Genomic DNA, 126,786 nt, shown 5'->3' with positions numbered 1-126,786 from the left:
AGATCTGGACCGTCCATTCTTCACTTCATATCTTCCAAAGGTGCCACGAGACGACCCACGTGTATGGCCACGTTTTTGCCATCATGGAAGCACCAACAAGGAATAATTAAAAAAAAACACACACACTTTTTATTTGTTTTCCTTCATTATTACCAAAAGAAAAAAAATAAAGAAAAGGCCCACAAGCCCGACAACTGCTTCGAATCCAACGGCTGGGATAAACGAATGATCCAACGGATAAAAAGTAAGCCACGCCAGTAGAGAGTTATCGGCATCTAGAGGCTAAAGGGCCAACGAGATTTATTTTTATTGTTTTTTGCGTTGGCGTAAAAGAGCTTCTATCCACGAAGTGGTCCCTACGTTACAAAATGCGAGTAACATGGATGTATCTACGTGTCGATTACCCACTGGGTGATGTAGTAAATATTGTCTGGGCTCTCTACTTTTGTTTATTTATTTTGTGTACAGTACAAAGAAATCGGAGGGCATAATACTAGTGTTTCTACGTACGTTTTCGATGACGTAAGCAAAGGTAAAGACCACGTCAGATTTTAATCTAGACCGTTGATCTCGTTTAGAAAAAAATCGACTGTAATGCTGCTTTAACGCCGCCTAGAGTAAGAAAGAACGTGTGTAAATTATAACTTCGAATCATCTGACGTGGCTATCAATATTTGTAGTGGGAAAAAAAAAAATGGATTATTATTATTGCTGCTTGCTACGTGGGGTCGAAAGCCAGAAAAGGAGATTTAAAATCCAACGGCTCAAACGTGTCCCCGACAAAATGACGTGTCCGTCTGGTAAGCGGATAGTCTTACTTACGCATTCATGTGGGCCCTCATGTGACGAGGACTCGATTCCTCCAACCTGATTTTCCGAAATTACCCTTATGACTTCATTCTTACAAGTTACAGCCGCATTGTTTGAAGTTGAACTTTGAATATAAAAAGCCTCACGTTCACACTATATATAGGCAATTTCGGCTTCATGGTTACGCATCATCGTAGTAGGCCTACAGCCCATATTATAAGGCTAATCTCAAAGGCTAGGCCCAATTTCACAGTAGTCAATAAGAGTAAATAGAAAGGTAAAAATCCAATCGAATTTACAGAGCGAGGAACTCTTTAAACCTCTTACTTTTACTGCTCCTTAGGCAATTACAAAAGACACTCGTGGTTAGAGCTGGCTACATAACGAGATAATACAACTTAAACGTGGCCACGTAGAGAAAGATAGAGAGAGAAAACAGTCAGTGCAGGTCTGAGGAACGCTTAATGGTGAGCTCGGCTCTGAGATGGAGAATGCCATTGATGAAATGCTGACTGTCATCAGCGATGAACGAAGTCCACGGAATCCCGAAAAGATTTCTGTAACCAACTGCTTTCCCCCCTGTGAATGTGTAGTTTCCTTTGTATTTGCTTACGTATTCTTCGGATGATTTTTTATCTCTTGCCGCGAATTCGTAGTCCACACCAAAACTCACAGCTCCTTTTTCTTGCATCCCGAGGAATAGCCCAAAGCAGTGGAACGAGCTTTGCTGGTCCATGTTGCAGTGTGCCGAGAGAAAGAACCCTTGACCTCCTAAGTGGAAGGCCTGAGAATAGACTCTTCCCGAAAGGAACAATCCTGCGCATTCCTCTCGCTTCAAGTCCAGGTACACTACACATTGCGGCCGAGGAAGCTCAAACTCCACCACTTTTACGGGTCTGTATTTGTAAGCCCTCTCTATGAAACGACGATTCAAGGAGCCTGATCCTTCAGCTGCGAGGATGCGTTGCCTGTGTGGAGCTTCTGCTTTGAAGAAGAGCGCTTCTAATACTTGCTTTGATGCTACTTCATGCTCAAAATCGCTACACGTTAGTACCTTTTTCAGCTTTCGACACGTCATGTACGGGAATCGGATGTAGAGCGCAAGGCGTGAACCCAGAATTTCTCTACGGTCTTCCAGTGAACTGTACTGTCCCCTTGCCCATTTCAAGACAAAATCATAAACAGCATCCTCAGAAGCAATTTGGAGATCATCGCTCGACAGTATCGCCTCAATCCCAGCCAATGGTAAGGCCATAACCTCATCATGAAATCTGCACAAGATGGTAACACATGAATACAAGAATTATACAACACTCGAGTAAATGCATTTCAAACCAGTGGAGAGTCTTACTTGGTAATATCCTTGTAGCGGGAGGCAAGGAACTGCTTTGCTGCATCGGTTAGAGGTTGGACTGCTTCAGCCATTAAAACACTAGAGGGAAGCTCGAGATAGAGCAAAGCGGAATCAGGGGTCATGGGCATATTGCGCAGTAGTCTACTACAATACCTCATGCAGGAAGCAACCTCAAACTTGTCAGCAGCCATAAGCACATCTAATAAAGCAGGTGCCGTTGTGACACTAAGAGAGTTGCTATACATAAAGTTTAAAAGCTCCATCAAAGCACCTTCCTCTGCCATACACATAAAAGCATAGCATGAGAAATCAACATTGTGGACTCTCTTAAAGCTAATATCATTTCACGGATACAAGATATCATATATGCAAATCATAGCCAGCAACTTGAGTTAATACAAAAGGAATAAAGAATCAAAAACAATAGAAGCCAACAGAGAGCTAGTAGAGAATTGATGCCAACAAGACGAGATTGACAATAGCAGAAATGAAGCAAAAGCTTGACTTGAACTGCCGTACCTTGTGCACTAATTCTAAGGGTTACATGTCTTTGTTCTGATTCCCTCATTCCATTAGAAAACAACTACAACAGGGTAAGGAAAACAAGAAGCAAAAGATAGCATGCGAGATAAACAAGAGCAAACGATAATAATATAGAAGAAGAAAAAAGCGTTAATACCTTGTAGAAAAAGGGGCTTTTAGCAGCCAAGATAGGAGAACTAATATGCAGTTCTTTAACTCTAACAACAGTAGAACAATCAATACCCCAATTTGGCTCGCTAGATGCATCATCATCACCTAAAAAAAACAATTATAAACAAAGCTATAACAACAAAAAGCTATTCTGAAGATTAAAGAGTATCACAAATCCAAATCCAAACCCAATCACACGAGGAAAAACTGAGAGATATAGAAAGCAACAAGTGCTCAAAGTACCTGATAAAGCCTCTTCCACCATTGCCTCTCCTTCATCGTCAAGATTATCACCTCCAGGACCATCATCCATATCAGGTTGGTTGTTATCGGTTAAAATCTGTTCTTCAGCACATGCCACAATGTCTGAAATCGCAACTGGAAATGCAAAACATATAAGTTCCTTAAACATTTAAAAAGCCCTAAACCAAGCATAAGAACAATTCTTAAAAACCAACAAAATCTGAGATTCCAATCGATCAAATCATTATTCTAAAAGAGGAATCAAACGTACCACCATTGTCCCTCTTGTTGTCCTCTCTTCTCCTCTTGCGATGACGAGCCCAATCGGCAATACTCGTACATCCTTCACCATCAGACCTAGAATCCGAAGGCCCACCCAAGATCTCGATCCGGAGCAAACGATCGGAGAAGTTACTGTCATTGAAAGCGAAACCAAAATCACCTTCGGAGGAAGAACCATGGCGAGAGAAATTGGAATCCATATCCGTCTTAGGGTCAAATAGATCGGTGTTATTGGAACCTCTCATCCTCCTTTTCGAAAACCCTCTTCTCCGTCTTCTCTCCGGCGAGAACCGAGCAGAAGAATCAGGAAAACTATAAGGGTCAAAAATTCGAAAAGGTTTTTTGAGGAACGAAAATAACAAAGAAACCCTAAAAAAGTCTCTCTCTTTTTTTTTTTTGAACTCAGAAAAAAAGGACAAGACGTTGAACGGTTATGATAACAGGGCGGTGACGGATAAATTAATGAGAGGCTAATTAAAGACAAAGAGGTTCGTTAGTGCCTAACTAATTAATTAACCGGTTCGGTCTTTTGAATTTTGGTTCTTTTCCGGTATTATGCATAAATGGCGTTGGTACAATTTTAAATTTTGACTTATCAGATTCGATTTTTAATTTAAAATAATTTTCAGAAATAAGTTTAGTATTTTGGGGGAGATTTAAAATTTACTTGATTATAAGAAGAAAAAGTGTTTTTTTTTTTTTATGTTGCTGTGGTAAGAGGCAAAATTAGGATTGTAATTGGTTGGAAAGCGTCAAATTTGGTAAGAAGACAACTCGTTCAACAAACGGCAATGCCTTATGTCGTTAAAATATTCGTTGGAAACTTGGAATCAAAAGTCTGATTTGGAGTTTTCTTTGAATATAATAAAATAAAACTAGTTCAACGTTTTACAGACTTTGTTAATTAGATTTTGACCGAGTGAAACTTGGTAATGCAATGATAACTTGACAAAAAAATTGGACTAATTTATAAATTGAAATCCGGCCGGTATACACTTCTTCTTAGACCAACACATGACAAACCAGTTGACTATATATGGTGTCACTAGAGATGATTCATTTGTAGTGATACGACTTAACCTATCGACTACAAGCAAACCAGCTATTATTTGTTGAAACCATCCATGATATATTTTCTCAAACCAAACAATAGTGTACTTATTTCAGATCTGATCGAACTTGAACTTAACTTTATTATTGTTCTTGTAAATAACTAAGAAAATAACCAAGATCAATTTTAATGAATTTTTTCTTTTTAAGGTGAAATGTCCCCTTTGACTAAGATGAGATAATATTGCTAGATTAAAGAATAACAAAATAAATAATTAAATGTCGGTTGACTGAAAAAAAGAAGGGAGAAGTCCGTTTAAGCATAAACAGGCAACACTTGTGACTAATCTACCAAATCAAACGTATTTTAAAAATTTAGACCAAACTTGACCATTATTCACCAAAAATTGTAAAAGCATAAAAATTAACAACAATTACAGGACTTAGTGGAACTACGTAGAGTTATAAAAAAACAACAAACAAGATACATTTATATATATAGTCAGTTTTAATCTATATTATTCATATCATATTTTCAAATTGGCCCACGAACATCATCTTCATCTCGCACACGAACATCATCTTCATCTCGCATTAAACAACATTGATATCGCTTCGATGCAAGGATCAACCCCAAACACCTGCAAATAAATATGGTCCATCTTGATTAGCAAACCAAGAACTCAATCTTCAAAAATATATAATTTTGGTGAATTATGTAATTAGAAAACTATATTAATTCAGTCAGTGTGCATATATAAGACTCTAAGTCAAGAAGAAAAGAAGAAAAGGAGCTCCCTTCAATCCAAACGAAGAGAAGAGAAGGATGTATAGAGAGAGAGAGAGAGAGAGAGATAATCTAAGAGGTCATGCAGTCCCCTTAAAGTGTGCTTTCTTCAAGATGTTAACCTACGCACTCTCTATGAGGAATCCATGAACTCTTAGATTTTGCTTTTTAGTTCCTCAAATCTTGTCCTCCTCGTTTTGGAGGAAGGGAGCTCCTTCTGTTACACTTGAAAAACAAGTGTCCAAAAGGAGTTTTAACATCTTTTTACTTTAAAACGAACCAAGAAACTATTAAGAGAGTTACACAGATATGTATGGTGATGGATTGATGAGGCTTATGAATTATGAGGATGTGAAGAAAGAACATTGTTGTGTTTAAGTGGTTTTATAGATGAAAGAGCATAAATAAACCCTAGTCTACTCCTAGGGAGACGATTATGGAACAAGTGTTAATAAAAATGGAAAAATATAGAAAAAAAATGGCACTAAATCTTACTGTCATTAATTAGAGATTTAACATAATCTTGTTGACTAGATTCTCTTTTAGAGAGAGATACGGTTAGGGTCCTTTAGTAATTCTCGTAATTATGGAGTATTTGCAATTTCATTGCATTAAGACTATAGAGATAATTGGTTAGATTGAGTTTGGTCAATCGCTATTACCGACACACCTTTGACTTGTCTTTTTTTTTTTTTTTTAACCTTTATTAATCACCAATCAGTATACTTAAAGCGTGTTGTGAAATTTTAGATGACTAAAGATTTGAACTGATCGGTTTAATTGTCTCCCCTTTACGTTAGATTTGATTTCTTCTTAATTACAAATGCCAAAAATAGTTGACCGGAGTTGTGTTCAATGTCAATGTATGTGAACTGTTGACAAAATTAGTTTTTTTTTTTTTTTTTGTGTCACGGGGACAAATGAAATATTTAAGTGTTTAGCGTAGTTTTTCTAACGAGCATTAATATTAACCACAACCAAATAATTACTCCAACATGAGACACGAGTTATCAAATTGGTTCATGCTTGAGCCGGATCACTCTGGTTTCAAAGAAGAACGTAAACGTCGACTCTCGACACGAGCTTCCATCAGCTTATCCTTGAGAGTACGATGATTATCCTCTCTGATCATCACATTCACATTTCTCGGAAGAATCTTCGAGAAAGTTCTAGACTTTTCTTGACTCTCATGATCATCAACGTTCCTTGGACTACTCTCTGGATGAATCTTATCTCCTTCCGAAGACATAGATAGATTAAAAACTTGGCATGAGCTCTTCTTCTTAAGCTGCAATTTGTTATCTCTTCTTGTTCGCTTTTCAAGCCCTTCTTCGAGTTCCTTCAAGCAAACCCTTTGATGCATAGAAACCGAATCATCTCGTTTTGCTCTCAAGCCACTTCCTTTACTTGACTGTGATGTACTCTTCTCCTTAGCTCGCAAAAATGTTTTATCATCTTCCTCTAGCTTCATTTGTAATCTCTGGTCATTCCACACTTCTGCAATCTGCACAATTACTTTATCACTCACTGGTGACTTATTCCCAATTCTTCTCGCCTTATCTTCATAATCTTTAACCGCTTTTGCAAACTCATCGCAGAGATTTTCAACAACAACACGTTCTTGTCTCTCCTTTTCAAGATCTTTCAAAGCTTTTGACAAACAATGCTTCGCTTCACAAAGCTCTCGTGTTAGCTTCCGGTGCAAAGTCTCTGACTGCTTTCTGACTTTTCTCTCATCATCTAACTCCCTCTTTATAGATCGAAACACATCTTTTACCTCTTCTTCTTCTTTATTCTTCCTCAGTCGCCTATCGCTTTGCTTCTCCCGTTGCTGTACCTCCTTAATCTCGGCTCTACATTCATCCAACTCCATCTTTAGAGCTCTAACCAAAGACATATTAGCAGTATTCTGTTCTTCGAGACTCCATATCCGGTTTAGCACCTTGAGAAGCTTTGATGAGGAACCCAAACCATAGCTCGCAGACTTAACCGCAGAAGAACCTGTCTGACTAAACGCTGGCTTACGCACCACAACCTACAAGTACATTAAGCCAACACACACCAAATCCAGCTCAAAAAACAAGATTGTTAAAAAGCATTTCCTTGGTTACATTTAGAGTGAACAAAGAGCAAAAGACAGTTTCTCACCTCCAATGAACTACTGCTGCAACTTGCAGGAGAGATTGGTCGCAACAGATCACCATTTCTATGATCATCAGTTGCTGCAATTTGCCTCCTAAAGCTACCTCTACTTGGTGGCTGCAAATTAAAACTAACTATGACATTTTTTTCCCACAAAACGTTCAAATTCTAAACACACTTAAAATCAAGGGCTCTGGTAGACCCATCATAAAGATCACAACTTTACGACCATGAGATTTGTCCAGTGAAATTTGTGCATAGTCCAGATTTCCTAAAGACCCATCATAAAGAACAACACTTTGAGATATTCTCGGTGGAATTTGCGCAAAAATGAGAATTTTCCGGTGGAATAAAGATCACAACTTTACGACCTACCAAATCAAGAAGACTAAAACCCTACATAAACCCGTCAAAAACATTCAAGCAAATCAAAAACGCCAAAATTGTTTACCTGATGATCGTGAAGCGGACTACGGGAAGGTGGTTCAACATCTGAATCCCTTCGTCGACAATGTCGCAGCTCAATTCTTTGCCGGAATTGTTCAGTTTCCCACAAATCAGCACACAATTTCCGGACAGAAACCTCTGAATTCGCCAAAAACTCCTTCGTCTCGACGACGGCGGAGGAAGCTCCGACTCGCGGCGGCGAAAACTCGAGCCGCCACGTGGGTGGAGGAGTAGAAGGACCAGCTCTTCTACTATAGCCCATGAAACTTCGTCTCAGTTTTGTCTCCATTTCTTCTTCTTCACATTGTCTTTCCATTTATCTTACTCGCTCTGTTTTCCTGTTTCTGCCTCTGTTTCTGTCTCTCAAACCATTTAGCTTTGGAAGGTTGTTTTCTTATTCAGTCGATTTTTTAAGGCTGTTGGGATCTTTCTGTTGTCTCTTGTAGCTGGAGACAGTTCTGTCTGGACTCGACTCTGGAGTCGTCTCTCTCTCTGTTTCTATCTTCTTTTCCTTAAAAATTCTCAGATCAGTATTAATGGCTTGTCCTTTGTCCATCTTTATCATTTATACAAAAAAAAATTAAAAAACCAAAACGGGGTTTGTTGTTAAGTATGATTGTAATTCATACTAAAACTATTTGCTTTTTTTATAATAATAATAGTATAATGTTACAACATCAAAAGCCTGTTGCTCTCTCCCGACAAAGATTACGAGTTCACTCTTGACTTTTTCTTCTTCCCAACAAAGCCATAGATTTTTATTTACTGCAAGGGGAAATATATCTCTCAATAGTCAGAGTCAGAGGATGCGTGTGAGTAACCTTTTTCACCTTTTACTATTTTCTTTTCTTCGTAACCTTTTTTTCTCCTATAAACATTTTGCGTATATCTGGATCAAAATAGTTACACAAGTTAAAATACGCTACGTTATAGTAGCGCAGTAAAAAAGTCCGGTTGGTCTCAATTATAGTACTAGTCAACTAGTCATTGTGACAGTAATGAATAGAAATGTCAAATGACAGTATCTTAGTGTATATAATTTGTGGTTTAGATCATGAAATGCATTTCTAAGATAAGAAAGAGAAGAGTTATCTCTTGATGGATGTACAAGTGGGTGAATGATAACCCCTTGGATTAGTTAATTATGCTAGTAAATTTGGGGATTGAGAGTAGGCTAATAGAGTCATTATGAGGTTAAATGGGTGGAATAAACGATTAAAATATGAATCATTCGTAGCAGAGAATAACCATGCTTGAAGATATTCCCGGTCCTTTAATGCTATAGTCTAGAACTCCAAGGCTTATTATGACCAATACTGACACCATTTCCTTTTTTTCAACCATAGATTAGGTGAGAATGAGATTATATCATTACTTATTATTTCTCATGCACATGTTAATCTTTGAGAATTTTAGTTGTTGTAATGAGAAAGCACATAAGAGATTATGGAGATGAGTGTAAATGGCGTTGGGACGTGAAACGGGACCACAGGAGATGAATATTTGGCGGCTAATAGACAACCTAACGTGACGATGAGAAAGAAGAAAACGAAGAGTGAGTTATGGCATGAAAAGGATGGACTATGTCCGCACGAACCACACACTCATTCTCTTTCTCCCAAAATAAATTAAAAGGGAAAATTTCAATGTAATAAAAGTAATACATGAAATTTACTATGGGTTCTTGTGGTCCCCACCTTTGGTAATGATGTGTGTGGATGATGATGAACTTCACGTAGAGCAATTTAAAAAAAAAATGAACTATAGTTGCCAAACTTTTTTTGCTATGAACATTTGAAATAAACATTTTTTTGGTAAGAACATTTGAAATAAACTTAAAATTAAAAACGTTTGAAATAACTTAATAAATTAAAAAAACATTTGAAATAACTAATGGGTTGATCATTGTATGGGCCTAAAATATATTGGGCCTAACAGAGCGAAAGGATCGTTTAAGGAGGTTATCAATGAACTGGGTCGAAGAAAACAGAGAGGCAAATAATTTGGATTCTTGTTAGACAATTTTTGAATTCCCGTTTTCTATACTTGGATAGGATGGAGATGGATACAATATATGAGGAATTGAGACATATCAATGTTTCTGGGTGTTACAGTACGGCATCGGTCGGGCTTGCGGACATTGGTTTGCTTGCACGACGTCTGATCTGTGTCTTCTTCTTATGTGACAGTTTCTTCTCAAGGCTTTTGACCCGACTGGTTAATTTCGATATGACTTCTAGTTGTTCTCGGCCTGCCTTAACCAACGTCTCCATCGTTTCCTTGAATCGCTGGTTCTCCTCCATCAGCTTTTTGGTTTCTTTTGATATCTCAGGTTCAGTGATTTCTGGTTCCGGAGGCTGTTCGTTCAAAATAACTTCTGGCTCTAGAGGCTGTTCTTTCACAATGACTTTTGTCTCTGGAGACTGTTCTTTTTCATCTTGTGGCTCAGAAGTTTCTTGGCCAATGCCTTTGGAGTTATCGGGCGAGTGGTCAACTTCAATTTCCTCATGGCTCACTGTTTTAGGGTCCATTGCAGTCATCTTCCCTTCACAAATATATGATGATGATGAATCTTGTGAAAGAGGCTCTGTTTCCTCATCAATTACTCCAACAGGTAGCTCTGAGAGCTCGACATCTTTCTCTGGATGCGATACAGTATCATCTTCTCCTTTTCGGTCTTCATTCTCTGATGCGTTCGCCTCTGCTTCAAAGACTTCACTAGCATTTTCTGGCTCCCGTGTAGAGTTTGTTTCAGTCTCTTCCACCACTTGCGGTAATCCGTTTATTGGCTCCTCCAAACTTTCCACCAGGGCTTTGTTTTCCTCGACATTGGTCACTGTCTTACCATTTCCATCAGCTGACGGTGAACTACATGGAACAACAGTCTCAACCTCTCCAATTTTCTCTGGAATGGTTGTCGAGGAAGCAGCCGCTGCATTTTCAGTAGCTTGCTCGGAATCCGTTGCCAAGGTTTCAAACAATCCAGATCCCTTTTCTGCTTCAGCAGCCGGTTCAGCCTGTTTTTCATCTGTTCTACTCAAGACGCTCATAGGATGTTCCTCGGGAGACAGGAGAAGAACCTTCTCTAGATTCGAGTCAGATACCATTTTGTTCTCTTCTGCGAGCTGGGAGTGCTCCAAGTTCACTGGAGAGTCACTAGGCTGAGATTTAATTTCCACTTGTTCCTTTACGGCCTCTTTCTTGGCACTGGCGCAGCTATTTTTCAAGGAGTCAAGCTTGTCTTGAATGTCTGAGAGCTCTCTGGCCAAAGATTTCCTGAAGTCTCTTATACTAGGATGCAAGCCCTGCAAGATGAACATAAGTATAGGAAACTGTCAGCAAAAATCTTACACAACAGTACATACTGAGATAAACTATCACGGCCAACCAATGAAACTAGTCTTTCATGCATCACCTCGACAGCATCCAATTTTATTAGAAGGTTCATCACCATTTCTCCATTAACTATAATCTCCTTCTCTTCAATGTGCTGATCATTAAAAACTTCTAACGCCTCAATACGCCTTTTAACATCGCCCATCTGCTCACGGATAGTGGCTATCTCCTTCAATTTCTTAATTGGCTCCCATCTTCTCACGTCATATCCGCGGTACATAGATTGGATAATTCTAGCAGCTTCCTCTTCTGTAAAGGTCTTCTTTGCAGGCAGTTCTCTATTATCCTTAGCTTCACAAGGTTTAACAATCTCACAGTTTGATACTTCTTGGAGATTAGAATTGCTCTCAACTGATTCTTTTTCTGCTCCTAATGCGTTTAGGCTTCCCTCAGCCATCTTCTTTTCTTTGTTTGCCTCTTCACATTTTACATTACAAGCCTCAGAAACAGTCGTTGATTCAGCCTTCTTGGAGCGCAGTGGGGACGCGATCTTAGTCTCCTTAGATTCTTCCATCTGTTTAGGATGATTTACTGATTTGGAACCACCATTTCTCTTCTTCGGCAACGGGTCAACACGCAGACAAACCGGAGGTAACTTGGATGCTTTCGATGATGACGAAGACTGCTCTTTTGTTGTGTCCTTAACTGACTCATTCTTTGCAAACCTTTTGGTCCGCTCCGTTGGTTTAGGCAGATGATTTTCTGATAGTTTCACGGGAATATTTCTCGGTTCCTGTAGATGGTTCTTTACTGGAATATTTCTTACAGAACTCTTCTCATCCGCATCTGAGAGAACATTGCACTCAAAGTTCCTTTCTTTGCCTTCCTTTTGGATTTTCTGACCTTCATTAACGTGGGGATCAGAGGAGCAAGACTCCAAGTTACGCCCTTCATTACTACTCTTCTTACTCTCAGAAGCTTCAACATCTTCCCGTTTCTCATAAGATGGTATCCAAAAAATAGGATACGGAACCTGTCCAGGCTCTTCTTTGTTCTTCTGGTTCTGCGCTTCCTTCACATCTTGACCCTGCAATAAGGATTTTAACTTGCTGATATCAAATGGGTACTCCACAGTTTTCCCATTCTGCATCGTTTTCCTGTCTTCCTTACTACTCTCAGAAGCTTCAACATCATCCCGTTTCCCACGAGATGGAGTCCAAGAAGTAGGATACGTAAGCTGTCCCGACTCTTCCTTGTTCTTCTGGATTTGCGCTTCCTTCATGTCTTGACCTTGCAATAAGGATTTCAACTTGCTGATATCAAATGGGAGTTCGACGGTTTTCCCAGTCTGGGCCTTCTTCCTGTCTTGATTCTGTACCAATGACTTCATGGTGCTCTCGTCGAATGGAAAACAGCCATGCCAAGACTGAGGAAAACTTTTCTGTATCGTCATATTCTCAGGAGCTTTAACCTCAACAGAAGGCTGGTTATGGTTCCCTGACCCAAAAGAGCTTCCATGTTCCTGATTCCTAGCATTCTCATGAGGAATCCATATAATTGGGTAAGGGCAGTTAGTAGAACGAACCGGAAGTACAGCTTCTCCTTGTTTTCCTTTCTCAGTTTCGGGCTCATGCTCTTCAATCACAACGCCTCTGCCACTCTTCGGGTTACATATCTGGGGAGAACATTTTGCACAGTGATGCTTCCCAGGCACATCCTTGTCAGCATCATACCAAGGTTGATAACCAACTGGAAATGGTGGATGAACATAACAAGGAGGAGCGTAAGACGCGTGAGGAGGATGGAACCCAGCATGATTCATGCAGCATTGATGGTACGGTACTTGTGGTTGTGGCGGGTAAAAAGGAGGCCAGTAAGCGTTGTATGCAGGAAAGCTACCGTGAACGCAGCTTCCATGACACGATGGTGGAGCATCCATTGTCATATGCTGAGAGTTATTCCCAAAACCTTGATGATAGTATCCTTGTGGTCTCATTTGACATGGTTGTGATGGGTCCGTGTACACAGGCATCATCTTTGATCAACTTCAATTAACCAAATTCCAGTACAACTGCAGCAAATACCCAATTGGTAAATTATTAGAATGAGAATTTGGATAGTTCAGAATTTATTTGATTCCCAAAAGACACTAACGAACTGCTTCCGATGAAATCACCAAATCAACAAGATCTATCTACCTAATTGACTGACTGACACTAAATCAATCGCATCTTCAGAAAACTAAGAGCAATGTGAACTCAGGATTCTGAAAGCTATTCATTAAACTAAGAATCAGAAGGGAAAGTGACGGAGCTTACACGAAACAGAATCGATCCGCCAATTCCGATGACTCAGTTCCTGCGAAGCTCTCAACTCTCTCCACCAAACAAAAAACGCAGATTTCTTCTTTGATTTACTTTCTGATTCAGATGATTGCAGCTTTTTTCTATGGGTAGTGAAATATCCAAAGACATTTCTTGATTTATAGAAAGACGAAGAACATTTAGAGGGAAAAGATATTTCTTCTGCTCTCCAGATCATTCTCGCATCAACCACTCTGAAAAATCTGGAATTTTCTCTTCGTTTCTTAAGGCTAAGCCTAAATAACACGTGATTTTAGAAAACTCGCTTCGCTTCTAAATCAATATGGGCCATATAAATTAGGCCCATTAGGCCTATATATATGTTATTATTGGGCTTATACTTAGGCCGTATACTGAGGGTTTAAGTATGTAAAATCGAGTTCAGCCTCCGTCTCTGATACAATTCGAAAACCTCTCTGCCTCCGCCGATTCTGACCTTGCATCACCCATTCAGCTTTCCAGTCTCTCTGCGTCGTTCTAGGGTTTTTATTAGTATTTTTTTCGAAGATGGGAAGGGCAAAGAAAGCTCAAAAGTTTGCTGTCATCAAGAAGATTATTAGCCACAAAGCTTTGAAGCAGTGAGTTATCGAACGATTCTTCTTCTTTAAAATTTTTGATCCTTTTTGAGAGGTTCTTAATGTTACTTTGTTTTCTTTTCTTCAGTTACAAGGAAGAGGTATTGAATCCAAACAAGAAGGACCTCACAGAACTTCCGAGAAACGTGTAAGCTAACACCTTTTTTGCTCTAGTTGCCAAGTTGTAATTATTGGGTATCCTTCAAAATCTGATTTTTATTTGTTTTTGGGATCAGTCCGAGTGTTCCTGCAGGGCTTTTCTTTTCTTACAACTCTACATTGGTTCCTCCTTACCGTGTTTTGGTGGATACTAACTTCATCAACTTCTCTATCCAGAATAAGGTCGGTACATCTTCAATTTCAATTCTCTAATACAGAGCTGTGATCAGAGTCTGTATGATAAAAGGATCCATCTTTGTAGAGTTTATAGTCTTCGTGAACCTGATTGGAATCTCATTGTGGTTCTATTTGATATCCTTTTTGACATATTTTGCTCTGGGGTATCTAATAGATCGATCTTGAGAAGGGAATGAGAGACTGTCTGTACGCAAATTGTGAGTTACTTAAACTTTGATTGGTCTATAGCTATGCAGTATTCTCTCTCTTGTTAACCTTTAATTGTTTCTGGTTTGAAGGCACTCCTTGTATCACGGATTGTGTCATGGCTGAGTTAGAGAAGTTAGGTCAGAAGTATCGCGTAGCTCTAAGGTAAAGCTTTTTAACTTCTTGAAGAAGGGGTTTTCAGTAGAATTGTATCATGGATTCGTAATTGGTTACTATATTTGGTAGGATTGCGAAAGATCCGCGTTTTGAAAGACTACCTTGTGTACACAAAGGAACATATGCTGATGACTGTCTCGTTGACAGAGTTACTCAGGTATGAATTCACCAAGGAACTTTGTATTTAAGACTCTGTATTTTAAGGAGGTACCAATGCTCTAGTCTGATGGTTCTTGCCTCTTGGTGTATGTGTTTTGTATGTGTCACATTCTATCTTTTGTATGTGTCTGTGACATTCTTTCTTGTAATTTATAGCATAAGTGCTTCATAGTGGCTACATGTGATAGAGATTTAAAGCGAAAGGTAAAGATAGTCTGCTGTATCAATTGTTTTGCTTATATCCATGGCTGAAATCTTTAGATATTATTAACTTTTTACGTTTGTTCGTTTGTTCGTTTGTTCGTTTGCAGATTCCTGGTGTGCCAATCATGTATGTGACGCGACGCAAGTACTCAATAGAGAAGTTGCCTGAAGCTACACTTGGTGGAGGTATGAATCCTTCGGCTGAGACATCTGAATCTACTGGTACTCGAGTATTAGACTATGTGAATTAGCTTTTGTAACCTTTGGCTGGTTTTTTTTTTTGGTGCAGCACCAAGATACTGATAATTGAATAGAGACCTTACGGATTCCATGAAGCCCTGAAGCCTCAAGCCTGAGTTGGTCTTGGTTTAAGATCTGAATTAAAATGACTTGGAAAGGCTGTGTAATGAGATCTTAAGCCATTTTTGTTCTCTGGGTTGGCTAATTTGTTGTTAATTTGATACAAGGTTAATTGACAACTTAATAGATATCTTTATTATGTTTTTACAAACTTTGAAAAAACACATTCTTAATCTATTACACAGTTTTGTTAATGACAGACCAAAATCATGTCTTGTTGGACTTCGTACGTTGATGTGATGTGGTGATTAAGATAATTACATTAAAATCAACCTATTATTATTATTAAGATAAAAGAAACGTGGTATGACATTGACATTCCTTCTCAGTACAAAGAGTTGGTGTTTTCACGAGACGTAGCCGGCTTTGAGCTTTGGAGCTTTCTGTTTGACGAAGAACGCAGAAAGCACACTCTTTGTCCGGACAGGAGCTTGAATGATCTCTCGTCGCGGATTATTGTCAAGTGACCTGTGTGCAGTCAGAAGTTTGGGAACCTCCAAATCCTGTAAAACCACAAACTTGTCTCATCTAATTATCTAAACCATGATTACATCTATACAGCTTACTAATCCATCGAATTTTTCTACATGAACTACAAGATTCATGCGAGAATTGTTTCATGTATTCTCAAAAGTTTTACCTTATGGGCAACACCGTAGGTTTGCTTTGTGACAGTGGATGTAGCAGGAACACCTGAGACCTGAGAACCAGCCAAAGGCTTCTTGTTTACTACGTTTTCTTCATCACCTGCATGAGTTTTTATGTATATCATCAATCTCTTGGCATAAGTTGTATTAGAAGAAATGCTATGTTTGATTTTTCTTCGACTCCATGTTTCTCGTACCTAAGAGATGGAACACTCCAGATGTCTTTGTGAAAGCTTTTGAATCTTTGGAGCTGCACAGTAAATTTGTATTAGTTGTCTAGTTATAAAGAACGTGAGAAACAGTAGTAAAGCTTTAGCGGGCTCACTTTGGTGCAACCGTGGATGTTCCTTTGAGGGTAGACTTGGTCTCTGAGCCTAAATGCCAGGAGAGTGATTTCGATGCAGGGGCATCTAAGTGAGTCAAACCAAGGCATTACTCAAAACTGTTTGATATATTAACTAATAAACTCAAAGATGAGGACATTGCACCTGAAGGTTGAAGACGGGATATAGCTTGGTAATGATTCTGTCTTGTGTCAGTTCGTCTGAGAGGACTAAAGTGTACCCGCTTGTTCACAGAATCTAAGAACAGTCAGAGAAAAAAGAATTCAGATCTCACTAGTAAACTAACAAAGAATCTTACTTAACAAGGGCCAAGAAAAACTCTTACTGGGAAGAATGTAATGCTTGTGATGCAAAGGGATAACTGCTAATAGCTGTTGCTGTCTAAGACCTTCTTTGTCGATATAAGTCCGGCATGTAAGCAGTTGCTGACGAAAAGAACATACACAAATCTTAAAGGAGGTTGCCTAGAAAAGGTAAGACCAATAAATAGAGAAGTGTGTGAGAGTTTTGTTACCTGGCTAACACAAGAAGCTCTCAACTCCATAGTTGATATGTCTGAATTTTGCTGATCAAAAAGATCAGTAAGCTTGGAAGCTACAGTTCCAAGGTGATCAACAGCATTAACTAGAGCCTTTACAGTGTAGTCTTTCAAATTGTCCAATACCCTAAACAGAAAGGTAATAATGTAAAGAGAAGAAATGTCATTCAAAGCTACTAGTAGAGTTAAATTAAGAGGTTACTAACATTTGCTTTTGCTCGCTATGAAGATAAGACTTTTCACAGTAATCAGCAGCTGAATAAAGTTGAGGCCTCAAGTTCTTGAGCTCCTGTTACATAAAAGTAAAGTGTACAATTAAATAACATTGTAAGCCAAAACAAACAAAAACAAATCACAAGATTCTTGAGTCGTCTCCAGGTAGCTATAACTCAGCAACACAAGCTAAAAAAAAAACAAATCCTAAAGGAAGCTATAAGTCAAAGCATTGTCTTAATAATCCCAAGAGAGCCAGATTGAAATCTTGAAGACATTAACACACTAACCGACAATCATCATCTTGGTCCCATCAATAAACTTAATCCACAAAATTTACAGCCAACAAGACTTAGTTTTTACCATGGACTCAAACGTGTATATAGCCTACAACGAGATCATGGATCTGGCTCAACTAAACCCAAGTTATTGTGATCATAGCTGTTAATTTCTACAGAATCTAACTGATCAGAACCAAAAAAAAAAATGTAGACAAGGAGGAACTAGTAAAAGAGAGAGAGAGAGAGAGAGATAATAAGGAACCTGCAATGCCTTAACGAAGCTCTTGCTGCGTTCCATGGAAACCTCGTCGAAGGTCATTGCTGGATTATCCATTCCCGATATCTCCGTTTCCATTTAGCGATCAGAGTGTGTTGAAATTACGGCTCTGTATACGAGAGATTAGTGTAACAATCAATGTTTGTTCGGATTTGTGAGGTAAGGCTAGCTTTCTGGTGAGACGGCTAAGCTAACTTGACAGAGAAAGAGAGAGAGAGAGAGGACGAAGGTCAGAGTGAAGTAGAAGCGATTCCAAATCCAAAGGACTCTAAATGCCATTCATTTTTGCTTTCAGAGTTTTTATAAAAGTATATACAAGAAAACGACTTCGTGAAAGACGCACTATGTTTTTTTTTTTTTAAATTCTTTTATACAAGTTATTATGAACACATTAAAAAAATATATTAATTAATGGTTTGATCATATCTTAATGCAGTCTCTCCAATTATACCAAACTAAAAATTGGCTTTGTTGTGAATTATTTTTGTCATACAATAAGATGCCTCTGAATTACACAATTAATACAGCATAATTTGAAGGGACATTAAATTAATATTTTTGTCGAGTATACATTAAAAATACTCCCTAGATAGTTAAAAAAAATCACATGTCTTGTATTTGCTGCTTTAATTGCGGTTGTTGTAACACATTAAATTATTTATGTGTTTGTGGTTAGATTCTATGCAAGCATTTAAAGGAAACGGAGGTGGAACTAGGGGAACGAAATGGCGAAAATACCCTTGAAAAAAGACCGGTCAACGAGACTGGATTTTTTAATTGACTTCGGCAAGTTGCATGAAAAGTAACGCTGGCGGGACACGTCAGCTTTAAGCCAGCATCATTCACATGAGATCCACACGAGCGGAATAGCTGTCAAAACGGACCTGCACGTGCTAAGGCCCATGGTCCATTATGGTTTTACTGGGCAAAAATCATCGGCCCCAACTTTAGTCTTCTAAATCATTTTTGGCTTTTTGCCATCTGCTTTCAATGATTCTCTGTTCAGGTGAATTAAAAACACTGGCGAAAATGACCAAACAAGTTTTTTTTGGTTTGTGCCAATGTTTTCTTCATGTTTATATAATTCGAATTTATATTTAGAAATATATGCGTTTGATTGAAGATTAAAATTATGGATATACAGTAAAACTTCTATAAGGGGGTGTTATTGGTTTGTGATTTAAATAGAGTTTTGATGACTTTAATAAAATCATAGAAAATGAATAAGTGAATGATTTAGAAGAATTGTTAGAGAGTTTTCTATAGTCTTGTTGATTAGTTTTTCTATAATCTTGTAGAGTCTCCCAAACAATCTCAATATTTCAACATACTTTTTATGACTTTATTTTGTAAAGAAAAGTGTTTAAAATCATAAACCAATAACACAATAATTGAATTCATTAACAATCATAGATTGTCATAGATTGTTTTGTTTTAGTTGAATAACACAAAACTTTTAATGACTTTATAAAACTCTTAATCTAATAACACAATATTCATTAAGATTTTAAATGACTTTTTACAAATCACAAACTAATAACACCAAACTTTAAGAGAGTTTAACAAAATCTTGATTGAATAACAACAGATTCTACACAACAATTAAAGTCATTAAAACTCTATTTAAATCACAAACCAATAACACCCCTAAATTACCGAGAAAATCTATTACATATGTAGGCTTTTCTTAAATATACGCATGAAAGGGTTAAATGTATTCATGTTATTGGGTTTATTTATATCGTGTCTTCTTCATCTATATACACACCACTCTATCTATAACCACACGAAATACTGGATTATACACAACACTATGATGATGAATCAATCTCCGAACTCAAAGTAGGTGGGCTTGGGAGTCGAAGGGCAGCTAATGGCTTCAACAAGCTCTTGAACAGTGAGCATTTGAAACTTTGGAGGCGAATTAATGGCGATGTTATCGACTTTATGTTCATAAATCTTCCCACTCTTATCGAATTTATACTCAGAAGCACCATCGAATCGACCACGAGTCTCCCAAGGACCACGAGGAATTCCATGAACAGTCCATCGTATCATCAGAGTGTTCTCTGTAGGTTGCCAAACACTAACAATGTCAACACAGAGTGCTCTGAAGAAGATCCTTCCATGGAAACGTAAGGCCCATAATATGGATTTGTAGTTATCAATCCCCATGAAAGTGTTCACAGGGTCTCTGAAAACAATATCATCTCTGCGAAATCAGACAACAGAAAGAGCTAATTAAGAAGTGATCATTCTCTAAGAAATCTAACCAAGAACAGATTAAGCAATATACCCTGTAAGCTAATTAAAAGGAAACCAATTTGACAAAAAGCTAATCAAGAACAGATCAAATTTGGGATATAAGCATGAAAGATAATCAGAGAGCGGTTCAATCAAAATCGAGAAACTTCAAACCTGTAAATGTCAAAATTGGGCTCTTTGTAGAACAACAAAGGAAACTCTTCTCTGATACTACGAACGGCGTGACCCATATTCACGTAGTAACTCTGCTTATCTTCTTCTTCGTCTCTGCTAATCTTGCAGTCTTCTTTCACCGGAGCTGAGAATCTCCCGTACAATCTCGATTTCTGATTCTTAACACCAGACAAATCTCTTGCGTCAATCGCTGAAACCGTAACCTTCCTCCTCATAAACGCATGACTAATAACACTCGAATTCGAATCGGAGAAGATTCTCGCCGAGACAGTGGGAATTTCCGGCGAACGAACAAGGAATGCCATCGGAGAATGGAAAAAACCGGGAAGGAGATTGAAGATTTAAACTAGAGCAAACATGAAAACGAGAAGGAATATGCTGGCTTTGTGGATTGAGAGAGAAGACGAGAAGGTTGCGACGCGAGGATAGGTCAGGAAAATTCTCTAAGGATAATCTTTCAGTCCGCATGGATAACGATTCTTTGACTTGTCATCTTCAACGACAAAGACTATTGAAAGTTCTCTAATAATTATCACAAATTTGAAATTATATGACGGTCCATTTATGGTTAGGGCTTCAGGTACCAAAGAAAAGCCCATTATGAGAATTGAACAGATTATAAATTGTTAATTACAAAAATAATTATAGGAAAACCCACTTATCTTTAGATAATTAAATGAAACGATTTCATAGAGGCCCAACTAGTTTATCGAGGGAGGTCCAAGTCTAAGCAATTTGATACAAGAAGCAAACAAAATTAATGAAGCAAAGTTACACAACGTTTTATAAGCAAATAAGACTTTTTATTTTCTTTTCTCTTTTGTCAAAAAACTCCGAATTAATTTGGCAAATGCTTTCATTAATGTTCTTGAGTGTCCCATTTGTTGTATAAAGCATGAACCCTTGAAGATACAACTTTACATTGACGTGAACTCAAACAATTTGGTTCTAAAGCTCCGTCTTTCCGGTGGAGTACTTTGTCATGTTTATTAGACCTGCACGATCCGTCTTATACGTAGAACAAGTAAGCATGTGTGGCAAATCAGTGATATGAAAATTATAAACTCAGCAGAAAAAAATATATATTATGTATTTTTGATCATGGTAGAGTTACACCTAAAACAGATTCAAACTAATTAAGAAGTAGTCCACAAACGAAACACCAACAAATTAAAACGATCTGTTGAAATCAAGATTTTTTAGCCATGAGTATTTACAGCTTCCCAAAGCAAGTTCTTCAACACAGGATTAGTCGCATCTCTAGCTTGAATCGCCGCATTCTTCAAAGTCCTTATCGTCCACACATTAGCCTCCCACCACGAAAGACTCCTATAAGGAAGATTATGCTTCTTACAAAGCTCCTTAACCACCGGAGATACTGTCCGGAGATGACAACGAGGAAGCCGAGGAAATAAATGATGCTCTAACTGAAACTGCAATCCACCAAAGAACCAATCCATATACGATCTACACGATATATCAAGCGTACCGGCGGTTTGTTTCTCGAACCAATCGTTTCCGTTAGGTGGACCGGTATAAACATCTGCTGCGAAATGGTTTAAACAGAACTGAACGTGTTGAATCGCAGTGACGGCGAAGCTAACGAAGACGAAGATGAATCTCTCTGACCAATTTGGAAGAAACGAGACTAAGAGCGGGAACCATGTCCAGAAAACTAAAATTCCGGCGATGTTTAAGGCTCGATCTGGGACGTGGCGTTTCGAGAATAGCAATAGGAATGTTTGGATGAAGAGATTGATTCTTCCGACGCACATTACTGGGTAAAATGTCCAGTGTTGGTAGCTGATTAAGAATCGAGCTAGGGGATCGAATGTTAATTTCCTGCCATAGAAACGTGACGTCATCGAATTGAAGAATTTGGTTGAGACGGCGAAGATCGGGATGTGTTGTAGATCTGGATCGTGATCAAGGCTGTTACAAGCCATGTGGTGAGCGTTGTGCGTCCATTTCCACCACGCGATTGAGATTCCGGTGAGACAGTTACCGGAGAGAAGCTGGATTAGTTTATTACACGGTTTGGTTGATGTCACCGTGTAGTGACCGGAATCGTGGCCGACGTAAGCGCTCTGGATCCAGAGGAGACCGAGTAAGACGGCGGAGATGAGGTGAGCCCAGACGCTGGTACACGCCAAAACGCCGTAGAGAACCGCCGCGAGCATTACACCGACGCACGTGAGCGTGTAGAGAGTCACGTGACCTTTTTTGTCGAAGAGGCCGCGTTTGGAGAACTCGGCGGCTAATCGGCGGAAATCACGTGACACGTCAGACACGTGGAAGTCTCTCACGTGATAGCCATTGTGAAGCTTTTCGAGGTGGTGCCATGCGGTTCCGGGATGGTAAGCGATGAACGCGTCGGTGACGTCTTGGCCGGCGAGATTGAGAATCGCTGCTTCGCCTCCGGGATGAGATTTAACCCAATCGGAAACGTCGCAAACTTTACCTTGAATCGAAATCCATAAATCTCCAGGTTTGTTGTGTTTTTTCAAATCCTCGCTTGTAACGTATCTCTTCTTCGTTTGATCCGCCATTGTTGAACAAGAGAAAGAGAGATTTAATTGCTAGATCCAAAATCAAGAAAATTTACAGAACCAAATTGAGAAAGGTTGCAAATGCAAAACCTTTCTCTCTATGGATTCGTAACTCACAGATTTTGAATCGATTCTACGCCTTTTCTTCTTTATATTTGTATTTTTTTTGTTTGTTTACTGTTTTGGAATCGATGTTCGAGTCTTTGACACATGTTTTATTTTTAGAACCGATTTAAATGGTTAAGCAGTGAAAAATCCACTGGTTTTAATTACCTTTTGATCCGTTACGTTAAGTCTATTAATGGAATTGTTGATTACACAAAAACTCCATTAACAAGGTTGTCTTTACATGTATCATTAGTTTGTGTGGGTCTGTCAATTTCTTTTAGTGGCTGACTAAGACAAAAAACACAAACAGATCATATCATCTCATAAACAGATGTCTTTGTCTCCTCCATTCCCCAATTTTGGAAATTGAAATTGCTGGAGAACAGGAGAAGCAACGACGGAGACGATTCCGGTGTCAAAGATTGCTGACACATACAAAGTCATGGACTCTATTCACAATCTCTCTATTTTATGGGGGAGTTTTCATGACTTTTTTTATGAAGAAAATTATATAAAATCCTAAACCAATAACATAATATTTTAATTTATCAACAATCCAAGATTCTTTTGTTTTAATTGAATAACACAAAACTTTTAATGACTCTATAAAACTCTTAATCCAATAACACTAGATTTATAAAGATTTTAGATTACTTTTTATAAATCTCAAACCAATAACACCAAATTGTAATAGAGTTTTTAAAAGTCTTGATTGAATAACAACATATTCTACATAACTTTTAAACTCATTAAAAGTCTTTCTAAATCTCAAACCAATAACACCCCCTAAGAGTATCCTCAAAATCAACGTCAAAGTCGTCAATAACAGAGAATAAAATCACAAAAGCAGAAAAAAGTGGTAACGTACGTTTTAGTTCTTAACTTTGAAAATTTGTCTTAGCAGATTTTTGTCGATTCAGTGAACTTAGGCGGATTCAAAACTTCTGAATGGGCTTATATTTTAAAATGGGCCTAAAAGTATCAATTTAAAAGCCCAATTATTTCATAAGCATCTTCTCTACCTCGCGCGCTCTTCGTTATGCTTTTGCCGGCGTCGGATCTCGCCGATGTCTCCTCCGTAGAAATTATTTTAAATGTAAGTCTCAATCTCACGATTATCAATTTGCACCTTCGTAATGATTTATCATCTATTAGCTACCTTCTAATTCATTTTTATCTTCGTTGCTCTCACATTAGGTTGTGGAGCTTTAGGGTTTTCTGGTAAGAGACTCTGCGAGATGAATCCGGCGAATTTTCAGCCTCCAAATCCTCCGTTCCACTGGGCTCCGATGTTACCTCCGGACCCGCCTCGTTGTGGTATGTTTTGGACTCCAAAGAACATAACTGATCAGCTCAAACAACTCCAAGATACGCTTAACCTGGCTAAATCAGTGTAAGGCCACATGAAATTTTATTTTTGTGTTAATGAATCGATTGAGTATCGGAGTTTCGATTTTAGGGTATAGATATAGATAGTGAATTACAATCTAGTTCACTGTTGGTGAATTCTTATAAGTTGGGGTATATGTAGGGAGAAGGAACTGGAAGCATTGAAGATGATCAAATATGCTAAAGGTTCAGCGGAAATTGTAGAACAAGGTTCAGGAGTAGAGTGTTTGAGATATCTAGAAGCTATGAAGATGGATTTGGGACAGCAGGAGATGCTTTCAGTGGAAGCTGCTAACTCCTTGATGTCTACCTTGAGATCACAGCTTGAGCCTTTTAGGTTTGTTGTTGATGAGAATAGTCCATGGGAAGAGAAATCTGCAGCAATAAGATTGACTTGCAAAATGAAGAAATCGAAAAGGAACAAACTGTGGAAGAAGCGAAAGAGACGGTGTGTTGCTGAGATGCGTGCTAAGGTGGATTTGTATGCTCTATTTATCTTATATTGCACTAGTTGAGTTCTTAACTCTATCATCCTGTTTAAATGGTTTCAGGAGCCTGAAAGATTTGAACAAGCTGATCGAGAGGCCGATGAATGGAGGGAAAAAGAAATGGCCAAGGACATGGCAAATAGAAAGGTAATATTACTGGTGTGGAATTCATAAGCGGTAAAGCAATAATATATGTTCCTCCTTTCGGTATCTAACGGGGTCTATCTGTTTCAGGTCGACGAGATGAAGGCTATTGAGAAGATCAAGGCGAAACGAGAGCGAAGGAGACTAGAACCCGAGGTGAGACTTCTAAAGCCATCTCAGACATTATAATGTGTAATTCCTTTTTGAGTATTTATTTCCGGTTCGCTTTTCTCAAACAATCTCTTGGTTTCAATATTTCAGCTTGAACTAGCCCTAATTGTTGAGGAAATGCAAGAGTTACGTTCCATAAGAATTGAAAAACTAAAGAAGCAAGGTATGTCAATAATCTGAAGTAGTTCAATGCGTTCTGATACCAGAGTCTGTCTAAAGTAAATGGGTTATATGGACACTATGCAGGGCATTTCCTTCCTGAAGAAGATGACAAGTTTTTCGAAAGTGTTCGAGCTGCGGTGGAGCAAGAGGAAACCCAAGCTCAGTCCCTAATCAACACAGAGACCGAAGAGAATGTCATTGCCTCTGAGGAGGACACTACTCTCACTGCCAGTAACAAAACCAACAAAGACACAGATAAAGATAGCAATAATATTGCAGCTTCTTGTGAAAAGACAATGAAAGCTCCTAAAAATGGTTGCGACAATATATCGAATTTACCAGTCGAGTTCTATCACTACTACTACGGAAGCAATTTCGACATGGGTAAACTTATTGAGGTGTGTTTTTATTTGAAATCCCCATCACTTTTATCTCTTATTTAAAGAAGTTATTCAGCTGGTTTATCGTTTAAAAATACAGATCAGAAGAGAATGGGATGCATATCTGAGTCCCGGAGGAAGGTAAGTTATCAAAGTAATATTTCATAGTTTAGACAAGATTTTGATGTTTGGCTCTTAAGAAAAGGTGTTGATTTTTATATAACAGCCGGATTCCTGGTCACTGGGTCCAGCCGTCGCCACCAGCTAATGAGATTTGGGCTTCTTGTCTTCTTAATACTTCCAAGAGAGATCTTAGTTAGTAGCTGTTGGGAATTTAGGATACAGGTTTCAGCCAGCACCACTCAAGATCATGTGATTTGGTCATTTGTCTCTGTTTTGAAACAGAAACAGTTCACAAAGTGATTAATAATTATAAACAGAACACTACTTGAGCAATATCTTAGTAGTCCTCACTTGCAATGTCATTCTTACAGGGATTAACCTAATCATGTTTCCCCATATGGCCATATGTTGAAGTTCACATTTTAAATACGTCATTTGTCACCAGAATTTCCACCAATATAATTTCAATGTGTTTTTGAATCATGTTAATTTTCGATTTAGACCATCTGGTAAGTAATCCATTGTAGAACATCAAAAACGTCTGATAACGTTTTTTTTTTTTTTTTTGCCTTATAGATTTAGCTGTCCCGTCGATTTAGTTAAGCCATTTTTTTGTTCAGATTAATAAAATGTGGGGAAGATGATTGTTAAGCTATTCAATTGACGATGAATCACAACTGCCCATCTGCCCCAAATTGATATTGCAAAGAATTCTTTCGTGAAAAGTGCATTTAAACGCACTTAGCCGATACACACACATCTTTGCTTTTCATTGTTTTCAACAGTTCCCAGTAATTGATCGATTAACCATACATAAACTTCCTCGTTTCATTGATAAGCGTTAACATTATTAACTCAGTTATTCCCGTCGATGTGAGTAATAATGAAATTGTTACAGATCTCGTGAAAGAATTAAATAAAAAGAATTGTGGGGAAGATGATTGTTGAGCTATTCAATTAACAATGAATCACAACTGCCCATCTGCCCCAAATTGATTTCGCAGAGAAATCTTTCGTACAAAGCGCATTAGATGGCACTAAGCCGATACACACAATCTCTGCTTTTTTAACAAAAGCAACAAAGAAATTTCATATCAAACAAGTATACACCAAAAACACAAGACAATCCACAAGAAGATAGATCATCAAAGAGCTCTTGGAGACTCAATCTACGAAGGTTAAATAAATTGTTAGAGAAGCCTCATTTCATGAGTTTACTCGCTTCCCTGCTGGGTCCTTCGCTTTTCTTCTATTTCACATTTTAATACCAACAGAATCTAATCGAAAACTAAATCCATAAGGGATGAAAAACCGAAATCTGGAATTGAAACCATAGATCTCGGATAAATCCACCAATCTCCGATTTGAATTTCCGAAGGTAAACTTGGCTTGAATACGCATTGATTAAAGCGTTTCACCCATAGGTCCTTCGTTACGTAATTTCTAAATATGCGATAACGAATTCGATGCTCAGCGAATACGAACCATAATAAAATCGGACATCAACTCGTGAGACGAGATTCGCCCCACGATCTGTTATATTTTCCGATATTAACTCTTCATCGCATCACTCGATACAGATAAAAACCAACACGATAATCAAAGATAAAAAATACAAGACGAATTTGAAAGCTAAGTAAAATCGCAGTAAAGGCGAGGAAGAAGATGAGCTATAAACCCTAGATTGAGAGCAATGTATGTTGAAGTAACTTTAGATAAGTTTACTTTATATAGGGCATGTATTATTAGGGTTAATGCGACGTATCATAGCCGTTAGAATTATAAATCAACGGATGTGGATTCGGCCCATCTTTTTGTGAGTGAGGCCTATATTGGGCCTTTAATTATTAACCTGTATTATTAACCTGAGTGAGTTAATACTTTAATAGAACCACCGATGACCCGACCCGTCCGATAAGTTGACCCACCAACTGAAATCATGAAATCATGAAAATCATTTGCTTTTTTCGTTTTTTTGGTAGAAGCTAAATCCAACTTTTTGGACATAGGCTTTGTTTTTTTGTGTGTATATGTTTGTGTGTTTGATATTATGCAACCTTAAATATTGCAACTAGTGTAAATCTTGAAAAAAGTTCTTATTTGATGTGTGTTCTAATTCAAATTTGTATGTGAGAGATATACCATAAGCCAAATTCTTGGTGGTTTATACAATGAAAGATGTCACTAATACATGTTGATATCGATTTTCTGGTTGTACAATGTACATAGGTCATGGAGAATTCACAATCGATTTTGAACATTTTCAAGAACTCGGAAGTTTTACTACTACTTAGTGAAAGCATAGGTTAATGTCATGACTACTTAGTAAAAGCTCTAGTGATGGGTTCTGCCATGATTCTACTCGTCGATTTATCTTTGGATGGGCACTGGGAAATAAAAAGTGAATACCAAACTCGCATCTGAACTTGAAAGCCATTACCATATATTAATTCTCAAAAAGATTGTGTAAAATGCTTAAACACATGTGAAATTTTTTCTTATCGTCGAAATTAACCTTTCATTCCTCCAAAAACTTCTTCACATCTTTCAACCATAACACGTACTTTCGGGTGTCCGTGGTCATGTAGTTGTACAAGGAAAATTTTGCGCTGTAATCAAATATTGCACACAAATAACTGTGTCTGTAATCCTTGTTTCTGCAAAAGGCCATGAAAGAAAAAAACAACATTATAACCTTTCTTGGATCATGCCTATCTATATGTACAACCTTACACTAATTTGCAGTTATTACATGGATTTTGATTCACAAAGCTTACTTGGAATCAGACAACAAATCACACAGCCGTTGATCCTCCCAATAATTCCCCCGATCAATTAATCATCAGGCATGGAAGAACCATGATCAATAACCGTGCACCTAATTAAACTTGAGGCGGAGTCCACTGATCTTCTTGGTATAATTCACAGTTAGTGGAAAAACAAATCCAAAATCTTCATAATCATAGGGCATGCCTGCTACAACTATAATATGTTCCCCTTGATAGTCTCTAGTCAATTTCACAGTCTTACCTCCATTATCTTCAATTGTGTACGGGTTTATTCCTGGAGTCGGCTCATCATCCGGGAAGAAGAATAATAATTATATGTCAACTTAATTAGCTATTTTTATTGCAACGTAAACCATTATTATAATCAGCAAAAACAAACATGATTTTCCTACTAGTTTAGGAACTAAAGCAAAATGCACGAGTATTTACAAAATCGAGATCATGAAATTGCAAAGCAGAATAGATCGATCTCGGAGTCAATCAATCGGAGAAGCATTTAATTTGGTTGGAGCTCTGCCGATCAATAGCCGTTGAGTAAAGACAGCCACGAGAGACCAAGGGATGCAGCGGAGATGAGTTGCGAGCTAGATTCGAGCGGTTCACGACGGCGGAGATAGATCGGACTCGACCACAAACGGAAGGAAGCAAACTTAGATGCTGACCCGCACCAAGCGAAAACCATGGTCGGTGATTGATTCTCTCTACTTCTTCTGTGGATTTTTAAGGGTTTTCAGTTCCAAAGAAGTATTTATTTTCTTATGACAACTGCTAATAGAAACGACTTGAGCTGAATATTAGGGCTAATGAGATTGTATGAAGTGTTTGAAGTGTGAAGTGTGAAGTGTTTGAGCTGAATATTAGGGCTAATGAGATTGTATCGTAGCCGTTAAGAGCATGGAATTATAAAATCAACGGATGTGGATTAGGCCCATTAGGATTTAAGGTACGGCTCATTAATAATATATTGGGCCTTGATTGTAAAATCTAAATGACTTGATGACCCGACCCGTCCGACAAGTTGACCCGACAACTGAAATCATGAAAATCCACCTTCTCGGATCGGATCTACCTGCGCGATAATAATCTTACAGAGGAAGATTCTTGTCCCTTTGATAAATTCTCGGAGTAGGATTCTCTGACTCTGTCCGTTTTCTTACGAGTTGAGCTATGTGGAGTTCGGTTGCCAATTTGAAGGAGAATTTGAACAAGATCGCCCACGATGTGCACGACGACGACGAAGATGATGATGAAGATCTCACCATTTATGGGTCCACCAATGGCGGCGGTGATTTCTTAGACTCTGATCGGAGGAATTCTAATGGATTTAGGTATTCGAGGTCTGTATCGAGGTCTCCAATGGCCAATGGTGTCGAATCGCCTGTTAATCATGAGGTATTTCTCTTCTTCTTCTTCTTCTTGCTCATTCTTGAATCATCTTCTTCCAGTTACTGGAATGTTGCTTTAATCAGAAGTCTTAGTTTGTGTGTTAAAACTCTGAGAAATGTAGTTATTTATTATTTATGCTCAATTTTGTAGATTGAGAGATATAAAGCAGAGATCAACAAGCTTCAAGAATCAGAAGCAGAAATCAAAGCTCTTTCAGTAAATTATGCGGCTCTTTTAAAAGAAAAAGAGGTAAAGAATGATCAAGAGTATTGTCATACATTGGTTTCCTGCTCTTTTCTCACACAGAAGCCACTTGGTTACAGGATCAGATTTCCAGATTGAACCAGGAGAATGGCTCGTTGAAACAGAATTTGACTTCAACTAATGCTGCTCCTAAAGAGTCTAGAATGGATCTTTCCAGGGCATCAAACAATAATGCTATCAAGGTAGAATGGTAGATACAGCTTATTACTTGCTGTTTCTTATTCAGGAAGAATGCTACATCTTATGTAGTTGTAATGTGTGACCGCGTAGTGTATGGTATATTGTATTTTGATGCAACCGATGCTTCTCACCTTAAATCATTAGACTAACTAATTGTCTTTTGTAGGGAAACGGTGATCATTCACCCAACAGGTCACAAAAATCCCCGACTAATTGGAAAAGCCGAAACCAAATGTACAATGGCATTGCCTCAAAACAAAACGGGACAGAGAATGATTCCGAGTCGCATAAAAAAGAAAAGGTATTTCTCTTGTGTAATGTGCCATTTCTAAAACAAATAAAAGCTATGTTTGTTTGTTAATTGTTAGATATATCTATTATTTTGTATCAGAGTTTCAGAACCAAATCTTCAAAATTTAGTTAGATACGTAAATGACCTTATTCTCTGTAATGAGAGTCCAATAAATTACTCTGGTGTGTGCTTTTTGCTGAACGCAGAACTCTAAACGACAATCTGAATGCCTTTTAGGAGTTTGCAGATATGCTGGAAGAGAGAACCAGGTCAATGGCATCTGCTCAGGCTAGAGAACTTGAGAAAGAGCGAGAAAAATCAGCAAATCTGCAGATTTCACTACAGGGTATATAGTAACACTAGTAGCTTGGCTGATTCTTTATATCTTTCTTATCTGTTATTCTCTCATTCACCTTGCTTTAATTAGGGGAGCGGAAACAAAATGACTCTTTCAAGGAGGAACTCCAGTCTCTGAGGTTAGATAAGGAAAAAGTAAGTATTTAATCTTTATGAACTTAAAAAAAAAATTGTTGCTTAGGTATCACCATTTTTACATTACAGTACTATAATCTGTTTAATGATTAGATATTTATTTCAACTGTATGCAGACACTCATGGAGAGTAACAAATTACGTCATGAACTGGATGCAAAATTGGCTGAAATCAAACAACTGCAGATGAAGTTGAATTGTGGGGAGCAGCGTGTTGGAATTTCCATAGAAAATCTAAAAGAGATTAACAAAGCTCTGGAGAAAGAAAATAATGAGCTTAAGGTCGTAAAACTTTTTATTTTCTTAGCAAGGAATTTTTCATTTTTAGTTTCCTCTGAGCTTTGGACTCTGAAACTGATCTACATTTCTTTCTGTTGTGTAGTTGAAACGAAGTGAATTAGAGGCTGCTTTGGAAGCAAGCCAGATGTCAACAAGTAGGAAACTCTTCCCAGAGGGAACAGAGGCTCTTAGTAGACATCGTAGTAGTTTGGACAAGGTTCTTTAATGCTAACTTTTGATTCAGTTAGCCCTTTAAACAAAAGAAACATTGTTTCTATGCGAAAATTTATGGGGCAAGCATTTATTTATTGTCCCTTCTGCTTTTCCTCATTTATAATTAGGAAAAGCCCGAAAGCTTCCCTGGGAAAGAAGATATGGAGAAATCTTTGCAGAGGCTAGAAAAGGAGTTGGAGGAAGCACGAAGAGAAAAGGATAAGGCACGGCAAGAACTAAAGCGGCTCAAACAACACCTGTTAGAAAAGGTTATTTATCCTAAAGCTAATTTCCTACTTACTAATTACTATATGCTAATGAGGTTATTCAGCTCCCAGCTATGTTTATTTTATATTACCTGAAAATTTGCAATAATTTCGCCAAGTTTATTGATTATCCTCTAATTGTAACTTTTACGTTGTAATGAATTACTTGTGAGTTGTTGATAATGTTTTCTTGGTATCTGTGAACAAAAGTCTATAAATCTTTTCTTGATAAATTCTGACAGGAATCTGAGGAGTCTGAGAAAATGGATGAAGATAGTAGATTGATTGAAGAACTTCGCCAGATGAATGAATATCAGAGGTCTCAGATACTAGGTTTAGAAAAAGCTCTTAGGCAGACAATGGTTAATCAGGAGGAAATAAAGTCGAGCAACGACCTTGAAATCCGGAAGTCCAAGGGTATAATTGAAGACTTGAATCAAAAGCTTGCGAATTGTTTGAGAACAATAGACTCCAAAAATGTGGAACTTTTAAATCTTCAAACTGCTCTTGGCCAGTACTACGCTGAAATTGAAGCTAAGGTTTGTATTAATTGTGAAAGTTGTTTTCCCCTTTTAAGGTGTAAGTGTAACCTTGATTTATGTATTCCTGTTCTTATAATGTTGTAGGAACATTTTGAACGAGAGCTTGCAGTGGCTAAAGAAGAGGCAATGAAACTCTCAGCTCGTTTGAAAGTAAACTCTCTAATTTTTTGCTTTGTCAACTACCTGATATGCCATATGGATTTCCGTTTATGCTATTTTTCTGTCTCTTAAGGATGTTGATGAACGGGTAGAGTCATCAAAGAAAGAAAAGGAGGAAATCACATCGAAGCTGTTGCACGCAGAAAATGTTGCAGCAGAATGGAAAAACAGAGTAAGCAAGGTTGAAGAAGACAATGCAAAAGTAAAGCGTGTTCTTGAGCAGAGCATGACTAGGCTCAATAGAATGTCAATGGACTCCGATTTTCTTGTTGATAGGTGGGTCAATGACTTTTATGTACATATTGTTCCATGTTTCTTCAGATTGTGATCATCTTATCATATTGTTTCTTCAGGCGTATTGTTATCAAGTTACTGGTTACGTACTTCCAAAGGAATCACAGCAGAGAGGTAAGATTTGTGGAATTAGAAGAACAATAAAAATTGTAGAGGAAAACACTTTATTATAAATTTTAGCACATATAGCTTATGCAAAATGGCCGTAAGCTTATCCTTCTCTCATCTGTGTAGGTGTTGGAGCTAATGGTTCGAATGCTTGGATTCTCAGAGGAAGACAAACAGCGAATAGGATTGGCACAGCAAGGAGCTGCAGGTAAAGGTGTTGTTAGAGGTGTATTGGGCTTCCCGGGTCGCTTAGTCGGTGGCATCTTAGGCGGTGGTGGTGGTGGTGGTACACCGGATTCTCATCCAAATATTGCGTCAGATAATCAGGTATCAATAGCTTCAAAAAAAAAAAAAAAAAAACTCTTGAGGATTGAATAAGAACATTTGATTGATTTTCCTGTCTATTTTGTTTGGCTCAGTCTTTCGCAGACATGTGGGTCGACTTTCTACTTAAAGACGCGGAAGAGCGAGAGAGAAGAGAAGCAGAAGATGCAGCAAACAAAGAGCAAGAGAAGGCTACTGTTTCTTCTACGCAGAGACCAATGTATGAACAATCTGATTCGGAGTTTTCAACGGTGCCTCTTACATCATCAGATAGTAATAACAGGCTCTCCAGATTACTCACTTGACTGGGTTTGGTATATACTTTTTATACACGTTTTGTAGGAATCTATAATCCGAATCTCTTGCTTCTTGTGTTGTAATTATCTCTCTCACAACTATATTCCATTGATTCTTTTTTTATACCATTCATTTGGAAAAAATGAAAAAAAAAAAAAAAAAACAAATCAAACTGTTTTTCCCGTGATGTATCTCTTTGGGGAAAAATGTTGGACACAGAGGAAGACTTCGAGTGGAAATAATAATTACTTTTCTATTCTGTCATGAACTTTTACTCCAACAAAATAATTCATTATTTTCTTACTTTTCCATATCTTCTATATATGTGGAAAGTCCAAAACAAAACCATGTCTCACGTTTCATGAGCTCAAGAATTCTCCATACATAGCTGGAAAGAAAATAGTATTTGAAAAAAACAATTGTAGTCAAAATGTGATATAAAAAAAAAAACTTAAAAAGGACATTTTGGGCCATTAGCGGTAAAACTCTGCAAGTGCCAACCAATTTCACATGATCAAAAAATGCAAAAAGAAAACCATAGACGTCTCTCTTTAACCCAACTTTGCCTTTGCCTTGAGAGAAGCAATAGGAATCTTAGAGAGAACCTTTTCATCAAAAACCACGTACTGTTTCTGCAACTCCTTCAATGCTTTCTCTGCCAATGGATCAACCTTGTCCTCGTGTTTCTCATACAACATTGGCACTGTGTGCAATATCACGAAGCAGAAGTACACCAAAGTCAGGAAATTGCACCAATTGCCCACGACCGAGATGATCCATAGACCAACGACAACCTGACATGACAAATCTCGTCATCAGATTCAGGAACAATGAGTTACTTGCACGGTCTTAATGGGCTAGCATACTGTAACTGGACACATTGTTGCTAGAAGATACTTAAGATATTATGTTCCGTCTAAGTGGTGAATATACACGATTCAACAGAGAAAGGTTGAAAATGTAACTAAACACAGCAAAATGTCAGTAACAAAGATTGAGCATACCATTAGGAATTTTTTTAGGTCCCTTCCTAAAGCAATGCTTCGTAGAATAACAAAAGCTTGGTTTAGTTCGTTTCTCAGAGAAGAAGCAATCACAAGGAAAGCCTCCTCGGGAACATGGATTTCTGGAATTTGTGGTGAAGCCCTGCAAAAATGAAAAAAGGCTTTAAGACCATTTAAACCAGAGAAATAACAAACATCTAGGGCTTAACATGATCAAGGGTCTGAATCTTACTTGTTGATAAATGTGTGAACATTGGACCATAAAAAGAGGCCTCCAAGAGCGAGTATCGAAATGTGACACAAAAGACTCAACAAATGATACTCAACCAGCTCGAACAGAACCCAAATGGCAGTTGCGACACCAAGAACAGCAGCTGAGAGTTTTTTATCCCTCCACAAGAACACATCAGCAGCTGCAAAAAGTCATTGAGAAAAGAGAAATAAGGCCAATGACATGAGATAGATAAACCAATAAAGCCAATTTATTGCATTCATATCAAAAAGGTGTAGCAAACAGTAACATAAGAGAAACATAAATGTCTATTATCTAATCAACCAAGTCAATTCCAAATACATTATCCCTAAAGTTCAAGTCTTCTTATGGACTGGAAAGGATCGATTCACAAGAAAATGCAGGTATGACAAATTATGTAAACATGTTTGCATCATATCATCACCAATCGATCTTATACGAGTAACTACACCCTAACATTGCAGATCAAGCATCACACAAAAGACATAAAAACAAAGAAAAGAGAGATTAAATTAAGATAAAACCCTTACGCTTTCCACCACCGAGAACCTTGTGAACAGGCTTCTCTCTGCCAAACAGACGATAGATCTTCGCCTTCACAGCGGAAGGCGAATCAGGTTTCTCGTACTCGGATTCAGACGATGACGACGAATCGTGATGGTGAATCTTCTCAGCGATCTTCTCCATCAGAGATTCCTCCGCCGGCACAGATTTCTCAATTTCTTCCGCCATTGATTTTTCAAATTCAATTTCTCCGATTTCCAAAATTCAACACAAAATATCCAAACGTGAGAAGGAGAGGAGGAATAAGCAAAGGCAAATAATAGGTTTTACACGAGGCTTTATAACCACGAGCCTGAGGTTCGGGAACCGAACGTCGTGGTTCAGAGTTCATTTTGAAATAGGGTTTTTAACGGCGTTAGTATTTTGACGACGAAAAGGGAGAAAACGGACGTTAATTGACGGTGAAGCAGAGCCTCGAAACGTGTAGGCAACGAAAAGGAAGAAAACGCTGATGGTGCGTCATACCTTTTCATTAAGTAACCGACACCACGGTTAGATTCACGACACGTGTCCAATATCGTATAGGCTCACGACGTAACTCTCTCTTTCACTAAGCGGCTTTGGTCAAATTACTTAGATTTTAACCTATTAATCTACTACTACTACTTTATTATTCACATGTAATGTAGCAATGCTAATGTCTATTACATTCCCTAGGTGATATACATCTTATGTATTTTAAGTAGTTAGAAAGAGAATAAATCTAAATTAAAGCGAGGTTAATTACTTAATTACAAAGACATCTTACCACTAAGCTCCAACAACTATACCACAAGATGGTGCCGTGTAGGAAAAAGGGAATTCGTGGACTAGTCTAAGTCAAATAACACATTCACATTTCATTATGACTAACCAAAATTTTCAAATGTATAAATATAATGTTCACACTACCCCCAACCTTCTTATGATTTGTGTGACTAACGTGCGCCTTACGGAAAAAAAAAAATTCGGCTATTATCGAACCACAAGAAACTTCAGATCACGTAGATATGCAGAATTGCTTGAAGGCAACGCTTCTACTGTATAATATGTTGCCATCGGTTAGTTTGACAAAAAAAATCACAAAATGTGATAGACTACACTTTAACTCGACCAACATTTGAACCTACGAGTTTACGATGGTAAATTCATCAACGTCTGTACTCCCGATAAAATAAAAAAGTATACAACCTTAACTCTTTTTGTTCCCAACTTTAGAAACATCTATTTCCGACATTCAACAAATCCAATATTTAACTAAAGTTAGTTTCTGACCCTTGACCAACAAAAGAACTCAAAAAGTAAGTTGCCTTGTTCAAACTCAAACGCTTTTATTTAAGTTACAAAACACGACCGCGTATTTTATTTTCAACCGCTCATATTGATAGGGGAAACAAAAAAAGTTCAAAAACGTCAATAGAAAAGGATAAATTTTGTGAGGTAAGTAGATGATTCAAACTGGATTTCATTTCGATGATATTAATGGCAAACTCCACTTTTGACGGATTTTTAATTACAAATCACTGAATCAGGAACGTTGTGATGAAACGGAGCAAAAATAATACTAGGAATTACCCTAATTAATTAGGCGAATGGATCTGTGTAATAATAATATCATCTTCTCGCTCTCCTCCGATCGGCGGCGTACTGCGAAAGAGGCACAACTTCCGACAAAGGTGTTGACAGAGGCGTTGATGTCGGCGTCGGAAGCGGCGAGTTCCGACAAACAGGACAAGATCCGTTGAGTTTTAGCCACGCATCAAGACAACACAAGTGGAAGTAGTGTTTACACTCGGGCATCATCCTCAGCATCTCCGCTTCTTTATACTCACACAAACAGATCGAACACGTCGTATCTCCTCCGCCACCAAAGCCATCAGAGGAAGCCGCGGAGGAATCCTTCGAAAAGTGGAACTTAGGGTAAGAGTTGATGACGGCTTGATCGAGTCCCACGACGACATCACCTGCTTCGAGATCTTCATTGTCTTCTTCAGCGACGAAGATTATGCGAGGAAGGATTACACTTCCGCCATGATCTCCTGCGGATTCCACGGCGGTTGTGCGGCGCCGAGAGTCACGGCAACAGATGTATGAGGATAAAAGGACGGTTGAGAGAAGGACGAGGAAACCGAGAGCTATGGCTATGGAGTAGCCAAAGCCTAGAGTTGTGAGGTAAGAGTGGTTACCACCGTGCGGTGGCGACGGTGGAAAAGGAGGGTGGACTAGGAAGACGGAGGCGGAGGAGGCGACTGTTGACATCTGATGGTAAAGAAGAAGTCTGGGTCCATGTGGGAGAGAGAGAGAGAAGAGAGTGATAGAGATTTTTATTTTTTTATTTTTTTGAAAATTTAATTTTAATTAATTTAGTTAGGAGAAGAGAAAGAAGAGGTGGGTGGGAATTGCAGCTGATGCATTTAATATTGTTTGGAAACTGAAATTTGCATTTATTAGTAAGTTAGGTTTTATTAATTTAGTGGCCCAACCCCAAGGAATATTATATTTCCTTGTTTTAATTTGTATTTTTTTATTATTGTATAAAATGTGTTCGAGCCATGTAACATCGACTGTTTAACAATATTTGTCAATTTCCTACTCCTTCTGTCCATAAGAAATTTGATATTGTGTATTTTGCACACAAATTAAAAAAAAAATAACTTTTATACATTAATGAATTAATTATAGATTTTGCCATTTTTTATAATGGCATTTATGGATTTTGTTTTTTTTGAATAATTTATGGATTTGTCCTTTTTTAGGCTCCAAAAATATGATTTAACATGTGTTTCATTCGTTATGTTTGGGTTTAGTCGGTTCCAGTTGTTCTTAGGGTTTAGTATTTGGTATAATGTACGTATTTTTGCAAAAAAAAATCATAAATACGTATATTTTTAAATGTTAAAAAATGGCAAAATCCATAAATTATTTAAAAAAGAGCAAAATCCATAAATGCCATTATAAAAAAAGGCAAAATCCCTAATAATCCCTACATTAATTACTATTTTATTTGTTTAATAATATTAATTTTATTTATCTTCTTTCTATGGCCACATATCAAATTTTATGGAACAACAAAAAAACTCACAACATCAATTTTAGTATAACAGAGAAAGTAGTTGATGGGTCCTCTTTGAAAATATTTTATTCGTTGTCATGTTTCATTGATATTCGTTTTGGACTTTTGGTTTTGGTTCGATTTGAGTAATTCAAGGCTTCTCACTGCCATTTTACTAACCGCTCTTGGCTCTTGGGGTTCGTACTAATTAAAGACCTGAGGTCCTGTAAGGTTTAACAAAAACTGCTAATGGTCGACTGGCAAATAAACGATTAAGAGCATGTAACTAATCATGAAGATCAGACAAGATTAGAGCAAACAATGGGATATAGTTAAATTAGCAAAATTGTATGTGAAAATGCTAAAAGACAGAATGATTGATTATAAAATATACCACACGAATAATTTTTAAATCGACCACTTAGTCTGATTAACCAGATTTTTTTTTAAATATATATACATATATATATATATATATATATATATATATATATATATATAACCAGTTAACCAAGGCGTACAACTACGAACCAAAATTTTTAATACGTCGGGTCATTTTTTTGGAACGTTGATATATATATTTAACTTAGACTTTATGTTCACTCCATTCAAAATCCGATAAACTGTACAAAAATTTTTGTAAAAAGAAGAAAAGATAAAGAAACAAGTCTATCATCGTGCTAAAAATAAAATGACCCAATTTTTTTAATTTTTAAAAAAAACAGAATAATTTAAAGCAACTAGAACATGTAAATAGTATTTTGTGTTGGTGCTACTGCTGTCATGGAAGATTCTAATCCGCATATCTCACGTTGTTGAAAAACAAAACAAAACATTAGAAGAAAAAAAAAAGTTAATCGATCGATCCTATAACGTATACCTCAAAGATCGATTTTTTTCTTGCAATCGACATCTTGAATCGCCTGGCCCGTAATGTTCACAGCCATCGTGCAATTCATCTTAACGGTCACATGCTTCTTCACGATCCCCAAAATCTTTACCTTACCACCAACCCTAGTGTAACTCCACATGTTCACAAGACCCGACCTAGTTAATTCTCGACCCAAACCCGGATCTGATAATATCCGATCAATCATAATATCAACCGTCAAGTTCATCCTCGAAGTTCGATGCGGTCTCGCCTTCCCCGGTAGCCCATGCGCTTCACCCACCAACGTTCCTTTGTAATATATATCCGTCGTGGTGTTGGAGTACTTAAACGACGCCATATTTGGATTCTTGACCGACACGTCAACGATCATTGAGATGTTTGTCCCCAACAGTTGGACCTGATTAATCCCCGTGACTGAATCTAGGCCGTTGACCATTACGCCGTTCATTTTTATGATCGGGTCTTTGACTCTGAACACCGTGAAAACTAAAGTCAACACGATCGTGATAAGAATTATAGATGTTGCAATGACGCAGATTAAGCATTTGATTCGATTTTTGCGACGACGAGTGTTCTTGATGTTGGAGGCGGATTCGTCGCTCACCGGAAGTATGGTCGCCGGAGCTAGCGGACGAACATGTTCGGAATCTGTCATGGTGTGTTTTTTGGGTCTTTTTATCTGATTAATTACCTCTAGCTTATGTGATTTATATAAACCAAACTTTAGTGATGGAGAATGTTGAATTTTATATTTTATATGTCCTGTGTTTCATGTGCAATCAATTCTTTAAAAGAAAACGAAAAAATAAATGTGATTGTCCTAACCACTAACACAATTAGGGTCAATTATTGCAGTGGAAAATGGGAATGGTATTAAATTGAGTCTGATTTTAACGGTCATATTGGTGGAAGAAAAGTAGAAGCTGCGTATCGGTGGGGATGCCGAATGCGCCAATAAAGATTCGCCAGCTCATTACACTGTTTTGACTTTTGCGTCAACGTCCGAGGATTCTTTCGAGAAAGATGAAAGGAAAAAGTGGGAGTAAAACGTATTATATCGTTCTCCCCTTGAAAACTACTTTAGATAATTAGAGTTAATGTTCATCAATTTATGTACATTGTTTTGGTTTTACTGTATTTTGAATGTATACAAGATACAACTTTGTGTTTGAGTCTTCCACAATTATCTAAACAGCTGTTTTCTAGTTCAATAATTTGAAAGAATATAGACAGATAATTTGGATTTGTAACACTAAATGCATTACTTTAGTTAGTTTAAGTGGATTAAGATCAGTTTGCTCCTAACTAATCTTTCTCAATTATGGTTAGCTGGAGACAACCTACATTCATTCATGGTCCCCCTTTGCCTATTTGCTCTCTTAACTCAAACTTTTGTTTATTCGTTCTTTCTCTTGTTTATATAGTCCATTGGTTTAACAAAAAGTATCATTTTAGATTAAGACTTTTTGTTTAGCAAAATATAGTTTTATATTCTTAATGCAGTTTTTGTAACTAATTTTCAGATTTACCATTTGTTTAAAGTTAATAGTCTCTGAATTTAGTCATTTTAATTTATTTAGAAGTATATTAAGGAGGGATATATTTATATGTTTAAATGATTTCTTAATATACGTGAAATATATAAAAATGAAATTTATATGAAACAGAAGGAGAAATATTTTTCATCGAAGTTTACATCAATCTCCGTGACTTGGGGAAAATAGTCGAGTATTCATTTTGTATGGGATAACTGAGAAATTATGGTTTGAATAAGCATGTTAAATTAGTTTTTTCCGTTGTTGGTAATCGAACTTATGACCTGTAAAGACCCGTATTCTTGCACTTGTAGTTTTAGTCTTACTTTTACTCAGATGTCCAAACTCTCGACATAATGAAAATAAGAAACATAGTTTTATACGAAGCAGCTAACCAAAGTTATAATCCACAACATACATAAAAAACCAATAAAATCCTTATTCCTTAACAATCCAATAACAAAATCAACCATGAAAAGAAGGATTCCAGAAATGTTATCTCCGATCGTTTATGTTTATAGATCGTACGTTATTGAAAATTAGATTATGATTAAACTATAGTTGAAATAAAATTAAAAGAAGTCGCGAAGGGAGGGGAGCTTGATCTCTCCCTGAGTAGAGACAGGAATGGTGATGTCACCAACAACAGGAATGTCGAAGGTCAGCCCAATGTCGAGTTGATAGTCAATGTCCCAGTCCATACACATGTCCTTCATCAGACTAACCGCTATGCTATAAGCCACCTTAACGGGTACGTCCAGAACCGTCGTGCCGCTCCCAACCAACGAGCCCGGGTCCGGTATTGTGCCTGACGCGATCGTCCTACGCATGCCACAAACATTATTAATCATCACATGATGAACAAACAAACGCTACACCTACACATGACGTTGACGTGTGCGTAACGTTATTAGTATTTTAATATTTTGTATACATGTGTAAATATATACATTAGCCTAGGATTCATATAAATGCTAGATATCATCGATGCACATGGATAATGAAATTAGTATATGGATATATGTATTAATGCGGCACAATGCGAAACGTATACAATTAGTAAGAAAATCAGATCTAGCCATTTCGGTATATATCGAGGCAGACAATTTACCAACGAAATCCATATACATATCAAATACTTTTATCAATTCATAATCAAACATTAGATCGGATGCATATTTTGATTCATTAATACAAAGATCGGATACACCTAACGAAAAGTACCATGCACATTTATAAGTAAAAATTCTCAAAATTTAGAATCACAAATTCTATTCGAAGCCTTAGGCTATAGATCCGGTATACGGATTATATCATGATCTGTGTAATAACAAGTGCACAATCCGGATTTTCTTTTTCTTTAAATATATGTTTTGCTTCCTAAATTTCGTTCGTCCGATGAAGAGTTAACGTAGATCAGACGGTACAGAAATTATAAATTAAAAGAAAGAAAAAAAAAAGAAGAGAAGATCACCTTGTGGCACTCTTGAGGATGTAAGAGATCTGGCAAATAGGGATGGATTGAGAGTAAGGATTCTTGACGGAGACCTTGGCGTGATAATCAACTCCTTCACGTGTAACGCCTTTGAAATCAACGTCGTCCACGGTGGCTTCCGGCGTCGGGATATTCGCCAGCTTCTCCGCAAAGAAACCTTTGGCTTTGTCCAACAAGCTTGAAATCACGGACGCCTTTTCTTCCACCACCTTTTCATCCGCCGATGCCATTCTTCTTCTTTTTTTTTTTGTTGTTTCTTCAAAGGATCAGATCTCTCTTTATCTCTCTCTCTCTCTCTTTCTAATGTCTACGGCTCTGTCGGTTCTATATATTTGCTACCTCTTTTAAGGATGATAAATACCTTAATTGCCGGAGCGTGACATTTTTTTATTTTTCTTTAGTTGGTGAAAAAGGAATCATATAATAATTTTTTCATCATTAGAAAAGGAATTAGATCCTTTTTTAGAGCAGCATGGTCATAACGTGCGTTCTTACTTCTTTGCTCGTCCCTAAAAAAAAAAAAAGAAAAAAAACATATTTATCATAGAATATATTATTATTTTTTTGTATATTTTGGCTTATAAATTAGCAATATGTTTTTAGTAGTATCCGAACAAATTAATTAGTAGTTGTTTTACTATTATGACCAATTATTTCTAATAGATTTACCATTACTAAAACTTAAAACTTTAAAGATATTTAACAACTACATGTTGACTAGTACTACTTTTCTAAACATTAACTTTTGGTAAATAATCCTAAGAAGATGGAAATTTAAGAGATTATTTTATCTTTCAAAAATTTGTCGTCAAGACATATTTTTTTCCAATTTTAAAACATTATTTGAGGAATATTTAGAGATAAACATCATTTGCTTAAGTTGAAAAGTGGATTTATGGAAGAAAAAAAAATATATGAAAATGTAGTTTTTTTGTTTCTTCTTTAAACTCGCCAATCCATATTTATTGGTACACTTTGTGGCTTCAACGTCGCCAAGACTTGTTCGCTTCTTATTTTCCGTGCCTATTTAAGGAGACTGATCAAAACTTCAAAGCAATTCATGTAATAAACTAGGCTTGCGACTTTGAGCCGAACGGTTAATTCGGTTTCGGTTCTTCGGTTTTTCGGTTTATTCGGAATTTGAAACCTATTCCGAATTGAACCGACTAATAATTCGGTTCGGTTCGGTTCGGAAACGGTTTAGTCGGTTTTTGTAATTCGGTTTAGTCGGTTTTCTACCAAAAAGAAGAAAATTAAAATTATTACAAATTCAGAGCATTCATCATGAATATACAACAACAACTCAATAACTTGACATAAATGAAATACAATAGATACATAAGATCTTCCAAAAAACAATTAACCTGAAAGGAATGACAAAAAACCAATGATCCATTACGCCTAAGTTACTATAGAGCATGGATGCATTTGGTATGTTGTCATTGTTCTCCTGACGCCAAAAGAGAAAGAGTTTGTTGTTCAAAAATCAAAAATAGAGAGAGAAAGAGACAAGCCTTTAAACCTTGAAGATCATATGTGTTTGTCGTCACCTTGTCTGTTAGGCAGAAAAATAAGAAAAAAACAAAACTGACTTGTTAATGAAAGACTAAAGTAAAAGATCGAGTGTACCTCAATTTCCAACTCCAATTCAAGGGCCAACTGATGATTGGGCATGAGTCTGTGAACCTACACAAGGCAAATGAAATGTAATTGAGTCTATAGTAAAAACCAAAAAAACTTAAAGACAGAATGATTACCTAAAGACTCATGAAACTCCAATTCTTCAAACATTTGAACCAAGTTTGCTAACTTCTCCTCATGAATGGTATTTCTAAGCCATTGTTGAGTGCAAATCAATGATTCAACCATGTGTGGTGACAAGCAACTTCGGAAAGGGTCCAAAATACGACCACTGGTGCTGAATGCAGACTCTGAAGCCACAGAGGAGACCTGAATGGCAAGCACATCTCTTGCTAACTCTGATAAGATTGGGAATTTAGAACTGTTCTTCCTCCACCAGCTTAAGACATCATAATCCAATCCCAAACCATTTGTAGTTCTTGGCACTTGTTTCTCAAGCAAGTAAATGTCAAGTTCACTACTAGCTTCTTCATTTGCAGTCTCTGCTAACATCTCAGAGTACAAAGAGTCCATCCTCTCATAACCATCATCATCTGCCAAATCAAACAAGGCACTTACATCGGCTGCTTCTCCTTGATCACTTCTTGTTGCACCACTATCACCTTGAGAAGAGGTGCTCAGCCTCACCACATACTCCTCATATAGCTTTTTCATCACACCCCTAATCCCTGATCTAAGATGATTAGCTTCCAGGCTATCTTTCCCATACAGCTTGTCAAAACAAAGACTTGCAAATTGCATTTTGTTCCTCGGATCAAAAACACTTGCAATAATCACAAGCGGATTCATGTTGATAAGACCATCCCAATACTTCTCAAATTTAGCCCTCATCGCCATAGCTTCTGTCTTCAATAGTGTATCACTGTTGGTGCTTAGATTGATCAAATTTCTCTCAATGGTCACAATCTCATTGTAGCAAATAGAGGATGTCACTGATTTAGATGCTGAAAAGGATAGAGTGCAATTGAAAAAGATTTTCAGAAACTTACATAACCTTTGCACTTCTTCCCAGCTAGCAAAAGTCGGAGGACCAATTCGTTTGCCAGCATCCTCATCATCATCACCAGCAGCCTCTCCATTTTCCTCATCCTTTTCCATGAAATACTCATTATACAATTTATCCTCAGCCAACATCTTATCAAATGCACCCCTAAACTTGATTGCGGCTGTGAGCATAAGATAGGTGGAATTCCACCTAGTGACAACATCGAGGCACAAGCTTCCTCTACTTGCATTTCCTGTCTCAACCCTTGATTTAAAAGACTTAAGTCTGTCACCCGATGACCTCACATACTTGATAGCATTTCTGATAGCCATTATACTATGATTAGCTTTTGCTAACCCATCTCTAACTATCAAATTTAGAATATGAGCACAGCAACGCATGTGAAGGTACTCACCACCTTTTACTAACGCATAAGGATCTCGCATAATCAAATCCTCTGTGAACAACCGTAAAGCTTTCTCATTTGCTTTTGCATTATCTACAGTGACTGTGAAGACCTTCTTGATGCCCCATTCATCTAGGCAGCCAATCAAATGTGATGCAATGGTATCTCCCTTGTGATCAAGGACAGGCTTGAACCAGATGATCCGTTTCTGCAATCTCCAATCTTTATCAATCCAGTGAGCTGTCACCACCATGTAACTACAAGAAGTTGTGGTAGCTACCCATATGTCTGATGTCAATGAGACTCTCTGTTTTTCCTTACCAAACAACTCCTTCAAATTAGCTTTCTCTTGCAAAAACATTGCATAACAATCTGTAGTGGCTGTCTTCCTGCAGTGAACCGTGTACATGGGGAGATTGTTTCCACAAAATCTCCTAAACCCCTCTGATTCCACAAATGCAAAAGGCAGCTCACAAAGCACTAACATCTCATTCACTGATCTTCTAAACAACCATTTATCATACTTGATTGCTGTCATTACACCACTGCTATCTCCAGCTAACACTTTCTGATTATCACTCTCATACATCTTGAATAACTTGCACCTTTTGATGTGATTGGTCATAGCACTTGTTCCAGTTTTGACTGTGTCGCACCCAATCAGTTGGCCACAGTATCTACACTTGCTTAAAGCCAGATTGTCTTCTTGCTGAACGAAATGCTTCCACACAGGTGCTCTATGAGCTGGCCTTTTCCTCGGTTTGACTGCAAAACCAGAACTTGATCTCTGAGATTTGGTTCTTTTTCCTCCAACTGAAGAGGGAGGTGGACCATCTTCTTCTCTATCAATCTCTTGACCAAGATTGTCATCATTGTTGTTTTCTGATTCCGACTCCATCTGCGAATTAAAAGAACAAACAATCAGACAAGAGATTACATAATCAAATGAATAACAACACATAAAAACAAAATGCTCAAAGCCAACTCATATCTATAGTAACGTTCATGATTAAATATGTGAAGGTATAATCAGAGAGACAAGAGATGTGAAACGCCACCGCCACCGCCACCGTCGGAGGAAGAAGGAGGGTGAAAGTGGAAGTGGGAATCGATGAGATACAGAAGAAGAAGAGAGAGAGAGAGAGAGTACCAGTGTAAGAGATAATGGCGAAACGAGAGATTAAAAGAGAGAGAACTTACAAAACAACTACAATCGAACACTGGTGATGAAGATCGAAGTCGAAGAACACACGGAGTAACGGATGATGAAGATCGAAGCTCAATATCTCGAGTTTCGCCGCCTGAGAGAGAGAGACTGCGATTAGGTTAGGGTTTATTTTTTTAACAACTAATGCCTGATATAACGCTTATATACTTACGGATAATTTTCGGGTAACCGTCGGTTATGTCTATTCCGAACCGAACCGAATGCATAACCGAACTAATTTTATAATCATTCCGATCGGTGCAAGTTTACAAATATGAACCGAACCGATTTGTCCAAATTCCGGTTCGGTTCGGTTCGGACAAATCGGTTCGGTTCAATATCCCAGGCCTATAATAAACCGTAACTGACTTGGTATTTGTCTCATTGACATTGCTCATTGTATAAAATAAACAATGATCACTCACGATGAGCCAATAGTTTATAATTCAAACTAAATTAAACTGGTTATGGGCTGGAAAACTTCAACCGAAACCAAATCCGGTTTTATTCGGTTTACATGACGATGTTTGCTCTGTAATCACGTGACAATCGTTTCATTCGGATTACAATTGATTTGTTTTTTTTTTTTTGGTTATATGATTAAAACTGATCTATAATCAAAATGAGATTGAAACTATGAACATATATATTGACATATATGATTACAAGGCTTTAGTTCGCTCCGTTATATGAACTAGCTAGGGAACGTTAGATCGTTAAGATATATATACACATAATTAGATTAGGTGATCAACTTAGACAGGAACTGCATTTGATGAAGAAGAGGTGTTAGGGTTTGCATGTGCTCCTCACAAGGATGGTTATGGATTCCTTCATAAGTTGTCTCCACCATGTTCGTCTCCTTCGACAGCCTCTGAACTTGCTTCTTCACGTTACACATGTGTTGTGTGCATCTATAATAGCTCCTTTTGATTTACTCGTTTTAAAATTCCGATTTCATATGATCTCAAGTGAGAAGAAACACAAAAACTACAATTTTTTAATTTTATTTTTTGAGATTTTACCTGGGATACAAGCTGTTCTTGACGGACTTCTGACCGTACTTTCTCCATCGATAACCATCATCAAGTAAATCTGAATCACTCTTTGTGCGAAACGCAAATCGCGGATTTTTCATCTTCTTATGACTGATATCACGAGAAGAATCGAGGAGGCCATTCATTGAAGAGGAGATATGATGAATCAACAACGAATGTGATTCCTTTATCAAGATTTGTGTGTTAGAATTCTTCCTTTGATTTGTATTGAAGAAATATATAAAAGGTTGAGAAGCCACATTCAACTACTTCAGACCAACAACAAAAAAAATTCCTTCACGTCATCACACACGTGTGAGACTAAAAAACCAGAGACATGGTTTGGTCTGTTGACTAAAAAAGCTCCGTTGCCGGAACTCGAACCCGGGTCTCTCGGGTGAGAGCCGAGTATCCTAACCAGCTAGACTACAACGGATATTGTTGATTCTGTTACATTATATTTACTTATAGTAAAAGTATTACAATTCCTATGCTTCATTTTTGCCATTGCTATGCTTGATTTGTGTGTGAAACCCAGAAATGAATCTAAACAGACTCTTATGGTTTCTTCAAAGATTGAAAAAAGTTTCACACAGTCACATAGAGTGGTTTATTCATCGATACAACAATGGCTTCGTCACTCACTAGGAACTGCTCTCGCTTCTCCAAAGCCATCTCTGTCCGTTTCATGAGTAACCTACCGGAGAACACCGTCTACGGAGGACCAAAGCCGCAAAACCCAAACCAAAGAGTGACGCTAACGCATCTCAGACAAAAACACCGGAAAGGAGAACCGATCACCGTCGTAACTGCCTACGATTACCCATCCGCCGTTCATTTAGACACAGCTGGCAGGGCCGGCCCATGGGTAAAGCCCATGAAGCAAGGGCTTTAGACATCAAATAATTATAAGTAGTTTTAGGGGCATCAATTTTTAAAATGTTACTGTGGTCTAGTGGTTAGATTGAAGTCTTTTGTTGTACAGGTCATGGTTTCGAATCCCATACATGTTAAAACTTGTATTTTTTTTTTTATAACAGCTTTTGCTAATGGGCCAAATTTTTTTTGCTTTAGGCACTCAAATAGTTTGGGCCGGCCCTGACAGCTGGTATCGATGTTTGTCTTGTTGGTGACTCAGCTTCCATGGTTGTTCATGGTCACGACACAACACTTCCTATCTCCTTAGACGAGATGCTTGTCCATTGTCGAGCCGTTGCTCGAGGCGCTAAACGGCCTCTCCTAGTTGGTGACTTGCCTTTGGTACCTACGAGTCAAGCTCTAGTCAGGTAAAATTGAATCTTTTCCTCTCTGAAAACATGAATTAACCATATTTATTGATAAGCCATGTTCATCTGCTTAGTACTTGTGTAGGTAATTAGATTCTTGATTGCAACACTCTGTGGGAGTTACAATGTTAATTTCATTTCCTTATACATTGTTTAGGTAATTGGATTCTTGATAGAAAAGTCTTAAATGCTACATTATGTGTCAATGCTTGTGTAATCAGAGATTTAGCTTCCTCAATTTCGAGGACCAGTCATGTGATGATCAAAGTTCACCACATTTTCTGATAACCCTTTAGTACTTGTTTATGCAAAGTAGATTTTTGACAAGATTTTGTGTCATTGAAACAATTTAGGTCCCTGATTTTTGGATTTAAATGTTGGTTTCAGGCGGTTGATACTGTTGTTAGGGTTTTGAAGGAAGGAGGAATGGATGCGATTAAGCTCGAAGGAGGATCCGCTTCTAGGATCACTGCTGCAAAAGCCATAGTTGAAGCAGGAATTGCGGTTATCGGTCATGTGGGTCTAACTCCTCAGGCGATCAGCGTTCTTGGTGGTTTCAGACCCCAAGGCAGAAACATAGCTAGTGCTGTTAAAGTTGTTGAGACTGCAATGGCTTTACAAGAAGCTGGATGTTTTTCTGTTGTTTTGGAATGCATTCCACCTCCTGTGGCTGCTGCTGCAACCTCTGCCCTCAAGATACCAACCATTGGCATTGGGGCTGGACCATTCTGCAGTGGACAGGTTTTATTTGAAAAGTTTCTTCTTTTCGGTTTTGTGTGTAGCCAAGTGACAAATTTGCATTTCTTATACCTGTTAATTGTTTTCTTGGAAACGCAGGTGCTAGTTTACCATGATCTTCTTGGTATGATGCAACATCCACATCATGCCAAGGTAAAATCCTGACCCAACTGTTGTTTTCGAAATGCATTCTCTTGTTGGTTGGGTCGTTATCAACATTCTTCTTGTTTCATGCTCTTAAATTTCACAGGTTACTCCAAAGTTTTGCAAGCAGTACGCTAATGTAGGAGAAGTGATTAACAAAGCCTTAATGGAATACAAAGAAGAAGTCTCTAAAAAAGTGTTTCCAGGTCCTTCTCACAGTCCTTACAAGATCACAGCAAGCGAGCTCGATGGGTTCTTAACCGAGTTGCAGAATCTTGGCTTTGACAAGGCCGTTTCTGCAGCAGCTTCAGCAACTGAGAACATGGAGCCTTCAAAGTGACAATTGTATTCCAAAATCTTGAGATACAGTGTCAGTTGTACTACACTAGAGAATTATCATTTTTTTTCAAAAGAATGCAAATTTCATAAACCACTCAAATTACTGAATACTGATTACAGAAACTGAAAAAGATTGTTCTAACAAGTTGGGATGTCAAAGTAAGAAAGACGAAACTTTTTTAGATGATGCCAATCTTGTTTGCAACATTCAAGGCATCATAATCCGGTGTCAACCTCACACGAGCCTTATTGAGTCCATCGGGTCTGATCAAAATGTTAAAGTTTCTTAATACAAATAAGCAGTGCAACGTCAATAACATTGAGAACGCTGTGCAGCGGTATGACCAAATGGTTGATTCTGGATGCTCTCTGATTTAAGAAATATTACGCTTTGATCTCTGGTTTGTGCCAAGCTAGGCGCGACCATGATGCCCTTAAAATGGTGGAAAAACTGAAACGAGCTGGATTGTCTCTTGACTTGCTGGCTTATAACATGCTCAGTGGATTGTTTTGTGATAAGAACAAGGCAGATGAAGTTTATGAGTTGTTAGATGATATGAAGGCAGCAGGATTGATGCCTGATTCCATCACTTACAAGTTACAACACTTATGTCCATTGAACCAAATCACATCACTATAGAAAATCTAATGAAGCTGCTCCCCGAAGTTGGTGAATCGAAAAAGCTGAAGAAGTTCATGCAAGATTTCTCTGTTGCTTCTCCAACCGAGAAGGATGGACCTTTGATTTAAGCCGAGCTAATGAGACAGGGATAGTATGTTTATATGTGTCATCTTCAATAGATTCATTACAGATCTCTAATAGTACAGTATCTCTAATAATAGTATTAGTTTCAGAAGGAAGTTTCCACATATTTACGGTTTAAAAAATCTAATTTGAAATTGACATCATTCTTCATCCACTAGTTTTGTGTTCCCCCCACTAAACCACGGCTGGGTCTCAGAAGTTGCTTGAACAGAGCAATCTTAGGGACATTCCAATGCTCCACGTGCCTGCAAGCAACATTCATCAAAATATGTTTAACCAGCTTCTTCTTCTTCACAAAAGATTTCAAAGTTGAAAGAGATTAGTGTGTTTTACCTGCAAATTTTCCCGGATTCTGGGTCGAAAAAGTATTCCGTGTAACCAGTTGCTGTAAAAACAGAATTTTCCCTTGTCATGAATTTCCATAAAAAGACATTAAAGTTTTGTCCTTTTTATCTTCATTACTAATCATTGAAGCTATAAACTTTTATCCTAAAAGGGCTACAAAAATCTGAAACTTTTATGGTTTCCTTGATAAAAATACCTGAAAGAATGGGTTTCCATGGAAACGACATAACACAGCTAAATTTCCAATGTCCAACTCCTTTATCCTGCAAAACTCATGACGGAGCTCCGGTGATGAAAAAAAAAACAAAACTTTGACTCCGACATCGGAAAAAAAAAATCATCTTTCACCTCAAAATTCTCCCATTTCATGAGCTTCATATTGGATTTCTCGATTAGGCTTCCGAAATTAGTGCAATTCCTTTTGAAACGAGCAAGACCTTTGAAGGATCCAGCCGGATCAGCGAATTCACACTTGTCCTCATAAACCTCAGGCGTCAAATTACCTGAAAAGTCAGATATTCCGATTTAGACATAAGAACTCATATCACACGATTTGGATGAATTTTACTGACCTGTGACGAAGTAGGATCGTTTAAAGTCTTGTTTAATCGAGTCCACGACAGCTACACGAACGGCTCTTCCAGAACAATCAACAGGAACCTCAAAGCCTGTCACAATCGGAGAAGTCTCCGGAGATCGGAAAACGGAAGCAGCGATTCCAAGTAGCTCGGATCCGTACCAAGCGATTTTGAGTACAACATTCTCCGGCTCGGGTGCTTTACTTGTCTGTGGCTCGTTAGTCGGATTTTGTCCTCTGCAACTCACTCCAGTTGCTTCAAATCGGCGGTTCAGCCGGAAAATTGAACGACCACCATCGCCGGAGAAGATTGGATTAACGATGGCAATGGAATGAAAGGAAAGAGAAGCTACCATTTTTTGGATTCAGTTGTGTGATTGATTGATTTAGGAAAATGCGACTTTTGCTTTAAAAAGTATCTGTTCGTGGTTAACAGAGACCACACAATAAATAGTGATAGTAACGAGCAACACAAGTAACGCGAGCATAGAAATCTGATTCGCTAAACAATGAATCAAATTAGTGGTTGTTTTTCAGAAGAAGAATCCATATAGACCAGATAAAGTTGAAGTATTCTACACTTTTCTTGGCAAGTTTATCCTAAGAAATCTGCGGTTTTGATCAACAGATCATGTCGATGGCACCGGGTAAAATCCGAAACTTTCTAGGTAGAAATCCAAGATGTTCTCCATCTGATTGAACATAGATACTTCCACTGTCTGAAATCTCTTCAACTTCAATACTTAGTACACTACAAGAGAGGAAGCATAAAGGTGGTGACTTTTCTAGTGCTAAGGTCATTTAAAGGACAAAATGAGAAGAAACAAAAAAAAAGTCTTACCTTCTTGAAGTCACATTGTTAACCGAAAGATGCGTCCCATTGTATAGCTTATGAAGTTTAAGTACGAAATCATACCATTTGAAGTCTTGAAGAACCACAACCTACAGGGAAGAAGTGTATGATGGTCAAGACTCTGAGAGCTATCGTATTCACTACATAGTATTTGGGATTGAAGAAACGAATTGTTGCACTTCAAGATTTCCATTTCCAGGGATGGCGTTGGGTGTGATTTTCATTCCACCACCAAAGTATTTAGCGTTTCCAACGCAGAGAGCAGTGACCTGAGGATATATTTCCCATTCACCTCCATTGACCTGAGAAAATAACACAAAGCTTTCAAGTGACTTGCTACGGTGCAGAAGGAATTTCGCAAAAAAAAAATTGCTTACTCTGATTCTCATATCTCGGTTATGATGCCCCATGAAAGCTTGTAGGGCACCAATTACATAGCACAAGTTTCCAAATTTCTTGTATTTTGAAGCGTAAAATCCAGCCTTTGCGCTCCTGCAAGTAAGGAGCAACAAAGGAAAGATTTATAACCGCCTCATTAGGGATCAATCACACAGGAAATTTCCACGATATCCTTACAAATGAACATCAGCTACGTTGATGAAGTAATGCAAATCCTTTCCTTCCTTGTCGATAATACCAACATCAACCCGTGATCGCATCCCTGAGATAATGCTGGTTATGTGATATATGAGACATAAATATAACTAAGTCCTAACTCCTCAAATGGATTCAGTGACATACCTTTAGCAATGCGCTCCACCGCCTCACAAGGATCATTGTTCCTAACAAATGCAGAATATAATTAACATATGGCTCACCATAAGTTTTGAAAACAAATCACAATAAACAGAAGTTGCAAAAACTAACCAACCAAATGTTCTAGCAAAATCTGAACCAGTACCTAAGGGAATCAGCTGCAAAAAAATAGGATGGACTGAGATTGAAATTTGTAACTCCGCAAGAGATATACACAAAAACAAGTAAAAAAGTCAACTCAAGCTACTCACACCAAGTGCAGTCGAATGACTAGCTTCGCTGTTGAGATTACCGACAGGTTTCCCCTCCCAAAAGAAACCATTAACAACCTGTGGATTAAAAAAGATAGAATGAGTGGAGCTAAGATTCTCCAGAGCTCAGTTCTAGCAACAAAAAATGGCAATTCCTACCTCATGAAGTGTTCCATCACCTCCAACCGCAATGACAGCATCTGCACCATCCCTTATAGCCTGAGAGGATAATTAGAAGCAACAAACGATCAGCATAAAACCAAATAGACAAGACACAGAATACTGTACCCATCAAAGTTGTATATTACTTTCACTGCTCCTTACCTCTCTTGTAATGTCAATGGCATGAGAAGGACCCGATGTTAATGATTCACTTACCTGGAGAAACAAACAAGAATACGGGAAAAATCAGTTTAAGGAACTGAAGAAAACGAAAGGAGATGGCATCACTAACACAGGGGCACAAAAAAGCAAGTGAATCAAAAACTCACATTACAGTCTTTACCAAGACGAGATCGAAGGTAAGGAAGCAACTTCTTCCATTCTTTAGCTGTTCTACCATTAGCACCTAATTTCATATAAAGGATATAAACCCTAAACCCCAGTTCCAACACGAGATTGATTCTCATATAAAAACATCATTTTCAAATCCAATGAATTTCAAATCTCAGTCGTTTATTTGTCAAGTGAGTAAAAGGGCAAACACACCTTGAGGGTTTACGACGAAAACGAGCTCACGGAGGCCGGAGGAGGAGACGACGGCGGAGGCACTGCCACCACCACCACCGCGAAGGGTGAAGTGATCAGAGGAGAGATCAGAGGTTATACGTTGCTGTTTCCTAGGGAACGAAGGTTGTTTCGCCGTGAAAGGGCAAAGTGGAATGCAGCAAGTGGATCGTAGCATTGTATGGCCGCAATTCGGCTCCGGGAGACATCATCGCCGTTATCAAGTTCATCGCGCGATTAGACACTTACAGAGACCCTCTGTTTCAGCGAGAGGCTTTTCTCAACGTTTATGGGCTGGTTTTTCTCTTAAAAGTTTTAAGTCTATATTGGGCTTAAACCCATGGCCCATAAAACATAAATGTATCTTAACTAGATAATAGTATAAATTAAGGAACAAGAAAAACGAGTGAGGTAAATAAAATAAAGACAGCTCTTTAGTCTTTGTCCGGATGTGAGAGTGGGGCCATACTTTTGCCGACCGGTTTTTTCATGACAGCTGTCATATGGGCTTTGCGGCCCATTTCTTACGCAATTTTCTAAGGAATTCGTTACGTCAAACAAATTTTATGAGTTGTTTGTTTATCTTAAATATTTAGTTGTTGATTCCGTAAAAGAAATATAGTTGCTGAAAAAAAACTACTATTATTTACATGAATTTAACAATTAAAAAAAAATTGAATAGTCAAAAATTTTCCGACTAAATCTTCTAAGGTGTTTTTTTTTTTAAATCAATAACGGGAGTCTGTAGGACGTGGTATTTTTAATTTATAGCCGTTAGATTTGGTTATAATAATTAAAAATAAACAAAGACTACGCCAATCACTTATTTATAATCCCACGAAATCGTCTCATATTATTATATAGCCGTCCACTTTCCGCTAAGAGATTAAACTATACACAGGGCTGTGACCAATTAAATCCTAGCAGCCATTCATAATTGTACACTTGGAAGTTTGTAATTAGTTTTTTACGTGACGGGCCGTGACTTTATCAAACTCGACCTCCGCCATACATTTTTCTCAGCAGACCGAGTCAGAAAATTCAATGAAGCAATAGAAGAATCATTTCCACAAGACTTTCCCTGTGATTTCTTCATCTCCGGCAACTTAATACGGTAAGTTTCGTGGAAATTGAATTTTGTGTTATCCATAAATCTCCTTTTCTTTCTGTGTGTTCTTCTGTAAATCGAAGTCTGCGTTTTTAGTTTTAAGATAGATTTTACTATTCGATGAAGAGTTTTTACCTAACTTGTGTGGGGTTCTTCGAATTTGGGAAAGATTGGAACTTTTATCCTAATTCCTTAATTCTGGACTTCTTCAAATGTAGATCAAGGCTTAGAACAATTGATTATGTTTTTGTTTCCATCTTCAAAGATTGATTTTGCATTATTTCAATAAAGGAGGTAATTTTTTTTAATTCAAGATCTCTAAAGTTGTCAGCTTTTTGAGACTCTTAAGGTTGGGACTTGGGATTGTATTGTTCCTCGATTAGCCCTTCCATGTGTGGCAACATTGAGTTCACATCAAATCGGTTTGTATGATTAATCATCAACATGATTCTAACAATACTTCTGTTTTCATTTTTCAGTATCTAGCAAAATGAGCCGAGCACAAGATCCACCCCGAGGTTTCTTCCCATTTGGAAATCCCTTTCGGATGTTATCACCAAAGGGCTCAGATTTATCACCATGGCTACTTTCTCTATTGAACGGCTTTGAGCTACGTTTGGAAGAGAGACTAAAGAAACTTATGCCTAAGAGCAAAGATGAAATCCTCACTTTATCGTGGATGAAGCTAGCTATGGAGTCACTCTGCGAGACTCATAATAACATAAACACTCTCATCACTGATCTCCAGCTTCCTGTCTCTGATTGGGAAGAGAAATGGGTTGATGTTTACCTCAACATAAGCGTTAGGTTACTAGATCTCTGCAATGCCTTTAGCTCAGAGCTCACACGTCTCAACCAGGGAGATCTCTTCCTCAAGTGTGTTCTGCACAATTTACAATCGGATTCCGGGGAGAAGTATCTCCAGGCTCGGTCTTCGCTTGATAGCTGGAGGCAACATGTTAATGCAAACAACCCTAGAATTGAAAACTGCCGTGCGGTTCTAGACAGTCTTGTTAAGTCTCTGAGCCTGCCTAAAGTCAAGAACTCGCCTAAAGGAAAGGTTCTGATGCGAGCTTTTTATGGTGTGAAAGTTCAAACGGTCTATATATGCAGTGTATTTACCGCTGCCTGGTCTGATTCCACCAAGGATCTTTTCGATTTACCTGTCTCTGAAAAACCATTGTGGGCAAAGGTCTTTACTGATATGCAGAGTGTTGTAAATGCTGAGATCAGACACATGTTGTCTTCCGGTAGAACCACGATTCTCAAAGAGCTGGAGAGCGTTGATGCTAGTGTCGAGAAGCTATACCCGATGATCCAAGATGGCGTTGATCCTGTCGAAGTTGAATGCTTCAAAGATTATGTTATGGAATTGGGGACACAAGCTGAGAAATTGTCTCAAGGGTTGGATCAGTTACTGGAGGAAGTTGATAGTTTCTTTAAACTGACTTTAAGCGGGCGCGATGTGTTACTCTGTAATCTTAGATCAAGTGACTCAATCTCTGGCAATGCAGTTGGAGAAGATGTAGAATAAAACAGTAAGGTGAACAAACAAGTTTAACCCCTACAAAAGGCAGCTTTAGGTCAATGAAAAGTGTTTCTCTTTTTGTTTGTTTGAGTCCATCTGCCGAGCATGTCTCTTCGGTTTTGTGTGTTGGTCTTGTCTGTATGACTGTATGAAATCAATTCTGCAATATAATATAAATATGTAATACATCTGTTTGGCTTGAAAAAATCACTGCTTTCTTTGTAATGATCCAATCTTTCTAAACCAATTTCAATCAAAGGAACAAGTCAGATCAGGAAGCATAATATAGGCTTTGATTTATAGATAAGTGCAATTAGTAGTAACAAATGAAAAATGCAATATAGCGAGTGACTCTGCTTCTTGTGACCATACACGTCTGTAATCTTTCATACTCTTTAGATTCACGGGTCACTTGAGAGATCTTTAACAGTTGAAAAAAGCTTCTCTCTTCACATGGATTTAGTGTCTTCAAGAGATGCTTTAGGAGATCCTTCAACTTCAACAAAAGCCCTTCTTCTTGGTCTCTCTCGTTCTCGGTCTGATCATTGCATCATCATGTCTGGAGAATCAAGCTCTGGTTCTACCGATCATTGCATCAAAGTTGTACCGACACATGGTGGCCGCTATGTTCAGTACAACGTTTATGGACAACTCTTTGAAGTTTCCCGAAAGTATGTCCCTCCTATTCGTCCCATTGGTAGAGGCGCTTGCGGTATTGTCTGGTAAGTTCTTTTGATTCTTTGTCTGATCAATGATCAAAGCGTTCCTTCTTTTGAATGTTCATAGGCTCTTGATTCTTGAATTTCAGTGCTGCGGTGAACTCAGTGACTGGAGAGAAAGTGGCTATTAAGAAGATCGGTAATGCTTTTGATAACATCATTGATGCTAAGAGAACTTTACGTGAAATTAAACTTCTCAGGCATATGGATCATGAGAACGTAAGCATTAAGCATCATTTCTCACTGTTGAAAACAACTTAAGTTTCTCAATTTTGCTAGATCTATCAAGTGTTCCTGATCTTCAGGGTCGAGGCAATACGAGGATTCCTCTTTATATAAGATTTCGATTAATCTAATCTGCAAGCCTTGGTTTGATTCTTTAGGTTATAACCATCAAAGATATTGTAAGACCTCCGCAACGAGATATCTTCAACGATGTCTACATTGTCTATGAGTTAATGGACACTGATCTTCAAAGAATCCTCCGTTCTAACCAAACACTGACCAGTGATCAATGCCGCGTAAGTCTCTGTGTTGTTGTAATCATTTGTAAAGTCATGGAACTCTCTGATCTGATCCGATTCTATTTACTTGCCTTCCTGTTACAGTTCCTAGTATACCAGCTCTTAAGAGGGCTCAAATACGTGCACTCGGCGAACATATTACATCGTGATCTAAGGCCAAGCAACGTGCTACTTAACTCGAAAAATGAGCTAAAGATTGGTGATTTTGGGCTTGCAAGAACAACTTCAGACACAGACTTCATGACTGAATATGTCGTTACCCGTTGGTACAGGGCTCCTGAGTTGCTTCTTAACTGCTCAGAGTACACCGCAGCTATTGATATTTGGTCTGTTGGTTGCATACTCGGCGAAATCATGACGGGACAGCCGTTGTTTCCAGGCAAAGATTATGTTCATCAGCTTAGGCTTATAACAGAGGTAAAACAGTAAAGTAAAAAGCATTAGTTTTCCACTTGTCTGAAAACTGCACTGCCCAATTCTGATTTCACTTAAAATCCATTTCTTGAAATTAGCTTGTAGGCTCTCCAGACAATTCCAGCCTGGGCTTCCTTCGCAGTGACAACGCAAGAAGGTATGTCAGGCAACTTCCGCGATACCCGAAACAGCAGTTTGCTGCTAGATTCCCGAAAATGCCCTCTACCGCTATCGATTTGCTGGAGAGAATGCTCGTCTTTGATCCTAACCGGCGCATCTCAGGTAACAAACAGCACGAAGATCCTTAAAACATTCATGTGGTTTTCGCAGTTGGCTTTTGGCTTATCAATTGGTTCTGGTTTGTTTATACCTGCATCTGTTGTGTGTGTAGTCGATGAAGCCCTTGGCCATGCTTACCTATCACCGCACCACGATGTGAGCAAAGAACCGGTTTGTTCGACTCCTTTCAGCTTTGATTTCGAGCATCCTTCTTGCACAGAAGAACACATAAAGGAGCTTATCTACAAGGAGTCTGTCAAATTCAATCCTGACCATTGAGAGAGAAACATGTTTGAATGATTTGATTCCTTTCTATAAGTCTGCTTTGTTTGATCTCAGATTCCTTTATATTGAATCTAAACTCATTTTATCTTGATTGAATAATTGCTATGATGATACACACATATTTATCTATATCTTAAGCCACTGCAGAGCTTAACTTTCTTTGAATCAAATTTCTTAGACCATTGATCATATATGATAGCATTTTTGTTTTTTCTGTTTACCAAAACAGAGTATTGTGTATTGTGTAAGCATAGTTCGTTTAGTAAAAGTATAGTTGTTGAACTTAACTAGTTTAATGCCAAATAAATTGGTCGAAAATCGAAACCAAGAAACTGATAAAAGCACAAAGATCATATTTTCCGAGACATTCACGAATTTCCTTCAAATACACACACTTATTATTGTGAGTTTAGCATTTATTCTTTCTTTCTGAATCTCCATGCATGTTTCCATATTATTTTTCTTATTCACTTTCCTTGTTTTTTGATTTATGAGTTACTAAAATATTATAATGTTACATCGTTTGCTTCATCTCTCTAAGAAACCCTAGCTTCTTTTCTTACTCCGCCGGGATGTCCCTCCGCCTCATCATCCTCGGGCTCTCTAAGTCTTCTCCTCTCTCTAATCGTAACCTCTGCTCCATCGCCGCGAGAAGAGACCGCCTCTCCTCGATGTACGAGAAAATTAAATGGGAAAATTCCCGCCGCCAAAGTAACAGCCACAAGACGTGTCTTCTTCTCTCAAATCCTCCTTACCCCATCCCAAAAAACAGAGAGCCCCAACGGCCGTTGCACAACAAGTCGAATCAACATTACGGTGAGAGCTATCTACACTCGACGGTCACGTTCTTGATCCACAATCTCTCGGACCTCGACACGGCGATGGAGTACGCACGCTTGACCGCTTTCACCAAAACTCGCGGCGCAACCACAACGGCCACCTGCGACCTTATAATCGCAGCCTTGTGCGAGGCCAAACGGTACAGAGACGCCTACGACCTCTTCCATTACTTTTTCAACGAATCCAACATCAAACTCAGCGTCCGTTGCTGCAATCACGTTGTTAAAGCTCTATGCGACGATGGTCGTGCCCACGAAGCTCTTCAACTCCATCACCACATGCGTAGCGACGGCAATGCCTCCTTGTGTCTTGATTATCAGACATACCGTATCTTGACCAAAGGTTTGTGGGATGCCGGGAAGATCGGTGAAGCTCTAGATTTGGTTAAAGATGTCTTCTCTTTGAGATTTGCAAAACCAGAGGATTACGACATTATGGTTTCTCATTTCTTGGATCATCAGCAAGATTTTGACAAAAGCTGGGCGCTTTGTTGTGCCGCTAACCTGGGAATGAGCGAGCTTAACAATGGCAACAACAGTTATCCAACGGTAACCGTGACCGCCATAACGGTGACTCTCATTGAGCATTGTTTCAGTCGACGGCAAGAGGAAACAGCAATGGAATTCTACACTGATTTGTTAGCAAAAAGACCCGTGATTGAAGATGCTTCCATTAAACCACTCTTGGAAGTTTTGTACAAGTAAGTTTTGTACAAGTACGGTCATTGTTCCATAACATGTTCGAGTTCCCTAGTGGTGTGGACGAGGATTCAGACCACTCAGAGCCTATAAATGCAATGATCAATGAGCTTTTCAAGCTCGGGATGTCTAAGGAAGCATTTGATTCATTCTTAAAAGTGAGATCAAAACAGAGATTCTTTATGAACAGATTCACGCATGTACCTTACGCCAACATCATCACGAGGTGTATCGAAGATGGGAACTTGTTGTCCAAGGCAGACATGATCTTTCGTGAATTACTCAAGGATAATCCATCGGCTTGCAAGATTTCAACATTCGAAGAAATGATCAATGCGTATCTAAAGGCCGGGAGGCTCCATGATGCATTGAAAACAGCAAACAAGATGGTGGATGCAAATCTAAGCCAAGTTTCTTCATTATTAAAGAGTTGATTGATTTTACTCTCTACTTCTTCATTTCAGCTTCTTGTTATTTTCAACATTACTTCATTTTCGAAAATGTGAGCTTGATGGTCTGACTTGGTTTCCACTCCAAGATAATAAAAATAAAGCATCTACGGCCACCAATGAATGGTCTGAGTCAACTTGGTTCTATTAAGCACGGCAATGTCATCGTTGACTAGTCATGGCTTCTTTAACAGAAGCGAGTTTATTTATAACACTCGATCGTCTAGTATCATCGTCTGGAAGAGTCGATGATGCCCTCAAAACCTCGAGAAAATTGGCTCTTTTGAACCTACGCAAGGTTTCTTTCTATCGCGATCCACTTTAAATCTATGATATCACTAATTTTCAACAGTTGACGTGTAAATAATACACATTTTATGTTGTTTAAAATAAGTTCCTATATGACTCTTGTCTCTGACCAACACGTTCTAAATTATTCATATAAACAGATAAAATATTAAACCGAATGTAAATATTCTATCTCGCCCAGAATCGTGTAGAAGCCACGCGCGGAGATTCTTCATTACCAAAATCCCCGATCATTTAACAACCGTTCGATCCGCGCGTGGAAACTACAACACTTACGTGGCGCGGGGGCAAACTGACGAAAAATTAAAGAGACGTAAGAAAGTCAGTATTTTTATAAAATAAAAAAAGTCAGTATTCAAAAATCAAGACGGCGAAAATTGAAAATTGAAAATTGTTTCCGAGTGATGATGCTCTCTCTTCTTCTTCTTCTTCTTCTACTCACAGTAAGAATTGAAAATTGAAAATAGTCTAAAACCCTTAATTCTCAGAAAAAGTTTCACCTACAATGGCTGAGATTTCGTTTCTGGTTTTAACAACTCTCGTCGTTTTTTCATGGGCTCTTTCGATCGGTAATTGTCTTCAAGATTCTGGGTTGGACAATTATGGAAGCTTTTTCACGGTCTCGAGCTTCAGGTACCCTGAATCCCAAGTCAGACCCTACGATACACGTTACATCAGAGGTCTGTTTAATCTGATCAGTTTCAGATTCAAGCTTTTTCAGCTGCTTTTTTTTTTTTTTTTGGGTTCTGAATGATGATTTGAAATTCAATAAATGGACTTGGATTTTTTATATCTGATCAATAAATAGCTCTTGGATTCTGATCATTTCAATAATCAGGATCTTATTTTTGGTTTATGCTCTCTGATTCTCTGTTTGATTCCGTACAGTTGATTTGCCTCCATGGTTCTCATCATTGAATGTTGCTATCGAATCTGATGTAGACATCGTGAGTATTACTACAGACTTCTCCTCCAAATTTGTATTGGTATTCAAAGGAAAATGTAAGTAAGTAATTGATTGTGTTTTTGGTAGACTGCAAAGAGCATTTCGAAGATTTCGAAAAGTCTTCTTCCTGTAATATGCTTCAGAGATGGTAGTCCTCCTCTGCCTGATGCCTCAACCAACGCTCTTGAAGGTTTAGGTGCGTTTTAGCTTCTTTGTCTGGTCAAAGAACCTTACTATTTTAGGGGATTAAGAAAGTGTTCTCTTGATGTTTTGTAGAGCTAGGACAATTCTTCAATGGATCTTTCCAAGGAGCTGAAGATATTGAGATTGCAGAACAGTGTTACCCTATGCAGAAGAACATATCCCTGAGATTGACCAATGAACAGGTTTTTACATTACTTCTTGTGTGTTAGGACTTTTTTAGATGATGAGTTTCTTTTTTAACGTTATTGTTTCCAGATATCACCGGGAGCTTGGTATATTGGTCTTTTTAACGGAATTGGGGCTACGAGGACTCAGGGGAAAATGGTATGGTTCTTTGTAACTCTTCTAAAATTGAAATAATTTCAGCCTTTATTGTTTGTTTGTTCTGAATTAGATCTCTAATACTTGGATACTGCACAGATTGTTCGCTCCTCTGCGTTTTCATTTAGTGCCAACATCAGTGTTGAAGGTTGTAAAACCGCTACAATGTGGGGGCCTTCCTGCAACCAGACTATTTATCCGCTTTCATGTTCTCGGTTCGATAACCAGACAGGAAGTGTTATTTCTTGCTCTGATTCTATTCCTAGTTCTTGTCTGACCCATGCTGAAACAAAGACATATGCTTTAGATGTAGATGGGATAGCTGAACAATTAGTTATTATGGCATCCAATGTCAAAGTAGATTCCAATGAAAGTTATCTCATGTGTTACGCCCGTTTTGGAGCCATTGCTTCAGAGACTCTGCATGATTACACTGGTGATATACATAAAGTTCCCTTAGTTGTTAACAAACCGAAAGCTGGTCGATGGTATATCGTTATTAGTTTATCTGGACGGGAGACTCGGTTTGTACAGGGCACTAATTCTGGTTCTAGGGTCTGCTTTTCAATTAATGTTAAAGTACTCGGATGTCCCGTAGGAAAAGCAGGACCAAATTGTGGGCAGCAAATCTACATGCTTCAGGTAAGTTGCTCTAAAAACTTGTGAGTATGTCAAAATCAAGATTGAGCTCTATAGTTATTAGAATTGTTGAACAAGATATATTTTATGCAGGCAGTTATGAGGAGGGGATGGTTGACACCTTTTGAATCATATTATTTTCCGGTCAATGACGCTTCACCTTCAGGCTCGAGCACAGTTTTCCCCCTCGAACCCATCGTCAGCAACTTTTCCTCTATTCCAGAATTAGACACAAGCACATGGACTTATTTTCTCATGAACATCCCTCAAGGAGGTTCTGGTGGGCATATCCATTTCAGATTAACATCAGACTCCACAATGCAATATGAAGTATATCTTAGAATTGGTGGATTGCCCACTATTGACGACTGGGATTATTATTATGTAAATCGAACAAGTGCCAGCCGCTCAATGTTCTTCTCATTGTATAATTCTAGCCAAGAAAAGGTTGATTTCTACATCTTGTATGCTCGAGAAGGAACATGGTCATTTGGTTTAAGGCAGCTCATTGACTCTAATACTCCTGCTGCTTCCAGAGGTCCACCTACTCTAGTATCTCTTTCTCTCGAAAGATGCCCGAGAAGGTGTTCGTCTTATGGGCAATGCCGATATGCTTTTGACGCTAGTGGATTGACATCTTACAGGTTTTTTTTCTACCTCGAGTCAACCAAAATTTGTAAACATGATGGAAAGTAGATTACCTTGAGATTAAATTCTTGTGTTGTGTTTCAGCTTTTGTTCTTGTGACAGAACCCACGGAGGCTTTGACTGCAGCATTGAAATTGTGTCACACCAAGGTATCTTAATCTATTAGTGTTTGAAACTTTGACAATTTTTCTGTGTACTCATGTGCGTAAAACCTGATGCAGAACATATTGTTCAGTCTATTGCTCTCATTGCATCAAATGCAGCGGCTCTTTTGCCAGCTTACTGGGCTCTTCGGCAGCGGGTAATTTCTTGGTTTAACACTTTAATCCGGTGCTCTTTGCTTTTTTCTTTTTTTCCATCTAAAAGCTGCTGATTCATGTCCTAAACAGGAGTATCCAGAGTGGGTTCTGTTCACATCCAGCGGAATCTCGAGCGCTCTGTATCATGCATGTGATGTAGGGACCTGGTGTGTTTTAAGTTACAATGTTTTACAGGTACGGGTAGTTGGTAGCTGCATCATTGTCATCTTCTATGTGAAATTATACTTAGTTACGAGATAGTCATTTTTTTGCTTCAGTTCATGGATTTCTGGCTCTCTTTCATGGCGGTGGTTGGTACCTTTGTGTACTTATCCACGGCTGGTGAAGCAGTTAAGAGGACAATACACACAGTTGTTGCCATTCTCACAGCTTTATTGGCCTTGACTCAAGCAACAAGGTATCTGAGATGTTTGACTCAATGGTAAATAGCACCTTGATACTATTTCTAAACCTTTACATTGGCTTGCTATCTATTTGCAGGGCGTCAAATATTATCATTGTGTTAGCAATCGGTTCACTCGGTCTCCTCATCGGATTTTTGGTAGAATTTGTTACCAAGTATCGATCATACTGCGGGTCGGCTGGATTTTCATTGAACATGCTCGACAGGTAAAATAAGGAAGCCATTCTGTTTCCTGACTTACGCAGCATTACCTACTGTGACAAAATCATTATTTATTTGAGTTCTGTCATATTCTTGTCGTAGGCCACGGGCAGTCAAAGAATGGTTTAGTAATTTGATCAAGACGCTCAAGAAACGGTTTCGTTGGGGCTTTGTGGCGGCTGGTCTTGTAGCCTTCACCATGGCAGCCATAAGTTTCAAAGTAGAAACCAGTTCGAGCTACTGGATTTGGCACAGGTTTGTGTATGTAAAGTTTATCAGATATGAATAATATCGATTCTATCACTTTTCTGAAGGTTGACTTATGAAAATTATGTGCAGTATTTGGCATTTCACAATCTACACATCTTCCTTCTTCTTCCTCTGTTCGAAGATTGCAATTGTAAATAACGAGAACCTAGCCCACAACGGAGCTGACAACTACGAGTTAACAAGGCAAGACTCGCTACCAAGAAACTAAGAAAAGCATAAAGAGAGAGGCTTTTACTGATTCTTTCTGTATCTTGTACTATATACCAACCAAAGAAGTTTTAGAACAGAACAAGACATGGTGATGGGTAAATATTCAGGTTTTTTCTCTCTCTTACTTAGATTGTTTCGATATGGCATCTGAACCTCACTGTCAACTTGTCTCTGTAATCATGTATGTTTATACGCTCATAGTGACATAAAAAGATCACTGGAGTTGTCCAGTTGCATCATTTATCTTAGGCCTAGGCAATGTAATGTTTTGGTACAATGAGAGGCTTTGGCGTTCTTGAACAATCTTTACTTACATAGCTTTTTAAGCTGACTAAAGATTGATGTGTTCATGGTTATAATTGCTAGATTGAGTATTCCCCTATAGCCAACTGCAACCTAGAGTTTTGGGATTGTAGCAGTTTCTCCTCTCTTTTTTACGCAGTAGAGCCGCTTGATTCCAATGGCCTTCGGAGGCGTAAGCGTTTGACATGATGGAGTAGTTCACAGGTTTGCTTGGTTCAATTTCAAGAAGCTTCTTTGCACCCCATTTCATGGATTCTATTTTCTCATGGATGTTACATGCTCCTGTGAAAGCTGCCAAAGCATGTGTGCTTGGTTCTGTGGGCATTGACTTTAACACATCAAAAGCCTCGTCGATGAAACCAGCTCGACCAAGAAGATCGATCAGACAAGTGTAGTGTTCTTCCTCTGGTTCTATCTTGTAAACCTCAGTCATTCGTTTGAAGCAACGAAGCCCTTCTTGAACTAATCCTCCATGGCTACAAGCAGACAAAACCTCTAAAAAAGTGATCTTGTCTGGTTGAAGTTTCTGCAGCATACTTTCAAATATTCGCAAGCTTTCTTCTGCGAATCCATGAGAAGCCAGAGCTCCTATCACTGAAGTCCATGAAACAAGATCAGGTTCTCGGATCGAATGAAAACATAAAAGTGCTTCAGATAAATTTCCAGTCCTGGAGTAAGAACTTATCAGAGAATTAGCCACCGACAAAAATTCTGCAGAGCCCTTTTTAGTAACCATCGCTTGCACTTGCTTAATCTCCCAAATTGCAGAGAATTTCGTGCAGGAACATAGAACACTTGCAAAGGTAAGTTCATCAGGTTGAAGATTTTCACGGAGCATTTGACCAAAAAGTCGCATAGCTTCTCTTCCTTCTCCATTTTGTCCAAAACCTACAATCATCGCGTTCCAAGACACTATATTTCTCACAACCATCGATTCAAAACATTTGTGAGCATCACTCATATGGTTACTCTTCGCATACATATTCACCAATGCAGTCGCCACAGGAATGTCGAATAAATATGACAGTTTGAAGACAATGGCATGAATCTGCTTCCCTTGTTTGATCCCGCATGCACTGAGAAGACTCGAGAGAGTGAAATCATCACCTGTGAATCCGTTTTTTTCAGAACTCATCAGCTTGAGTAAACCAAAAGCTTCATCAATCATACCGTTAAGAACATACGACGAAACTAAAGCGTTCCACAGCACTAAATCTCTAACCAAAACCGCCTCGAAAACTTGTCTTGCTTCACCAATGAGACCACATTTCCCATAGAAATCAACTAGACTAGTACTCAGAAAGCAATTCGATTCAAGACCTTGTTTCACTATCAGACTGTGTAATTGGTTACCAGCTTCCACATTGGTCGAATCAGTACACAACCGTATCAACCCGATGAACGACACATGGTCCAAAATCACCTCACTAAGAAGACTCCGGCTCAAATAACAAAAACCTAGATGAGCTCTGTGGTTGGTGTCACCGTCTCGGTGAATGACCCCGTGAATCAGTATGTTCCAAGTAACAATATTTCTCACAAGCATTTCGTCGAAGAGCTTATCTGCATCATCAAATTCTCTGATTTTCGTGTAAGCTTGCAAGAGCTTGTTTTGAAAAAACAGAGAATTGTAAGTCCCTTGTTTTACCATGAACCCATGTTTTTGTTTCACGTCAAAGAGATGATCCAAGCTAGCAGATAACTTCGATACAGAGGATATAGCTACAGGTGAAGAAGAAGAAGAAGGAAGGGTTCTAATGGTTCGCAAGGAAGATAAGTGGTTCTGATGGTTCGCAAGGAAGATCGGAATTGATCGGAGGAATGTAAAGCACATCTTTACAGGAAATGAAATTAGCGTGGCGGGAAAATTAGTTTTACATCACTTACACTCTATAAGAGGTGATGCAAATATCTTGCATTGGTTGAAAAAATATTTGCATCGATTTTCATAACTGATGTTTTTTTTATGTAAATTTTGCATTAGTTAATATAAGTGATATTAATATTTTCATTCTTTGTAAATAATTGATGTTAAAATTAGTATTTTAATTAAGTGATTTTAATATTTGTGTCATTTACAAAAATCGAATTAACTTTTTTACAGCTAATGCCAATTTGGCTTTAAAAAAAATATTTTCGTTCGTATAATATTTTATCCTCGTTCAGTTTTTTTTTTTATGATATACTTCAGAGCCACATAATTCAAATCAGTAATTTATACTTATTTCCACCAATGGAAAACTTATATTATGCATCCCTTAATAATAATAATGTGTGGGACTTGCAATAAATATGTCTATTGTAAGGTAGTTTTTTTTTTTTTTGGGACAAATTGTAAGGTAGTTAAGTAGATAAATCTGAATATTATATAGAGAGAGTTCTAGATCCACTTCCTCTCTTTGAAGCGATGTGGGACAAATCAACGCTGAGTTTTTTTTTTTGTGTCACAACTTACTAGTGTTTTTATTTTTATTTTGCTTTTGATACAATTTCAATCGATGTAAATTAAAATAAAATACCATCAGTTTTATGTAACTGATGTAAAAATAGTAAATAATTGCATCGATTCTAACAATCGAAGCGAAATTGCATAATTAGCATCATTTTTTAATTGATATAATTTTGTATCAAATTTTTAATTGATGTTAGTATAAAATATTAATTACATTGATTGTTTAAATGATATAAATCTATAATTTTGTTTCACTATTTTAAAAGTGATACAAACTGAGATAGATTTGTATCAATTTTATTGAATTGATGTAAATCAAATTATTATCAATTTTATTGAATTGATGTTTCAATTTAAGTATCGTGCTCAACCAGTGGTTGGTTAAATAATTAACCAGGGTTAAAACGTCATATGACAGCTAATATAAATTTGATGGTATGGGTCTCTCTCACTCTCATTTTCCAATGCGTCTTTATATATATAAACCGTCGTGCTGCTTCATTCAATAAACCCATTTTCTCTACATTTTCTAAATACCAGCAATTACAGAAAGAAGATTTATATAAAAAAATTAGTAGACAAAAAAGGTTAGTGATTCCGCAATATTATAATCTGATCCTATTCGTAAATTTTGTTTGCAAGTTTCGTATTTTCTTCACATTGTTTAGTAACCCTAATTTTGGGGGAAAATTAGTTATTCGATTTTTTGAGGAATAAGGGTCTGTATCTGTGGAAAATTTGATTTTTGACCCTAAACTTCTTCTTTGGGTCACCATCCATCGAAACCCAAACCTCGAAAGAGAGAGAGAGAAATGGCGGGCCAAGGGGAAGTGGGAAGCCGGTATAGGGTTTTGCCAAAGGGAAAAAATTTCCTTAGTTTTTCGATTTTTTGTGTTTCCCGCTAAAAAAAAACCTAATTCCGCCATGGAATCTCAGAGGTCTTAATCGTAAGTTCCTGGATTGTTTAGTTCCTGGATCTTCTTGGGGATTTCATTTGTTTCTCTTACTCGTCGTTGAAGATTCCTGGGTTTTTCGTTTCTCTTTAGATTATTTGGGGTTTGTTCTTGTGGTTCCAGAGATAACGAGAAATGGGATCTGTTAATTGTTGTAGGGTTCGTTGTTCGTTGTTAATGGCGGGTTGGTCGATGGTAGCAGACGAGGATGCCGTCGATCCTAGTAAAACTCCGAAGAATCTCGACGCGAATAGGTCTCCTGAAAGCGTAAACCCAGAATCTACAAGGTCTGGGTTTGAAAAGAAGATTAAAGAACTCATCTCCTTGTTCCGACCTTTGCTTGATTCTTTTCTCGCTGAGTTTTGCTCGGCGGATAGTTTTCGACCTCTTCCTGCCATGACCGGCGACGGGAAAATTGTTGATTTGTTCAGTCTTTTTTTGAACGTGAGTCACAAAGGCGGATTTGATGCAGTTTCTGAAAATGGGTCATGGGATGAAGTTGCTCAAGAGTCTGGATTAGAGTCTCATAACTCTGCATCTGCCAAATTGATCTATGTTAAGTATCTTGATGCACTTGCTCGGTGGTTGAACAGAGTTATTGCAGGAGATACTGATGTTAGTAGCGTGGAGTTGTCTGGAATCTCTGATGCTTTGGTGGCTAGACTGCAAGTTTTTTTATCTGAAGTGAAAAAGAAGTATGAGCTGAGGAAAGGTAGACCTGCAAAGGAGTTAGGAGCAGAGCTTAAATGGTTTATATCGAAAACAAAGAGAAGATATGATAAGTACCATGTTGGCAAAGAGTCTGGTTCCAATGATGCTGTGATAGGCATTCAGGGATCAAAATTGACGGACAAGAGAATGGAGCAGATAATGATCCTTGAATCGGGTAATCAGAAATGCTCTTCGCCTGGGAAGAGAAAACGAGAATGTCCTTTAGAAACATTGAAATGGTTAAGCGAGGTTGCTAAGGATCCATGTCACCCATCTGTTGGCCGTGTGCCAGATAGATCAAAGTGGGTATCTTATGGAAGTGAAGAGCCATGGAAACAACTTCTTCTGTTTAGGGCCTCAAGAACAAACAATGATTCAGCTTGTGAAAAGACTTGGCAGGTGGGTATATAGGTACAGTTATTCAATGATCTGCATTTGCCTGTATGACAAGCCTATAAGATGTAAATGCACCAACTTTCCTGCTATAGCGATTCGAAATTTGTTATTGATGTAAACTGTGGAGACGTGAACTTTTGCCTGTAGGATCATGAATTGCATGTGTCATTAAAGCATTCTAAGGAGTTACTAATAGCAACTTCGAAAATTCTGCATCAGATTTTAGCATAAGAAACTTGATTCTTTATAATGTCCTCTTCCCTGTATCCAACAATGAACATTCTCTATGCTATCTCACTGTACAGAGACTGTGAACCCTGTGATTGAAATAGAATCTAATTAGTCTGATGGTGATTGTTTGTCTGTGCTCTCTTATTTAACTACTGTTCTTCCAAGTTTATGCCTTCCAAGTCTTGATAATATGCTCATGTGTTTCAGAAACTTCAGAAGATGCACCCATGCCTGTATGATGATAGTGCTGGACCTAGTTACAATCTAAGAGAGAGACTGAGTTACGACGATTACAAGAGGGGAAAGACATCTTCTGGGAATGGCTCGGATTCAGGCAGTTCAGATGAGGAGGATAGACCATGTGCTCTAGTTGGGTCAGAGTTTCAAGCTGAAGTACCCGAGTGGACTGACATAACCCCTGAAAGTGATACAAAGTGGTTGGGCACTCGAATCTGGCCACTGACCAAAGAACAAACCAACCGTAATCTTCTTATCGAAAGAGATCGTATTGGAAAAGGAAGACAAGATCCTTGTGGCTGCCATAGTCCAGGATCTACTGAATGTGTCAAGTTTCATATCACTGCAAAACAGGATAAACTGAAACTTGAACTTGGTCCAGCTTTCTACATGTGGTGTTTTGATGTCATGGGTGAAGGTACTCTTCACTATTGGACAGACTTAGAACTGAAGAAGATAAAGTCTTTGATGAGTTCTCCACCGTCACTTAGCCCAGCCTTCTTCGATCAGGCCAAGATGATTCTTTCTTCAAAGGGCAGGGGAAAAATTGTGAGCTACTTCTACAACGTGACCCTTTTGCAGTATAGGGCAAATCAGAGTAGAATCACACCTCATGATATAGACAGTGATACTGATCAGTTATTCATCCGTGCAACACAGAATGAAAATCCAGCCCCTGAAGCAAACACATCCCAGAAACCCGCCCTACTTTCGCCTAAGAAAAAAAGATGTCGGTAGAGCCTTTATGAATCACCCTGTTGAGATTCAAGTTGGAGCAGCTCTTTTTGTTTTCTTTCCACCTCATTTTTGGGGCTTATATTGCCATTGGAACCGCTTTAATCTCTGTGGGGGGAAAAGGCTTCATCATTGCATCGTCTTAGCAAATTCCGGTTTTAGTTTTGAGGTATATACTTCCATCTCTTCCTTGATGATTCTACAGTAGTATTTCTTTTTGTTGGCATTGCTTGAAAGGCTTTGCGGAAACTGATGAATCAGAGAGAAGATTTCTTCTAGTACAGTGAGAGAAATTTGGATTAGTTTGGTGAATATAACAAAGGCAAAATGTAATTGCTATATGGTGTTATTTTTTGTTTCTCTCTTGCTATTATTACTTAAGTTTCATGAATTCGATTATAACTTCTCATCACTTGATAAATTAAAACCTTTACACGAGCAAAGTTATAAGGCAGATGTTATCATATAAACTCAAAGAGCGGTAGCTTATTCAGTTGTTATAACACTGTACTATACTCCCTCCGTTTTCGAATAAATGTCGTTTTAACTATATGCACACAAATTAAGAAACTATTAATGTTGTTAGTTTTTTAATATAAAAATATCATTAATTAACTACCTAAACATAATTTAATCAATAGTAAATCAAGTTGCATAATAAAAATAAATATAAAAAATAAAAAAATAATAAATTTTGTATCGAAAACTGAAAACGATAACTAATTAAAAACAAAAAAATTTCTCTAAAACGACAACTATTCGAAAACGGAGGGAGTATGATTTTGCTATTTTTACTTTTAGAAGCTTAAACCATTATCAAATAAATGATATTTTCAATCATGTAATGATTTTTTGAATAAACGTAAGGATTTATAAATAAATAAATTAAGTTATTAGTTACAACATTGTACTGTATATTGTAATTTTCTTAAGGAATTCTAAAACCTTAAAATTAGTAAAGCAATTAAATTTAGAGATACTAATTAGTTCATATTGTAACTTAGAGAATACAATTGTTTTAAACCCACAAAACTCACATTTTCTTTATCATAGTTTTGTGGGTAAAAAAACCCCACAAAACTATGATAAAGAAAATGTGGCTAGTTTAATATTATTGTGTGAGATATTGAAAAAAGGACTAAAAAATTGTCATGAGTTGGGCCAATTGTTCACTAGCTGGCCCATAAGGGAACCCAAGAAAAATCCAGATCGTCATAGTTATCCCACGCGCATCTAAATCGCGTTCTTGTAACGCGCCCGTTTTTTGCAGTCTAACCCCTACGAAAAGTGGTCGAAATCGTCTGAATCCAATAATTTGGAGTCCCAGGGCGCGTGAGCTAATATTCTCATTTCATTTTTTCTGTTTTGTGGTTTTATTTTTTCTTGCCATGATATATCTCTTAAACGATATTTCCCGCTTTGTGCATGCCTAATTAGTAATTACTATTTTAAAACTTTTAATTTAATTTTCTTTTCACTCAAATTTTCTCTAAATTACTGATCATTATTTTCTTTGTTGCAGCCCAAAATTTTATCTACTGAAATTATTAATGATATTCTATAATGCTAAGCCGTGTACTTCAACAAAAAAAAAAAAATGCTAAACCGTGTATGTTAAGAGATTGGAGTGATGATAGGGTTAATGCATGTGTGGACACGTTACTAATTTTCATTATAAAAAAAAACATGTAATTTGTTGTCCACACGTCTACTACAGTCGTAACTCCGTAAGTTCATGGCTCACGTTTCTTTTAAAACAATTCATCTTTTGGTTATAAAATACTACGGAGAAATGATAATTGTAGGTTAAGTCCCAACCCCACCATCCATTTTCCTTAGAAAATCATCCGTTGTATTGTAATAAATAATCGATGTCAAATCTTGATTAATTGTAATAAACAAGCTGTCCCCATAACACACGTATAAGGAGGAATGTATTGAAACTGAATAGTATATATGATCGGTCTAATGTATGTAGTTAAAACTTAGCATCTAATATTCTTTACCAAACATAAACACACTAGTATACAAAAAATAACCAAAGAAGCAAAAAAATATCAAAAAGGGCCTATATGTTATTTTAGTGTACTAGTGTGTTTATGTTTGGATTTGAATATGACAACAAGAAAGAAGAAAATGAAATATTATTTTGCAGCCTGTTGTGATATATAATTAGTTAGCTAAATCTTCTTTTACATAGACTTATATTGAAAAATATAATATGTGTCCATTTTGATTAAAAGAGTAACTACTGTATCTGGAAATAATAATAAAAAGCTAAAAAGATTAACAAAAAGAAAAGAAAAAGATAAAGCAATGAATGAAAAACAAAGGCAAAAGGGTAAATTTGGAAAAAGGGATAAATGGTAGTAAGGCAAATGTCCATTTCATTGATCTTTTCTTTTCTTATATCTTCATTTTAGAATCTTTTCTCTATCTCTCTCTCTCTCTCTAAAACCAGATTCTTGATAGAAGAAGAAGAGGAACGGAGAATCTGCCATGGCTTCGCCGAGCAAACGTCGAGAGATGGATATGATGAAATTGTGGGTTAATTTTCCAGTTGATTGAATTATCTGTAGATTTTTATTCTGGGTTTTTCTTCTTTTTTTGATCTGTTGATGAAATTTCTTCTTCTTCTTCTTCTTATTGATATATAATTGATTTGGTCTGTGAATTTGATAGGATGATGAGTGATTACAAGGTGGATACAATCAACGACGATTTGCAAATGTTCTATGTCACATTCCATGGACCCACTGACAGTAATTCTCTCTTTCATTTTGCCTCTTTTGTTTTTGCTTATAAACTACTTGTTGAAATGCCTCAATGAATCGAAACGAGTCTTTGTTTGATTTGTTCTTCAAACTCAACTTCATATTCATCAATGATAGGGAACTAGACTTGGATCACATGATTGCCATACTTGAATTTGGATTATTTATAGGATTGTCATAGAAGCAAATGATGAATGAATCTTTGATACAAAACCAAGTTAAGTGCCTGTTTTGTCTTCAAGGTCTTTATCAGGGAGGTGTATGGAAGATTAAAGTCGAACTTCCCGAAGCTTATCCATACAAATCACCATCTGTAGGATTTGTTAACAAGATTTATCACCCTAATGTCGATGAATCGTAAGTGAAAACTATCCACATTTTCCATTGTTTAGTGTTTTGCATACTCTTAAACTCTGGTTTTGCGTTTGTGGCAGTTCTGGTGCAGTTTGCTTAGATGTTATAAACCAGACATGGAGCCCAATGTTTGGTAATTCACTAGTTTTTCTCTTCTTTTTTTAATGCCTGATTGTGTTTGCATCCATCAAATTTCTGCTTGTTTTGCAGATCTTATAAACGTTTTCGAGTCCTTCCTTCCGCAACTGCTTCTGTATCCAAACCCATCAGATCCATTTAATGGAGAAGCTGCTTCGCTGTTGATGCGAGACCGCGCTGCCTATGAGCTGAAAGTGAAAGGTAAAGTCACTCTCTTCTTCCCATTTTTTGCTTCTCTGTTCAATCTCTCATTGACACTACAATTTTTCACCTTTGAAGAATATTGTGAGAAATATGCAAAACCCGAGAAGGAGAATTTAAGTGATGATGATGAGGATGACGACGACGATAGCATGAGCGAAGATGGCTCGGATTCTGATGATGATGACGATGAAATCGTTGGAAAAGCCGACCCATGACTGTTACAAATCAATCTTTCTTTGCACTTTCATTAGTCCATCTTCAAATTTAAACCATTAATGCTCATTGCAAAGAGGAGAGAAACTTTCCTCTGTAAATTTGTAAAGACTTGTTATTCTTTAGGCCTATTGAAATTTCTTTTTAAAACAGTAGATAAAATGTAACAATTTGTAATCTCACATTAATGGAAACATGAATCCATATCTCATTGTTTGTTTTATCCTCCAAATATTTTTGTACATAACCATATCTGAAGATGGATATCGCAGACAAAAGGACATTACTCTAAAGTTTACTATAAAATTTCGGTATTACGATCCATACCAAGAAAAAGGAACCATAGACCTACAGAATTATTTGATTACTAAGGTCAAAGATTCACTTCTAAATTGCTTACAATGCCACATTGAATATAAGCAAAAGAGGCTTAATCCTCTCAGGAACCAAGAAGGGTCCCTCTATAAATGGCTAGGCCGTCTTTTACCAGAATCTGTCCTTAACCTCTTCACCGGATTTGCCCATCCCACGGAATCACCAGCCGCACCGCTGTTGTTTGGATGAGTGGGTTGGTTTGGCCAGCGCTGCTGTTGTGCTAGCCTTGTTTCCTTTGGAACTCCACCAGACACAGGACTTCTAAGACCACGACCAATCATAGCTGGAGGTGGTGAAACTGGGCTGCTGGAGCCACCAGTTCGGGTTTTCGGAGCAGACTTCTCTCGGTCTTTCCTCTTCTTCTTGCAGATTACTAATTCCCCTGGATGAGCTAAAATTGGGGATTCATCAGTGTGGCTTGTTGTTCCCCCAAGCTTTGTTTCTTTCTGCGGTATCTGTACTCTGATCCTAGAGTTCTCACGTTGTTGAGGTCTCTGAGGAGAGCTTGGCTCGGGTTCCGCCTCGTTTACTAACTTTTGCCTCTTGCCTTGGCTAATGCCTGCTCCTCTTGGGGATGGTGTAGACACCAAAGTTGGGGTTGGGCCAGAAAAAGAAAGAGCATTCCTTGCTTCCCGGAAATCTGTGTCTGGGAAAGACATCTTTAATAGATCAAAGAACAGATTGTGAACCTTCCTTGCTTCAGATCTCACCTGCGGAAAATTTTGATCACCTTTAAACCCATTTGGCTTGTACATCAAACAGCAAAAGGAATTCACTTTTATTTACAATGCAAAAAATCAAACCTCATGTGAAGATCCATAAAATTGCATTGCTCCCCTTAGCATTAACTGCACGTCAGATGCGAGTTCCATAACTCCTGCGTACTCTAGTCTTTCTACACGGTGGTCTATCTCTCGTAGTTCCAAAAGGTTATTTACACCTCCAGCTGCATAACCATTCTGAATTCTCTTCCACAAATTTGTCAGCATAGGTACAATCTGCTGACCTTCCTTGTCAATTCTCCTTTGGAGCTTGCTAATCACATTTTTGCACTGCAAAGTCCAGGGCCGAATAAGTTCAGACTAACAAAACAAAACAGATGCACCAAAAATATCAACCATATAAGAGAATACTGCGATGAAGTAAATTCCATTTAATAGAGCTTACCCGTTTCTGTATGATGTGGGACATTCTTGCACCAGCATTTGAAGAGCCAATAGGACTAGTTCCATCCCACGTTTCTCGGGAAGCTTCAGTGTTATCCTCCACGGTAAGCTGTGTGGCATTCAATCTACCAGATTTTGGTGATGATACATGGAGTTTGGAAGTACTAGCTACCTTCTTTGCAGGTAAACTCCTTAGTCTAGAGGACGAATCACTCTGATCTTGTCTTGAACCATGCGAGTCAACAACTGTCCTTAACTTTGATCGGTAGCTACGATCAACTTGTAATGGCTGAGCTGCAGGCATCTCGCTACCGTCAACTCTTTCTACCGTTTGACGGGGTCTTAGACGAATACTCCGTTTCCGTTTTATCGTAGGTTGCAAAACCTGTTCTTCATCCCCTTCATCACGGTCATGGGCCCAACTTCCTGATCGTTGGAGATCGACGTGAGAATCCCCTGATGCTGCTATTTCCCCATCTTCTAGGTCATCCAGCTATACAACATAATGAACAAAGCAAATATTACACAAACAACAAAGAAGAAGATAGACATGCAAGATAGATCAGGTACCTACCAGTCTTTTTGAGACAGAACCTGGCCTAGTGTCCAATGCAGACAAAGAGCCAAACTTTTGGGAAGAAACAGGAGATGCCATCTCTTTCGATCTATGGCTCTCTGGAGAAGATCCTGAAGAACCGACATCATCACGAGGAGGAATTTTTTTATAACTACCAGAACCCGGAGGATAATCATAACCACAGACGGGGTTCTCTCCATCAGATTCTCCCTTGTTGGTTTGGTGATCTCCAAGAGCGACTGTAAGTTCATCATCATCAAATTGTCGAATGTCTCCCTCTTCTTCATTCCCAGAATCAATGTTCCTTTCCTCAGAGCTTTCCTCAGAGTAACCTGCAATGTCATCTTCAATTTCCTTGTAGTTAATCTTTTTGCTCTTGGGCCGCCCCCTTTTTCTCTCACCTCCCGGTCCACCAGGTTGCACAATCAGATTACTGCTAGACAACATGTTCTTTGAAGGTTTCTTAGACAAATCAGCAACAGTAGCATTCACCTCTCTGGTACTAGCTCGAAGCCACTTAGGCACCTGCTCATGATTAGTCATCTCCTCCGTCCAGTCAAATTCTTCATCCATCTGATCAAATAACTCAACTTCCTCTTCGCTTCTGGCAATCATCCTGTTCACCTCATGCAGGGAAGGTACATCATGGACAGTTTCTTGATATCTCTCTTCGTCATGCAATAAAGTCTCCAATGTCATTCGTCGCTCTTCATGAGTTGTCCTTTGGTCAAAACGCCCAGCATTAATGACCTCATCAGCCATGTCAATCTTATACTGTTGAATATTATTCCTTATGAGACCCTCTATAGATCCTATATATCGGTCCTTCCCAGCCATGTCATCCTCTAGGTCTATTGAACCACCACTTCTAAGCTCGTCCTCCTTTTGATGGCTGGAGATTTTTTCAACAACTGCCTCCATATAAATCACTTTTACTTCCCTTGTCTGGCCTATACGATGGGCTCTGGCAACTGCTTGTTCCTCATTCTTGGGATTTGGATCCGGATCATATATCACAACTGTGTCAGCAGTCTGAAGGTTGAGACCCCGTCCAGCTGCACGTATACTAAGCAAGAAGATAAAGCAATCCGTATCAGGATCATTGAAGTCCACAATAGCTGATTCCCGATCTTCTAGGCTGGTAGTCCCATCTATTCTTCTGTATACAAGCCTTCTCCATTGTAGATACTCTTCCAAGATATCAAGAAGTTTAGTCATTGTACTGAAGAGCAATACACGATGGCCTGTCCTCTGTAGCTTTATAAGGATCCTGTCCAGAATCCACAATTTTCCACAAGACCTTACGAGAAAATCTTTGGAAAAGTCGTTGAAATATGGATAGTTGAGCAAAGGATGATTGCAGGCTTTCCTCAACTCCATGCACCTATTATTTAAAGTTCTATATATCTTGGCTTGGTATATTGGATTCTTCTGGGCCCTAAGTTTTTCATCGTCTGGATCAACTCTAAGAGTTCCAGTCGCTTTAATCCAATCATAAACGGCACTCTGAATAGCAGACATTCTACACCTTAAAACTACAGAAACCTGCAACCAAAAAGCATAATCAGAAGAATCATCTAGACGGAAAATAACAGCAAAGATATAAGATAGATCCTACCTTAGCAGGAAGTGATCCTTCCACATCCTCAACACGGCGTCTGAGCATGAATGGCTCTAAAATTTGATGAAGTCTGTGAATGACTATAACCTTTTTTTCAGTCTCCAGCCAGTCATCCTCTATATTATGCGCAGGACCTTCTTTTTGAAAGGGCTGCGCAAACCAATCATGAAATGCTTTTCGATTGTCAAAGACATCAGGAAGGAGAAGGTTCAATAGTGACCAAAGCTCTTTCAGATCGTTCTGCAAGATTTAATAAAAGCAGGATAAGAATAGTCACATAATATGAACAGCTTAGAGAATCTTGGTTTCCATTTGTTATGTGTCCCTGATTTATGCCCAAGTAGCTATACTGTTACCAACCTGCAAAGGTGTTCCAGTGAGAAGTAATCTCCTCTGGCAGCGATACCGGTCAAGATCTCGGGCCAAAACAGATTCTCTGTCCTTCATCCGTTGTGCTTCATCAATTATAATATATTTCCAGTCAACTTTTGAGAGTTTTGATCGATCATACATAATGAACTCATAAGTCGTAACGAGGACATTGAACTTCATGGCGCAAACCTCCTGTTAAAGAGAACAGGGGATGTATCAATCAACAATTTCAAAACATCTGGAGCAAAAGCAACTTTTTCAAAATTTTACCTGAGAGAACAATTTTGAACGTTGATCCTTTGTACCAACATAATATATGCATGAAACAGATGGCAGCCAAGTATGGAGTTCACTCTGCAGAAGGAAACCCGTTAGACTTTAATCAGTTACCAAAGAGAATCGACAAAAGGTAGCAAAAAAACTGATACGTATTCTAAAGAACACAGAAGAGTTCATCAACAGGATATGGCCATGTCAGCGCAACTAACAGCTAGTTAGCTAGAGTCAAAGTTAATCTTAGATAATGGATATAAGAGGCTTGTGGGTTATTGCGGAACTGAGTTAGATAGTTATGAGTTGGGAGACTTGGGGTCTCAAATACTCCCTTGGTTCTAAGCAGCTGCATTGATTCTGTGGAAAATCATAGGAGTCTATCAGAAACACAAACCTTCCAATTCACCAGAACAGCATTGGGAACAATGATGAGATGCGGTCCATAATTCCCCTTAAACTCCATAAGGTAAGCAATCAGTGCCATTACCTGTACAGCAAAGACCGGAAACAATAAGCATATTATGGCGAAAGTACAGTAAATCCAGGAATCCCTGAAAATCGAGATCATTAACCTGCACAGTTTTTCCAAGACCCATCTCATCAGCCAATATCCCATTTAATTTGTTATTATACAACGATAGCATCCATTGTAATCCAACCTGAATGGCACAGAGCAGAAAACCTTAGAAACCATCAAAACGTGGCATGACAGTGAAAAAAAATTCAAATTGCAACGACATAGAGTCTAGATGGAGGAGATACCAGCTGGTAATCACGCAAAGTTCCAGCCTGAAGCATTGAAGGTTGTCTTATAACCACTTCATTTACAGCATGAGCCAGAGTATAATACCTATAGTTAGGCATAACAAAGCGGGTAAAGAAAAGACTAAAGACATCACCCAAGGCGCCTATTCCTAATTTTGTGATCTGTATAATCCCCTCACACAGGGAAGTGCAGGATTATCAGCATTTTACAGATAAGCACATACTTAGCTGCATTGGTAATTGTGAGTAACAACTAGTACTTTGCTAATTCCCTGTTTTAATCAAACATTTTTTGTGTGACTAATGGCTTACTTGTTGACAGATGAATTTTCTTTTGGCGCATTCATTTCCGTAAATCTATTTCTGATCACAACTTCTTCTCGAGCACAAGTAGCTGCTGCCCTGACCTCTTCTTCTGACAAGCCCTGCATCAAAAACGGAAACAGGTAAGCTACTATATCCACTATAACTTTGAAAAGAAAAAAGTTCTATTTCTGAAACACGCAACGTCAACATTTAAGTTAAAATTTGAAGAATTATCTACAGAGTGTAATGGATAGCTGTGGAGTAGAGAAAGCAGTATGTATACCTGCAATCTGGCTGCTACTGCTGCAGCATTCGCTGCCTCCTCCACTTCCTGTTGATTTTTTGTGGCAGTAATCTTACCTCCAAGTTTATGAAGATAATCTTCGGTTTGAGTCAAAAATGAAGAGAGAACAGCATATCTTTCAGCAGCATCACCAGGCATATTTGTTTGCTGTTCCAGCAACATCTCCCTGTACCTTTCTACATCATTATTCTTCAAGGCCTCCATCCTTTTGTTCCGGCCATCATCTTTCCTCTTCGAAAACTCTCTCAACATCTTTTCATGGTATTTGGCCACTCCCCTGTTACGAGCAGTGCGTGCATCACGTATAGCCCAGTGAGCCTCAAGGAGTTTCTTACGCCACTGAAAAATGGTTTTCAGCTGCTTCTCTCTAACAGCTTTCTGGTTGGCCAGTACTTGTCTATTCATTTCAAGGCGTTGCCGTTCACACAACCTCACAAATTTGCGGTATGGCCTATCGGGCATGGACATTATCTCCTGTTGTTGTCGATCCACTTCCTCTCTAACACGAGACTGAAGATTCGATAGCCTAAGCTTTTTCTCTTCAATTTGAAGCCGTAAAACAAGATCAGGCCTAATCCTTTTCCTTTCTAAATTTTTTGCTAGCAGACCATTTATCTTCTTCAAACTGTCTGTTCTTTTCTTACTAAGGAACTCTGCACCTTCATCACAAATCAGATCTTTAATATCATATGCTAATGTGAGATTGTTATTGGCATTGGCTGTTGCAGACCCATAAGAATCAAGTTTTCGAGTGAAAAAGGGAAAATCAAACAAGGGTCCGTAATATTTCCTGGCAGAAGCTGTATCCTTGGGCTGCTGGGGAGAGTTTGCTTGTGGAGGAACCTTAGATTGGCTTCCATCAGATGCAACAGCCTTTCCCTTATCAGCTGTAGAATCACTTCTAGGATTCTTTTGAGTACTAGAATCTGCTCCTTGGTCTGACTTAACAGGGAATACATCAGTTTGTTGCTCTTCTTTCGTAGCGACGTCAGTAGAAGTATCTTCTTTTCCCAGGTTTTGAAATAATTGGCTGTGGCCTGTTGTCAAAGCTACTTCTGTATCTCCAACATTATCTTCCTCTTTAGAAAAAATCGGTCCATTTGAAGAAGCAGCCGCCTGAGACTCTTTGCCACACTCTAGCGACCTTGCTTGGTCTTCTCCAGTTTGTTCTGAAGATCTATCCTGAACTTGTCCTCCAACAGGAGTTATTTGCCTCTGCGTCTGCAGTTCAAGGGGTGGTGGAGCAATAGCTTGAAGAAGCTCTGGAGGCAAAGAACCTTCCCCTTTCTGTCAAGTAAAAAGCAATTAAGAAAAAAACAATCAACCTGGATTGCAGAAACGTTATATATAGGCAGTGACACATCGCCAGCAAAACATACAATAAAAAAATAAGAAATATGGAAAAAGTCAGAGCTGAAAACCTTCAAACGCCTAAATGCCAGTATTTGGGCTTTGAGAACATGGAGTTGCTGTTTGGTAAATCCTGATCGCTGCTGTGCTTGTTGGGTCCCCTGTCCACTCTGAAGGGAAGAGTTACCGAGTGGACCAGTATCAGATGGCGCTAGTAAATTTGAAGTCGGTGCATTCAGTTGCCTAGGCTGCTGCATTTGCAAATGTTCAGCAGGACCTAAACTTTTTTTTGTGGACGCATTCTGATCCAAAACAGGAGTCTCATTTGCAGAAGTCTGCAAGGAATTTCCTGAGGGCATCCCATTTGTAGGCTGAACTAATTGTCGAGGATACATAGGATTATCTCTCCCTTGGACGGAGAAGGGATTCATAGCAGGATTGACCATTCTGGGACTGGAAGTCGAAGCAAATGAGCCAGTAGATATTGCATGCCTGGGCTTTGCTGATCCTGACTGCCCAGAGATATCACTAGCAGAGTTGGTGCGCGGTGAATTCTCACCTGGAACAACCGAAGATGAAGCCGGCTGGCTAGAGATTGGAATAGAAGGTGACTGTGAAGCCACATTGCCTTCACTAGCTTTCTGTTGGGCAGCCATTCTTGCCTGAAGGATGTGTGCCATTTGGCTGGCGTTGGCAGGATGAGAGAGATCGATATTCCGCTCACGCGCCCATGCCTGCATTGCCTGCCACTGTTGTGCAAATGCGAGTTGGTTGTTTCCCATATTATTGATAAGCTGTTGAGGCTGTGGGGCCTGCATTGGCCTTATCATATTTCCAGGCATTAGTTGTCCGGTACCCACCTGCTGCTGAGGATGAGAATTTGTTTCGTTCCTTTGCTGAGAACCTGATTCCATCTGCCTTTCACCGCGAGCAAACTGATCTCCCGATGGCTTAGACGATGAAGCCTGGGCCTGAGTAGAGGGATTCAAATCTTGTATATTCAACATTCCCATCCGTGCGTCTTGATCCTTTCCGACACTTGATGAACCTATCATTCCCATTCTAGCTTGCTGCTGTGCTTTTTGATGCTGAGCCTGTATAGCAAACTGAATATACGCTTGCTGCATTGGATTAAAACTTTGCTGGCCCTCTTGGGTAGAAGAGCCCTGTTGCTGCTGTTGTTGTTGTTGTTGAGGAGACTCAAAGAACTTCCTAGACTGCTGAGGCATTTGCATAGAGCCCGAAGACGAAGCAAAGTTGCCACCTCCCATCATTCCCTGAACCCCACCAGCATGATATGCAAACATGTTGTCGTTTGCATCTGAGTTTCTCTGCTGCTGCTGTTGCTGCTATATTAGAAACACGATAATTATTAGTAACAATAAAATGAACCAGACTCCACGATTCAGAGCAACTTATTATGTGGAAATGAATTTCCTTTCCTTTTGAAGAAGTTTAAAGAAATTGGTTACTTTCCTTTTGCACAGAAATGATAAACAGCAAATCCCACTAAAATTGACTTGGCAACTGCAAAGAAGCATTATATCCCTGCCTAACGAACCAAACACAGACTTGAGAATCCTTTACCTGCCTAGACGCCAGCTGCTGCTGTTGCTGTTGTTGCTGGACGGAGGAAGAAGAAGAAGAAGGAGAAGCAGCGGATGACGTGGACGCAGTCCGAGCAGCCGGACCCATGGGCGGATTCCGAGCGGGCCCTCCGCCACTGCCTCCAGATTGCATGCAATTGGTCGATGAATCTGACAGGCACTAGTACACCGGAAACAATTAAACCCAATTCAAATGCACAACGAAGCTAGAAGAATAAGAAGAAGAAGACAAAAAGTTGAAAAACCCTACCAGATAAATCCCTCCAAAAGAATTCGGACAGCGAGCCCCCGAGGCAAAGGAAAAAACCTCAAATAGCAAGCAACAGAGAGAGAGAGAGAGACACTGAGTCGTTGTTGTAGCTACGCACACACCTTTCTATTTCTCTCTCTTCTTAGATTTGCATCGCATTTGGGGGAAATCGGAAACGAAAGTCGCGGGGGATGCAACGGTATAAACTCAGATCCTTTGAGAGGGCTTCTCGATAAAAAGGGAGGGAAACGAAATCCACGGAATCGATGATCGATTCCTCTCTTTGAGAAATTCACGCAGATCAGAAATTTCTCGCAGTCAAACCCTAGCTGGCTTGTTACTTCCCTTTTCCTTTTTTTCTCTTTCAGTTTTTTTAATATTTTTTTTTCATTTTTGTTTTTGGAAGGGGCATTTATTTTAATTTTATTTTTTGATTGTGGGTCCCACGCTCTCGATACAGTTGGAACACGGAAAATGCGTTTCACGAAGCCACCCCTCGGTTTTCGCTTTTATTACCACAAGTACCCTTCCATCTACATGAGAGTTGCACAAATTACGACGTGACACGTGTGATTGATTTACCAAACGTTTGCTTTCTTTTTTACCAAATGGGATGATTTTTTAATTTTTCAACTGTATTCGTTATAAGATTACTAACTATAAACGAATTTGCAAATCAAATTAATCTGATGTTTGTTTTTTTTAATTAGTTAATTTACCAATCATATTAGACAATTTTTATTTTTAATTTTACCTTGTCATGTGTAGAGTAGTAGATTAGAGAGAATCAAACAATTACTCTGTTTTATTTACGGTGCAGCCTCGTGTCGTTTTCATCTTTTAGCCTTGCTATGCTTGCAATCTTTACGTCAATGATTCGTCACGCAGTTCTATTATAAGAGAGCAAAACGGCGAACAGTTTTGAACGAGCAGGTTCAGCTTATGTCGTTAATAGTTTTTCGCCGAAACAAGCAAAAGATCGATCGATCACATTATTACGGTTCTGTGACTTGTAAAGCCTACTACTGATATTAGAAATGCCGTTGCATCTCTCTTCTTCTGTATCTGATTCCTGAATAAAGTTGTTATTCGATGGAGAAGATCGTTCGTCCTTCTTCTCTGGTTCTACTTTTTGGCCTCCTGATGATGATCTCGAATTTCGTCCAGATCGCCGAAGCAGGGAAGCGACGAATCGAGATCTCCGATGACCTTGACGACGTTGAAGACAATGAAAAAGACGAATCATGGAAAGAGTGGGGTAAGAAAGCAACCACCCCGGAATTTGATCCGCCTCCAGATTTCACCAATATGGGATTCGATCAGATCCAAGAGGAAATGGCTAAACGGAGTTTTGGAACGGTCGTCGGTTTCGTGAAGCTTCGGTTAGGCGTCCGCCGTACTAAGGTCAACTAAAATCCAAATCGAATCGTGAATTTGGGTTAACGTTTCAGATGAGTTACTGTTCAAAATTCTCTGAATCGATTTGAATTTTTATCGTGATTTGTTTATATGATTGAATCAGGATATGGTGATTGATATTGCTATGAAATGGACAAAAGTTTTGAGAACAGGAGGGATAGAAGTAAGATTCATGGCTGTAGATCGAAGCACGGTGATGTTCAATATGCAAAATGGGAAGCTTGTGACTGAGGTAAAAGCCACAGAAAACACACAATGCTTAAAACTTTGTTTAAGTGGATTAGTCAAGATCTAACATCACAATCATATCTTTCTGTTGGTGGATTTTCAATTAGCTAAGGGAGTTCGTGCTGAGCCAAGAAGAAGCTTACGAGGTTAAGATAGGGAAGCAAGAGTTTAGAAGACCTGGAGATCCTCCATTTGAAGATGTCTTTGACAAACTTCAAGCTGAGCAAAGGAAAGATCACGAAGATGGTGATAGTAACAAGGATGATCTTACCAAGGATGAACTATAGGTCACAGAAAAGCTTTTATATTCGGGTAGTACTAAAAGTTCAACTCTTTTAGAATCTTACCTAAAATTTCTTTGACATGTTTGGTTCTTAAATTCCGTTGAATGCCGTAGAATACAATAAAAAGAAAAGCTTTTTTTTCCGATCAGTATGCACTCATTTAAGCTTATTGCTAAACGTGGAGAGCTCGATAACCTGAATCCTGGGAATGCTTGCTGCTTCTGCTCTCTCTTTCTCAGTATTGTATCCCCAGTTTCCTGTTTTGACATAAGTTTTTGTCAGAATAACCAATAAGGAGAACCAGAAGAGATGATATGGGAGGGGAAGAGACCACCTAAGTATAAATTCCATTTGTCTAATTCAGGCTCTTTGATGACATTCTTCAGCGTTGCGAGTCTGTCTTCCACGAAACTGGCCAAATTAAAACAATCCATAGGGATTGTAAACTAATGGTTACCATTACCAAGTCATGCAGATAGAAGAATTAGTGATAGATATACAGAATGAGAGTTACTGCAACGTCAAGCCCTGATGTTCTGGTTTATCTTGAATTAGCTTTAGTACTTCCACCTTTGGCCTGATGAGAGATTACACAGAAAATAAAACTAGCTTAAGGGTAAAATCTGGATAAGAAACAAGATCAAAGTTCACTGGGGGACCTCAAAACGATACTGACCCTGAACCCAAACCATAAATTCTTTCTGATGGTATGATTACACCTGCTATTTCACGCAGTAACGCTTCTGCAAAGCGGCCCTGCAATTTAACCCACCCATACTAACAAAGTTTAGCCCATTATAATGACAGGCAGTATGTGTGTCCAGGACAGTTTTGAATAGGATTGAAATCATTACTGCACCTGTTTCGTGGTAACGATATAAATCTTTGAGCTGGCAAATTTCAGTGCATCTGAAACTCCAGGATAGAATCTGCAAACATATATCAAAGCAATGAAGGCAAATGTGAAAGAAAAGATGGAACTTTGACTGTGTGAAGCCTTATTGTTTGTACAAGATCGGTCTCGAAACTTGTGTTGTCTAGTAAAGATATGATGTTGAAGACATACCTATTGGCACCAATCCAAGTTGTCAAGTCCTTGTTAATCCAATCATCTCTAACTTTTCCAAACAAATCGATCAAAGCATCTTTATCTTCATCCCAAGCTTCCATGATTACCGGCTTAATCTTTGCCCAGCTCTCCAATATCCCATCAACAGTCAAACCCTCTGCAACCTTAATAAACAAAGCGCAATTCATCATCTACAACTCAAAAAAGGATCACTTAACCCGAACTAAGTTTAGTGAAGAAGGTTCTGATGAGCATTCACACTCACTGAAGATTTCCGAATCGACGGTATCCTGGTCTCCAATAACAGCCGCACAAGTAGAAGATTTTCATAGCCAGTTTCCACCACAGGTCTCACCTACAAACAACAACTCTTGGATCTTCACATTCTTGCAAAATCAGAGCTAGAACTAATCTTAATCTAAACTATTTCTGTAACCAACAACACTTTCTAAGATGAAAAAAACAGTAAGAAAGAAAGTAGTTTACAATATGCATTTGATCGACGATCCATTCCTCTAAAGCGGAATCAACTCCTTCGAACAAATCAGGCCATCTCACTTTCGCTGCCTATAAACACAGAACAATCAAAAGATGTTCAAGCAAAACTGGGCAATAAATATCACAAAATCAGAATCAGAGAAACACACAAGTATCTCAAAAGCGAAACAAAAAGTTAAAAGAGTGTGGAGAGAGATTGAAATTGACCTTGACAGCAGATAGAGAGCTTTCTCCACAACTATCACAGAGAACTCCATCGAAGTCCAAAGCGTAGAGATCTCCCATTTTCCTACTTCACCACCAGTTTCAAGCAGCTGCCACACATTTGTTAGAGACGAAGGTTTGTTTTTTTACTCATACTCCTCGAGAGCCAATGCTAACAAGCCACGTGTTTATGACGTTTTCAAAAAAATCGCATATATTTCCGCGTTACGTCGCGTTTGCGTTCGTCCACACGCATATATATGTAAAACCTGTTATTATCGGTGGCGTACACAATCAATTACCGACTGCAGCCGGTCGCAGCGTGTATTCAGCCGACCTAAGAACCGGTATCGCCGGTATCAATAATTGCTGATCTTTTCCTTCTCTTCCCCAGATTCTCAAGTCTCTCTAACTTAGAGGAGATAGAAGAAATATCATCATCAATCTCCGCCGGATCCAATCCAATTCCGCATCGTCTCTTCATAGGTATATCTGATGAACCATTATTTTCCCCATGTAGAAAGTGTTCTCCTTTTCTCAATTGTTGTTTTCCCGAGATTGATTGTCCACATAGCTCGATTTGAGGTCGATAAGCAATTGTTGTGTAAAGAGATGATTTTGTATTATAGATTGCATCGACTGCTATTGTTTCCGATTGATTGAACGAACTAGACAAGAAAAGGATTCGGTTTTGTCTGGTTTTGAAATTTCCTTACATTATTGATTGGTTCCAAATTCCGATCCTTTTGATGAAGATACTTTGCTGCTATCCTGCATTACTGATTGTTTGTTTACCTTTGTTTATCTTTTTGAGAAATGAGTCATTTTGCAATTGATGATGTTAGATACATATTGAGGATGGCTAACAAAGAGGATCGTGAGGAGCATCCTCCTCGTGGGAATGAATGGGAAGTCGTCTCGCTTACTTCTTCAGCTTACGCTGCTGCTCCTGGTCCGTATAACGTTGAATCAAGAGATGTGCGCAAGTATGATGCTTACTATGGAGCAGAAACTTCACGTGATCTGTACATGTCTGAACACTTTGTATTCCCACCTAGCGAGCATGAGAATTTACCCATTGATGAACATTTATTCAAGGAGGAGCAAAGAAAGGATGGCGGAGACTTGATGCTCGAAGGTCAGGGATTGTCTGATCAGTTTCATTATGAAGCTGGAAACAACCAACAGAGTATCTATGGTGAATCTGCGCTTGGTTCTTCTAGACACATGGAATCATTCGGAAGTGAATCAGCCATGTATGAACACGGGTTAGTTGATGCCGAGCCAAATGAGTATGCAGAGGGAAACTTAGATCCCCATTCTGATACCGAGGGCGAAAAAGATGCCGAAAAATCAACGCACAACCTTCCTTGTGAAGCTTGGTGGAAAAGGAGAGCTATTTCTATGTATTCACGCACAAGAGAAGCAAACGCGATATGGTCCTTATTCTTTGCAGCTGCAGTCGCAGGACTCGTAGTTCTTGGTCAACGCTGGCAACAAGAGAGGTGGCAGGTTTTGCAACTCAAGTGGAAATCAAGCATCAGTAGCGAGGTAATAATCTATAAACTCACCGAAAAAACTTCAGTTAAGAATCATCATGTTTAACAAATGGTAACCACCTAAGCGATTCTTTAACGACTCTTGAATGTTTTGATCCCACACAGAAATTGAGCAGAGTACTCGAACCTCTCTCGCGCTTGAAAGACGTGATTGTGAGAAGTAACCCACAAGCTTCGCTCGTAAGGAGTGGTTCATCCAGTGAGGTCTAGAGGCAAAGTATGATAAACTCAAAGAGACAAAAAGACCAATGTAACGTTTGTTGCTTTGACAATCTCAAACAAGGATAGGTAAGTACAAATTTGGTCTTGAGTTACATGTGTGCATGATTGTCAAAAGCTATCTGCTTTCTTGGGAGCCTATGTTGCTTCATTATCTTGTACCATTAGAATGGAGATCCAGTTACCTTCTTACAAAGCAAATCTCTTTAGGTGTCAAAAGCGCTTGTTCTAGGGTGGAAACTGGAAAATATACACATATATTCTTTTTTATTTTTATTTTGGTAATTATCTATTTTTATTAACTTTTTTTTTTCTCTTCTTTTTCACTTTCATTGTATGCTTACTATAAGAGGCCAAATATTTAACACATACGTTCCAAATTTCCAATTTGCAGTAGAAAAGACAGAATCGTACAAAAGTATTAAATGGTGAAATGGATTTGTAGAAGCATGACACATAACTTATTTAACTGAAAGTTTACGAAATGACATGCAATACTACTTATTAAGCTCCTAGTATAGAGTATAAATTGCCATTTCACAAAAATGGTAAAAAGCGTAAAAATGCTGCTGAAATCGCAAATCATGTTTTGACTACCAAAGAGAATCAGTGTTACACCGATACAAGCTTTAGCATGTGTCGCAGTAGTCGAGACAAAATATAAATCCGTCATTCTTTAGTTTCGGTAGTAAACGAGAGAATAATGATCGTAGAAAATTAAGTAAACATGTGATTATGTGTATTGAATTACTAGCCTCTAGAGTGGTTGAGTGTTGTCTGGATTACTAGTATTAAATACCATGTGAATAAGTGACGGGGTAACTAACTATCATAATGATTCATTCATTATTTTAGCTAATTTTCAATATATCTCCTTTTGATTCTATATATGGTCTTAAATGCAAAAATGAGACAAGTAACAAGTAAGTGACCAAATTTTTTTCACTTAAGTGACCAGTTTTATGTGGGACAAGACAACCCACGGAATCTAAAGATTTTTATTTTGTTTATTAGTTTACGTGATCGGTTAAGTTTGTTTGTTAAGTAGTAAGAATCGTCACCAAAGACTCATCACCATTCATGTGCCAAATTTCGAATAGATTTTAATTAGTCATATATAAAGTCATAGCATTTATTCAATAAACAAGTCATAGCTATCGAGAATTTCTTCATTTTTTTATTTTTTGGTAAATAGTGTGGGATGGATATACTTGATGTACCTAACCTAACTATTTTATTGTCTATCATTTATGTAACTTCTCGTACGTAACTGTCAATTTTCAAGTATAAACGTTAATTAATTTTAAAAGATATTATATGAATATGATCTAGAAAAGTATGGTTTCTTTGCCGTTGATGGGAAGGTAACCTAATTAGATAACTTATATTCTCTGTCGATTTGTCCTTTGTCTTAAGTTTTGACCTAATATTGCATATTTATTTAGCCACATAATACACTAACATGTGTAAAAATTCACATTCTGCAAAGATAGATGAGTCGTAAAAAACAAAGAATTTGACAAAAAAAAATACTCCTTCCGTTTTCGAATAGTTATCGTTTTAGAGAAAATTTTTTGTTTTTAATTAGTTGTCGTTTTCAGTTTTCGATGCAAAATTTATTACTTTTTTATTTTTTATATTTATTTTTATTATGCAACTTGATTTACTATTGGTTAAATTATGTTTAGATAGATAATTAATGATATTTTTATATTGAAAACTAATAACATTAATAGTTTCTTAATGGGTGAACGACCTGTGTCCCCCCCACGAAGTTTCATATAGTACCATAACAACACAGATTTCGGGTCTCGTCTCCAGTCCACACAAAACGAAAGTTAAACTCTAGTTTCCCCCTAAATTGAAAGTTCGAGACCTCAGTCTCCATAAATTCAATTTTCGTGGTTTATCATTGGTTTACTGTGCTGAACCCGATGTCAAACCAAAACCCAGAATAATAAACCGATTTGAAATCCAAGATGATACAGATGTCGAACCTTGTCGCTGGGAGATTCTTCCCGCCGACGGCAACGTTCTCCATGATTGATGATGCTAATGAATCGTAAAGAACCAAGATCACTTAAGGATCAAAACCACATTGTATCTATCTTTTGAAGAAAGACGATGAATAAAGGTTGAAAATTGAAAGGAGAGTAAGGATCGTGGTGAGTTTTTTTTTTCCGATCAATCTTTTTTTTTTAATTGTTCTTGGTTTAGGATTACCCATAAACAGATTTGACAAAAGAATAGTTTCGTTGGCTCACAAATATCGCTTTGAGCAGTAAAACGCGGGTAATCACTATTTTCTAATCTCTTTATTTATTGGATCCATACATAATTAGATGAACTTATATAATTAACCAACGCCATTGATAACTTAAAAAGAAGCTTAATTAGCTTAATTTAATATGAAATGAAAATACAACCTGGAGATTGTTTTAAATTAATTCAAACGTTGACATTTGTGGTTATAACCAGTCCAATTTAGCTTCTATCTAATATAGCAAAATTAATCATCACTGCACTAATTAAAGACGAGAACTTGTTCGATTTCAAATGAAAGAGATGACATTACCTGACCAAATACAATTATCAACGACGAGATTGAACAAGTTTAAATCTTCTAGAGATTTATCAATTGATTCTTCAGAAGACGACGCGAAACTGTGGAGCATCTTTGCCGTCGGCGGGAAGAATCTCCCAGCGACAAGGTTCAAGATCGTCGGAAACTGGTGGCCGCTACGGAGCCGAACTCGAAAACCGTCGCGCGATCGGGCCGAGGAACTTCTATGGCTCCGTTCATCCCCGGAGCTGGAGTTTATGATTTCGGCATCTGTATCATCTTGGGTTTCAAATCGGTTTATTATTCTGGGTTTTGGTTTGGCATCGGATTCGGCACAGTAAACCAATGATAAACCACGAAAATTGAATTTATAGAGACTGAGGTCTCGAACTTTCAATTTAGAGGGAAACTGGAGTTTAACTTTCGTTTTGTGTGGACTGGAGACGAGACCTGAAATCTGTGTTGTTATGGTACTATATGAAACTTCGTGGAGGGACACATGTCGTTTACTCTTTCTTAATTTGTGTGTATATAGTTAAAACGATAACTATTCGAAAACGGAAGGAGTATATATATTAACTGAACCAACTGTCAATCAAGTTCATTTAAAACTCACCTTGTTTCATACCGCTGTTACGAAAAATAAAACTATTTCGACGTATTAAAGTTCGAGCCGGGTATTCTGCAAATTCTTGGTTCGCAATTCGAAAAAGTTGACTTTCGTTGGTCAATGCATTCATGCTTTCATAAGAAAAGTCAAAAACTATTTTCTTTAAAAAGTTTCCTTCCTCCCCATTATCCACTATAAGGTTTATATATAGTCTTATAGTTTCTTTAGCTTAATTATAGCTTTTCTTTTGTGATTTAGTTTTTCGAAAATTGAACTCCAATTCAGTACATGTCGACGTATTTGAGTCCCCCCCCCATTTGATATTACAACGTGTGGTTTAGTGGTTATCAAATTCAAAATTTAAAAGATTCAATCCTCGACACGTGAAAATGTAGAATTATAGGAGTGTCTTTATGTATGTACATATCACAAGTTCTCTCGTATGAGTATGTATTGGTTATTGCATTGATTTATCATGATCACGCATTAAGAAGGCGACACATTATTATATGTTATAAACATTGAATACTTATAACGTCCTTTTAAAAATATTTAGACAAAAAAAAGTCACCAAACCCATAAGCAACCTACATGTGTTGTGTAGGTGAGCAAAAATATCATTGGTGAGTTTGTTCACCCATACCCTAACAATCTCAAATCTAAAACCCTAAATACTCATTCCTACACTCTATACCACAAAAATAGGATTCTATATATAATTATATACACGCACATACACTTTGTCAAAGCGTATAAAAAAAAAATTGAAATAAAATCAACGAAATAACGTGATATGGTAATAGTACATCGTTAAATGAAAATAGTTTAACTTAAACTTGAAAAAGTGGAATGGCATGCATTTTCATATTTTTGTCATAAAATGATATACAAATAGAATAACCGAACATAAATCACTTTTTTACATAATTTTGTAAATGAGAAGAAGAGAATTAAAGACTATAGAGTGGCATAATTAATGGCGAAATCACTATCATTTTGCCGTTATACAATCTACTGACCAATGACCATGACTAATAATACATCTACCAACCATCATCTCCCTCAAACCGACACCGAATTACAAAACCCTAATTTAATAGCCACGAGAATAAGATAAAATGAGGAGGCAACATCCCATGCTTACTTTGTGACTTCTTTTACACGATTTTCTAATACAAAAAAAAATACTACTTGATAGTTCTCTCTTTTTTGGGGGTTTGAATTAAATTGTATATAAATGGTTCATGCTCGGACATTGAAAAACTGTGGGTCATTTAGTCATAGATCTCTCTCTATCTTCCTCCTCCTCTTAGGCTCCTCAACTAAACGTCTTTAATGCTCTCTCTCTCTCTCTCTCTCTCCATTCTTTACGACCTCATAGACTTGAAAATTTTACCATTCGATTTTTCAAAACCTTTATTTTCATCTATATATTGAGATTAACATATAAAGTCTCTCCAACCACCTAGCTACCAGCCTAGAGCAGGAACATTAATGGTGGTGCACACCATCTCATGCTTCACATACCCTAAAGCTCTTCACTCCAAGTTTATGAGAGATCTACAGAGATAATCATATAGAGAAAGAGAGAGAAATAGAGATCTAGAGAGAAAATCCATTGAAGGGGGAAAAAAACAGTCTGTCTTTCATAATTGCTCTTTCTATAAATCTTCTCTCGTGTTCTTACATTTCTTCTAAAACCATTCTCTCTCTCTCTTCAAACTTCATCACTCTTTACGGAAAATTTCTTATTTTCACCACCTGGGCCGTCTCTATATCCGTCTACTTCTCAACTTTTGTGCCAAAACGTCATTTCTTCTGAGGGAATAAACACAAAACATTTTCCCGGAAAATCATGGAGATTTCCACCGCTCTAATGATTCTTTCAGCCATCACGGCGTATTTCTTATGGCTCACATTCATATCTCGTTGTCTTAAAGGTCCACGTGTTTGGCCCATATTGGGTAGTCTCCCTGGTCTAATCGAGAACTGCGAGCGAATGCACGACTGGATCTCCGACAACCTCCGTGCTTGCTCCGGTACGTATCAGACATGCATCTGCGCCATTCCGTTTCTAGCTAAGAAACAAGGTCTCGTCACTGTCACTTGCGATCCAAGAAACCTCGAGCATATTCTCAAGAATCGCTTTGATAATTACCCTAAAGGTCCGACGTGGCAAGCCGTTTTCCATGATCTTCTTGGTCAAGGGATCTTTAATTCCGACGGTGACACGTGGCTTTTTCAGCGTAAGACCGCCGCTTTGGAGTTCACCACAAGGACACTCCGTCAAGCCATGGCTCGTTGGGTTAATAGAGCGATCAAGCTTAGGTTTTTGCCTATTCTTGAAACGGCTCGGCTCGGCTCTGAGCCGATTGATCTTCAAGATTTGCTTCTTCGGCTTACATTTGATAATATCTGCGGCTTGACTTTCGGGAAAGACCCGCGGACTTGTGCACCGGGTCTTCCGGTGAACACATTCGCGGTGGCTTTCGATCGAGCCACCGAGGCTTCCCTACAAAGGTTTATATTGCCGGAGATATTATGGAAGTTCAAGAGATGGCTCCGACTCGGCTTAGAAGTCAGCTTGACAAGAAGCTTGGTCCAGGTAGATAATTATTTGTCTGAGATTATTACGACACGTAAGCAAGAAATGATGACTCAGCATAACGATGGGAAACACCACGACGATCTCTTATCGCGGTTCATCAAGAAGAAGGAATCTTACTCCGACGAGACCCTCCAGCGCGTGGCGCTCAACTTCATCTTAGCTGGACGTGACACGTCATCAGTCGCGCTGAGCTGGTTCTTCTGGTTAATTACGCAGCACCCGACTATAGAGGATATAATCCTCCGGGAGATCTGCACCGTTCTGATCGAGACACGTGGCGATGACGTGGCGTTATGGACCGACGAGCCGCTTTCGTGTGAAGAGCTAGATCGATTGGTTTATCTCAAGGCGGCGTTATCGGAGACTCTGAGGCTTTATCCTTCGGTGCCGGAGGATTCGAAACGCGCCGTGAAAGACGATGTGTTGCCGGACGGGACATTTGTGCCGGCGGGATCTTCGGTTACTTATTCGATTTACTCTGCGGGGAGGATGAAATCGACTTGGGGAGAGGATTGTTTGGAATTCAAACCGGAGAGATGGATCTCGCAATCGGACGGTGGGAGATTTATCAATCATGATCCATTTAAATTCGTGGCGTTCAATGCTGGCCCTAGGATCTGTCTAGGTAAGGATCTGGCTTATCTACAAATGAAATCAATTGCGGCGGCGGTTTTGCTCCGCCACCGATTGACGGTGGTGACGGGGCATAAAGTGGAACAGAAGATGTCATTAACTCTATTCATGAAGTACGGTCTTTTGGTTAACGTCCACGAACGGGATTTAACGGTGATCGCGGCGGATTTACGAGTGAAGACAGTGTAAATCTAACGTCGTCAATGACGGGGTTGGTAACGGCGTTTCAAGGTGGGTAGGGTAGGTGAACCAATCGCATCTATCATTTACTGTCTAATAGAGAGTGGCACTCGCCTTTTGGGCGCGTGTTAGATACGCGGTTATTTGGCCAACACAGCAAGCACGCCCAGTTGTCGTTGAATGGTTTGGCTGCATAATTCAATAGAGGTAATTTTGCAAAGTGCGTTTGTTCTGTTCCTTTTTACTCATCTGCCTCGGTAATTCAGACAGTAAAATTTGATTTCATTATTTTGTAAGCAACTTTCAATTTGATTTAATAATTCTTATTTTTAATCTTCAAATAAGGTTTCATTTTTAAGGTTAAAGAATCTCACATTGTTTCGAAATCTGATCGCCATGGCCACATTTTTATTTTTTTGTCTTAATCCGAATCTTATGGTAATCCATAGAATAACCGAATAGCCCTCTATGTTTCACTGTTGTTTCTTACAAATCATTTTCCAGGTTTTTTTATTTATGGTGAAATTGCCATTAGTTGTTAATTCCTAGTTTTATTTAGAGGAGCCATTTTGTTGAACCTGAGCCAATTTTGTCAGTTATCATTTGGCATGATTCACTTGTAATGGCACTATTCGTTTGTAGCAGATTATAACATAATGCATTAAATATGTTTGGTCCACTTTGATTCGAGATAAGTTGCCTGCTTGAGAAAAACCCAGAATGTGCCAATTATAGAAATCCTTTGATAAATGGAGAAGAAATATTACAGATGTTTCTGGGGAATATCTTTGTTTTACATAAGTCTCCATTAGGCAAAGAAGAGGAGAACAACAGATACACACGGCACACACAGGTAGCAGATTCACAAAAAAAAAAAAAAAAAAAAAAAAAAGCAAACTAAGAACGAAAGCCAGATTTAAAACAAGAACTCAATCAGCTTAGCTTCTGGACTTGAATGGGATGGCTCTGATGACTATAACGTGGTAGAGAGCAGCAAGCGCAGCACCAATGAATGGTCCAACCCAAAAGACCCACTGAAAAAAGAAGAAACAAAGAGATTAGTTATCCGATAATCATCCAAACCTGACTGTGAATTGTAAATTTGGTGAGAAGTGAAAAACTCACATGGTCGTCCCAGGCGTTGTCCTTGTTGAAAATGATTGCAGCTCCAAGACTTCTTGCTGGGTTGATTCCGGTTCCAGTGATGGGGATGGTTGCTAAGTGAACCAAGAACACAGCGAATCCGATTGGGAGCGGTGCTAGAATCTGTCAAATTTTCAAAACCAATTTAAGCGTTTAGATCCAATGTCACAAAACCAAAATCCATCCTTTATTGATAGTGACTTACAGGAACATGAGAGTCACGAGCGTTTCTCTTGGCATCAGTGGCTGAGAAGACGGTGTAAACAAGGACAAAGGTTCCAATAATCTCAGCTCCAAGACCACTTCCTTTTGTGTAACCATGAGCTATGGTGTTGGCTCCACCTCCCAAAGCCTGGTATTGCTTTGGCTGGAACCCCTTGACCACACCAGCTCCACAGATAGCTCCTAAGCACTGCATCACTATGTAGTACACAGCTCGTGTGAGCGAAAGCTTCCTGGCTAAGAACAAACCGAACGTAACCGCTGGGTTGATGTGTCCACCTGAGAGGTCATAACATACACAAACACAGATTAAAACATCTGCAGATCAAATCATTCTACACAGAACAAAGCTGAAACTAACATCAAATTCATTTTACTGAGTTTGTAAGCCCTAATTGGCTAATTTGTTCCTGATTGAATCCTAAACATGCTAAGATTTGAATTTCGCTACCTAGCTAATACAGGATCTATCTAGATAACGAAGAATCTGAAGAATCTCGAATTCAGAAAGTGAAATCGTTAGATCGAAGAAACTAGAAGGCGATTTGACTTACCGGAGATACCAGCGGTGCAGTAGACGAGAGCGAAGATCATACCACCGAAAGCCCAAGCGATTCCTTGGATTCCGACGGAAGCACACATGTTCGGTGACCTCTTCACACCCATAACAGTCAAAACAGTGATGTACAGGAACAAAAACGTAGCGATGAACTCAGCGATTCCAGCTCTCCAGAATGACCACGAAGCAATCTCGCCGGGCTCGAACAACGGCGCAGGTGGTGGCTCCTTGTAGTCCTTGTCGCTCTGAGCAGAAGTTCCGATAGGTTGCCTCTCCGGAAACTTGTTAGCTCCGACTCTAACATCTTCTTCTTTGCCTTCCATCTCCGATTTCCTCTCTCTCTCTCTTTTTCTCTCTAGAGCTTTCTAGGTTTTTGGGTTTCTCTGTGAGTGGGTTATGTGTTGCAGAGAAGAAGAGAGAGTGGTGGTTTTTTATAGTGACAGAAACTCAATGTTGGAAGATAATGGAAATAAAATTTAAATAAAACAAGATGTCAATTAATTAGTTAACTTAATTGCATGATAGTATAATTAACGTTATCATCTTTGCTGCTACTGAATACTGATAATGCTTGTTATTGATTAATGATAATTAAAGTGTTATGGACAGAGTTTCAAATCCCGCTTTGCAGCTATTTTGTTTACTCTAATCAGATGTCGTTATTATACCCTAATAAAATAAATAAATTTTGGACATTTTTTTATAAAATCTATTCATGTATATTTCATGAATGTTCTTTTTTAAATGTAGATTATGACAGGTATAAGAAAATACAGAAAAACATACTGTATTAAAAAAGGAGTTGAATATGTGGTCGAGATGAACCGCCGGTTAAGTTGGACCGTTGTCAGGATAAGCACATGGACTCACCGCACCTAAAAGACATAGGGACACCTCATTTACCAAATTATCTATAACATTTTCTTACTATACTTTATAACATTACTAATTTTAGTTATGAGTGATAGTTTTAATTCTCCAACAATTACTTTACTTTATAGCTAGCATTACTTTCTTACTTTAGTACTCCAACAATTTTAATTGTTATGAGTAATAATAGCCAGTAAAACGAAAAAAAAAAAAAAAAAACTAGAGACGGCATCTCCAACTCTACTCTATTTCAGAATAAAAATACAAAATTCTTCTCCAACCCTACTCTATAATTGACTCTAAAATAGAGATTTCTGCAGATTGACTCTATATATAGAGCAACTCTATTTTTGAGTTCAACTTTTTTTATTTATACTTTAGTCCCTCAAATTTAAACTTTTTTTATTTAAAACATATAATCATTTTATAAACAACAATTACAACACATAGTTTTATAAACATAACAAGCAAACAAGTACTAAATTTAAAATAATTTTATAAACTTAACAAGCAAACAAGTACTAAATTTAAAATAAACAACATAAAAAAACTAAAACATAAAACTAGTAATTTAATAGTCCGGTAAATTGCTTGTAGATCCGCCAAGATAGTTAAAATATTGTCCAAATGAAGTAGATGGAAGAGGAGTTTCTTGATCTTGATCTTGTTGTTGGACACGTCGTTTTTGTAAAATCCGTGCTTGTTCACTCTCAAAATATGTCCGAACATTTGGGTTTTGAAAGGAATTCAAATCACAAAATAAAATTTTGTTTTCTCACTACGAAATGCTTTAATTGATCATATGTGGGAAAAATATTCTAATGGTGTTATTTAAAATAAAATTTGTAATGTTTTATTATTGTTATATGATGTTATGTTTTTTTTAATAAATAATTAGTGTTTAATTTAAATAATTTCATATTTTATGGGAATTTTGCAAATCTATAATATATGGGGTCAAATTGTAAATTATATAATTAAAAGGTATTAGTATATAAAATAGAAATAGAATATTTTTAAGAATATTCATTTTTAGAGTAGAAAATAGAGATATACATTGGAGAGAAACCCACCTCTAAAATAGATTTACTTTATTTTAGAGTAAGATATAGAGCTCTAGATTGGAGAGGGTCTTAATGATATCCTTCTATTAATAAAAAAAGATACGAGATTTTTCTTTGTGTTCTGTTCTTTTTGTTATAATCTTCACAATTTATCCATGAGGCTATTTTTAATTATTGAAATCAGCTAATTGATCAATCAATCATGACAGCAGAATTTTGTTTGTCTATAATGCAACTTTAATGTACCAACTACACCAAGTATAGATCAAAATAAATTGCCTACATGAAAAATCAAACACCATGCACTATGCACATACATATTCATGCATATATATACCAAGCAGTTTCACCATGAATGTGTAAAATAAATGCATGATGAATGGTGGGTTTTAATGAGATTAAAGAAGAAGATTGGATAGTGTAATATTCGGCAGCAATCCACTATTTGCCAAAAAGGAAAGACAACGTTTAAGCCAAAAGAAAAAAAAAGGACCCAACAATTATGGTTGCTTCGTTGCTTTGCTGTCTTTTTGGGTGTACCACTATGTCCTACCCACGTGCTGTTTTATTCTAGTCCCATTACCAAATTTCGTTATTTACTCTCGCTTGCCTTCTTTCATTACCTTCCAAGTTCCAAGCTATGGAGCAAATTTGATCTGACCAGACTGACCATGTACCAAATTTCCTTGGTAAAATCCCTCTTTTAACGGTGTATATTGCAGAAATTATGTTATTGCCTTTTCCGTGTCCCGAAACATGTACATGCTTGATAATGAAGTTAAATTCACATGCATGACGAAAATAACATAACATAAAAAAAAACTTCTATATTAGTTGAACCCTATATTTGTTTTGCATGAGTTTGAGTCTAGATTAATAAATCTGTCGATATTAGAATAGTCTCTTTTTTTTTATTGGCATTCACACAATCCTGAAAAGTTCATACACAACCATTCAATACCATTTTGCCATGTATTCGAAAAAACGGAATAAAGTATAATTATCTTACAATTCCACTCAACCTATGTATCTAATTTCAACTATTTGGTGTTCCATTATAGTACTATCAATAAAAAAATCAGGATTGCTGCTTTTGCAAATTCTTTGGTATTTCGTGGTTTTAAGGTTTGGCTTTTAGCATTTTCTGAAGGAAAAAAAAAGGGGGAGGTTGTAATATATTTGGACTTTGGTATGAGAGTAAAATATTCCACGATTCCAAGCCGTCCAATCCATGGATAAGAGGACACGTGGCATAAACTTACGTATACAAAAACCGACCAAGCCACCCAAACACTTGTCACCTTCAGCCAAATATTAATCATTTTTGTTTAATTTTTATTTTTCCTGAGTGCAATAATTGCATGCCCACTCCCAATATTCCCGTTGCGTTACAGTCCCCACTTCCACGTCTCCTGGATTATTTAATTTTGAAACATTTTGTTCACTTTTGTCTTTTTTTCGACAAAAGAGTTTTCTGAACAATTCACAAGTACAATACCAACAATACTAGTATGAATCAATCGTTTTAACCGTTTGAAATAAGATCATGGATAAAAAGATTAGACACCAAATTTTGGATATATCAATGAAAATTTGCATTCAAAACAAAATTTGCCAAGAAAAATTGCTCCTCTTTTAACTATGTGAAGAAATTATTCATCGTCATGTAGGATGTTTGAGTTGATTTTAAGTTCCTACAATTTAAATTCAAATTCATTTACCAAATATTTGGAAAACCAAATTTCTTAGAAACACATATATCAATAAGATTAGAGCCTTTTTATGGTTGGGCCATTTATCGCCTGTATAAAGCCCAAGACTGTACTTACAATTGGGCTGACAATTTAGTCCACAAGCGGCTCCAGCTTTTTAACAAATTCTCCTAATAAATTAAAAAATTGGTCCAACGATGAATGAACCTAAACCAAACCACCACAAGCATCACCGACTCGAACCCCTCTCGCTACTAGAACCCAACGACTCGAGCCACTAACCAACCCTAGTTTCATTTTTCACGTAACGACACCGTTTTGGATTTTAGAACTAGCCAACAGGGTTATGACACCTGGACATGATCAGTCCTCTCATTTTCTTGTTTTCCAGCTTCTCATTTGATTTTTTTTTTAAATAAAAAATTCCTAAATTTAGTCCACTTCTTATTCGCTATCCCCACATTGCTTGGCCGCAGCCGCCGCCGCCGTCCGCCGTCGATATCCACCACCAGATTTTAAATCCTCCGCCGGGAGTCCACCTTCATTACCCAATATCTGTTATAAGGTACAACGCGCTAATTCGCATAATTGACTCTCCTTGGTTCTGGTTCAAAAGAGCTTTCTCGGTGGTTACGTGTTTGCCTTTGCTTGTTTGATTTATTGTGTATTGGACAATTCGAATACCTCTCTTGTTTTGCGTTTCCTGATTTACCATTTCGTTCTATTGGATGTTAAAGGCTCAAAATTTGTTCTTGTTTGTTCGTCAGATACCGTTAAAGAGATGATTTTTTTCCCAAAAAGAGTTTTTGCTCAACCAGTTCCTTGAATTGAGAGTGTATAGTGCTTAGCTTATTGGTTTCTTGAAGACCAGCTTCTTCATTACATGTTAAGATTCAGGGTAGGCTTTCTGAGCGAGTTTCATTATCTTTTGCTGAAGTGGTTAATCTCCATTTTAATTATGTCTCTTCTTTTTCTACTTTGGTGGATGGAGTTACTAGATATTGCTTGAGATCGCCATCTGACTTCAAATCTCCTAGATCTGAGTACTTTGCTACTTGGCGTATTTATTTTATCTGGTTGGCCATTTTTGTCCTGAAAAGCTTCAGGATGTAAGGAAAACAGAGACTTTGTATAGGAGCTGAAGGTGTAATAATAAATATAATAGCAGAAGACTGCGTCATCAAATCTATTATCAATGTCAGAAGGTGATTTGGCCGTCATGAAACCAGAGGTAAACATTTCATTCCTGTCCTCTTACTAGACTACTTAAGTCAGCTACTTTACCTCTCTTAGAAAAGGACCAATAATTCATATGCCTTAACTTGTATCGTTTAAGGTTTGAATTTAGTTTTTGAAAAATGAGTTCATTTTATCCAAATCACCTTTTGATAGATGAATTTTTACAATTTAGTGTTTGACTTGTGACTAACTTTATCTTCATCTTCCCGATTCACGTGAGCTAGTTGTTAATTTTTCTACAGTTGTTTGAATTTATATGAATGACTAAATTTCTTTTCGCGGTGTCATGGATTCAGACCATGAAGTCCTACATCTGGCTTCAAACTGCTGATGGTTCAATCCAGCAAGTGGAACAAGAGGTTGCAATGTTCTGTCCCATGATATGTCAAGAGGTAATACAAAAGGGTGTTGGATCTTCTAAGAATCATGCAATATCGCTTCCACAACGAGTTAATCCAGCTATGTTCAGCTTGATTCTTGATTACTGCAGATTTCATCAACTGCCTGGACGTTCAAATAAGGTTTGTTTGAATTTTGAATAAATATTTTCATATCCATACCCCGTCTGGCCTTTTTCAATACATCTATTTTCCACGCTCTAGGAACGAAAAACTTATGATGAAAGATTCATCAGAATGGACACAAAAAGGCTCTGTGAGTTGACCTCAGCCGCTGATAGTTTGCAGCTGAAGCCTTTGGTTGATCTTACTAGTCGCGCACTTGCAAGAATCATTGAAGGAAAAACCCCTGAGGAGATACGAGAAATATTTCATTTACCTGATGACCTTACTGAGGTATGCACTGTTCAATATCATCTCTTCTTAAGATGTGTCTTCTCCATCTGCTTCGTTTTTTGACTGCTCTTTGATTATTTATCTAGGAGGAGAAATTAGAGCCTCTGAAGAACACAATGGATGATCCACGGATTCGACTACTGAATAGATTATATGCAAAGAAAAGAAAGGAGCTGAAAGAAAGAGAGAGATTGAAGGTCCGTTTAGCATTTTCTATTTTACTTGTTTAGATATTGTAATTTGTAGCTTTATAAATGAAAATTGAGGGTAACTCAGTCTGTAAGATTGAACTGTTTCATGAGCTTATGAATTTGGGGTTTACCATGTCTTAGAATGTTGAGGTTGAAGAACATGTGGATGAACGATCTGTGGATGACCTGTTATCATTTATTAACGGCAGAGGTACTTTCCTTTGACCTTACTCTGGTTTCCTAAATTCACGATATCCTTTCATTTGTTCTGTTTCTTCTTTGGCTGCTTTGAGTTCTCTCTATTTAACACTGTAGTACTGTACCACCACATTATAGTTCATCTTTGTAATCTTTTAGTGTTAATTGAGTGATGTCTATTTTTGGTGATTGACTATATTTTCCTCTTGCCCAATGCCCGAGAGAAGATACTCATCGTCTAGTGCATCTGTCAGTTTGGGCTACATATCTGCCATTTACATGAATAAATCATGATCCATCTTTGATTGAGATATTTGGTGTGTGAATTTATGTTTTTGTCGCCTCTTAGTTTTCTCCTTTCTCTATTCTACTTCCTTTTGAAGGCCTCATTGGAAGTAAGGAAAATTCTGTTTCACAGATCCCAAGGTGGTAAAGATGTCAAAAGGAAAAAAGAAGAAGAAGAAAAAAAAGGATCAGAAGATTGTTTCTTCAAATGACATTCATGACAAGGTTCAGACTAGTTTCTCTGTGTTTGTTTTCTGGTCGGTATTTACCAAGTCAATGAATGTGTTCCTTGTGCTTAGGAATCACATGATCTTCATTCCAAACAGCAATGTGTTGAAGAGACTGGGTCCAGCATGAGAGATGTACCCAATTTACCTATTGCAGAAGATGACATTTCTACGTCAAAGGCCAGGTCTGAAGATGAAGATATAGACGATGAAATCGATCCAGCCATGAGGGAATTGCTTGATAGGTAAGACCCTTGTTAAATCAAAACCAGGATATTCTTATAATGAATGATTACACATCATTCTCTAAGTCATGAATAAAGATTAGGAGCAGCTCCTTCAAAATCTTGTATCTGAGAAATGAAAGAGACTTGTTCTCATGAGTGGTGAATTAATGTTATTACAGAGAGGTAGAAGATTTTGCTCAAAGACTGAACTCCAATTGGGTTCGGTCGCTAGGACAAGAAAGAAGGCCTGTACACTTCTCCATAAATGGCAACGGGACTACAAGACGGCATACAGGTATGGTATCTATTTGGCGGCATGTATGTTTACTCTTTTCATTTATCGTAATGTTGTGTTGAACACTTGAATAAAGAAACGATTTTTAGACATACTCTAGATAACTGATGTGATGGTGTTATGGTTTGAATTTAAAGGTCAATCTCCATGACACGTTTGAAGCTGAAAATGGAACAGTTTTGGTTATGTGAGCAAATAGAGAGAGAGAGAATAGTTCACCAGTCAGTCACCACCGGCGTTTGATGCGTGTCCTCATGTAACAGTTTTGATTTTGATTGTTTTACTTTCTTCTAGTGATCCATCCTTTTCTTTGTAAAACCACGTTTAAGTAGTTGTTAGAATCTAGTTCTACGTTAGCTTTTTTTTTGTGTTTAGGTTCCATTGTTTTAGCATCAGAAATTAATCATACACACACTCTGATATCACCATTGCCAGTGTAATAAATGGTTTTAAGTTCCTTATACTAAATGATAAGAGTATAAGACCTGAGATGCTAAAGAAAAACATAACACTCAGCCTTGATCAAGATCAATTGCTTGTTTGGGAGCAGAGTAGGAAGATGATAATGCCAATTGCGATTAATTAAGCTTTTGAAAACGAATAACATATCAACTAGAGAGGAAATGGAGGAATCCAGTGAGGAACCCAATTGGGAACCACGTAACCTTGGCCATTAGGTAAATCAGAGAAAGCTGAAAAAGACTTGGGATTGAAGGAACGTGGGGTTCTAGTGGCAATATCGTAAATACCATAGCCTTCACCATAACGGTCACCGAGGAAATAAATGGAATTAGGGTTTAGGCCCGGGAAGGAGCTGGCCTTGACACAAAAAGGCTCGTTATTGCCGAGGAATATGCAGAGATCACCAATGTCTTGTGTGTAACACATGTTCATATCTTCCTCCTCTCTGAACACCATGAATAGCTTTGTGCCGCCAAAACTGAATTTTACCGACCTATGCGCAAGGCTTTGAACAGACCTGCCAAGGGTTTGAACATACCTGCCAAGCCAAGGCAAAAAGAAAGAATTTGTTCTTATAATGACAACATGCATGAAACCGCAGAAGCAACAAATTATTAGAAGAACCTCCTACCATTTGACTAGGAAACGCTGTCCTGAGGGAGACTCCACAAGTTGTTGTGTCCTGTAACAAGATCTCAAAAGCTGCAACTCGGAAAGTGAAAACAGAGGAAGGTTGTGAAAGCGTAAGTCATGGTACTGAGAGTCGGTGGATATTATACCATTCCAAGACCACAAGTGGTGGCCTCCAGAACTTGGCATGTAGAACCTTTGATCTCTCTTGGAATACATCAAGTTGGCTTGTTCAAAATAATCGAATAATTCAGTAGACGAAAAGCGGTGGTTCCCCTTACGGTGTTGACCGGGCCTATATATACTCACCCGACGTCCCGTGAACTTGACAGCCATAACGAAGTCTTCTTCTTCAGGAGAAGAGGACATTGCCACGCCACTTACCAATTCATTTTGACAAGAGTATTCATAACTTCGAGGAGGCAGAGGGATCATCTTGGGGTTTGATTTGGAGCTCGATGGATTGCAGTAGTCGCTTATTAGTATGGAATTAGGGGAGCCAAGAAAAACTCCCCAACCATGGGAACTTCCCACCAGCCTCGACGTAACCAACTCTTTGGTAAGTGGCTTATCACGGACGGTAAAATACTCTTCCTTGGCCGGGTCAAACATCCGGAGCTCTGTCATTGCACCGGCCTCTGGGGCTTCACCACAATAGGTGACACAATACATCATGTAAGGGTTGGTGGTAGTGGAGAAGGAGAACATCCGAAGGGTGTGGCATCTCTAAGGAATAACTAGTAAGAAGTGACATCAGAAGAGGAAGAAAAAAACAGAGATTATACAAAAACTAGAGTGATAAAGATTACCAGAGCAAGTTTGCGGAGAGAGGGCTTGGAAGAGAGGCTGAGAAGCAGAGACGACATTGCTTGCTCTGTGCCTTTCTCAAAACGGTTTACGAGTTAGTCAACAAGGAAAAGAAAAATCTTGAGGTCTGATATGTTAAGGTTTCTAAGATTCTTCTTTCTTTTGTCAAAAGATTCTAATAAGGAAAAACAAAGTGAAAAAGGAAATTTGGTCTTAGATCGAGTCAAGAAGGGACTTCCTTCAGAGAAAGGCACAGAGCAAGAAATGTCGTCTCTGCTTCTCAGCCTCTCTTCCAAACCCTCTCTCCGAAAACTTGCTCAGGTAAATCTATTCTCAATCTAGTTTTTGTATAATCTCTCTCGTTTTCTTCTGATGTGTCTACCTCATACTCTTCCAGAGACGCCACACCCTTCGGATGTTCTCCTCCTTTACTACCACCAACCCGTACTTGATGTATAATCTGATACATAATGGAAGTTCTTTGGATGACATCGATATAACAAGCGCTATACACTATTTTGACCCGGCCAAGGAAGATGAAGTTATTGTCCGAGACAGGGCCTTTCCCATGGAGTTGCGTAATACGAGTCTGGTTGGAATGTCCCATGGATGGGGAGTTTTCAATGTGGAGACTGGTGATGGTAGACATAAAGCCGTTTATGTTAGCGACTTCTGCAATCCTTGTGGCTCCAAAACAAATCCCAAAATCATTCCTTTGCATCCCATGCATCCCATTGGTAAACCTAATATTACCCAATTACGCCTCATCACTAATGCTGCAATGACTTGTTCACCTGATCAAAGTAAAGATTTTGTAGTAGCTGCCAATTGTTTAGGACTTGAGATCCATTTCTTTAGGCCTTGTGGCAAAACCAAGAACTACTCTGGTTTAGGCTTTAAAACCGAATCCCACTATTTTGATCAGTCAAAGGTTATGTATTCAAAGAAAGATCAAAAGTTCTACACTCCTAGTGTTGGAGGCCACTTGTTGGGTTTCTGGGATTCTTGCTTCGAGGATTTGACTGCCTCCAAGATGCATGAGTTGCGGTTTTGCAACCTTCCTGAGGTGACCCAGTCCGAGTGGGAGCTCTTGGACTCATGTCCTCCGCCGACTGTACACCTTGTGGAGTCTCCCTCAGGACAGCGTTTCCTAATCAAGTGGTATGCTCAGAACTACCAACCGGGCGAGAGGATGACATTCTTGTGTCGTGGAACAAAGCATTTCATGGTGTTTAGAGAGGAGGAAGATATGAACATGTGTTACACGGAGGACATTGGAGATCTCTGCATATTCCTCGGCAGAAGTGAGCCCTTCTGTGTCAAGGCAAGCTCATTCCCTGGCCTAAATCCTAACTCCATCTATTTTGCAGGCGATGGCTTTGGTGTTTACGATATCGCCAGTAGAAAACCACGTTCCTTCTGTCCCAAGTCTCCCTCAGCCTTCTCAACAACACCACTCTTCCCTTACTGGATCCCTCCAATGTCTCTCTAGTTACTAGGCAAACTTCACTAGTTATTCTCTTCTTGTGAGTGTCATTCGAGTTAAATCATGAGTCATAATTACGTTATTTTCATAATATGATCGAATTTGAGTATTTTAGGTGGTGGATCCAATATAGAATCCAGTTTCTCGTTTCACTTTGTGTTATGTAAACTCAAAAGAAACTAATGAAGACATGTTCCATTGTTTTAGCATCACAACTCACAAGCCACACACTGAAACAAGACGAGAAAAGAAGAAGCCAGAAGCAGCTACCTCTCAGACACAAAGGATTCTTATTACATACATAATGCATTTCCTTGTATATACAACTATTTCAGCTCTCTAAGACGTTTAAATTGGCGAGTCACTCACAATTTTCATGGTTTTGAATTGTGAGCTTCTTCCATAGCTTAATGGAGTTGATTAGGAAGTTCATCATTCCGCTGCACTGATGAAACAAGCACAGTAGGCAACTCCATCAACCAGATGAAATGAAAATATAGAATCTGCAGGGCCTTTGTATTTTCTACTCAGAATTGCAACACATACCGGGAAAACGTAAGAAGATGAGTCATTCTGTTCCTCTTGAGCTAGGCTTAGTGATGTTGCAGGCTGTGATAATGTATCAGCAGACTGACAAGAGCTGGTATCCAAGGAAGGTGCCCTCTCGTTTTCTACATTCAAACTTTGAATCGGATCGGTGCTTGTTTGTGGCAATACAAGCCGCTGAAACTCAGACAAGAGCGCAGAGAGAGCTCGAATTTCATCCATTCTTGCTTCCCTACATTGATCAGGAAAAATCAGCAATAAGCAGCATCCAGCAATTCTGCATCTCTTTCTGAAAAAAGAAACCAAAACCTTGTATGGATAAGGTTTCCTTTGCAAGTGAACTGTATTTGACAAGTAGCAGACGCTTGTTTGCAGACAAATTTTGCTTTCCTAGACTTAAGATCCTCCATTTTCCTGCAAAAAGTTAACAAGACGGGCTTAGCGAGCAAACAGGAGATTCAAAAAGATGGTCATGCCTAATCTCAAAGAGCCAATGCGATACATGGAATAGTGTTTATCTGCAGCTGCTCCCATAACAAACTTCCTGATCCTATGCTGATGTATCATTTCCACAATCCCTTTCTCAACTGAGTCCATTTCAAAACACAGTATCTCTGCCTGTACCTACAGAAACCAACCTTCTTTCTTTAAAAAATGGTGAAAACAGAGTTGACATTAATATCATCTGTGTTCACATCACATCACATACATACCCCTTTTCTCAGACATATACTAAGGTACTCTTGTAGAATCTTGTCTGTTTTGGCTGTTTCTATGCCTCTATACGCTCTCACTGATACATCATCTGCCGTCGAAGCTTCGAATTTGGTACCCACTTTGCATCAAAAGTGAGAAGAGTAAAGTCAAAACCTTTAAAGCCTGCGTGATCTAACGAGAGACTCTTGGAAAGGCAAAACACTTACACACAGGAATCATTGGAGATGGCTGGTGAATATGAAGGATGCAGATTTTGTTTCCCTCGGAGTTTTGTAACGCCCAGAGGAGATTTGATGTGTTCTTCGATACATTTCTCCCAACTGCGACGTAGATTTTCTCTTCGAGAATCCGTGAACTGACTGTTTCCTCCATAGCCTGAGAACTAAGAATTTTCTCTGGAAAACGAAGAGGCAGGATTTTGGAAGAGAGCCGTTTCTTGCATCAGCATTTGCTGGTTTACTTGGACAAGAAGACATCCAATGGCTGCACATCTCACCATTCTGGTATCTCTGTTCCTTCGAATATTCCATCAATCTATACATATTTTTTATATATATTGAAAAAGACTTGATTGATGGTTTCGTTTGCCATAATAATAAGAATATGAAAATAAAAGTCAAGAAATAAATCCTGAGAAACAATGTTAGAAATTGGGATATACTAGTGTTATTGGAGATGATATCTATACAAATTTTATTTCGTTAATTAGCTGTTTTCAACGTAATGCATATGGTCAGATTGTATTAATAAGAAAATAAATAAAACATGGAGAAAAAATAATCAAGAAACGGTCTTTCAAATTACATCGGTTTAATATACATTACAAGCAGAGACGAGTCCGTTGAAGCAAATGCTTAAGAATATATTTTAGTGTGATTTTATTTCTATTCACTTTCTGGAAGAGGATGAAGCGTGAAGCCATTCCTGGATTGCAGATCGAAGAGCAAGATTTGGAACTAACTTTGTATGAAGAAGCTTCTTGTTTGTCATTGGGGAAGTCTCATGTCCTCTCTGAAGCCATGTGCTTATGGCTTCTGCTTCATATGTAAATCCATCTGCTGCTAGTTGTGGATCCTTCATCACTTCCTGCAACATTGAAAACAAAGGTTTTAATTTTGTGAACTGATTCGATACAATCTTCGGTTTCTCTCCATATTGACTTTTTCTTTATTTACCAGTGAAATGGGACAGATGAAGTACTGAGGAGCTTCACGGTGCTCATCAGATCGAGAGACCTTCTCATGGATTTTTCTTAGCTCCTCTACTTCTATAATTGCTATGTCGCGTCCTTTTATCAATCTATCTCGTTCTTCCTTTGCTTTTCTCAACACTTTCGTTGCCAAGTTATACTTATCTTGCAGCTTTTGTACCAGCATATAAGACTCGGTTATTCGGTTCTCAGATATATACCTCATATTTTCGAGTTTTTCTCTCACTTTCTTCAGCTCCATCTCTGTTTCTTTCCTTTGTTTCAACTCCTCGAAATAGGCATTTTCCCATTCTTTAGCCTACATTTGGTCAGAAAACTTCGTAAGCATCGGGAAAAAACAACATTCCCAATGGGCAATTGCAATAGGTACAAGTTACCCTTTTGATTGCTTCATTTTTCTCTTTTTCAACTTCTTGATGCTTGAAAGCCTCCAAGCTTGCTTCTTTTTTCGATTTCTCAGCTTCAAAGACAGCTAATTGATACACATTTCCATTTCCTCTAGATATCGTGTATTGGCCCGAAGGTATAACAGATCCTCGTGAACGGACTGAATCTTGATCAGAACTTGTAGATGCATACTCTAGAGAGGTGTTACCCGTGATAGCTTCCCTGCGTTATACCATCACCAGATATATTAGAGCTTGTGACATGTGATTGTTCTCACAATCCCAGTTCCTGTTAAAACTCACAAGAGTCTGACAAAATACAAAGATCATTCAAAAAACTGTCTGAAGTAGTATTTACGGTTGTACAGAGATTAAAGGGACTCGGGATAGACCTTTTATATACCAGGTATCCTTTGCAAGTAAACCATATACAACAAGTAGCAGGAACTTGTTGACGAATGTAAATGGCTTTCGTGGACAACAGATCTGCCATCCTCCTGCAAATTAAGATTAATGATGAATCCATTGGTGAAATAACAAGAACCATCCATGAGAAGATGAAAATCCAAAGATAGTTAGTTATGCCGGTGTGCTTTGTACATTGAATAGTGTCTGTCTGATGCAGCTCCCATGACGAGCTTCTTAACGTGGCGCTCTGATATCAATTGGATGATACCTTCCTCTACCGAGTCCATTTCGATGTGTATCGTCTCAGCACAAACCTAGGATATCACAATCGGCTCTCTTTATCTCTTGTATCATCAAACAAATGAATAATATCACTTAATAGCAAGAGAAGTAACAAAAACATACCTGCATTTGCCTGCATGTTTGTAGGTACTTGTCCAGGATCTTTTGTGCCTTTTCCTTGTCTTTTCTGTAGAGCGGCTGGTGAACATGGACGATACAGAACTCCTTACCTCCAGTGTTCTGTATCGCCCAAACTAGAGTGGACTTGTTCCCCAAGTCACTCCCCACTGCAACATATATCTTCTCATCCATTAGCAGCTGCAGCGAACCTGGTTTGCCCATCATCTCTCTCTATCACCCTCTTGATTGGCCTAGATTCAGCGTTTAACGCTGCATCGAAGCCTCATGAAGCCAACACTTTTCCCCTTTGCTTGGATCGAAGCTCCTTTCTCCAACACACTCCATATGAGACACTCAAAACATTCCTCTAATTCACTCAAGAGAATGAACAAGAACAAACATAAATTTTTTGCAATACAAGAAAAGAGATGATTGATTTAACAGAGGGAGCAATCAACAAACAAGAACATTTTCTTATGTTATAACATGCATACGAAGTCAACCACGGTAACAATGACGAAACTTGGCCTTAACGCAGAAGCTCAATCATGTATTAAAATAATGAAGGCTTTTTGACTTTCAACGAGCCAAACCAGGAATCAAAAGCGACAGTATCTGTGTATGAAGAGAAATGTCGACATATTGACACAAATACACGAATTTCACAAGACTTTTGAGAAAATACTGAAGAATACTCTCAGCATTTTCCAGGTTGGTGTCTTTCAATGCTGCGTTAGGTTGCTTACCTCAGTGCAATCCTGAGTTTTTATACAGTTATGCCACTAGCCGCCAAAACGACCTGACCTCACTGCTAATTAAGATAGATTAATCACAAGAATTTTAAGAGTTTATTGAAAACCACTATATGAGCAATCAAAGGTAACTTCTTCCAGGAGGAAAACAAGTCTTACACGATAGTCTTGACTTAATAATTTAAGACTCATCCTAATTTTAGCTAAGCAAAGGCATCATCAGTGAGATAGAAGTATAACCTTGAGGCTAATCTTTGTTCTAAAGAGAGCCGAACATAATGGAGGAACAAAATAGGGGAGAACATATATATATATATATATATATATATATATATACACACACACACACATACAATCTCACCAGCTTCTTCTTTTCATATCTGACAAATATGGAGGACTTACACTATGCTTGACAAAGTAAACAAATATGCTTGCTATCCATGGAGAGATCGTATGTATACGTATAAGGAAGATTGAAAAAACTAAACTCACTCACTCACTTACTCTCTGTTGCCTCCCGCAGAAAAGGCAAAAACTTTTTTTCATAAGAGAACGAACAGGGATTGAGGGTTCGAAGGATTTTATTTTCACAAATGATGTTGAAGCCACTCTTGAATAGCAGAACGAAGAGCATGGTTGGCGATTAGGCTGGTGTGAGAAAGCTTGACATTGGTCATTGGTGAAGTATCGTGTTCACTGTCCAGCCACGCTCTTATAGCCTCTGCTTCGTATGTGAAACCGTCTGCAGCCACGTGTGGATCCTGCATGACTTCCTGAAAATTTTGAAAAAAAAACAGAGGAAGAACAGGTTTAGTACCATTAGACTGCAAGATAACGGTTTGAGACCTCAAACAAGCAAATTTTAATGACTTTGTGATCGAAGTCTTCTCAGATTTATAATAATATTGGAAATCAATACCCAAAAATACAGATTATTTACCTGGAAAATGGGGCAAATGAAGTATGGAGGGGCTATGCGGTGCTCATTACGGCCGAGATGGAAAGATGAAGATCCTCCACTAGAAGCCCTCATAGGTTCAAGTACCCTCCACACTTCAGTTCCAAGATCTGGACGATTCTCGCTGACAGTCTCGCAGCATCTCAATGCCAAGCGAGCAAGCTGCTCAGCCTGAACAAAGGGCCAGTCCCCTGCTAAAGGGTCCAAGAGGTCGTTCAATGTTCCATTATCGAGGGCATACTTCACTTCGTTTGATATCCGTAAGGCTGGTCTCCCGGTCAACAAGCGCAATAAGATAATCCCAAACGAGTACACATCTGACTTCGGAGTTAGCTCTCCACTACTGGAAGCTTCTGGATCCAAATAGGCAACTGTGCCCGTGACATCAGTTCTCACACTTTTGCTTCCACTAGGATGAAGTAGTGAGCAGGTTCCAAAGTCACTTAACTTGCTAACGAGATTGGAATCGAGAAGGATATTTGCTGGCTTCAAATCACCATGTACTAAGCTATGAGCTTTATTGGAATGAAGAAAGACTAGTGCTGCGCATATCTCAGTGGCAATGCGTACACGATTTTGCCACGACAAGGGTGGAGAGTTCTCCTTGCAATTAAGCCTGTCTTCAAGGCTTCCATCTGGAAGATATTCATAGACAAGACTCCACCCCTCTGGACATGCTCCAATTAGCGTAATTATATTTGGATGCCTCATTTTACTTAGCACATCAACCTGCAATACAGCAAGAATAAGTCAAAACTCCTCCACAGTGAACATTATAAAATTAAAACTTCAGCAGGACTGTGTTTCAAAGTCCCCTTTTTCGTAGAGGCAGCAATTTGTGCACAGCAAACCAGTAAAAAATGATGATGAAACGAAACAACAAATTTCGTTTGAACAAATCTTAGTTTCATTAATAATATGTCAAGAAATTACCTCCTGTTGATATTCTACAGGGCCTTGCGAACTGTTAGGATTCAACATTTTTATAGCCACCTGAGTATGACGCAGTAAACCAATGTAGATGCTTCCATATCCACCTTCCCCAATCTTCAGGGTCGAATCAAAGTGATTAGTTGCTTCCTCAATCTCGGAGAATGAGAAATCCGTGAAGTACTGAGGTAACTGTAGGGTTGAGGTTTCTGCTCGACTCCTTAACTCCTCAGCTTCTCTGAGTGCCCTGTCACGTTCTGTCTGCAACTCCTCTCGTTCATCCCTCAACTTTTGCAGCAACTTCACAGCTATATCAAGCTTCTGGTTTAGCTTTTCCATTGTACCATCGGATTCTGCTATTTGGCTCTCAAGCATCGCTTTCTTATCCATAGCACTTTGAAGTTCTTCCATGATTACCTCTTGCTCGTTTTTTATTGTTACAAATCTCTCTTTCTCTTTCGCTACTGCTATCTCCATATCTTTCCTTCGCTTCAACTCCTCAGAATATGCACTTTCTGATTGTTTAGCCTATAGTAATTAGCAGTAATATCAGAATACTATTATATTTTAGCTGTTATAGTGTTATTGGTGTAACTAGAAGCACCTCTATTAAGCCTAGTAATCTTTCCAAGTGATACACTAGCAAACATGATGGTCCAGTATAATATCTCCAGCTAGAATATCTAGCAATCGTTTCCAAAAAAGTTTAACAGTGCCAACTAAATTATTTTTTGTAAGGAAACTCACCCTTCTGATTGCATCAAGTGCGTTTTTTTCGGCTTTTTGTCGCCTAAGAGTCTCTGCAAAAGCTTCTTGTTTTGAACTGTGAGCCTCTGACGTGGCTTTTCGAATTTTATCGTTGAATGAATCATCCACCCCATCCTGCAATGATGGACAAGTTCCTGGACAGCTGAGAATACACGGTATATGAAAATCAAAATGCATTGCTTTTTCCATTAGGAACGACATGGCATACCGGAAAATTGGAGGGAGATGAATGGCCAGAACTCATAACTGTTGCACTTCCCGTTACTTCACTGCCACCAGATTCTCTCTCCTCTTCATCAGTATTTAAAGACCCATCCGACACCCTCCCGCTGTGTTCAGTTGAACTTCCATTGCTTACTAATTGTTGAACTGAATCGGTGCTCTGTACTCGAGATATATGCTGATGTTCAGACTCCGGTGTAGAGAAAGTTTGAAGTAGATCACTTGCACTTATGGAAGGACGCGGAGATGCATATTCTGATTCAGTGTCGTCCATCGTAGCTTCCCTGCAATCATGGTACAATAAATATTACTACTAAGAAGCCACAGATGCGTCATTTTCAATGCCAATGCAGCTCTCGGGAAGCTTAAAGACTGTTACAGTAATAATTATGCATGGCTGAATCGTACAAGTCATTTTGAAATCCAAGGATTCGGTTAGGATGAGAAAAAGAATTGGCCAAACCTTGTATGTATCAAGTATCCTTTGCAAGTAAACCATATTTGACAAAGACTAGGTGCTTCTCGGCGTACAAAGATGGCTTTCCTGGACTTCAGATCCGTCATTCTCCTGAAAGTCGAAGTATTGATAGAGCAAGCAAAACATTAAAATATTTAAGAGAGAGACAGCACACAGCTCTAAAGGAGTTGATTCCCATAAGCATACCTTGAATAGTGTCTATCTGCTGCTGCTCCCATGACAAGCTTCCTGATTCCCAGCTCCGAGATCAGCTGCACAATTCCATTCTCGATGGACTCCATTTCAATAAACATCTTTTCTGCCCTGACCTACAATCATAATGGACACCATTAGTCACTAGCAGCGACCTAATAAGGCCGCTATCATGGTAGTGGTAGCCAATGAAGTAAAACAAGTATCCCTATAAAGGGCATAACATCACCACTATAAAGGAAAACAAATGGAGCCATACCCCTCTCTGCTGGCATATACGAAGGTAGTCGTCTAAGATCATATGCACTTTCTCCCTTTCTTTTTCCCTGAAAGCCCTGACTTCTTCCTCCTTGACAGCACCAACTGGAAATTTGGCGCCCACTAGGATGAATCAATGAGGAAAACACATTAAGAGACTAAAATTAGGCTTTAATGGGGAAAAACACACACAAACTAAGGAGGTCTTACTAAGTGGAATCATTTGGGAGGGCTGATGAACATGAATAAGGCAAATCTTCTTGCCGCCAGTGTTTTGCAAAGCCCAAATGAGTGTAGACTTGCTCTTGGCCACGTGCTTATCCACAGCAACGAAGATTTTCTCGTCAATCAGGCGCGAAACAGGTTCGTCCATAATCCCGCTCCTACTAGACCTTGATCCTGGGCTACCAATTCCGTGAAATCTCATGGATCCAGCTCTTTCACCCATTGCTGGAATTGGAGTCACCAAAGCCATTGCTCCAATACCAAATCCGAAAAACCAGATCGTTTGATTCCTAAAACCACACAACAACCAAACAAATTTAGAATATTCAGCAGATCACATTCACTCTGGAGCGAGTAAAAAAAATAGCTGTTTCAAAATCCAAAAGGGAAAGTTCTAACCAAACCAGACTCACAATTTGACTAGAAACACTCGAATCGTAGTGAAACCCTAGAGTCTAAGGATACGGAAGAAGAAGAAGAAGAAGAAAGAGTTTGATATCAATTTCGAAACGTATTGACCAAATAAAACGACTCTTGGTCAGACCAACCAAAACTCACGGCAAGAAACTCAGAGATAAGAGGGAAAGAGAATTAAAATTGAGAAAGAAAAAAAAGCGACTCTGCATATAATATTTGTTCTTAACATACCAAAACGAAGCTTCTTGGGGATTTGTGTGCTTTGATGCTCAAATCTGACGTGGTCGAGAAGATGATGATGAAGAAAAGAGGTTTATTTATCTGCTGTGGACACACACACAGTAGACCTTTATATACTATGATTGTCCACCTTAACCGATTGATGACACGTGTACCTGATGATGAGATGAGATTTGGTACACCAACTCGCTGTCTTCTTATTCTTTTTTTTGTTCCCGCCGGAGTACCTTTTTTCCATTCCAGTCAGTAGAGAAAATTATTTATTTTTTGATAACATAAAAAATCTATTTGCATTTGATCAAATGCATGCAATCTATTTTCCAGACTACAGAAGCGCTAGTATCATGCAATATATCAATATTCATCATGCTACACATATATGTTAATTTTAAGGTGCTGGTCACTTTTTAATTAAGTGTGACATTTAGCTAGATTTATGAAAAGTTAAACGAATCTTAAATTATATCATCAAGTGAGAGAGGAACAAGTGCACTATATATGCTGCTATACATAGATGACAACGTATATGAAAAGTATTAAGTGCATCATCATTATGTGTCTATCAAACTAAACGCGTCAGTTTCCAAATGACGTACGTGTAGTAGAAATACTTGATGCATCAAACCTAATACACATGGTTTATGCAAATTAAAACCAACAGTTGAATGACTTTATATATCACCAGATATGTTTTGAGGATCTGGTATCGGATTACTAGTACTTTCTAATATATCACTCTAATCAATGATTGTTAAACATAGATCGTTATACGTTATTTTGCTAATTTTGTTAGCTGGCGTTCAAGAAATATGTTATTTTGTCCTGAAAATAGATGAGAAAAAGTCTTCTAAAAACAGTTAGTGTAGATTTAAGCATATTTTCAACTTCTTTTTTTCTGATAAATTAAAAACTAGTTGAATTCTTTATGTGGCGTGTGTGGTTGTACCATGTTATATAATGTAAATTAATAGGCATATTCCCCGAAATGCTTATTCCCTTGTCATTTTCATTCGAATTATATATATGTTTCCCGGGTCGAAATAGAATTCTATTTCTTATTGAATATTACGTTAATGTGTAATTGACAGGTTTTAAAATTAAAGAAAAGGTTGTCTCAGGATATGAAGACAGGCGAAGCACATCCACAATTTCACTAGTTTCTTAACTAACCAAGTTATATCATTGAGTTTTTAATTTTTCATCGTAATCGTGGAATATTTCAACTAAGGATATACGATTTGGGGATGTAGCATCTCTTTATTCATTCGCCAAATTTTTCACCGTAAACTGCAATTCGAATTGTTTGTGCACGTTTCCGTTAGGCCAATAACGGTAATTGGATATGACTAGTCTTCACGATAACCAGAATTAACATATACTCATTTCTTTCATAAAAACTGTCACTTTGACATTTTTCACACAAATTAAGAAAAATAAACATATTTTATTTTTATTTTTTTATTAATACACTAATTAAGATCATCTCTTTAATTAATAAGTTGAAATAATGATTAAAAAAAAAACAGAGATTTGATCTTAAAAACTGCATTGAAAATTTAAAACAATATTCTTTGTGAAACAAAATTAAAACTTTAAAACAATACTCTTTGTAAAACGGAAGAAGTATTGTTCCTTATTCATGTACTTTATAGGATTTTCATATGATTATAAATGAATTATTTTTGTGATTTTCAAGTTATATAACTCTAAACTAATAGTATTCAATTATTTTTCTTAAAGTTTATAATTCAAATAATAACTAAAAAATATTGCATAGAAAACTTAAAATATCTATCTTTTTGAAACAAAAAAAATCCTAGAAAATACAATGATAAAGAACATTTTGAAAAAAAAAATCTAGAAAATTCAATAATAAAGAACTGAGGGAGTACTTATTAAAAAAAGAAATCATATCCTTTTAACAGAGATAAATACCTCCTTAAATGGGCACGTCAGAATCCAAAGTTTTGCTTTTCAAAAGTCTGGATCCAAACTCAAAGGTTTGCTTTCAATAGTCTGGATTCTGGAATGTTTTAAGGACTTATCAACATTTCCAAATTGCAGGCTTTGTAGCACACAAAATATACGACAGAATCACCCATACTTGATACTCCATTGTTCCTCGTTACACAAGCATTTTTGGCTTTTAGTTTCTTTTCTTTTTTGAGATTACGTTTTTAATTACATTAATGCTTTCTTTTATGTGATGTGATTTTCTTAGTTAGCATTATTTAAGTGTTCGATTTGTCTAAAATTAATTATGGAATATATATATATATATAATTATATATACACTATATATATATATATTTTTTGCTGAGTTTATATAAAATATTTACTTTGGCGCCTAGAACAAAATGTATACACACTTATTTTGGTGTCTATAATTACTTTTGTATTAGTGATATTGTTGAGACATCGTCCAAGTTCAAATCCGTATAATGCAAATTGCTTGGAAAAACACATGTGTATTAACTAGTTGTTTATATTAAGCTGTTTCATGCATCACCATATAATTAATCTGATGTTACAACTTACAACTAGCTAATTGACATAAATTTTGATAGTTTCATAAGGGAATTTATTTGATACAAAATTTGGATCAGTCATATTATGCTTCTTTTTTTTTTTTTTTTGAAAACGCAGTCATATTATGCTTCATGTTTAAGTTTTAACAGAGAGTCTTCATGCAGATGAGCATTATTTTAACGATATCACCGTCTTTCCATGATGATTATATGTTACCAAAACCCTTAACTAAAATGATTGTGGTGACTAGATAGAGTTATAATATGGCAACCGCGGGCATGCTTATTTTATAAGATTACACTAAAAATCTATATTTCTGTTAGGTAGAACATAATGAAAGAATTCTATATAAACAAAAAGTCAAAAACAAATCATGCAGTTAATTACACATGACGCTACCATATACTTTTGTTAGCTTCCTAATCTTTTAAATTCCAGTTTAAGTAATAACAAGTCTTAGTTCGGCGATGGTACCTAAGAACGAACAAGAACAACGAAACATTGCTTGCACATAACATTCGGGTCTGATCGAAACGAATAGGGTCGGGTTCCGAATGCTGAAAGCGATGCACAAAATAGCCCATCAAATTTCCACATGCGAATTAGGACAAGATAGACGAAAAAGGCAGTGACCTGTGAGAGAAGAATCCTAAGAAACTATATATATGCTTCGTATTCTCCACTATGTCGTCGTTTCGTCTGTTATTATGTGCTGAGTAAAAATACAAGAGACGTTGTCGGTTTCTTAATTTTGTTTTTGATGCGAAGTTGCGAACATTTGTTAATTGCTTTTGTCGTTTGTCTTGGCACTGACTACTAAAGAAAAAAATTATCTGCTTTCTAATTAGGGGATTTTCTTTACGGCTACTTAAAGGTATTTTAATCTCTTTCAGCCGAATTTTTGAATATTAAGAAATATATATGATGATGTAAATTTGGAACGGATCAAAACTAATAATTATAATCCCAAATGAAATTAGCATTCTAGCTAGAGTGACGAGGTTGTACCTTTTCAATTTATTGTCACTAATAAATGGACATCATGACTACTAAATTGGTGCATGCTACACGGCACACGCATAACGACGAAATATAAAACAATTTAGCTGCATATATATAACATGTTGAAGAAAAATTTATGTATATGGATGGATACACGTATCCAAATTCGCCAAGGTTACACAATAGCTAGGTGTGGTCCAAAAAAAAGGATCAACATCGATCGATGTTGTATATTATGTGCTGATTCTACATAAATAGCAAATGTCCAAATTAAATAGTCATAAATGGAATTCGCCAATTGTGAACAACTCTTTTGGCAATATTCTTCTTATTATTAGTTGTTAGCAAATGATTCATCAACCATATCTAAGTCTAAGACAAAATTTTAAACCGGATTATACAAAATAGTTATAATACGGTGAAAGTAGTAATGAGAACCATTAAAAACCACATGATCTCTTCTTTCTTATTCTTTTTGGAATATATTACGACCAAATCGTTTTGTGATTCTATATGTTCTTACCAAATACAAGATCCATAATTACGATTTATAACCTTTTTTGACCAAAGAAAAAGAATCCACTATTCTACCATACATTATGACAATCTTGTTTCATTTATCACGATCGTGCTCTTGACATTTATTACAGATTGAAGTGTATTTATTAAACTATAGTTTTATTGGGACTTAACACTGACATTATATAAATAACGGTGAGTCAGACCCAAAATAAATAAATAACGAAATTGACGAGTTTGCCCTCCCCGACACACTTGTCACCGTACGGTACTCACTCGGACTCCGGAGGACCATTACCTACCGACTCCAAGACTATTCCCCTTTTTTTTTTTTTCCTCCTCCAAGACTATTCCCCATATCATTCATTTATTGCATATGTATAAAATTTTATTTACAGTCACAAACATTTATGTAGAATGTACTACTATAATAATGTGTATCCATATTTTAAAAAAAAGGAGGAGTATTAGATATATCATCGTCATTTTACAAGTTTATAATTCAGTTTTAATTAAGAAAATAGTAGTATGATTCTAGTATGATAATTTCTCTTTTTTTGTTCTATGTGGGAAATGAACAAGACAGAAAAAGCTATTGGCTTTTTATCGTTTTCTTCTATTAATATATGATTATATTATACGTAAAACATGAAACTTGATCGGATTTTGTCGGTTCTAATGTAAAACTCTTGTAACTTGATGCCAAATGTCCATTTTTTTTTAATCAAGTACTGTGTTTTCTTTATATCTCTGGCCTCTGGGTGTTTTTTTAATTGAGTATAATTCTGGTGAGAAAAGTGGGTCTACTAAATGACACATTTTGCTAAACATCTACCCTCGTGCTTCGAGCTTCGTCACCTCTCGTGATTTTTATTATATTAATAAGCGAAGAAAGCCGCATTTCATGCGAAAATCTGGAAATAAAACAACTTTTTAAGGTTTTCTTAACAATGGAGGCTGAACTCTGAGTGATCAGTAAAGTATTATCAGTGTTTTCTTCTTTTCCTTTTTTTTTTTTCATATGCATATCACTAAATTTTCTTGTTCTTGCAAGCATTGGATCAGATTCTAAAGGTAACAAATATTTATGCTTTCTCTTCTTCTTTTTTTTTGTGTGGGGAGCAACAATGCATGAATAATATATTCTTTGATTGTAATCATATTTTTGGTATCTGTCTTTATAATTTACTCTTTTGTAGATTTTGCTCAAGAGGAGTAAACAGAGAGAGTAGAAGAAGAGCATTGAGGATTTTAAATGGAGAAAGAGATTTGTAGAAGACATCTTTCAAGAGAAGGGATAGGATGTGTTTGGGTGTTTATGAGCATGTTTGATTTCAGACATGGTGGATCTAACCAGAAGCTTTTGATGGATAAGAAACGTGGAAGCAAACGAATCATAGGTTTTTTTTTTTTTATGTTCTTCTTTCTTTTGAGTCATGAAAATGTGTCTGAAACAAAAAAAGATTCTCACTTTGTTGGTTTGATGAACAATGCAGGTAATAATGGAATGTTTGACACTAAGGTTGAGAAGCAGCTTACTTGTGACTGTGACTATGACTGTGAGGTCTTTGTTAAGTTTTTGTTGGATTTGAGAATCAAACTTGCTTTTGTTGTGTAAAATGGTTTTGTGAGGATTCAAAAACTGATGTAGATTGTTTAGTGTTTTTGTCTCAGGAGAGTGAAGCTGATATGCAGAGTGTCAAGAAACTCATAGAAGATGAGATTGATGAGAAGACTAAGCAAAAGTGTGAGGCGAGAAACCGAAAGAGGAGAAGTAGGACCTGCAGCAAAATCAGTGAGGATATCAATGTTTTGATTGTTGGTGATGATGATGATCATGCAGAGAAAGCAGATGATCAGTGTCCGAGAATTTCACAGAACGAGGTGGATTTGGTACCTGATGATTCCGAAGAGAAGTTCAGCGAGTTGATAAAGCGGTTGATTAGCTCATAAGGATAGCGAGGTAGGGAGCTGCAAGAAGAACCTGGACGATGCATTTCAGGTCTTGGATTCTAAAGAAGAATCATTCTTGAATATCGGTACGCCAATTTCAAGAGATTCTCAGAGAATCAATGAGCTGACACAATGTAGACATACAATTGTAATTTTGAAGCCTGAACCAAATAGCTTGGATGTTGGATCATCACCTGGAACACCTTCTACAGACAACAAGACCAAAAATGGGAGGTTCAGTTCTCGCTTTATTCTCAGTAGAATCAGAAGAAGACTAAAGTTTGCTGTTGGAAAGAATCCATGCAATGCTCAACATGACTCTGATCCTGATCCAGATGCATTGTCGTCTAACATGAGTCAAAACTGTTGTTTGGGAGAAGCGATAGAGACTAATCCCGGGAAGGGTGTTTCGGATGGAGAAACATTGCCTGACATTGCTTCAAAACGTGAGGCTAATAAGGAGGACACTATCCATGAAAGTGAAGACTCGAAAAAGAATATGTGTGGTATATACATTGCTGCCAAGAAACACCTGTCTGAAATGCTTGCAGAAGGAGACGATGCTGATTCACCGGATAAGGAAGTACCAAGAATTCTTGGGAAGATTCTTTCTCCCCCTGAGTTCTCCACACCAGACAACAGTCCTAGAGTGAACTTGGCACTTGATCATCAGCTAATCGATAAACCAAAGATTCAGCAGTGCAGTTCAGAAGGTTACTACTATGAAGAAACAGAGTTTATGCCAGTTCCAGAAGGTGATGAATGTTCTCCTTTTCATTTGATCTGATTCTTTCTCAGCCTTGTAAATAAACTAACTGCTTTTGATTTGTAACCTGCTCATTTCAGACACTGGGATGGAAGAGGAAGAGAAGACTGTTTTGGATTCGTTGTCTGAAGTAATTAGCTCTTCCATTATCCAACAAGATGCATATGTTGATGAGGATGAGCAGAAGCAACTCTTGGAAAAGGTTTGATGAATCCTTGTGTCCATGATACATTTTTCTTGAAGGAAGGCTCATATTTCCTGCTTTATCATGTTTTCAGGAAGTAGTCGACGAAGGGCGATTACCGTGTTCTCCACCAAACTCTTCAGTGAGAATGTCTGAATGCCAAGAAAATACCACAGATGTATTGGGAAAGTCAAGTCCTGTGTCGGTTCTTGAGCCTCTCTTTACCGATGATGACACTAGTCCAAACAGCTCCAGGTTCTCTTCAGGTATGGCTAGAAAGAATTTTGGAACACCAATTCAGTATTCTAGTAAAACTTTTCATCAAAGCTCAGTCTCTGACCTTTTTCATTGGCTCATTTAGCCGAAGTGCGGATGCAACCACTGTGCATAAGATTCGACGAAGCTGATTCTCCAAGACCGGAGAAAGACAATGATGCCAAAACTAGAATGGATGACAAGGAATTGGCACTTGAATACATTCAAGCCGTGGTGAAATCCTCAGAGTTGAACTGGGAAGAGCTTTTGGCGAGATCTTTTTATTCGGAGAAGATTCTTGAGCAGGCTCTAATGGATGACATAGATTTCTGTTCGACAAATCTATGCAGCGATAAGAAACTCCTTTTTGACTGTATCAATGAAGTTCTTATGGAGTTTTGTGGACATGGCCCTTGGATTTCATTCGTCAAACCTTCAATACGGTTTTTTCCAGACATGGAAAATGCTGTTGAAGTGGTACAAGAAGAAGTTTACTGGCATCTCTTACCTTTGCCTTCTCCTCACACACTAGACCAGATAGTGCAGAAAGACCTGGCTAGGACTGGAAACTGGATGGACCTCCGCTTTGATATTGGTTGCATCGGTTCTGAAACAGGTGAAATAATCCTTGATGAACTATTAGAAGAGATAATCAGCAACTGCACAGACTTGGTCCAACCTGAAACAATCAACAAGGTGATTCATTGAGTCTCACTGCTCCAACACTACCAGACAATAAAGAAAGACACTCATGGTCATCTCTAGAGGCTCCTCTGTTTACTCTGTACAGTTTCACTTCCACTACAATGGACAAGCTCTACTTTCAGTTCTTGTGCAGATACACACAACCACAGTTTTTAATACCCCAACGACTGCAAAAGAAACCTTTTGTTTTGTTTCTTACAGTCCTTATTTCCATTTGGCTTCTGTAAAGTTTTGAGTTCTGTTAGTTGTGAATGTTGTTATATGAGGATGAATAAAACAAGGCTTGAACTTAAACAAGGAGAACATCTCATATTGCTTCATTGTGTTTCAGTCAAGAAACAATCCAATACAGAATGTTTTTGACAGATAAAGCTCCTTGGCAAATTAAGGCCTGTAATGTAAAATCCAAGCTGAAATATTTGGAATCAAATAATACTGAATTTGTAAAAATGTACACACAAATGTAACAGGGACAATTAAAGACCTTCTATCAACTGTCTGTGGTCGAAATTTTTGTTCACCCTTAATTGGTTCAGAAATTCCTTTTAGAGATTCAGAAAACAATCATAACCAAAAACAAACACAATTGTTTTGCATTCCATTACATCCAAAAAAGGTAAACATTTTTTGTCGATGCTCAAAAGAAAAAACTCAGTATGAAAACCCTAATCCTCTCTGTTCCTCACTGTTCTGTCGACGTAAAGAACATCATCAATCCACGACACAACATTATAAGCCAAACCTTCTAAAACCCTCGAATAGCTCTCCAATACCGCCTTTCCAACATCCTATCCGAAACAAAAA

The 126,786-nt window shown here is 38.0% G+C and overlaps 39 protein-coding genes and 1 non-coding gene across 55 annotated transcripts in view; 16 read left to right on the top strand and 24 right to left on the bottom strand.

Moving 5' to 3' along the window:
* Window positions 1-1,104: 1,104 nt before the first annotated feature.
* Window positions 1,105-3,767, bottom strand: LOC9316295 (BTB/POZ domain-containing protein At2g46260). Its single transcript, XM_002880182.2, has 6 exons — window positions 3,372-3,767; window positions 3,101-3,235; window positions 2,844-2,962; window positions 2,684-2,747; window positions 2,162-2,441; window positions 1,105-2,081 (listed from the first exon to the last, which is right to left on the bottom strand). Exons 1-6 carry the CDS (start codon window positions 3,625-3,627, stop codon window positions 1,250-1,252), a joined length of 1,686 nt encoding a protein of 561 aa, XP_002880228.1. The 5' UTR covers window positions 3,628-3,767; the 3' UTR covers window positions 1,105-1,249.
* Window positions 3,768-6,055: 2,288 nt separating this feature from the next.
* Window positions 6,056-8,736, bottom strand: LOC110229569 (uncharacterized protein At5g41620). Its single transcript, XM_021030166.1, has 3 exons — window positions 7,813-8,736; window positions 7,368-7,478; window positions 6,056-7,254 (listed from the first exon to the last, which is right to left on the bottom strand). Exons 1-3 carry the CDS (start codon window positions 8,122-8,124, stop codon window positions 6,256-6,258), a joined length of 1,422 nt encoding a protein of 473 aa, XP_020885825.1. The 5' UTR covers window positions 8,125-8,736; the 3' UTR covers window positions 6,056-6,255.
* Window positions 8,737-9,756: 1,020 nt separating this feature from the next.
* LOC9318122 (BAG family molecular chaperone regulator 6) lies at window positions 9,757-13,705 on the bottom strand. Its single transcript, XM_021027360.1, has 3 exons — window positions 13,463-13,705; window positions 11,224-13,215; window positions 9,757-11,113 (listed from the first exon to the last, which is right to left on the bottom strand). Exons 2-3 carry the CDS (start codon window positions 13,177-13,179, stop codon window positions 9,917-9,919), a joined length of 3,153 nt encoding a protein of 1,050 aa, XP_020883019.1. The 5' UTR covers window positions 13,180-13,215; window positions 13,463-13,705; the 3' UTR covers window positions 9,757-9,916.
* A 153-nt stretch (window positions 13,706-13,858) lies between these two features.
* On the top strand, window positions 13,859-15,670 carry LOC9316294 (rRNA-processing protein FCF1 homolog). The gene is made up of 9 exons (XM_002882009.2): window positions 13,859-14,085; window positions 14,171-14,230; window positions 14,319-14,424; window positions 14,594-14,636; window positions 14,718-14,790; window positions 14,872-14,959; window positions 15,118-15,174; window positions 15,273-15,351; window positions 15,455-15,670. The coding sequence occupies exons 1-9, from the start codon at window positions 14,015-14,017 to the stop codon at window positions 15,466-15,468; spliced, it is 591 nt and encodes a 196-aa protein (XP_002882055.2). The 5' UTR covers window positions 13,859-14,014; the 3' UTR covers window positions 15,469-15,670.
* LOC9316293 (protein ABIL1) lies at window positions 15,638-18,112 on the bottom strand. Of its 2 annotated transcripts, none has more exons than XM_021027361.1 (9): window positions 17,811-18,112; window positions 17,261-17,343; window positions 17,031-17,181; window positions 16,842-16,941; window positions 16,661-16,753; window positions 16,498-16,582; window positions 16,370-16,422; window positions 16,166-16,272; window positions 15,638-16,028 (listed from the first exon to the last, which is right to left on the bottom strand). In XM_021027361.1, the coding sequence occupies exons 1-9, from the start codon at window positions 17,901-17,903 to the stop codon at window positions 15,873-15,875; spliced, it is 921 nt and encodes a 306-aa protein (XP_020883020.1). In that variant the 5' UTR covers window positions 17,904-18,112; the 3' UTR covers window positions 15,638-15,872. The 2 variants fall into 2 exon arrangements, with proteins under 2 accessions (XP_020883020.1, XP_020883021.1); XM_021027362.1 differs by having other exon boundaries at window positions 16,498-16,546.
* A 1,315-nt stretch (window positions 18,113-19,427) lies between these two features.
* On the bottom strand, window positions 19,428-20,809 carry LOC9316292. The gene is made up of 2 exons (XM_021028845.1): window positions 20,244-20,809; window positions 19,428-20,037 (listed from the first exon to the last, which is right to left on the bottom strand). The coding sequence occupies exons 1-2, from the start codon at window positions 20,567-20,569 to the stop codon at window positions 19,650-19,652; spliced, it is 714 nt and encodes a 237-aa protein (XP_020884504.1). The 5' UTR covers window positions 20,570-20,809; the 3' UTR covers window positions 19,428-19,649.
* Window positions 20,810-21,329: 520 nt separating this feature from the next.
* Window positions 21,330-23,110, bottom strand: LOC9318121 (delta(8)-fatty-acid desaturase 2). Its single transcript, XM_021028843.1, has one exon. The coding sequence runs from the start codon at window positions 22,811-22,813 to the stop codon at window positions 21,464-21,466; it is 1,350 nt and encodes a 449-aa protein (XP_020884502.1). The 5' UTR covers window positions 22,814-23,110; the 3' UTR covers window positions 21,330-21,463.
* Window positions 23,111-23,745: 635 nt separating this feature from the next.
* LOC9318120 (U11/U12 small nuclear ribonucleoprotein 59 kDa protein) lies at window positions 23,746-26,335 on the top strand. Its single transcript, XM_021028844.1, has 9 exons — window positions 23,746-24,017; window positions 24,119-24,314; window positions 24,453-24,783; window positions 24,862-24,945; window positions 25,033-25,098; window positions 25,204-25,276; window positions 25,360-25,673; window positions 25,756-25,796; window positions 25,882-26,335. The coding sequence occupies exons 2-9, from the start codon at window positions 24,160-24,162 to the stop codon at window positions 25,973-25,975; spliced, it is 1,158 nt and encodes a 385-aa protein (XP_020884503.1). The 5' UTR covers window positions 23,746-24,017; window positions 24,119-24,159; the 3' UTR covers window positions 25,976-26,335.
* Window positions 26,336-28,283: 1,948 nt separating this feature from the next.
* Window positions 28,284-29,372, bottom strand: LOC9318119 (uncharacterized protein At2g39795, mitochondrial). The gene is given in 4 exon segments (XM_021028846.1): window positions 28,284-28,435; window positions 28,571-28,889; window positions 29,062-29,209; window positions 29,211-29,372. Coding segments are annotated over 4 exon segments (645 nt in total). The 5' UTR covers window positions 29,250-29,372; the 3' UTR covers window positions 28,284-28,296.
* A 259-nt stretch (window positions 29,373-29,631) lies between these two features.
* LOC9316290 (golgin candidate 4) lies at window positions 29,632-33,805 on the top strand. The gene is made up of 15 exons (XM_021028842.1): window positions 29,632-29,959; window positions 30,104-30,202; window positions 30,277-30,399; window positions 30,564-30,698; window positions 30,927-31,035; window positions 31,117-31,181; window positions 31,298-31,462; window positions 31,563-31,676; window positions 31,801-31,941; window positions 32,181-32,477; window positions 32,565-32,630; window positions 32,713-32,915; window positions 32,993-33,047; window positions 33,168-33,368; window positions 33,461-33,805. Exons 1-15 carry the CDS (start codon window positions 29,735-29,737, stop codon window positions 33,668-33,670), a joined length of 2,208 nt encoding a protein of 735 aa, XP_020884501.1. The 5' UTR covers window positions 29,632-29,734; the 3' UTR covers window positions 33,671-33,805.
* Window positions 33,806-33,993: 188 nt separating this feature from the next.
* LOC9316289 (reticulon-like protein B5) lies at window positions 33,994-35,988 on the bottom strand. The gene is made up of 4 exons (XM_002880176.2): window positions 35,450-35,988; window positions 34,899-35,079; window positions 34,667-34,808; window positions 33,994-34,456 (listed from the first exon to the last, which is right to left on the bottom strand). Exons 1-4 carry the CDS (start codon window positions 35,649-35,651, stop codon window positions 34,214-34,216), a joined length of 768 nt encoding a protein of 255 aa, XP_002880222.1. The 5' UTR covers window positions 35,652-35,988; the 3' UTR covers window positions 33,994-34,213.
* A 921-nt stretch (window positions 35,989-36,909) lies between these two features.
* LOC9316288 (RING-H2 finger protein ATL67) lies at window positions 36,910-38,070 on the bottom strand. Its single transcript, XM_002880175.2, has one exon. It carries the CDS (start codon window positions 37,719-37,721, stop codon window positions 37,077-37,079), a length of 645 nt encoding a protein of 214 aa, XP_002880221.1. The 5' UTR covers window positions 37,722-38,070; the 3' UTR covers window positions 36,910-37,076.
* A 1,136-nt stretch (window positions 38,071-39,206) lies between these two features.
* LOC9316287 lies at window positions 39,207-40,583 on the bottom strand. The gene has a single exon (XM_021027179.1). The coding sequence runs from the start codon at window positions 40,059-40,061 to the stop codon at window positions 39,396-39,398; it is 666 nt and encodes a 221-aa protein (XP_020882838.1). The 5' UTR covers window positions 40,062-40,583; the 3' UTR covers window positions 39,207-39,395.
* Window positions 40,584-41,304: 721 nt separating this feature from the next.
* Window positions 41,305-42,842, bottom strand: LOC9316286 (desiccation-related protein At2g46140). The gene is made up of 2 exons (XM_021027015.1): window positions 42,416-42,842; window positions 41,305-41,763 (listed from the first exon to the last, which is right to left on the bottom strand). Exons 1-2 carry the CDS (start codon window positions 42,664-42,666, stop codon window positions 41,514-41,516), a joined length of 501 nt encoding a protein of 166 aa, XP_020882674.1. The 5' UTR covers window positions 42,667-42,842; the 3' UTR covers window positions 41,305-41,513.
* An 830-nt stretch (window positions 42,843-43,672) lies between these two features.
* LOC9316285 (zinc finger BED domain-containing protein RICESLEEPER 2) lies at window positions 43,673-46,366 on the bottom strand. The gene is made up of 3 exons (XM_021029122.1): window positions 46,243-46,366; window positions 44,194-44,559; window positions 43,673-44,122 (listed from the first exon to the last, which is right to left on the bottom strand). Exons 1-3 carry the CDS (start codon window positions 46,364-46,366, stop codon window positions 44,085-44,087), a joined length of 528 nt encoding a protein of 175 aa, XP_020884781.1. The 3' UTR covers window positions 43,673-44,084.
* A 932-nt stretch (window positions 46,367-47,298) lies between these two features.
* On the bottom strand, window positions 47,299-48,085 carry LOC9318118 (probable WRKY transcription factor 43). 2 transcript variants are annotated; one of them, XM_021027319.1, is made up of 2 exons: window positions 47,701-48,085; window positions 47,299-47,589 (listed from the first exon to the last, which is right to left on the bottom strand). In XM_021027319.1, the coding sequence occupies exons 1-2, from the start codon at window positions 47,856-47,858 to the stop codon at window positions 47,418-47,420; spliced, it is 330 nt and encodes a 109-aa protein (XP_020882978.1). In that variant the 5' UTR covers window positions 47,859-48,085; the 3' UTR covers window positions 47,299-47,417. The 2 variants fall into 2 exon arrangements, with proteins under 2 accessions (XP_020882978.1, XP_002880217.1); XM_002880171.2 differs by having other exon boundaries at window positions 47,299-47,601; window positions 47,701-48,082.
* Window positions 48,076-48,148, bottom strand: TRNAE-CUC. The gene has a single exon. It is a non-coding gene; the product is annotated as a tRNA-Glu (tRNA).
* A 93-nt stretch (window positions 48,149-48,241) lies between these two features.
* On the top strand, window positions 48,242-50,401 carry LOC9316284 (3-methyl-2-oxobutanoate hydroxymethyltransferase 1, mitochondrial). The gene is given in 6 exon segments (XM_021028390.1): window positions 48,242-48,556; window positions 48,814-48,967; window positions 48,970-48,998; window positions 49,386-49,739; window positions 49,836-49,889; window positions 49,987-50,401. Coding segments are annotated over 6 exon segments (1,041 nt in total). The 5' UTR covers window positions 48,242-48,340; the 3' UTR covers window positions 50,221-50,401.
* Window positions 50,402-50,979: 578 nt separating this feature from the next.
* LOC9316283 lies at window positions 50,980-52,312 on the bottom strand. The gene is made up of 5 exons (XM_021028391.1): window positions 51,903-52,312; window positions 51,679-51,833; window positions 51,527-51,593; window positions 51,319-51,370; window positions 50,980-51,230 (listed from the first exon to the last, which is right to left on the bottom strand). Exons 1-5 carry the CDS (start codon window positions 52,261-52,263, stop codon window positions 51,140-51,142), a joined length of 726 nt encoding a protein of 241 aa, XP_020884050.1. The 5' UTR covers window positions 52,264-52,312; the 3' UTR covers window positions 50,980-51,139.
* Window positions 52,313-52,320: 8 nt separating this feature from the next.
* Window positions 52,321-54,788, bottom strand: LOC9318117 (sphingoid long-chain bases kinase 2, mitochondrial). The gene is made up of 12 exons (XM_021028389.1): window positions 54,476-54,788; window positions 54,259-54,335; window positions 54,092-54,145; window positions 53,927-53,986; window positions 53,768-53,845; window positions 53,628-53,674; window positions 53,502-53,542; window positions 53,337-53,421; window positions 53,138-53,252; window positions 52,940-53,062; window positions 52,749-52,849; window positions 52,321-52,658 (listed from the first exon to the last, which is right to left on the bottom strand). The coding sequence occupies exons 1-12, from the start codon at window positions 54,669-54,671 to the stop codon at window positions 52,529-52,531; spliced, it is 1,107 nt and encodes a 368-aa protein (XP_020884048.1). The 5' UTR covers window positions 54,672-54,788; the 3' UTR covers window positions 52,321-52,528.
* Window positions 54,789-55,391: 603 nt separating this feature from the next.
* On the top strand, window positions 55,392-57,317 carry LOC9318116 (protein BPS1, chloroplastic). 2 transcript variants are annotated; one of them, XM_002882004.2, is made up of 2 exons: window positions 55,392-55,607; window positions 56,081-57,317. In XM_002882004.2, exon 2 carries the CDS (start codon window positions 56,092-56,094, stop codon window positions 57,133-57,135), a length of 1,044 nt encoding a protein of 347 aa, XP_002882050.1. In that variant the 5' UTR covers window positions 55,392-55,607; window positions 56,081-56,091; the 3' UTR covers window positions 57,136-57,317. The 2 variants fall into 2 exon arrangements, with proteins under 2 accessions (XP_002882050.1, XP_020883946.1); XM_021028287.1 differs by lacking the exon at window positions 55,392-55,607 and adding an exon at window positions 55,660-55,895.
* Window positions 57,318-57,379: 62 nt separating this feature from the next.
* LOC9318115 (mitogen-activated protein kinase 12) lies at window positions 57,380-59,481 on the top strand. Its single transcript, XM_002882003.2, has 6 exons — window positions 57,380-57,851; window positions 57,938-58,067; window positions 58,232-58,369; window positions 58,457-58,789; window positions 58,885-59,068; window positions 59,178-59,481. The coding sequence occupies exons 1-6, from the start codon at window positions 57,583-57,585 to the stop codon at window positions 59,342-59,344; spliced, it is 1,221 nt and encodes a 406-aa protein (XP_002882049.1). The 5' UTR covers window positions 57,380-57,582; the 3' UTR covers window positions 59,345-59,481.
* Window positions 59,482-60,231: 750 nt separating this feature from the next.
* LOC9318114 (pentatricopeptide repeat-containing protein At3g60980, mitochondrial) lies at window positions 60,232-61,322 on the top strand. The gene is made up of 2 exons (XM_002882002.2): window positions 60,232-60,890; window positions 60,944-61,322. Exons 1-2 carry the CDS (start codon window positions 60,232-60,234, stop codon window positions 61,320-61,322), a joined length of 1,038 nt encoding a protein of 345 aa, XP_002882048.2.
* A 773-nt stretch (window positions 61,323-62,095) lies between these two features.
* LOC9316282 lies at window positions 62,096-66,108 on the top strand. Of its 2 annotated transcripts, none has more exons than XM_021028595.1 (14): window positions 62,096-62,326; window positions 62,535-62,593; window positions 62,680-62,788; window positions 62,869-62,978; window positions 63,052-63,120; window positions 63,217-63,759; window positions 63,850-64,400; window positions 64,507-64,553; window positions 64,626-64,705; window positions 64,794-64,898; window positions 64,982-65,121; window positions 65,205-65,333; window positions 65,431-65,583; window positions 65,668-66,108. In XM_021028595.1, the coding sequence occupies exons 1-14, from the start codon at window positions 62,152-62,154 to the stop codon at window positions 65,804-65,806; spliced, it is 2,409 nt and encodes an 802-aa protein (XP_020884254.1). In that variant the 5' UTR covers window positions 62,096-62,151; the 3' UTR covers window positions 65,807-66,108. The 2 variants fall into 2 exon arrangements, with proteins under 2 accessions (XP_020884254.1, XP_020884253.1); XM_021028594.1 differs by having other exon boundaries at window positions 64,489-64,553.
* A 60-nt stretch (window positions 66,109-66,168) lies between these two features.
* On the bottom strand, window positions 66,169-68,088 carry LOC9318113 (pentatricopeptide repeat-containing protein At2g46050, mitochondrial). Its single transcript, XM_002880168.2, has one exon. The coding sequence runs from the start codon at window positions 67,943-67,945 to the stop codon at window positions 66,188-66,190; it is 1,758 nt and encodes a 585-aa protein (XP_002880214.1). The 5' UTR covers window positions 67,946-68,088; the 3' UTR covers window positions 66,169-66,187.
* Window positions 68,089-68,980: 892 nt separating this feature from the next.
* Window positions 68,981-72,228, top strand: LOC110229490 (AT-rich interactive domain-containing protein 1). Of its 4 annotated transcripts, none has more exons than XM_021029830.1 (3): window positions 68,981-69,150; window positions 69,675-70,626; window positions 71,071-72,228. In XM_021029830.1, the coding sequence occupies exons 1-3, from the start codon at window positions 68,996-68,998 to the stop codon at window positions 71,827-71,829; spliced, it is 1,866 nt and encodes a 621-aa protein (XP_020885489.1). In that variant the 5' UTR covers window positions 68,981-68,995; the 3' UTR covers window positions 71,830-72,228. The 4 variants fall into 4 exon arrangements, with proteins under 4 accessions (XP_020885489.1, XP_020885488.1, XP_020885490.1 ...); XM_021029829.1 differs by having other exon boundaries at window positions 68,982-69,150; window positions 71,062-72,228; XM_021029832.1 differs by lacking the exon at window positions 68,981-69,150 and adding an exon at window positions 69,188-69,510 and having other exon boundaries at window positions 71,062-72,228.
* A 1,894-nt stretch (window positions 72,229-74,122) lies between these two features.
* Window positions 74,123-75,732, top strand: LOC9316281 (ubiquitin-conjugating enzyme E2 6). Its single transcript, XM_002882000.2, has 6 exons — window positions 74,123-74,369; window positions 74,509-74,588; window positions 74,843-74,957; window positions 75,035-75,087; window positions 75,165-75,293; window positions 75,372-75,732. The coding sequence occupies exons 1-6, from the start codon at window positions 74,326-74,328 to the stop codon at window positions 75,509-75,511; spliced, it is 561 nt and encodes a 186-aa protein (XP_002882046.1). The 5' UTR covers window positions 74,123-74,325; the 3' UTR covers window positions 75,512-75,732.
* Window positions 75,694-85,101, bottom strand: LOC9318112 (ATP-dependent helicase BRM). Of its 4 annotated transcripts, none has more exons than XM_002880167.2 (15): window positions 84,476-85,101; window positions 84,206-84,385; window positions 82,690-83,964; window positions 81,248-82,555; window positions 80,971-81,083; window positions 80,656-80,743; window positions 80,466-80,552; window positions 80,288-80,380; window positions 79,891-79,974; window positions 79,609-79,812; window positions 79,246-79,488; window positions 77,625-79,172; window positions 77,052-77,543; window positions 76,688-76,936; window positions 75,694-76,594 (listed from the first exon to the last, which is right to left on the bottom strand). In XM_002880167.2, exons 2-15 carry the CDS (start codon window positions 84,356-84,358, stop codon window positions 75,971-75,973), a joined length of 6,561 nt encoding a protein of 2,186 aa, XP_002880213.1. In that variant the 5' UTR covers window positions 84,359-84,385; window positions 84,476-85,101; the 3' UTR covers window positions 75,694-75,970. The 4 variants fall into 4 exon arrangements, with proteins under 4 accessions (XP_002880213.1, XP_020883403.1, XP_020883402.1 ...); XM_021027744.1 differs by having other exon boundaries at window positions 82,690-83,967; window positions 84,206-84,393; window positions 84,476-84,861; XM_021027743.1 differs by having other exon boundaries at window positions 82,690-83,967; window positions 84,476-84,861.
* A 301-nt stretch (window positions 85,102-85,402) lies between these two features.
* On the top strand, window positions 85,403-86,547 carry LOC9316280. The gene is made up of 3 exons (XM_021027747.1): window positions 85,403-85,879; window positions 85,998-86,126; window positions 86,230-86,547. The coding sequence occupies exons 1-3, from the start codon at window positions 85,568-85,570 to the stop codon at window positions 86,407-86,409; spliced, it is 621 nt and encodes a 206-aa protein (XP_020883406.1). The 5' UTR covers window positions 85,403-85,567; the 3' UTR covers window positions 86,410-86,547.
* On the bottom strand, window positions 86,407-88,318 carry LOC9318111. Of its 2 annotated transcripts, XM_002880166.2 has the most exons (9): window positions 88,181-88,318; window positions 87,962-88,042; window positions 87,741-87,830; window positions 87,473-87,639; window positions 87,266-87,335; window positions 87,083-87,162; window positions 86,921-86,983; window positions 86,741-86,817; window positions 86,407-86,663 (listed from the first exon to the last, which is right to left on the bottom strand). In XM_002880166.2, exons 1-9 carry the CDS (start codon window positions 88,256-88,258, stop codon window positions 86,563-86,565), a joined length of 807 nt encoding a protein of 268 aa, XP_002880212.1. In that variant the 5' UTR covers window positions 88,259-88,318; the 3' UTR covers window positions 86,407-86,562. The 2 variants fall into 2 exon arrangements, with proteins under 2 accessions (XP_002880212.1, XP_020883405.1); XM_021027746.1 differs by lacking the exon at window positions 86,407-86,663 and having other exon boundaries at window positions 86,907-86,983.
* Window positions 88,319-88,490: 172 nt separating this feature from the next.
* LOC9316279 (ATG8-interacting protein 1) lies at window positions 88,491-90,322 on the top strand. The gene is made up of 3 exons (XM_002881998.2): window positions 88,491-88,663; window positions 89,023-89,728; window positions 89,842-90,322. Exons 2-3 carry the CDS (start codon window positions 89,036-89,038, stop codon window positions 89,944-89,946), a joined length of 798 nt encoding a protein of 265 aa, XP_002882044.1. The 5' UTR covers window positions 88,491-88,663; window positions 89,023-89,035; the 3' UTR covers window positions 89,947-90,322.
* A 3,973-nt stretch (window positions 90,323-94,295) lies between these two features.
* On the top strand, window positions 94,296-96,935 carry LOC9316278 (cytochrome P450 86A8). The gene has a single exon (XM_002881997.2). The coding sequence runs from the start codon at window positions 94,984-94,986 to the stop codon at window positions 96,556-96,558; it is 1,575 nt and encodes a 524-aa protein (XP_002882043.1). The 5' UTR covers window positions 94,296-94,983; the 3' UTR covers window positions 96,559-96,935.
* Window positions 96,936-97,270: 335 nt separating this feature from the next.
* LOC9318109 (aquaporin PIP1-2) lies at window positions 97,271-99,174 on the bottom strand. The gene is made up of 4 exons (XM_021029767.1): window positions 98,469-99,174; window positions 97,898-98,193; window positions 97,675-97,815; window positions 97,271-97,583 (listed from the first exon to the last, which is right to left on the bottom strand). Exons 1-4 carry the CDS (start codon window positions 98,794-98,796, stop codon window positions 97,488-97,490), a joined length of 861 nt encoding a protein of 286 aa, XP_020885426.1. The 5' UTR covers window positions 98,797-99,174; the 3' UTR covers window positions 97,271-97,487.
* Window positions 99,175-102,538: 3,364 nt separating this feature from the next.
* Window positions 102,539-106,043, top strand: LOC9316277 (SKP1-like protein 20). Of its 4 annotated transcripts, none has more exons than XM_021029765.1 (11): window positions 102,539-102,684; window positions 102,887-103,017; window positions 103,118-103,350; window positions 103,655-103,879; window positions 103,961-104,152; window positions 104,239-104,349; window positions 104,485-104,554; window positions 104,960-105,051; window positions 105,126-105,298; window positions 105,460-105,575; window positions 105,713-106,043. In XM_021029765.1, exons 3-11 carry the CDS (start codon window positions 103,315-103,317, stop codon window positions 105,724-105,726), a joined length of 1,029 nt encoding a protein of 342 aa, XP_020885424.1. In that variant the 5' UTR covers window positions 102,539-102,684; window positions 102,887-103,017; window positions 103,118-103,314; the 3' UTR covers window positions 105,727-106,043. The 4 variants fall into 4 exon arrangements, with proteins under 4 accessions (XP_020885424.1, XP_020885423.1, XP_020885425.1 ...); XM_021029764.1 differs by having other exon boundaries at window positions 103,111-103,350; XM_021029766.1 differs by lacking the exon at window positions 102,887-103,017 and having other exon boundaries at window positions 103,220-103,350.
* A 48-nt stretch (window positions 106,044-106,091) lies between these two features.
* On the bottom strand, window positions 106,092-107,402 carry LOC9318108. The gene is made up of 2 exons (XM_002880163.2): window positions 106,669-107,402; window positions 106,092-106,575 (listed from the first exon to the last, which is right to left on the bottom strand). The coding sequence occupies exons 1-2, from the start codon at window positions 107,373-107,375 to the stop codon at window positions 106,188-106,190; spliced, it is 1,095 nt and encodes a 364-aa protein (XP_002880209.2). The 5' UTR covers window positions 107,376-107,402; the 3' UTR covers window positions 106,092-106,187.
* Window positions 107,403-107,874: 472 nt separating this feature from the next.
* Window positions 107,875-110,791, top strand: LOC9316276. Its single transcript, XM_021027323.1, has one exon. The coding sequence runs from the start codon at window positions 107,890-107,892 to the stop codon at window positions 108,964-108,966; it is 1,077 nt and encodes a 358-aa protein (XP_020882982.1). The 5' UTR covers window positions 107,875-107,889; the 3' UTR covers window positions 108,967-110,791.
* A 153-nt stretch (window positions 110,792-110,944) lies between these two features.
* LOC9316274 (U-box domain-containing protein 37) lies at window positions 110,945-113,674 on the bottom strand. Its single transcript, XM_021028286.1, has 6 exons — window positions 112,633-113,674; window positions 112,420-112,541; window positions 112,212-112,316; window positions 111,811-112,042; window positions 111,399-111,731; window positions 110,945-111,309 (listed from the first exon to the last, which is right to left on the bottom strand). Exons 1-6 carry the CDS (start codon window positions 112,852-112,854, stop codon window positions 111,112-111,114), a joined length of 1,212 nt encoding a protein of 403 aa, XP_020883945.1. The 5' UTR covers window positions 112,855-113,674; the 3' UTR covers window positions 110,945-111,111.
* Window positions 113,675-113,731: 57 nt separating this feature from the next.
* LOC9318107 (U-box domain-containing protein 33) lies at window positions 113,732-118,161 on the bottom strand. Of its 2 annotated transcripts, none has more exons than XM_021028284.1 (10): window positions 118,061-118,161; window positions 117,398-117,702; window positions 117,189-117,310; window positions 116,924-117,045; window positions 116,723-116,827; window positions 116,246-116,543; window positions 116,017-116,151; window positions 115,273-115,797; window positions 114,322-115,068; window positions 113,732-114,154 (listed from the first exon to the last, which is right to left on the bottom strand). In XM_021028284.1, exons 2-10 carry the CDS (start codon window positions 117,660-117,662, stop codon window positions 113,969-113,971), a joined length of 2,505 nt encoding a protein of 834 aa, XP_020883943.1. In that variant the 5' UTR covers window positions 117,663-117,702; window positions 118,061-118,161; the 3' UTR covers window positions 113,732-113,968. The 2 variants fall into 2 exon arrangements, with proteins under 2 accessions (XP_020883943.1, XP_020883944.1); XM_021028285.1 differs by lacking the exon at window positions 118,061-118,161 and adding an exon at window positions 117,826-118,010.
* A 4,466-nt stretch (window positions 118,162-122,627) lies between these two features.
* Window positions 122,628-126,279, top strand: LOC9316273. Its single transcript, XM_021029725.1, is given in 8 exon segments — window positions 122,628-123,193; window positions 123,319-123,519; window positions 123,616-123,683; window positions 123,794-124,063; window positions 124,065-124,827; window positions 124,919-125,040; window positions 125,117-125,288; window positions 125,384-126,279. Coding segments are annotated over 7 exon segments (2,142 nt in total). The 5' UTR covers window positions 122,628-123,193; window positions 123,319-123,374; the 3' UTR covers window positions 125,986-126,279.
* Window positions 126,280-126,509: 230 nt separating this feature from the next.
* LOC9318106 (rop guanine nucleotide exchange factor 4) overlaps window positions 126,510-126,786 on the bottom strand; it is a 2,396-nt gene continuing 2,119 nt past the window's right edge. Inside the window, exon 7 of the mRNA XM_021029726.1 lies at window positions 126,510-126,772. Coding sequence (XP_020885385.1) covers window positions 126,648-126,772 — 125 coding nt within the window. The 3' untranslated portion in view covers window positions 126,510-126,647. The remainder of the gene's footprint in view (window positions 126,773-126,786) is intronic.

Source organism: Arabidopsis lyrata, assembly GCF_000004255.2.
Source record: "Arabidopsis lyrata subsp. lyrata unplaced genomic scaffold ARALYscaffold_4, whole genome shotgun sequence".
In the NCBI taxonomy this organism is placed as follows: Eukaryota; Viridiplantae; Streptophyta; class Magnoliopsida; order Brassicales; family Brassicaceae; genus Arabidopsis; species Arabidopsis lyrata.
The sequence above is the reverse complement of the archived record's forward strand: the minus strand, read 5'-3'. Positions and strand labels throughout refer to the sequence as shown.

Coding starts and splice junctions, on each gene's coding strand:
- LOC9316295 (XM_002880182.2), bottom strand. CDS start 3,627: ATGAGAGGTTCCAATAACACCGATCTATTTGACCCTAAGACGGATATG. Junction 2,963..3,100: donor GGTGGAAGAGGCTTTATCAG/GTACTTTGAGCA, acceptor TGTTTTTTTTAG/GTGATGATGATGCATCTAGC. Junction 2,748..2,843: donor AAAGCCCCTTTTTCTACAAG/GTATTAACGCTT, acceptor ACCCTGTTGTAG/TTGTTTTCTAATGGAATGAG.
- LOC9318111 (XM_002880166.2), bottom strand. CDS start 88,258: ATGGGAGATCTCTACGCTTTGGACTTCGATGGAGTTCTCTGTGATAGT. Junction 87,336..87,472: donor ACTTGGATTGGTGCCAATAG/GTATGTCTTCAA, acceptor ATATGTTTGCAG/ATTCTATCCTGGAGTTTCAG. Junction 87,163..87,265: donor ATATCGTTACCACGAAACAG/GTGCAGTAATGA, acceptor GTTAAATTGCAG/GGCCGCTTTGCAGAAGCGTT.
- LOC9318121 (XM_021028843.1), bottom strand. CDS start 22,813: ATGGCGGATCAAACGAAGAAGAGATACGTTACAAGCGAGGATTTGAAA.
- LOC110229569 (XM_021030166.1), bottom strand. CDS start 8,124: ATGGAAAGACAATGTGAAGAAGAAGAAATGGAGACAAAACTGAGACGA. Junction 7,479..7,812: donor GTCCGCTTCACGATCATCAG/GTAAACAATTTT, acceptor TTTAATTTGCAG/CCACCAAGTAGAGGTAGCTT. Junction 7,255..7,367: donor GCAGCAGTAGTTCATTGGAG/GTGAGAAACTGT, acceptor ATGTACTTGTAG/GTTGTGGTGCGTAAGCCAGC.
- LOC9316289 (XM_002880176.2), bottom strand. CDS start 35,651: ATGGCGGAAGAAATTGAGAAATCTGTGCCGGCGGAGGAATCTCTGATG. Junction 35,080..35,449: donor GGTTCTCGGTGGTGGAAAGC/GTAAGGGTTTTA, acceptor GACTTTTTGCAG/CTGCTGATGTGTTCTTGTGG. Junction 34,809..34,898: donor GTTCACACATTTATCAACAA/GTAAGATTCAGA, acceptor TCATTTTTGCAG/GGCTTCACCACAAATTCCAG.
- LOC9318115 (XM_002882003.2), top strand. CDS start 57,583: ATGGATTTAGTGTCTTCAAGAGATGCTTTAGGAGATCCTTCAACTTCA. Junction 58,370..58,456: donor TGACCAGTGATCAATGCCGC/GTAAGTCTCTGT, acceptor TTCCTGTTACAG/TTCCTAGTATACCAGCTCTT. Junction 58,790..58,884: donor AGCTTAGGCTTATAACAGAG/GTAAAACAGTAA, acceptor TCTTGAAATTAG/CTTGTAGGCTCTCCAGACAA.
- LOC9316283 (XM_021028391.1), bottom strand. CDS start 52,263: ATGGTAGCTTCTCTTTCCTTTCATTCCATTGCCATCGTTAATCCAATC. Junction 51,834..51,902: donor ACGATCCTACTTCGTCACAG/GTCAGTAAAATT, acceptor CTGACTTTTCAG/GTAATTTGACGCCTGAGGTT. Junction 51,231..51,318: donor GAATCCGGGAAAATTTGCAG/GTAAAACACACT, acceptor TGTTGCTTGCAG/GCACGTGGAGCATTGGAATG.
- LOC9316290 (XM_021028842.1), top strand. CDS start 29,735: ATGTGGAGTTCGGTTGCCAATTTGAAGGAGAATTTGAACAAGATCGCC. Junction 30,699..30,926: donor AGTCGCATAAAAAAGAAAAG/GTATTTCTCTTG, acceptor AATGCCTTTTAG/GAGTTTGCAGATATGCTGGA. Junction 32,631..32,712: donor AACTCTCAGCTCGTTTGAAA/GTAAACTCTCTA, acceptor CTGTCTCTTAAG/GATGTTGATGAACGGGTAGA.
- LOC9316274 (XM_021028286.1), bottom strand. CDS start 112,854: ATGATGGGCAAACCAGGTTCGCTGCAGCTGCTAATGGATGAGAAGATA. Junction 112,542..112,632: donor AAACATGCAGGCAAATGCAG/GTATGTTTTTGT, acceptor GTGATATCCTAG/GTTTGTGCTGAGACGATACA. Junction 111,732..111,810: donor AAAATGAAGCAATCAAAAGG/GTAACTTGTACC, acceptor GACCAAATGTAG/GCTAAAGAATGGGAAAATGC.
- LOC110229490 (XM_021029829.1), top strand. CDS start 68,996: ATGGTATGGGTCTCTCTCACTCTCATTTTCCAATGCGTCTTTATATAT. Junction 69,151..69,674: donor AAAATTAGTAGACAAAAAAG/GTTAGTGATTCC, acceptor TAATTGTTGTAG/GGTTCGTTGTTCGTTGTTAA. Junction 70,627..71,061: donor CTTGTGAAAAGACTTGGCAG/GTGGGTATATAG, acceptor CATGTGTTTCAG/AAACTTCAGAAGATGCACCC.
- LOC9318114 (XM_002882002.2), top strand. CDS start 60,232: ATGGAGTACGCACGCTTGACCGCTTTCACCAAAACTCGCGGCGCAACC. Junction 60,891..60,943: donor CTCTTGGAAGTTTTGTACAA/GTAAGTTTTGTA, acceptor CGAGTTCCCTAG/TGGTGTGGACGAGGATTCAG.
- LOC9316279 (XM_002881998.2), top strand. CDS start 89,036: ATGGCTAACAAAGAGGATCGTGAGGAGCATCCTCCTCGTGGGAATGAA. Junction 89,729..89,841: donor AATCAAGCATCAGTAGCGAG/GTAATAATCTAT, acceptor GATCCCACACAG/AAATTGAGCAGAGTACTCGA.
- LOC9316286 (XM_021027015.1), bottom strand. CDS start 42,666: ATGGCATCGGCGGATGAAAAGGTGGTGGAAGAAAAGGCGTCCGTGATT. Junction 41,764..42,415: donor ATCCTCAAGAGTGCCACAAG/GTGATCTTCTCT, acceptor TGGCATGCGTAG/GACGATCGCGTCAGGCACAA.
- LOC9316278 (XM_002881997.2), top strand. CDS start 94,984: ATGGAGATTTCCACCGCTCTAATGATTCTTTCAGCCATCACGGCGTAT.
- LOC9316288 (XM_002880175.2), bottom strand. CDS start 37,721: ATGTCAACAGTCGCCTCCTCCGCCTCCGTCTTCCTAGTCCACCCTCCT.
- LOC9316293 (XM_021027361.1), bottom strand. CDS start 17,903: ATGGAAACGGAGATATCGGGAATGGATAATCCAGCAATGACCTTCGAC. Junction 17,344..17,810: donor GCTTCGTTAAGGCATTGCAG/GTTCCTTATTAT, acceptor TTTATGTAACAG/GAGCTCAAGAACTTGAGGCC. Junction 16,273..16,369: donor TGGAGTGTTCCATCTCTTAG/GTACGAGAAACA, acceptor AAACTCATGCAG/GTGATGAAGAAAACGTAGTA.
- LOC9318112 (XM_021027744.1), bottom strand. CDS start 84,358: ATGCAATCTGGAGGCAGTGGCGGAGGGCCCGCTCGGAATCCGCCCATG. Junction 79,975..80,287: donor CTGTTCTGGTGAATTGGAAG/GTTTGTGTTTCT, acceptor TTCCTTCTGCAG/AGTGAACTCCATACTTGGCT. Junction 76,595..76,687: donor TTTATGGATCTTCACATGAG/GTTTGATTTTTT, acceptor AATTTTCCGCAG/GTGAGATCTGAAGCAAGGAA.
- LOC9316294 (XM_002882009.2), top strand. CDS start 14,015: ATGGGAAGGGCAAAGAAAGCTCAAAAGTTTGCTGTCATCAAGAAGATT. Junction 14,791..14,871: donor AAGTATCGCGTAGCTCTAAG/GTAAAGCTTTTT, acceptor TATATTTGGTAG/GATTGCGAAAGATCCGCGTT. Junction 14,960..15,117: donor TCGTTGACAGAGTTACTCAG/GTATGAATTCAC, acceptor TGTAATTTATAG/CATAAGTGCTTCATAGTGGC.
- LOC9316276 (XM_021027323.1), top strand. CDS start 107,890: ATGTTCTCCTCCTTTACTACCACCAACCCGTACTTGATGTATAATCTG.
- LOC9316287 (XM_021027179.1), bottom strand. CDS start 40,061: ATGACAGATTCCGAACATGTTCGTCCGCTAGCTCCGGCGACCATACTT.
- LOC9318118 (XM_002880171.2), bottom strand. CDS start 47,858: ATGAATGGCCTCCTCGATTCTTCTCGTGATATCAGTCATAAGAAGATG. Junction 47,602..47,700: donor AAGAACAGCTTGTATCCCAG/GTAAAATCTCAA, acceptor GTAAATCAAAAG/GAGCTATTATAGATGCACAC.
- LOC9318113 (XM_002880168.2), bottom strand. CDS start 67,945: ATGTGCTTTACATTCCTCCGATCAATTCCGATCTTCCTTGCGAACCAT.
- LOC9318109 (XM_021029767.1), bottom strand. CDS start 98,796: ATGGAAGGCAAAGAAGAAGATGTTAGAGTCGGAGCTAACAAGTTTCCG. Junction 97,816..97,897: donor CTCGTGACTCTCATGTTCCT/GTAAGTCACTAT, acceptor AAAATTTGACAG/ATTCTAGCACCGCTCCCAAT. Junction 97,584..97,674: donor ACAACGCCTGGGACGACCAT/GTGAGTTTTTCA, acceptor TTCTTTTTTCAG/TGGGTCTTTTGGGTTGGACC.
- LOC9316280 (XM_021027747.1), top strand. CDS start 85,568: ATGGAGAAGATCGTTCGTCCTTCTTCTCTGGTTCTACTTTTTGGCCTC. Junction 85,880..85,997: donor TAGGCGTCCGCCGTACTAAG/GTCAACTAAAAT, acceptor TGATTGAATCAG/GATATGGTGATTGATATTGC. Junction 86,127..86,229: donor ATGGGAAGCTTGTGACTGAG/GTAAAAGCCACA, acceptor ATTTTCAATTAG/CTAAGGGAGTTCGTGCTGAG.
- LOC9318122 (XM_021027360.1), bottom strand. CDS start 13,179: ATGATGCCTGTGTACACGGACCCATCACAACCATGTCAAATGAGACCA. Junction 11,114..11,223: donor TAAAATTGGATGCTGTCGAG/GTGATGCATGAA, acceptor TTCATCTTGCAG/GGCTTGCATCCTAGTATAAG.
- LOC9316282 (XM_021028594.1), top strand. CDS start 62,152: ATGGCTGAGATTTCGTTTCTGGTTTTAACAACTCTCGTCGTTTTTTCA. Junction 64,706..64,793: donor ACTGGGCTCTTCGGCAGCGG/GTAATTTCTTGG, acceptor TGTCCTAAACAG/GAGTATCCAGAGTGGGTTCT. Junction 64,899..64,981: donor TAAGTTACAATGTTTTACAG/GTACGGGTAGTT, acceptor TTTTTGCTTCAG/TTCATGGATTTCTGGCTCTC.
- LOC9316277 (XM_021029766.1), top strand. CDS start 103,315: ATGTCAGAAGGTGATTTGGCCGTCATGAAACCAGAG. Junction 103,880..103,960: donor TGCCTGGACGTTCAAATAAG/GTTTGTTTGAAT, acceptor TCCACGCTCTAG/GAACGAAAAACTTATGATGA. Junction 105,299..105,459: donor ATGAGGGAATTGCTTGATAG/GTAAGACCCTTG, acceptor ATGTTATTACAG/AGAGGTAGAAGATTTTGCTC.
- LOC9318107 (XM_021028284.1), bottom strand. CDS start 117,662: ATGGCTTTGGTGACTCCAATTCCAGCAATGGGTGAAAGAGCTGGATCC. Junction 115,069..115,272: donor CTGTAGAATATCAACAGGAG/GTAATTTCTTGA, acceptor GCTGTATTGCAG/GTTGATGTGCTAAGTAAAAT. Junction 114,155..114,321: donor TCATTTGCCCCATTTTCCAG/GTAAATAATCTG, acceptor CAAAATTTTCAG/GAAGTCATGCAGGATCCACA.
- LOC9318120 (XM_021028844.1), top strand. CDS start 24,160: ATGAATCCGGCGAATTTTCAGCCTCCAAATCCTCCGTTCCACTGGGCT. Junction 24,315..24,452: donor CTTAACCTGGCTAAATCAGT/GTAAGGCCACAT, acceptor GGGTATATGTAG/GGAGAAGGAACTGGAAGCAT. Junction 24,946..25,032: donor AGGACATGGCAAATAGAAAG/GTAATATTACTG, acceptor TATCTGTTTCAG/GTCGACGAGATGAAGGCTAT.
- LOC9316281 (XM_002882000.2), top strand. CDS start 74,326: ATGGCTTCGCCGAGCAAACGTCGAGAGATGGATATGATGAAATT. Junction 74,958..75,034: donor CACCCTAATGTCGATGAATC/GTAAGTGAAAAC, acceptor CGTTTGTGGCAG/TTCTGGTGCAGTTTGCTTAG. Junction 75,294..75,371: donor CTATGAGCTGAAAGTGAAAG/GTAAAGTCACTC, acceptor TCACCTTTGAAG/AATATTGTGAGAAATATGCA.
- LOC9316292 (XM_021028845.1), bottom strand. CDS start 20,569: ATGGCATTCCTTGTTCGTTCGCCGGAAATTCCCACTGTCTCGGCGAGA. Junction 20,038..20,243: donor CCCAATTTTGACATTTACAG/GTTTGAAGTTTC, acceptor CTGATTTCGCAG/AGATGATATTGTTTTCAGAG.
- LOC9318116 (XM_002882004.2), top strand. CDS start 56,092: ATGAGCCGAGCACAAGATCCACCCCGAGGTTTCTTCCCATTTGGAAAT.
- LOC9318117 (XM_021028389.1), bottom strand. CDS start 54,671: ATGCTACGATCCACTTGCTGCATTCCACTTTGCCCTTTCACGGCGAAA. Junction 53,543..53,627: donor TTTGCTAGAACATTTGGTTG/GTTAGTTTTTGC, acceptor TGCATTTGTTAG/GAACAATGATCCTTGTGAGG. Junction 53,063..53,137: donor ACCGAGATATGAGAATCAGA/GTAAGCAATTTT, acceptor TTATTTTCTCAG/GTCAATGGAGGTGAATGGGA.
- LOC9316285 (XM_021029122.1), bottom strand. CDS start 46,366: ATGGAGTCGGAATCAGAAAACAACAATGATGACAATCTTGGTCAAGAG. Junction 44,560..46,242: donor ATCTCAGAGATCAAGTTCTG/GTTTTGCAGTCA, acceptor AGATGTTAGCAG/AGACTGCAAATGAAGAAGCT. Junction 44,123..44,193: donor GGAGTTTCATGAGTCTTTAG/GTAATCATTCTG, acceptor TGCCTTGTGTAG/GTTCACAGACTCATGCCCAA.
- LOC9318108 (XM_002880163.2), bottom strand. CDS start 107,375: ATGTTCTCCTTCTCCACTACCACCAACCCTTACATGATGTATTGTGTC. Junction 106,576..106,668: donor CAGCGTTTCCTAGTCAAATG/GTAGGAGGTTCT, acceptor TTGGCTTGGCAG/GTATGTTCAAACCCTTGGCA.